At 39.4% G+C, this 144,179-nt stretch overlaps 2 protein-coding genes across 2 annotated transcripts in view; both read left to right on the top strand.

The window, feature by feature from the left end:
• The first annotated feature begins 55,735 nt into the window (after positions 1-55,735).
• LOC136676862 (sentrin-specific protease 7-like) lies at positions 55,736-124,497 on the top strand. Its single transcript, XM_066654130.1, has 22 exons — positions 55,736-56,084; positions 56,946-57,047; positions 58,684-58,775; positions 62,294-62,440; positions 63,594-63,667; positions 65,134-65,306; positions 66,465-66,690; positions 69,396-69,487; positions 71,256-71,384; positions 73,890-73,923; positions 75,568-75,771; positions 76,181-76,428; positions 78,177-78,295; positions 80,892-81,008; positions 109,698-109,817; positions 109,901-109,993; positions 110,901-111,046; positions 114,308-114,348; positions 115,779-115,822; positions 116,097-116,165; positions 119,711-119,861; positions 124,186-124,497. Exons 2-22 carry the CDS (start codon positions 56,946-56,948, stop codon positions 124,327-124,329), a joined length of 2,565 nt encoding a protein of 854 aa, XP_066510227.1. The 5' UTR covers positions 55,736-56,084; the 3' UTR covers positions 124,330-124,497.
• A 13,693-nt stretch (positions 124,498-138,190) lies between these two features.
• The window catches only part of LOC136677386 (mucin-17-like), a 26,763-nt gene continuing 20,774 nt past the window's right edge, over positions 138,191-144,179 (top strand). The window contains exons 1-4 of the mRNA XM_066654908.1: positions 138,191-141,841; positions 142,000-142,161; positions 143,050-143,108; positions 143,245-143,265. Of these exons, the coding sequence (XP_066511005.1) occupies positions 138,191-141,841; positions 142,000-142,161; positions 143,050-143,108; positions 143,245-143,265 (3,893 nt within the window). The remainder of the gene's footprint in view (positions 141,842-141,999; positions 142,162-143,049; positions 143,109-143,244; positions 143,266-144,179) is intronic.

The raw sequence follows: 144,179 nt of genomic DNA, 5'->3' as shown, positions 1-144,179 counted from the left end.
TGAGAAAAAAGACACACGTCTCAGGCAAATCCATGCATTTACAATTCAGCAACTCACTGCAGTTAAACAATCCTATATTTAGAATATCACTTTATTGGTTAGTTATTGGACATTATTGCACTACACTTAAGAAATCACAATAAGTTGTTATGACACCCGAGTTTGAACTGCACTCATGGTGAGTACATTTAAAATATTAATTGTTGTTTGGTCATATAATGCATGTTATAATAGTGCCCACTAATATTATATATGCTGGAGTTTTTAAAGCCCTCAGTGTCACTGCTGGACTAAGAATAGTCTGCAAATCAAAATATCCAGCCAAATGCAAAAACACCACATGCAAAACATCACCTTCACATTCAGAACAATTCTAAGTAGGGCTGGGCAATTAATAGAAAATTAATCAAAATCGACATTCAGAACTTCTAATCGACATAATTTTTATTCTGTAATGTCCCAACTGTGTGTTCATGTACTGTCCCTTTAAAACCATGCCACAAAGCTGTAGTCATGTGATTATGTCCCTATCTGCCACATGGAAGCAACCAAACCTAAACTAAACATTCTGACATTATCTCTTTTGCTTCTCTCATAGCCAGATGCAGAATACTGCTACTATGTAAATCTCGTAAACCTCCCACTTTCAACTCCTGGCTCACAGACATGATGCTTTTTTTGAAGCTAGAGAAAATCAAGTTTACTCTATGTGGCTCAATGGATCGTTTCTACTCCTACTGGAGCACTTTTATTGACTATGTTGAATCTTTGACAACTCTCCCCTCTGTCTGAATAAACATACATTTTACAGCTGTTTAGTACTTACCTATTACACTTTTTATAGTACATTTTTTTCTTTCTTTTTTCTGTCACTACACTAACGAAAATATTCACATGCTCTTTTTCTTTGCAACACTCAACCAAACTAACTGCTTCTCTTTACTGTTTTCTGAGAAAATGGTGGCCCACTGATGGAAGATTGTTTGGTGGATTCTCCTGTGGCCCACACCAGACCAGCTGCTCACCTCCATCTACTGCTGCCAGCCTCTGGCCTCTCACCATGATCAACTACACTGAAGTAGAAATGGACTCAGATTAGCAACACTCTGACTGATTCTTCCAATCTGGTGCACTATTATTATGCCCCAAGATTGATATCACTATTATAATAATAATAATAATCATAATAATAATAATAATAATAATTATTATTATTATTATTATTATTATTATTACTGTTATTGTACTATACCATAATGACACTTAATTGGTGATAATTTAAATTTCTATCAGTAGTTTGATCAGAGGAGGATAGATTTGATTTGATTTTTCTCTCTTCCCTCCAGACACATGTTTATACAATGTGCAATGGGTAGGGTGGGGTGGGTTGGGTTGTTAGTATGTTATGCTTACTGTAAACTGTTCTCTTGAAAATATCTATAAATAAAGCTTAAAAAAATTAAGCTGAGGTCAGTACTAAAATTAAACTTAGTTGGAAATATTATATTTAACAAGGCATGCAATCTTTCCAAAACCTCAGTTCACCAAAACATTTCATGCAAACCTCATGTGTGGTTGTTAGAAACAGCTGCACAATGAATCTCATTAATAATGTTCATTATTTGAGAGTGTTTGTATTGTAGGGAATAAAAAAATTTTCAGCCACAACCCTGACTAGGATAAAGAGGTTAAAGCACAGTAATGAAAACATGTAAAATTACCTGTTGCTTCATTTAACATGGACCCTATATTCTAAACAAATTGCATATGATAATGTGCAGTCTCACAATCCATTATGGGTTTCATAGTTGTGCTTTCTGTTTTTCATTATCCAAAATTATTCATTAACAATTAAAGTAAAATGTCTTTATGTTGCATCTTTCATATGTTAAAATACAAATGTGCAATACATCAAATCAGGCAAATAAACACAACAGCATACAAGGAGAACATGAACTGGGGGAAAAAAAGATTGAACATTGAAAAAATATATCATATGTAATAATATGTCATAAGAAACAGCAATAAATCTGTATTAATAAAAATATAATGGGGTCTCTTAACCCCACAGAAGAAACAACATGTTTGTGTCAAATTTCTAAAGAAAACAAATATGTCCTTGGGTATTAGACTTTTCCACATTTTTAATGCACAATTACTGGACAATATCAATGTGGCCAATTTACATGTTTTATTTTGTTTATCATATAAATGTATATTTTTAAATCATATAAATAGAAATTGTGTGGTATAAGCTGAAGAAAATTGAGTGGCTGTGCCTTTTCTTGGAGATGGGTTGAATAATTTGGTTTTTCTCACTGTTTAAGCCCTTTTATGAATTTAAAAAGTGTGAGATAAAAGGAACACAAGGTAAGTATATATCAGAGGTGGAAAGAGTACTAAAATAAAAAGTAAAAGTACTGTTACTTTGATGAGATTTTACTCATGTACAAGTAAAATTGCCGGTCTAAAAAGTAGTGTGTTTGAAATTTACTTAAGGGTAAATTAAGGGTAACATTAGAGAGGTGATTAAACAGGCCCAGATGGTGTCCGATGCCGTAATGTGCTCTGGTCCCATCCCAATGCAGCGCGGCGCTGAAGCCTACAGCAGACTTTCGGCATTAAACTGCTGGATGTCCAAGTGGTGTTCTGAAAATCAAGTGGACTTTATAGACAATTGGTTACGTTTCAAGGACAAGCCTGGTCTTATAGGTAGGGATGGTGTCCACACCATGCGGGAGGGTGCTGCCTTACTTTCTTGCAGCATAGCACATAGTCTTTTAGTTAGTCAGAAGAGTAGTGTAAACAGCTTCTGACAATCCAGAGCTGGGACCAGGCCGCAGACAGACAGGCTAAACCGACCGTCTTCGAACTGCCTTGAGGCATCACCTAGGTTCAACTGTATTGAGACTGTGTCTTTCCCTCGAATTAAATGTAAAATAGAAAAACAAAATCAGCCTGTTTCAGCAACCTAATCAATATTAAATCATACACAACACCTAGCAGCAACACCTCAGAACTAAAATTTGGGTTACTCAACATAAGATCACTAAACTCAAAAGCAGTCATCATAAATGATATCATAAGTGATCATAAATTCAACGTTTTCTGTCTCAAGGAAAAATGGGTTAGACCAAATGAATATTCAGCACTAAATGAAGCCACCCCCCCTAGACTATAATTATGTACATAGGCCAAGATTATCAGGCAAAGGAGGTGGAGTATGTGAAATTTACCAAAATACCCTAGAAAGTAGTCTTAAACAATGTGACACCTTCACTTCTTTTGAGATTCTCTCCACCATTATTACAAATCCGGTCACAAAAAAAGGACACATAATTATTATGTAACAAAAAAGTTATAATTGTAGGAGATTTCAATATCCATTTTGAGAAGGAAAGTGACCCACTAAAAAGGCATTTACCTCAATCTTAACCTCTATTGGTATTACTCAAAATGTAACAGGGCCTACACACTACTGCAGTCACACTTCAGACTTAGTTTTCACACTAGGTCTTAAAATTAGCACTAGGTCTTAACATAGACAAAATTAATATCTTACCACAATCCTCAGCAATCTCCAACCATTGCCTAATTTCATATATGAGTTACGTCTTAGCTGTAATATATGTAAGTCCCCTCGCTATTCTACAAAACGTATAATAAAACCATCTACCGCCCTACAATTTATAGAAAACCTCCCAGAAATATCAACACCAGTTCTCACTCCATCAGGCCCAATGGACCTAGATGTACTAACTGACTACTTTGAAAATACCTGTCAATCTACTTTAGAAAATGTGACACCACTTAAAAGAAAAAGAATAAGACAGAAAAAGCTCGCCACATGGTATAATGTTAAATCCCGTACTTTAAAACAAACATCACGAAAATTAGAGCGGAAATGACGATCAACCAAGCTGGAAGTGTTCCACTCAGCCTGGAAGGACAGCCTTATAGAGTATAGAAATGCCCTCACTAAAGGTCGCTCAGCATATCTGGCCTCGCTGATCTCCAATAATAAAAATAATCCTAGAATACTGTTTAGTGTGTTTTCCAGAACTACAAAAAATCAAGCAGGTTCTGAACAACTAATTCCAGCAACCCCACGTGGACAACACACCAACTCCTCACAGACAGTCACCCAGAGCAGGAATCGAACCCACAACATCCAGGCCCCTGGAGCTGTGTGACTGCGACACTACCTGCTTTGCCACTGTGCCACAATTTAAATTCAAATTATTCTAAAATAAGATTTGGAATTCCGCAAAGGCTCAATTTTAGAACCATTATTATTTACATTATACATGCTACGACTAGGCACATTTATAAAAAAAACATGACATTAACTTTCACTATTACGCAAACAACACACAATTGTATGCCCGATGACAAACACAGATTAATGAAGATAGAGGACTGTGTAAAAGACGTGAAAGGCTGGATGTTGCATAATTTCCTCCTTCTAAACAGCAACAAAACAGAGGTCTTGCTTTTGGATCCAAAGGTGGCAAGAAATAAATGATCAGATTTAATTTTAAATCTTGTTGACTTTCCAGTTAAACCTGGTTCAGCAGAAAAAAATCTTGGTGTCATAATTGACCGAGATTTATCATTCGATCGACACTTTGGCAGTATCACTCGACAGCTTTTTTACATCTTCGCAATATTGCTAAGATTAGAAATGCCTTATCCATGCATGACGCAGCAACATTAGTACATGCCTTTATTACTTCAAGGCTTGACTACTGTAATGCACTACTGTCAGGATGCACCAGCAGAAATTTAAGAAAACTTCAACTAGTTCAAAATGCTGCAGCCAGGGTCCTCACTAAAACTAGAAAATTTGAACATATCAGCCCAGTTCTATCATCACTTCATTGGCTGCCAGTTAAATTCCGTATAGATTACAAAATTCTGTTACTAACATATAAAGCTCTACATGGGCTCGCTCCTGAATACCTTCACGATACTATTTCCTATTATGAGCCTCCATGTTTACTCAGATCACAGAGTAGTGTATTTTTAATAGTTCCCAGAATTCAGAAGTCCTCAGCTGGGGGAAGAGCTTTTTCTTATAAAGCCCCTCAACTCTGGAATGATCGTCCAGAAAATGTTCAGGACTCAGACACAGTCGCAATCTTCAAATCTAGGCTAAAAACTCATTTGTTTAGTTTATCATTTGCTAGTTAATGCTCACCCGTAGATAAAGGCGGTAAATCTGTGGGGTCCATGGACACAGGGAATTATAGTGAATTGAGATGCTGGTGTCGTCCCGCCGCTTCACACGATCACTCGGGTTTGTTGACGGTGTAGCGGAGGGATGCCAGTGTTTCAGGATGCTCCTGTGTCTGTGTCCTTCTGGTTCTCTCCTTTTAGTTAAAGCTGTCATAGTCAGATCTGCTGGAGTCATTAGCTACACTCTGTAAATGTTCACAATTTTTGCTTTACAAACACCAAACAGTTCAAACTAATTCCATCCCTTTACCTTTTTCAGAGTAAACGACTGCCCACCTCTCTGTCTGGACAAGACAAGGTTTCTTCCTCAGCTGAGGGAGTTTTTCCTTGCCACTGTCGCCCCTGGTGATACGTTTAAATGTGCTTTAAAACGTAGTTAAGTACAATACTTAAAGCAAAATGTACTAAAGCAAAAGTAAATTTACAGATAAAAAAAAACTAGTACACAAAAAAAAAAAGTACACAAAATAAATACTCAATTATAGTAATATGAGTAAATGTAATTTATTACTTTCAGCATCATCATCATCATCATCTTTTCAACTTAATCCATTTCAGAGTTGCGGTTATATATATATATAAATATATATATATATATATATTTTTTTTTTTTGTCTCTTGTAGCTCCCCCTAGTGTAATTCATTTTTACAGCATGGTACTGAAATCAATGGAGAGTGGGAGGCTCCAAAAGTTACATAATGCAGTTTCTGCAGTGCTAAACCCAGAGTAGCAATGACAGAGGCCCTTTTCTCCCTATTACAAGTCAGTGAAAAATTATAATTATTCTGAAGCTATAATTTTAATATAAAAATTTTACATAGTGTTCCCTTTAAATGGTAAAAAGAATAAGAAAGACTTGTTATAACGATATTTCTATTACTGCTATTTTAGGAAAAGCACAAAAATGGAAAACATGGTAAATTTGTGCAGTATGTGCTTGTCCTACAGCTCAGAATTCAGTTCAGGAAACTGCGCCACAGTGAGGTGTTGCTTTTGCAGCCATTCTGCACTTCTTTCTGTATCACTGTCTGTGAAAGATAGAAATACGTTAGTATTCAGTAGACAACATCTGACCTATTAAAAACATTTACACTAGAAAATGCATGAATATTGTGATCAGAAATCATACTTCACTAATGTACAATGCATTTACAACAGCGCAAAACCTGACCCAAGCTGGCAATCTTTTCTTACTTAATAAAAAGTAATAATAGTATATTTTATTATGTAAAGTATTTTGATAATTGGCTTCAACAAAAAAGTTGTTTAAACAGATTATTAAAAACAAAACAAACCATAAGCCTATGTTTGGTGAATTTAAACTTTTATTATTATTTTTTTTTTACAAAATAATACAAATTTGTGGCAGCTGATGATACATTCATTTATTCATTCATTCATTTTCTGTAACCGCATATCCAGTTCAGGGTCGCAGTGGGTCCGGAGCCACAATGACAAGAATCTTGGGAAGTTCCTTGACAAGTGAGAGAAACTGCTGTGACAAATGTTGTGAATTTGTAATTCAATTAATACATTTGTGGTATAATTTATATCAAGTTTAAAAATTCCAACTTAAACAAGTTTAAAACGCATGGAAATGTTTAGATGTCCTAAATGGTTTACTGCTTGTCTAGAAAGAAATAAGTACATATCAAACAGACTTCTGTACTGCTCTTATTTAACAACAATATTCACATAAAATGAAAGTATGGTTAGTCTCTCGCTCCGATGTGCAGTTGTGGCAGGAACATTACCTAAAATAAAATTACCACAACACTTTAGCCGAGTTTATTAAAAAACACCCACCTCTGTGGTTTACAAAGACCAGGGTATTTTTCATACAGCTCAGGGTGAATTTCAGTCAACTGTCACATAATTAAGATGATGCTCCTGTAGCTGTTCTCTACTGCTTCCTCTAACCCGTATAGCACATAGTTAAAGAAAAGAGAATATTAGGACGTATGAGGAATACGTGGATTAGGTTTAAATGTCTGCATGGTTAACACAATATGCTACCTCCTCCTATTCAGTATCTACCTCCTCTTATTCAGTATCCTACCTCCTCCTATTAAGATTATTTTGCACTACTGTTTACTCTGCCCTGTAATCCTATCTCCTTCTATTATCATTTTTTTGCAGTATTGTTTTTCACTGCCTTGTACATCCATTATCCTACCTCCAAATCAGGTTATTGTCTTCAGTCAGTGTCCCATTGACTCATGTATGTCTATCAGTGAGCTGCTGGTATCGAATGTCCTGCACTTGTCTTCTGTTTGTTCACGTTCATATATTTATATACTTAGCTTAGTTCAATTTAGTCTATTTTTTGTTAAATGTTCCTACATCTTGGAGAGGAGAGTAACGTAATTTCAATCCTTTGTATGTCCTGTACATAAGCAGAATTGACAATAAAACTCTCCTGACTCTTGACAATTAGAGCTGTACTGATCATTACATTAGTGGGTTTGAAACATTTTAAATAATCTAAACGAAACTAAACTGGGGCGGCACGTTGGTGCAGCAGGTTAGTGTCGCAGTCACACAGCTCCAGGGACCTGGAGGTTGTGGGTTCCGCTCCGGGTGACTGTCTGTGAGGAGTTGGTGTCTTGTCCGCGTGGGTTTCCTCCGGGTGCTCCGGTTTCCTCCCACAGCCCAAAAACACACGTTGCAGGTGGATTGGCGACTCAAAAGTGTCCGTAGGTGTGAGTGAATGTGTGTGTGCCTGTGAAGGACTGGCGCCCCCTCCAGGGTGTATTCCCGCCTTGTGCCCAATGATTCCAGGTAGGCTCTGGACCCACTGCGACCCTGAATTGGATAAGCGGTTACAGATAATGAATGAATTAACTAAACTGGATAAGTCTTAGTTTATTTTATGAAAAAATCACTGAAAGGACAGCTCAGTGAAATTTTTATTTTATCAACTTTGTCTCGTTAATCCGGATGTGGACATATGTGGTCTGAAGTTGCAAAACACAGTGGGTCGCGAGCCCCACATAATCAATGGGTGCAAGGCAGGAACACGCCCTGCAGGGGGCGCCAATCCTTTACACAGAGCACCACGCACTCACAAATATACTCACACTTAATCTATGGACATTTTTGAATAAATAGTCCACCTATCAGCATGTGTTTTTGGACTGTGGGAGGACACCAGAGCAACAGAGAGCACATCATACATCTCTCAGACAGTCATCTGAGGTATCAGACAGTTTATAATATTTAATCTGCAGTTTTATGAGATTAAAAACAATGAAGAAGTTGCTTTTTATGTTGCACTTATGTTATTTACACTGAACGATCATTGGATTAGGAACACCTACCTTGTATCTTCACTCATTGTCCATCTTATCAGCTCCACTGACCATGCAGGAGCACTTTGTAGTTCTACAGTTACAGATTGTAGTCCACCTGGTTCTCTGCATACTTTCTTATCCCCATTTCACCCTGTTCTTCAATGGTCAGTACCCCACAGGACCACTACAGAGTATGATTCTGGTGGTGGATCACTCTCAGTACTGCAGTGTGTTGTGTTGGTATGAGTGAATCAGGAAAAGCAGTGCTGCTTGGGTTTTTAAACATTGTGTCCACTCACTGTCCAGGCTGTTAGACACACTAACCTCAGTGGTCCACCTTGTAGATGTGAAGTCAGAGACAGTAGCTCATCTGTTGGTTGTCCTCTAGTCCATCAGTGAACATAGAACTCAGCCCACGTGACGCATTTGGCTGGATGTTTTGATTTGCGGACTATTCTCAGTCCAGCAGTGGAACTCCAGCATATATAATATTAGTGGGCAATATATGACCAAAAATCAATTAATATTTTAAATGTACTCACCATGAGTGTGGTTTAAAGTAAAGGTGTCATAACAACTTATTGTGTAGTGCAATAATGTCCAATAAGTCTTTGATATTCTAAATAAAGAACTGTTTAACTGCAGTGATTTGCTGAATTGTAAATGCATGGATTTGACAGAGACAAAGCTTAAAATAACAGTGGCAGAATGTTAGGGCACACTTTTCACAACAATCTCAAATTCTGCAGTCACTTGCTCTTCAGAAAGTTACTGTCTCACCACTGAGCTTTAGAGTGTAACAAAAGAAACCCAGAGACAAAGGAATGAGAGGAGATGGTCAATCTATTAGTGGCCACAGTTTTGCCTCTTCAGGTATAGCATCGTTTCAGGTAGCCATAACTTCATTTCCCTTTTTGTATGCATATCTCTCTTTTTGTGTGTGTATTATTTTTTTCCTTGTGTCTCTCTTTTTGTGCACATCCTTCATTTCACCTGTGCTCCTCTATTTTGTGTGTTCTTTTTTGTGCACATCTCTTTTTTGGAAATGCACCCTTTAGTTTTGTTTGTTCACATTTACTTGTGTATTTATTTTGTGTGTGTGTGCACATTTGTATTTATAGGCCACAACTGTGAGAGACAACTATAAAATATATCTCATGCTATAAATGATCATGTCAAATAAATTACAGTCTAATGAACAAAACAAATTAGCAAGATTAATTATGGATATGCTATGTTTACAACCACTAACATTGAAATTACTATTTTGAAATCGTATAAACCAAAACTCACACACACTTTTGGAAAAAATTTTATCCCCAAGAACAGGACAAACAGAAGTACAGTGGAACCTCTACCTACGAACTTGACCCGGTTCGTAAGTGGAAAAGTTCGTTTCTCGAGTCAATTTTCCCCATTTAAAATAATGGAAAAGCAATTAATGCGTTCCTACATGTAGCATTACTAAAAATAAAAAAGAAATACAGTGGTAACAGTAATAAAAAAGAAATAAAAAAGTTTTAAGTGGTTACATATCGCTACCTTGAAGACGTGACGACAGGCTAGAGGAGTAACACAGGCGCTGGCTGTATGACGGGAGACGAAGGGTAGATACGGCTTAACTTAGCACGAATTTCGATGTCTGCTATTTACACTAATGCTAAATTGCTAAAACTACACTTTGCTAATTTGCTCATACCAACACATCACACACTAACAACAGACTGTGACTTAGTGTGAAAATCACAAACTTAGTGTGCTTACAAAAAGCTTAGATTTTATGCTAAAATCTTTTTGCCTTAAAATGCTCTCTTTGAAGGAGGTTTTGACTTATTTTGTCTTATTATAAATTAAATAATTCAACTGACCAGGTGCACATAAACATGTGCATTAAACTACATTACATAATAATAATAATAATAATACACAATAATACACAATAATACCATAGATATAACAAATGTATTTTCCACTACTACGACTAATGAGTAAAATGTGATTTTAATAAGTTTGTTTAATTTGAAATAGCTTGGCATAATATCACTATAGTAATCAGCCCCTTGTCCATTACATTTTGAACTGAATGAGAATGAAATATGAGAATAAAATATTATTGTAACTCGTCACATCTACGCAGACCTCAACGACTGTGATTGAACATGGCTCAAATATCCATAAATAATAACTCTTATTAAATATTAAGACTAAATATTAGCAAATAAAATGTTTGAATTCAGTCTTAGTGGCCGGGCGGTGTAATTGCAGAGCATCGCGCACAAGTGTAACTTTCACAATGGCATAGGACACGTGCAGTTTTTTACTCAAACACTAGGTAAGATTTGGGGGACTTTTTCTGCTCCTGGGGCTTCCCCTAGAGCAATTAACTTTCACAGAACTGTACTGATTTTGATAGGAAGGGGGAGGGAAGGAGGAAGGTAGTTTTCAAAAGTTTCATATATGCACTTTCCAGGGGGGGGTTCAATCCCCAATTGGCAGCTGGCAGCAGGAAGTAGCAGTCAGTGGTAGCAAACAATCGCTGTTAATGTAGTTGGGTGGAGCTGCCAATGTCTGCCTTCAGTTGGGAATCGCTACTGACAATGAAGAGCCACCTGGCGGCTGAAAAATGCACATACACACAAATAAATTAAAACGTCTCAATCTAGTTACGCCCAGTCATTTTTTCGAACATTCTCACTGACTTGCAAAATCAATATTTTGTAAATAAATTATTTAAATAAATTTCAAACACAAAACTGTTGAAAAAACACCCAAATACCTTTAACTACTGATAACATTTAAATGCAAGGTTTTCTTTTAATTACATTTTTAACTTAATTGCAATAATAAACTAATGAAAGTAAAACAAACTGTTAATTTTCTAACTTAATATTGTGCATTCATAATTTTGTCAACCAAGTTGCTTAAGTTAAAATATATTATATACTTTTTCTTAAATTGTTTTAATAGTAAACTATATCAAATGTATTTTTCAGTCATATTAATGAACAAAAATAGAACTTATTTTTTGCTTTACTTCTTCAATATTATTCAATATAACTTGCCTATGGTATATTTACCTTTATGACATTAAGCTGACACTTTTATCCACAGCGTCTCCAGGCTCAACACTGCAGAGACTGCAGTGTGTAACTTCTGGTGGAGGGAAGGAAACCACCCCTCCCTCCTCCTTGATTTTAGGACAGTGCTGCATTACAGAATTACGCTTTGCAACTGTAAGGCCAGCACAGAAGTAAAAATACCAAATCTTTCCTACTGTTACTTTAAGATTTGCTATGAGACTGTGGTATACACCCATCAGCTTTAACAGTATGATAACCTTCTATTTTATTTGCACTCTTTTTCCATTCCTCATCTCCACTGTTCACAGAAGCACACTAGTTCTACAGCTACCCATTGTAGTCCATCTGTTGCTCTGCATATTTTGCTAGCCCCCTGTCCTGTTATTCAATGGTCAGGACCACCACAAAGCAGACAGGATTTGGGTGGTGGATCATTCTCAGTGCTGCAGTGACACTGACGTGGTGGTGCTGCGTTAGTGTGTTGTGCTGGTACGAGTGGATTAGACACAGCAGTGCTGCTGGAATTTTTAAAATTCTCAGTGACACTGCTGGTCTGAGAATAGTCTGCCAACCAAAAACATCCAACATTCAGCATCCTGTGGACAGTGTCCTGTCTCCATTGATGAAGAATTAGAGGACGACTGACTTGACATCGACAAGGTGGACCAAAGAAGTAATAGTGCAGTGAATGGAAACACTGTTTAAATTCAAGCAGCGCTGCTGTGTCTAATCCATTCATATCAACACAGAACACTTGCTTAATACACCACCATCAAGTCAGTGTTACTGCATAGCTGACAATGACATACCTTCAAAATCTGCTCTGCGGGGGCCCTGAGCATTGAAGAGCAGATTGGAATGGGAATAAGAAAGTATGCAAAATTATATTTCCAGTGGGCAAAGACCAATTTTGGAGGAATTTTTTAAGAATGCCCACTCAATCAGAAGTTGTTAGAAATGGCACTGTATTTTCTGTACTATTTTGCCGTTGACAGAAAAATGTATATATTTTGATCGGCACGTTAGTGTGGTGAGTACCCCTGCCCATATTTAATGCAGGCCTTGTAATTGGATAGGAGATCATACATGAGAGGTCATTTCAAACTGTGAAGATCAAATGGTCTGTGTGGTACTGCTGCTATTTTACTAGCTTGCTGTGTAGCTAACTAAGCTGAGCAGCATTATGCTCGCACTAGCAACTAAGATAGGTTTAGCTTTTTTATCGATAATTTTTGATGCAAAGTATTTTTTTCTTTACTTAATGTGACTGGAATTAAAATATTAAAAAATATCACTTTTTAATTCGTGTTTTAATCAACTGAATGAACATTTACTTTAGTCTCTATTTATAAACTTTACTTTAAATGTATAAATGAATAAAAGACAAAATATCTAGTTCTTCAGGGTTCATACCATGAAAGGTGTGCAAATTAAATTTTTGTTCTTGAATTTGTCAGTTTAAGTTAAAGTACAGGTTGGGCCATTTATATGGATACACCTTAATAAAATGGGAATGGTTGGTGATATTAACTTCCTGTTTGTGGCACATCCAGTATCCGTAGTTTCAGGTGCAGCACATCTTGTATCTTCACAGCATAGACAATTGCCTTCAGATGACCCCAAAGATAAAAGTCTAAGGGGGTCAGATCAGGAGACCTTGGGGGCCATTCAACTGGCCCACGACGACCAATCCACTTGCCAGGAAACTATTCATCTAGGAATGCTCGGACCTGACACCCATAATGTGGTGGTGCACCATCTTGCTGGAAAAACTCAGGGAACATGCCAGCTTCAGTGAATAAAGAGGGAAACACATCATCATGTAGCAATTTCGCATATCCAGTGGCCTTGAGGTTTCCATTGATGAAGAACGGCCTCACTATCTTTGTACTCCATATACCACACCATACCATCAAGATGTGCAGCACTACGGATACTGGAAGCCTGTGCTAGCAATTCTCCTGTGGTGTTGCTATCAGTGTGTGAAGAGTGGGAGAAGAGGGTTGCATTGATAATCCAGCACAATGGGCAGCACTTTGAACACATTTTATGAGTGGTCAGAAACTTGTAAATAACTCATGAAAGAATACCGTTACGTTAAAGCACACCATTGTTTTTCTTGTGAAATTCCCAATAAGTTTGATGTGTCACATGACCCTCTTCCCATTGAAAAAACAAAAGTTGGATCCAAAATGGCCGACTTCAAAATGGCCACCATGGTCACCACCCATCTTGAAAAGTGCCCCACCCCCTCCCATATACTAATGTGCCACAAACAGGAAGTTAATATCACCAACCATTCCCAATTTATTAAGGTGTATCCATATAAATGGCCCACCCTGTATAATTGGATTGTGGGAAGTGTTCATAGCTCTCTTATGTGGACTAGCGGCTTAACTCTGTTTGAGGGTAGACACTGGCTGTTATTTGCTTAAGTGGGGATACGATGAGTAGTATTTGGTGTATGTCAGTTGACATGTGCAGGGCAGTATTATACAAATGGTAAACATGAAAATATGACAGGCGAATAGTAGTATAGTGTATATATGGTAGTTGTAGTGTATGTTGGGTATACACCGTGATATATGAATATATATTTGATATATATTTATATATTGTGTTTATAGTGTTGACCTTATTCAAACTCTTATGATTACTGATATTTGACTAATGATAGTAATTAAAGTTTATAATTGGCTTAAGCAATTAAAACGTTAATAATTAGTTTGAGAATGAATAATAGTCAAGCTAAGTGAGATCTTCAGGATTTCCAGACCTTTAATGAAAAGACTGTACACACTGATTTCAAATAATGCAAGTATTTATTAACAAAAAGATGAAGGATATTTACTTAACATAGCATAATCTTGAAACCTCACGGCATCAACGCAGGGGAAGCCGATTCGAATTTAAAGATAAGCTAGGCACTAGTCTCACTTATGACTAATGTATCGCTACTGAGGTTTTAATTAGGGTATAAAATTTATCAAGGGACTTAATTAGACACCAGCTTCTGGAGAATGGATGAATTTAGCTTGCTTACTCTGTGGCCGTTTACCGAGCCGTCGGGTCCCACGGGTTTGATCTCCGTGCTCCGGGTTTCGCCTCTCGTCCTCTCAGCGCCGTTGAAGGTAGGCTTGTTGAAAGGGAATTCCTTCCAGGGTGAGTCAGACACTCTTGGCCTTAGGCGTGGCGACGTTGGCAGGGAGTTCCTTTTTCATGGAGGACCGCGGGCCTGGCTGGTCTTTTCCCCTGCGAAAGGGGAGGCGTCTTCAGAGTAGTTACCTCGTCGCTCGATTCTCCAGAAGTAGTGCCCTCAGAAGTCGACTTATAACGCTAATATATCCGCTATCAACTAATCTAAAGGGGTGATATTTTATTCTGGCCACGAATAAGTTTCACCTGCTTTGATCACTCGTGAGATTAAACTTAGATTGGGCGATAAAACATAAACACGATTAAAAGAAAAGAAGGTATTCAAATCACTCGACGTATTCGTAGATTTCTTTCACACTAGCTAACTCAAGACGTCTCCTGGAAGCTTAGTGAGGTTCTTCAAAAGTCTTTGTTCATCGGCGTGAAGAGGAGAAAACGTCTCGCTTGGAGAGGTTGGAGCTTACAGAAATAAAACAAAGAGAACGCGTAAAAGCGTTCAGAAGTAAGAGAGCGGAAGCGTAAGAGTAAGAGAGTCAGAGTAAGAGAACAAGAATGAGTCGGCACCCCCTTTTCAAAGGTAGCGTGGTCACACCTTATTGGGAGGTGCCCTTCCTTTGATTGGATCCGGGGTCCGAGGCTCACGTGACTGGCTTCATGAGACAGGAAAGGGAGAATCAGAGATTCAAAAAGTAATAAGATAGAAAATTCGCGTATACCGAAATTTCCTATACATGTTAGTGACATATCACAATGAGTGTCCTGGATTATTAATATCAAACATCTACATAAAATTTGATCTTGGGTACGTCATGCTTACGTCCCATTTACAATATTATGTTAGAAGATATTAATCCGGTTTTTTTTTTAGTCAGAGACAGAACTTTCTTTCATGATTGAAAACAGTAATACACATCACTTCATTGGTTGATAGATGTTCATCTGGAGACAATAAAAGAGGTTGACATTAATACAGATTTGTATAAAACATGTTCATAAACGCTCGTTGCGCTCGGTATGCATTTAGGAGTCAGTAGGGCGAAACACGATTTCGCAAACGTCCACTTGGGGTCGCTGTTGGTCCATGCTGTTCGTCCTGTGCGGGTGGTTCACCAGAAGTTCAAACCGAGTTCAGTCAGTGTTGCCCCCTGCTGATTTTCACAAGAGATAACGTTTCGCCCTTTAGGCGCCAAAGCCCTAAACTGGATTGTTAATCAGAGTTATTCCCCACTTTGTTTGATGTTCTTTTGGCCTAAAAGCATCATAAAAATGGGCTTGTTATCTGGCCGTAACCAGGGTCTTTTGATGTAGACTTAGGTGAGTTTGTGTGTGTGTTTTAAAACAGATCTGCGCACACACATACAATCCTGTGCAATGTTGGATTCTGTTGCAGACGAAAATCCTTGTTAGAGTGGAGAGTTCCTCACTCAGAATTTTTCATTTCTCGATCCATACTCCACTACATAGTATATATATGAGAGTGAATGGTGGTAAATTGTCAGCAGGTCAGCAGATACTATTAGATCTCACTGCTATAGCTAACCAGTTACAATTTTACTAAAGCTGACTGAAATTCTAAAATGTATTGACAACTACTAATGATGATGAATACACATAACAGGCAGATCCCACTGCACGAATGGTGGCTGTCCTCACTGATTGGCAACTGCTTTGACCAACAGGTGACTGCCACTGACTGTCTGGCAGCTGTATTTATTGACTGGGGGCTGCCACTGACCGACTGGCAGGTGTACTTATTGACTGGCAGCTGTCACTGACTAATATTGATTAAAATCACATATATTGATTAAAAACATGAAATTATTAATAGATTCTACAGATAAATAGTATTTTACAATTGTCACATTTACATAAAACACTACATAAATGTGCAGTGTGCCTTAAAGGTTATTATTTTGAGGGAGTCTGAGTAAGTGACATTATTTGACCAATGCAGAAGTTTTAAGCTCGTTTTTGCATTTTTTTTTTTTTTTTTTTTTTTTTAATGGGGACAAGGCCCTAATGTGTCAGGCGCTGTCACACTAAAATGTTCCAGAAAAGAATAACATTTTTGTAAATTCAAAACATGTCTAAAGAGGTTTCTGAAATTTCTTGCTGGCATGCTAACAGTTTTGATGCTAAGATGTTAACGGGCTGAATAATAGCAGTTAAAATGTCACGTTATCCCGTCACAACCCTACCAAACCCTCTATGAAAGAACCTGACATCCTTGTGACAGAGCCCTCTTTATTATCTTGATTGCATTTAATATGTTTTTAATGCATGCTATAATAAAATATTATTTTAATAAAAAAGAAGTACATTATAAATTTGAATGTTCTTTCTACTTATAGACAAAAGATTTGAATGTGATCCCAATTTTACATAGGCCTATGTAGCACTGCCTATGAAGTTGCACTGGCATATTCATGATATTTTGACACATATCAATATAATTACATTGATTTATGCAGAATTGTCCTTGTTAGTATAGTGAACAATATCTCCGCCTGTCACGCGGAAGACCGGGGTTCGATTTCCCGACTGGGAGAAAGTTAATTTTGGGCGGCACGGTGGCACAGCATGTAGTGTCGCAGTCACGCAGCTCCAGGGACCTGGAGGCTGTGGGTTTGATTCTCGCTCCGGCTGAGTTTCTTGAGTGAGTTAAATAAGTATTCAATTAACTATTAATGATTTTTTAAATATTTTATGTTGATAGAATTAAAAATATTTTTGGACTATTTCATTAGTTCTCAGTCATATTCTAATGAATTAAGTCCTTATATATTTGCCTAACTTTACCATATTAGTTTACATTAACATTAAAATCAAAGTAATAAAATAGGAATGCTTAACTTAAGCTAAAATAAGATACAAAACAACGTTTCCTGCGTCAACAAACTACATTAAGTCAATGCTGTCACGACTGTCAGTCCTGTAAGACAGCACATTATAATATAAAAATGGACTATATGAAGAAACAACTGATAAATTAATCTCTTTAACTGTGTAGATGAATGTGGGTTTATATATCTACCATTAACTATCTGTAAATATCACAGTGTAAATATAGTGTTCCTTTTTTTTTACTCTGATTATCCTCAAATGCACTTGACAAACATGTTGCTTGTCAAGCAACAAGCTTGTCATATGTCTTTTAGGAATTACAAAACTATGTCAGAAATATTCAGGGACATTAGATCAATAAGAAAATCTTGTTTGTATAAAAAAGTAATTAATAACCATTATAGCATACGCAGATTTATCCGTGACAGAACCTGATATTTTAGGAGTAAAATGGCGCTAAAATGTATTTTATTCCAGCATTAATACACGCTGAGATGGTGTGTTTCTCTCACAGTTTAACAAGTCCTCCATATGACTCAATGACCAGATTCAAGAATAACGTACTTTTTTGTACGTTTTTAAGAATGTCCGCTAGATGTCAGTATCATGCATCATTGTAGTGCGTAACTCTGTTTACAGATGGCGCAGGCTAGAAAATAGGCCTATACTTTCTGACACTGGAAATCCGACACAAAATGTACAAAATTTCAGCTTGCTGGAAAACACTTCTTGTTTGAGGATGGAGTTTAAATATATTTGTGGCTATGTTCATAAGGAAGTATTCTAATATTAGTTTTTGTGCTGCCTAGAGCTGTTTGTTCCCACATTCACAACTGTGTCTACATCAGGTTAAATGTCAATTGTCAATGTAAGAAATGTCATAGAAAAACAGATTATTCCCAATAAGACTAATTATTAAAATAATTATTGTCATGTTTCTTTATTTCTTTTTTCCCCGTTCTACTTTAAATGGTTATGTTCAATTCAATCCAATGATCACCTGGGTCAAAGACTACTTATCCAACACTATGTGACTGGGTTCCTGAGTGGCACTGGAACACCACAGGGAATGGTGCTCTACCGCATACTTTTCAGCCTGTACACCACCGATTTAAGTACAGTTTGGATTTATTCCACCTACAGAAATTTTCTAAAGACTCTGCAGTGGTGAGATGTGTCATGGACTGCTGAGATGGAAGATATAGAGACCTTATGGACAGCATTTTTTTTAAGTGTCCTAAGAAAAAATGAGTTGCTGATGAAATGGGATCAGCACCAGATCAAATGCAGGGATCTTGAGTTGGTCAACAACTATAAATACCTGGGTGTCTTCTTCCCCAACACACTGGTGTGGAAGGTCAACAAAGAGGGTGTGTACAGAAAGGTGATGTTGCAAGTGCGGGTTGTTTTTTTGTTTTTTTCTTTTACCTTTGCTGCAGTCCTCTGGGGAGGAATGCAAATAAGCTTAATAGCTTGATCAGGAAGTCTGACTTTAAGGTGGTGGAAAGTTGAACTCTGAATAAACTCACTGCTGTTCTAAATAACACATCACACCCACTCTATGATCTACAACATAAACAACGGAGTGCCTTCAGCAACAGACTCTTTCAATTCTGCTGTACCAAAGAATGGTAAAAGAATGTAATTTCTTCCACCGCCAATCTATACTGCTCTGAACATTATTGTTCACAGAGCCACTACATGCTCACTGAGCATCAGCTAGACATTCTAAATGTACTGCCTCCTTATTTAGACATCCACTGCCTCCTTATTTAGACATATGGCACATGTATTAATATATGCCATTGAAGCGAGGAGAAAACTACAACATCCAGTGCAGTGACCCACCAGGACCAGGATTGAAAACCACTCCTTTAGTCTTGAAAGTAACATATTTTGAAATAAGAATGCATAAACCCTGGCATAGTTACAGTACATTTATATATACACATTATATTGCAGGTCATTATGAAGCAGGTCATCAAACATCTGTAGACATTAAAAGAAAAAACAAAACAAAACAGAATATTCAATCAGTTTGAATTGAATTCAAATTCAATAATTGCATTTACATTTGTCAATTCTTAGATTAATTATTTCATTTACACTTTAATTTCTATGAGTGGGATATTTACATTCAAACTTAGGTTTGAATGATTCGTGATTTAAAAAGATGGTTTGCAGAAATTTCTCCATGTAGGTGCGTGTAGCTATATATTATATATAATAATAACAACAATGATTATAACTATTTAAAATACCTTAAACTGTCCCTGTGTGCAAAAATGCTCCCTATGCACTATCCTTTATATTATTCACTATATAGTGCACTATTATAGGGAACTGAATTCAGGAGGGTAGTGAATGATTTCCAAAATTACCTCATGCGGGTTTTCGCCAAACACAGTGGATTGTGGGTAATCTGATATCTGCTAGTGTACATGGGTACACAACCTTTTGCAGTGCATTGTGGGATTGTTTGAGTGCATTGAAAATTGTCCACTATGTTTTTCGGACGCTACTACAAAATGGCGAAACCCCAAAATAGTGCACTATATAGCGAATAGGGCACAGTTTCAGACATAGCTTTAGTCTCATAAGGTACATTACATTCCCCTCTGTCCCTAAGCAGTAGTCCCTCATATTAACGACACACTTGTCACGCAATATATGGGAACTTAAATTGGAACGCCTTGCAACTTCATGTAAAACAGCAATCTTTAACCACATTTTACTTTATAGAGCAAATAGTAAATTAACGAATTCAATCATTTATCATACTGTGTGCGTAATAAGAAAAAAAATTTATTTATGTTCATACAAATGGTTGGTAAACTGAACCGTCAACTTGCTGTGCAGTGATAAACCGATGATCACTACTCCCTACACAACAGAACACTTTCACTTCCTATGACTGGCAGTCTCACTCAGGAGAACTCCCTGTGTTGTCTACTTCTCAGAGAAGTACTGGGGTGATAAGGCTATTGTTGGAATCCCTTTGAGCATACGCCATATTGGATTTTTTTTTTTTGCAGTGCACAAGGAGCTAGTCAGTTAAATGTTTTTTTTTTCTATATAGACGCACTTGTTTTCTTAACCCATGAAAATATGTCAATACTGTTAAACAATTCCAAATAAAAATACTAAACATACCAATCAATCAGCTGTCAGTACTGATGCTAAACTATTTTTCCAAAATTACTTTTTTAACTTAATGCATTTTATAGGGTCTTTTATTTTATTAATTTTTATTATTAAATGTATTTTGTGAAATTAAGAATAAAACCATACTTAGCATATTTAGCCATTCGAAACTATATTTATGTATCTCATTTCTAATTGATTTCTAAATTAAAGAATTAATCTAATTTCTAAACTACATTTATATAAACATATTGTGGTTTTTGCTAATTTTTTATTTCGTTTTTTTTTTTGAAAACCCTTTTGGCATTGGTCAGTAATTTATATTGTACATACTTAAACTTAATTATGGTCTTTGCTGCATGATTTATAGTTTTTTCAAACTGCCTGAAGAACTTTTTTGCAGTAGCCTACTGCTCAAAGACCTTGATGTATCTACTGACCTGCTAAAATTTGTCAAAATACGGTAAAGCCTGCCTTAAAACAGCTATTTTACCCAAAATAAACATTTTAGCTATAAGGAGCTGAGGTCTATAATGTCTGACAGACTGAAGATTTGACATATACCACTTATGTTTTTCAAAATGGAGGCCATGCACACCAGCTCTGGTTAACAGACGTTACATATCCAGACAAACCAGATAAGCAGGGTTTGTATTAACTCACATGACAGTGAAAAGGCAACTCAACAGGAACTTTGAAACTTGCAGTGCAGTGGTGTTATAACCACCTTCAGACTCAGAGCAGTTCCTGCTGCAAGACAACTGTCAAAGGAGTGACTATATCTTCAGGAAGAATTGTACTTTTCAAGGTTTGTACAGCTTTAATAACCGTTTAATCTAACCAATTGAGAGAGCTGCTCTTTCTTTAATCTATGCTTAGTCTCATGCCACAGATAAAAAGCCGGCATTAACACTTAATACTTGCAGTCCAGAACACTTTTTGTAGTTAATGAATTACTTAGCTTTGATTTAGAAAGATTTTTATAGGGCAATCCTACAAACGATTTTGAATGAATTTAACACATCACCAAAAGTGTACAAACTTTTATACTTAATGTGCTGAGCTTAAAACAGACTTTTATATGTGCCAATCTTTTCTCCCAATATGTCATATGTATGGATTAAATTATTCTATGTAAAAACATATATTAATTTCAATTCCAAACTACAGAACATCGTCTGATCAGGGGTAACCAAACCAAACATTGCAGGATTTCCACTATAAACATTAGCGGTGCCTTGAATATTCTGTGTCCAAATAACAATAAATAAATAAATAAATTACATGTAAATGTGGTTTACATCTACAATGAATACATGTGTTTTATGTAAAAATGTAATTATATTTAACACATGGGTCCCTTCAAAAAGCACACAATACTTTATTAACATATATGAAAATTGTCCAACTTCTGCTTTGCTACTTTCAGAGAAATGTAAAAAGGCAAAGTTCACCAACCACACAAACAAAGCAAACAGAAATGTTTGATAATCTGGCCCAACCCTGTGTTTTGCTCTCTCTCAGTTAACTTTCGTCCATCGGTTCAACAGATTGTTTGAATATTTAGAGACCAGTTATTTTCAGCAATAACAAAAATACATGAAAAAATACAAGTGGACAAACGCCACTCCAATTCATCCCAACTGTACTCGGCTGAAAACCTATCCTTGCAGATAGCAAAATTCCACTGTTCCCAGACCAATGTTAAATGGGTTTTAAACACATCTGTACTGCCAGAAGAGCTGTCACTGTGTTGGTACACTCAAGGGTACACATTCTGTACCTTTAGTTAGAGGACATAACAGAATTTTTATTGTAGATTTTTAAATTGTGTTGATTTCAGATGCCCCAATTCATCTCCAGGATTAAATTATATTCTATTTTATATTTTATACTTCTCTTGGAGAATATAATGTACCATTAGGGAACAAAACTGGACTTTAAAAGTACCGTTTTACATTTACACTACATGTGTACGTTTAGCGTACCTCTACCATACCAATAACCTCTACCATACCTTTTTTCCTTGAGTGTAGCCCAAGCTTAGTGCTGTTATTCAAGTTGACCTTAGACCTGAAAATCTATTTAAAGAAGCAGCCAGTGTTGTTTAGGCCACACCTAATCCTAAAATACGTATACGGCACATTACATGGGTCATAAAATCATAGATTATTGCACACAAATTGTGAATTATAGACTAAATATACCTTTATAGATTGCTTTCGTGTAAAATAGGATTTTGGTGCAATTATTAACCATGTTTATGATGGACAGACTACATCACAGGCCAAGGAAATAAGCATAACCTGACATGTTAATTACAATGCTCCACTTTCACCATTATACTGCAAATGTCCTCATACCATCTTTATACTGTTATCATGAATTGTCCATCCAAATTCCCTAAGATTTCTGCTAAATTAAAGTCTGAGTTGAAGCCCTTTACAAACCTCCTACAGAACGTTATCATAACCCTCATTTAAAAATAGGATTAAGACAGTCAGTAAATAATATCTGACTGGGAATATATTAACTAAATAAACCGGTTATGGATATTAAACATTTAAATTATTTGGAGTTACCTGAACCTCTATATGAGCCAGCGCAATGGTGTCTAAGCTTAAACTACACGTCGATTATGATCATTTGGACGATATGTATAACGGTAAATTTAGCTAGATATATTAACTTAACTGTGTTTCTCAGAGACTAGCTTAAATCAGCTAACCGAGAGCTACGTTTAATGTAGAATAACTCTTAACAGGCTATTTCAATAAAATTAAGTGTCCAGACACACAGCTGTAGCTTTGCTGTGTTTCGTTAGAGCTGGTTAAATAAATTGCTTTAATAAACTGGACTTTACGTAAAGGCTGCTTATATTTAGCTAGCTTCGTTAGCTAGTCTCGTTCGCTAGCTAAACCAAACGAGGCCCAAAAAAGGCCAAACACTTTTGTTGAATGTCTCAAATAGGCCTCGTTTTTTTCGTTTGTATTTCATACGTACCGACTATTCATACCGTCAAACACGTTTTAATGCCTCGTTACGGGAAACAAATTCAGCACAATATTTTGTATTTTGCTTCTATGCGCGCGCACGTAGACACGTCATATCCTCTTAAGTCCCAGAAATATTAAATTATTTTTTTTTAATGAAATACTACTGGATGAAAAACTGGAGTTTTAGGGAGAAGGGTATCTCTGCAGGCCGGAGGCAGCTCCAAGTGGGTGTTACAGCTCCAATTGGGCCGTACAGCTCCAATTGGGCGGTACAGCTCCAAGTGGGCGGTACAGCTCCAAGTGGGCCGTACAGCTCCAAGTGGGTGTTACAGCTCCAAGTGGGCGGTACAGCTCCAAGTGGGCGGTACAGCTCCAAGTGGGCGGTACAGCTCCAAGTGGGCCGTACAGCTCCAAGTGGGCGGTACAGCTCCAATTGGGCGGTACAGCTCCAATTGGGCGGTACAGCTCCAAGTGGGCGGTACAGCTCCAATTGGGCCGTACAGCTCCAAGTGGGCGGTACAGCTCCAATTGGGCCGTACAGCTCCAATTGGGCGGTACAGCTCCAAGTGGGCGGTACAGCTCCAAGTGGGCCGTACAGCTCCAAGTGGGCCGTACAGCTCCAATTGGGCCGTACAGCTCCAAGTGGGTGGTACAGCTCCAATTGGGCCGTACAGCTCCAAGTGGGTGGTACAACTCCAAGTGGGCCGTACAGCTCCAAGTGAGCGCGGAAGAACATTTTAAGCACGACTCAAGCACGTCGCTAGCTTCGAGATATGTAGTTGTAGTAAAGGCTCTGGAGATGACCCAGAGGCTAAAGAACCCTTTTTATTTGTTTTAAAACAGGGCTGATATGGAGCTGTTTCTAAAAGCTTGTGTTGATGAGCAGGGTCTCAGGGTCAATGCGATGTTTGTGGTTACGCCATGCCCCTCACCCCAGAATTTTTAAGGCATGTAAACTGGACTGTAGGGCCCTCACCTCAATTCTTAAGGCACAGATACTAGACTGCAGGGCACCTTGCACACCACAGTTCAGACAATGTGTATAGCTTGATACTTTTAGAAACCTAGGCTGTCTGGTTAACTGTGATGTCCTGCTTTGCGTAAAATGCCCTGCACAAAATAGGTATCCTAGTTATTTTCTTCTAACAAATTTCCATAACTAATGCAGCTCAAATTGCTCTGTTTGAGCATTGTTTGGAAGTTTAAGAGAATGTCAGTGAGTTATTTGGGATATTGTGTTAGATTATTGTATATTTTGTAGTACAGCTCTATGCCTGGTGACCATGTAATAACTATTTTGTTTTCAGTATTAATATTGTACCTTGTAAACATTGAGTACATTATATGGAGTACATTTTCAGCATTATGTGATTTACAGACTTGTTTGTGGTTGGCTTAATATGTGAAATTCTCTCAATAAATAAAGCGAATAACCATTTAACTGAGACCACATGTACTGAGAATGATAATGTTTGCTTACATATGGGCTACTACTCACTTCCTAACAAGAGACATGACAGTAAATATGGGTTCATCAGCACAGCTCAGTGCTGGGGTGCTATACATTCCTCGCCTGGCATTAGGTTCATGTTTCTCTACTCCAGAGAATCCAATTCTATTGTCAGTATTTCTCTACAGGGATTAGAGAGGCAGTGTTTGCACGTCTGCACATCTGTGTTAGTAACGCGTGCAACTTAATGTAGAATATATTCATTACAACTTTGTCCTTAAATATTTGTACATATGGTGTATTTCTGAAATAAATGAAACTGAATAAATGAACTATATTAAAATAAATGGATAGCCCATCGGGCGGCACGGTGGTGCGGCAGGTAGAGATGCAGTCACACAGCTCCAGGTTGTGGGTTTGAGCCACACTCCATGTGACTGACTGTGAGGAGTTGGTAGGTGGATTGGTGACTCAGTGTGAATGAATGTGTGTGTGTGTGTGTCACCCTGTGGACTGGTGTGTTCCTGCCTTGCACCCAGTGATTCCGGTTAGGCTCCGGACCGGACCCACTGCGACCCTGAATTGGATATCAGTTTCAGACAATGAATGAATGAATGAATGATAGTCCTTCTACAAATTCACATGCACAATCCAGGTAAGAAGAAAGGGAGGCTTTCTGACAGTCTAAGCCATTCATTCATTCATTCATTCATTCATTATCTGTAACTGCTTATCCAGTTCAGGGTGGGTCCAGAGCCTACCTGGAATCATTGGGCGAAAGGCAGGACCTGGTTCTGATGCCAAATCAAAGCATGTGTGATCATCTGAGCGCAAAGATTAATACATAATACTCTACAACAAGGACATACTTCTATAAAGAATTATTTAAAACCATGCAAAAGAACTAGATGAAGTACAGTGAACTTCTCTGAATGTCTGTTTATATTCTTAGTTTTAAGTTGAGCCAAATTTCCTGAAAGGTTGCACCACTATCTTGGAATTCATTATACCATAACTAAATTACAGTGAACATCCATCTTATTAAATTCACCTAACTTGTAGCTACATGCACTGACTATATTGTCATATACACCCACTATGACTGAGTGCTCATGGTAGGTTTGCTGAATATTATGATTATTTGCAAAATATTAGCACCATTTCTACCATGTCTATTAATGGAAAGGAGCTTCTTTAAATATTTATTTGAATAGTGGGCCATTTTCTATAGAGTTACTTAAGGGTTTACACATTTAAACGGATTATAATCCAATACTGTGCTGAGTACAAAACAAATAATACAGTCCTATGCTGGTTTCCGAATCTTCAACACCTATTTCCAACGGTCTTGCGTGCCTGCCACCCACGTTCCCTCACCTCAGCCGCCAAATCTGTCTACTTCAGCTTCTTCCTTTCGAACCATGTAACCATTAACTCTATGAAATAAACTATCTGTTTACATTCAGAGTAGAGCACCATGTCTGGCCTCAGTGTACTTAATACAATGCACTCTAGGACTTTCAGATTTTTTCCTCAGTCCACCAGCAATTTCCAATTTCGTGCTTCACACCATCTACCAATATTTGTAGCCCACGTATTTTGTTGAAAACATTCCCCCTCACACACAATGCTAACTATTTTATTACTACAGCTACTCATCAATGCATTAACCTCTAGCCGTTTGCTTAGCACCTGATTATGTCTACATGTATACTGACCCTATGACAAACTAACTTTACAAGGTGATAGAATATGCTTCAGCATGCCAACCCCTGAATATAATCCACAACTAGGGACTTCACCTAACCACTGTCTTATGAAGGACGTCATAAGTTGCTCCCAGCAAAAACTTAATACAACTTGCCTCTATCGCTCACAACTCTTGCCAGGAAATCTTCCAATTCTCTAGATTCTCCCATCAAAGGGACTAGCTATGTTTTGCCTTTGACACTGCTGTTAACACTGCCTCCTCCTCCTGCTCACAAATAAAACTAGTTAACATTTGCCTTCTCTCTGGTGATGTGGCCTTACTAAAAGCTTTCCACCAATCACCTGACCTGACCCAAGGCCTGCTCTTCTGCATTGTACTTGACCAATCACATCCCTTAGTTCTAATGAGCTCCTGGCTACCTGCACAGCCACTTTCGGATTCCACTTCCTTCCTGTTTTTGTGATTGGCGTTGCTGCTTTTACCACAGCATTTTTTGATCCTGACAAAATCTTCTCATGCCTCACCTTTGCACATTTAAATTCCTCAACTAAACTTGTGAGTGGTAACTCCAGTACCCCTCTCCCATACCAGGCCACGATACTTAAACACTGTGGCACCCTTAGCCACTTCTTATGGCCTTTTTAATAACCCTTTCCAGCCTTTCTACTTCTGTTATTAAAACATCATATACTATCAATGGTGACCTAATATGAGGCAGTAAGCCAAACTGCAGACACAATAAAAAGCTGATCAGATTTTAAGTATTTTTTTTATAAATATTTATTTAGTTATTATTACTTTATTAATTCTATTTTGTTATATTTTCTCTTTTTCAGATTTACCCTTGGTCGATGGTTTAATCAAAGAGGATGCCCGTATGTTCTGGGTACAACTCATGGCCATGACATGTTTAAAGGGACAGTGCATGGCCCCCTTATTTTATTATTTCACCTTATTATTACTCCAAAGTGTCCGTAGGTGTGAGTGTATGAGTGAATGTGTGTGTGTGTGTGTGTGTGTGTGTGTCTGTGTTGCCCTGTGAAGGACTGGCGCCCCCTCCAGGGTGTATTCCTGCCTTGCGCCCAATGATTCCAGGTAGGCTCTGGACCCACCGCGACCCTGAACTGGATAAGCGGTTACAGATAATGAAATGAATGAATTATTTCGCTTTACCCTTATATCCACCACTCACGTTACAGCGTGTGTGCTGATGTACCAAAACAGCCATTTATTTTACATAAAACCTTCCAGTCTTTAACCTTTTAACTTAATCAAGGTGTTTTAGCCAGTATCTTTGAAGCTTATGTAAGGCTTGTTCTGAATGGCTGATCAGCATTAAATGCAATGTGTACAATTGTGGGAACTGCCGTTCTCTCTGGTTTGTCTACTTTCAGAAGAAAATCCAGTTACAAACAGTGATAACCAGAAAATTTTTTTGTAACTCAATTTGTATAGTTTTGTAGCATTTTCAAAAAAGCCCAGTCCACAGTTTACATTTAAAAACTGAGATTTTCCTCTATCCATGTGAGGGTCATAGTACATCTTTAAGGAAGACGTTAAAACACCATGAAGCATGAGAAAAACAGTGGTTTAATCCCAAATCACTCCATAATCCCTAAGGCACTATGCAAGTCCTGAAATTACTGAATCTAGATCTTAATAGTCAATTATATATTTTTTAATAATCATTTATATTTATTTATATTTATTCATATGTGGGAATCTGAAATCTAATGATATCTGAATGTGTAAATTGTAGATTAATGGCTTATGTAATTCACTATACAGGGAGCAAAGAACTGTTTAAATTTCAGATAGAGACAGGCGCATTGTGTGATAACAGGGTTTCCAAAAACCTCTGTGTTCTTTCATCCACACAAGAACAATGACAATGGCTTTTTCAAAAATCTCCACCATGGAGAGAGACCTAAAATCCTGTTTTCATGTGGACAACAGGCCAAAATGCAGAAATAAAAACCTCAGTATTAATCTGAAACGCCAAAATTAAGTCGATATTACCCACCTAAGGAGCAGGCATAAAGCAATATACTCATCTATTTTCATGATTTTCAGTGTTTGGGCAAGAGAAAGGTACCCTAGCAAGTCTAGCCCATTTTTTTTTACCCTGTTTACTAACAGGGTTTTGTAAAAACAAAAAGAACAGTTTAGTGAGCACATACAAACTGGAAAACTAGCAAATGGTGAGGAAATAACTTCAAAATTTTAGAAAAAGTGCTTTTTTTTAAATACAATCGTTAATGTTGCCTTCAAAACTGAATCACTTAATCCCATTTACTTACCAGCTGGGGAAAAAATCCTGATAGGAACTGCTCTAATTTTAAGCAGTAGTGATCTTTGATTACCTGTTGGCCAGTAATCAGTTGAGATCATTGTTGAGACCAAGGTCCTTTACATTGTGACATTAACACTTTTTTGACATTTAACAGGGTCAAGGGCAACAAAACCCTTTAAAATGACGTTGAACAACATTTGTAGCAAGTCTTAATTAAATTGTGAATATCTTGTCTACAGTTATTAAAAATTTCATAGAAATCACAGAGGCTGTTCTTATTGAGGATATAATGTCACGCATGAAACTAGGATTTACTTAATTACTCACATATTTTACAGGATGTGACACTCTGCTGACTGAGCTACATTTTTTCAAGGGAAAAGGTAGCACATACCAGATAAGAAACCACTTAGAAAAGAAAATTCTGTATTAATGTTGCAGAGCTGAAGAACAGATAAATATGATGTTTTTCTTCACATCACTAAAAGATTGAATGTATTTAATGTCTATTTTAAAAGTTTTCTGTTTTACAGATATTTGTAATATTTACACAGAGAAATGGTATCTCATATACTTGTCACCTAAATAATATTTGTTCAACAGCAATCCTGTAAACAATCAAAAATCTGAGGCATGAGCAGATAGCAAATCTGTTGTAGATGTTGTACTCTTGATGGTTTAGTTGTTGCTATTTTGTAAGTGCATCTTGAAAAGCGCTATATAAATAAAATGTATTAATATATACTTCCTTATGAACTAACAAAGTGGATGTTCAGTCACTGAAGTAAATTAAAATGGCAGCAAAGAGAGCATGGCTGCTTGCCATGTTAATAATGTCTTTATATTTAATGTGTTACATTAATACCAAATCACTAGGTTGTTTGCTGTCATGTGTCCCAAATACACTTAATAACAAAAAAGTTCCTTCATTTCAACACAAGAGTCCTGTAAGCAGCAAAGGCTCACACTGATGCATTTAAAATGAAGCCCTGCAAATAAGTTCATGAACCCAAGAACAAAACCTGATCTTCTGAAATGAGGATGACCTCAGTTGCATAACCGTAACTGTTCTGTGTATTTTCCAATTGTGCTTATGACTAAGCCACAGCGTCTTTACAAATGCACCTCGGTATGATCAATGATCATATAATCTTTTTTTTTTTTTTTTTTTAAACATAGACAAAAGTGGCACAAAAATAACATAGAATTAAGTTAATGCATGCTTCAGAAAAAAAAGACAAACAACAACAACAAAAAAACCCTTAATTGTGTTTTATTTAATTGTGTATTTTAGTTGTACTATTGTAATTTGTATTTACTTGGTTTAAGTGTGTTGTACATTATGACATAGAGTATATCTCAATAATAAACATGAAAAACATGCATATTTACTACTCTCTCTCTCTCTCTCCCTCTCTCTCTCTCCCTCTCTGTGTATACGAGTTGAAAAAATAAAAATGTATCCTTACATGTTGAATTAAAAGCAATTCTATTGTCCATACCATTTGACTGAGCTCACAAAAGCAAGCCAGACAATAGGCCTCCCTGTTGCACACATTTCTGCTGAAAAACCACAGCATTAAGATAATAGATAGATATTAAGACATGAAACTCTTACTCTTTATCTACAGGTGAAAATGTAAGCGGATGTTCTGCCACACACTTGGACCTTATAATGATTTAAATGTGATTTGATCTACAGTTTCTGATGATCTTTCTATGCATTATAATTTACTTCATGCTTTTAAAAGCTGAATTTCATTAAAGGAAATGATGTCACAGGTGTGCTGCATGAGATTACGATTTATATATAATTAAAATGACCCCCCCCCCCTTAATATTTCATATTAAAGTTAAAAATAAACAAAACCCACACCTATACTACTTTGGGGAAGAGATTTTGTGTCCAGTGACTCAACAGGAAGGCAACATTCATCAGATAGATATGAAAAAATACTATGTATAAAAAGGGAGAGTGAAATGAAGATTAAATTAAAAGCAAAACAGCCAATAATGAAAGAGAGAAGCATCAGCAGTACTGCAAACAGTTTCTCTTTCCTCAAGGCCTCTGTCAATATCACTCACAAACTCCAAGATGCCTGCTCTGTAATCCACGGTTAGATCTGGGTGGGGCAGAAAAATAGAAGCTGGCTGTTCCAAAATATTTAAACCCAATAATTAAGCAAATACACAGTTTCAGCTGCAATTCAGTTTTTTGCTTTGATGTATAGTTACTTCTTTTGCTTCTTGTTCTGCACACAGGTCAGGATGCACGCACACACAAATACACACACACACACTGAGCTGTGTATGTGTGTGTGTGATGGTTTATAGTTGTGGGTTCACAGGTTCAGCTTTAAAGTATAAAGTGCATGTTGTCAGCAGCTAAGCCACCAGCAGCAACACATTTCACAGGGTTTTACAACTATATTTACAGTTTTACTTATTATTCTATTATCTAATTACTGTTTAGATGTGCAACTGTGCGTTATGTTACAGAGGAGTTATTATAGTGCTTTCAGGTAAGTGTAGGCTCATAATTGTAGGTTCACAGGTTCAACAATAAAGTTCAAGGTGTCCACTGTTGAGCCCCCAACAAGACATCTCACTACACAACAAACCCACCAATATACATCCATTAAATACAACCCCAAAACAGGGTGTAAGAAAGTCCCAAAGCAAGATAACGCTATCATGCACAGCAGGCATGGTAAGAGCCTAAAAATTGTTCTAGTACAGAAGCAATACTCTTCAGTGTTCTCTAGGGAAGTAGAACTGTTGAAATAAAGTTGGTGTGCGTGTTTAACCTTAAAGGCATTTCGACTTCTTTATAGGTTAAATTTAGAGTTATTTGTTTATTTCAGGGTGAAAATTGTGGTTGTTCAGCTTATGTGCTATTTTGCTGGCTAGTGTAGCGCAGATTTAGATGCTAACATTTCTTAGCTTTAAGTAGACTGATGAAGGAGTATTGGGAGTAAACATAATTCAGCTGTTTAATTACTTAGCAGTTTATGTATAATTAGGGTGACCAGACGTCCTCTTTTACCCGGACATGTCCTCTTTTATAGACTTGAAAAAAATGTCCGGCCAAAATTTCACAAACGTCCGTTATTTTGTTTTTCTAGAGCTTACATAGAATTTCGAGAAGCGTTTCGTTCACAAACTAGTCCCGCCCTCCCCTACTCTGTTTGGTTCGCTTGAGTGAGAAGGGGGCGTGGTGAAGTAGCCTAAAATCTTCTGATTGGACGGTCTGACTGTAGAGCTACCGTTATTGGTCGATAACCTTCTCTGTAAAAATTTAATTGGTCAGTCTGCACGTCAGTAGTCCTTGTTTACGTCAGCCAAAGCTCATGTACCTACCCTCATCTCGAGCAGCTATGCCGAAACGTAAATGTTAGTTCTCGGATGAATTAAAAAAGAAACTCACATGTTTTCCCACATGTAGCAAATAAAGGTGTAAAGGACCTAAAAGCACTAAGAGCACCCCCCACCCCGAGATATGTCCTCTTTTTCACCATCACAGATCTGGTCACCTTGTATAATATTCTTAGTAATTTACTTATAATATGTCCTTAATTATGTATAATTATTTGTTGTAAACCACGCTGTGAGCGCCTGTCTCCATGAATATTTCCACATTAAGATATTTGGATTGAATCTCTCTCAGCATTTCTTTACCTACTCAATCAGTGTAAACACAGAGCCTCCGATAGGGCTCGTACACAGAGAGCCACTATGCATGAAGGGAGCTTTCACAGTATATGACTGTTATTACAATATAACATGAGGTTGTTTCACAGTTCATTTGAGGGCTTATTTCACACTAAATTATTTTAGTATTGGTATCAAATAATACAAATCATTAGATCTATTGAAATATAAAAACATACTTCACATAAAATTAGGAGAACTAAACATATGAAACAAAATCTAGCACCACCCAATATTTACAATCCCATTAAAATCCTAATAAAAGTTTGATAAAAGTGTCTGATAACCTACTTGCAATGCATTGAAAGAAAACATCGCCATCTAGTGCACATTGAATTAATGTGCACCTCTGAAATAAACTGAACACTGCTGCCCACTTCAGACCAGCACACAAATTCAGACAGCAGCGACTGAAACTGCACCAGTATCAATGATCTGGACAATACATGTAGCAAAGAAATGCATCTTGCATAAGTGGAATCAACAACGTACGACGGAGTTTTAGGGCCACAATGTTGAAAAAAAAAAAACAAGATTCCGAGATTAAAGTCAGAATTCCGAGAAAAAAAACTCGGAATAATTTGCATCTCAGTCATGGGCTGCGTCATGTCGTCCATCCATCCATTATCTGTAACCGCTTATCCAATTTAGGGTCGCGGGGGGTCCAGAGCCTACATGAATGCGTTTAATAAGTAATTCATGCATAAGGCTTTAGTTTTTTTGAACGAGTCCGAGCCGTAACGCGATGGAGCCTCGTGGGAGCCGGAGTTCCACTCGCACTGGATCCATCATTTTCGTGATCATTAATTGTATCATGTGAAACTACATGCCATGGGTTCGTGCACCGATTCAGGTTTTAAGCACTAATCACACTGTGGCCCTGACGTGGAAGAGAAAAGTGTTTATTCCTGAAATCTATACCATAGCATAACTTAAGCAACACATTGCATTCCACAGTTACACTGTGTCTGCCCCATTATCTGTCTGCTTCCTCAGCTGGGGGAGTTTTTCCTTGCCACTGTCGCCCCTGGCTTGCTCACTTGAGGGTTTTACATTTGTTTTTACATTTCATGTCAAATCTTGTCTTACTGGAATTCTGTGAAGCTGCTTTGTGACAACATCAGTTGTGAAAAGCGCTATATAAATAAATTTGATTTGATTTGATTTGATTATACGCAGCGAATTATTCCGAGATTTATTCTCAGAACTATTCCGAGTTTTTTTCGCTGTGGACCTAAAACTCCCTCGTAACAACGAACCCTTAAATTCAATCTGTTTAAAAGTTTTTGAGTGAACAACGGACTTTTATTCTGAAAGACAAAAAGATATGCTCTACAGTACATGAAAGGCCTTAATAATACTCTGACGATTACCTCTATCTGGACTGTCTACTTTTAAAATATATTTTTGATGTTTAATTTATCTCTTTCTATTTTGTTTGTTTCTTTATTTTATACGTAATATTCACTTATATTTTCTTCTATTTTTTGCCTTTTAAAAATAAATAAATAAATACATAAATAAAAACACCGCTCTCTCTTTATGCTCTCATAAATAAATGTGAGCATCCAATGATTTGAAACATACAAACATTTACATTTTAAATTTGATCAGTAAAGGTCAAGTGAAACAACTGGAGAAGAGAGAAAGGGCCAGAGTCCATGGTTGTATTCGGAATGGCATACTACATACTACTCGTACTGAATTTATGTAATGACGTACTGAATTTGGCGAAAAGTAGTCTGTGGCCAAACTAAAATTTGCAGTACACTAAATGTATCCAGATGGTGTACAACTCAAATATTGCAGTGTACAGCTTGAGCAATCTTTGTTGTGTACTGCATCCCATCATGCACTGCGGGCTCACACAATGGGCATTATTTAGTTTAACGTGTCAACATAATGAAAATATTAATTTTGATGGTCCCCCTGTAGATATTCAACATACATTCAGTAACCTGTTAACAGTGCATCTGTTGACTAGCAGTAAGACAGTATCTGTAGAGAGTTAATTTATCATCAATAAATACATCAGAAGACAGTCAGGTTAATTTATATAAGCACTCATTTAGTCTCTTTATTATACTGAGACATATTTATAGGTATTCAGTTGACACTAAGTAAAATGGAAAAGACAAAGTTTAGTCATCTAGTTATCATCACTAGACTATCGTCACACTATCAGTGTCATTTCTGTAGATGTGCTACAAACTGCAAATCTACAGACTGTCAGTAGCACACAGGTATACCTGGAAAAGAAAAAACAGGGGTTAGACAATGAAACTGAAACACCTGTTATTTTAGTGTGGGAGGTTTCATGGCTAAATTGGACCAGCCTGGTGGCCAATCTTCATTAATTGCACATTGCACCAGTAAGACCATGTGCATCCAATGGTTCAAACATTGTATCCTGAAGGCGGTGCCGTGTATCAGGATGACAGTGCATCAATACACACAGCAAGACTGGTGAAAGATCGGTTTGATGAACATGAAAGTGAAGTTGAACATCTCCCATGGCCTGCACAGTCACCAGATCTAAATATTATTGATCCACTTTGGTGTGTTTTGGAGGAGCGAGTCAGGAAACGTTTTCCTCCACCAGCATCACGTAGTGACCTGGCCACTATCCTGCAAGAAGAATGGCTTAAAATCCTTCTGACCACTCTGCAGGACTTGTATATGTCATTCCCAAGACGAATTGACGATGTATTGGCCGCAAAACGAGGCCCTATACCATACTAATAAATTATTGTGGTCTAAAACCAGATGTTTCAGTTTCATTGTCCAACCCCAGTGTGTGGAAATGTCAGTGGTACACATAGAAATTCTGAAGACTTCATCGTTAATCCTGTAGCTGTGCAACAAGCTACCAACCGTCAGTAGCATACACACTGGTAATTCTTCAGTAGAATGCATATAGATATTTCAGCATATTAATGTGGAAATAATAATGCTTACTAATAGAAAGACAAATTTTTGCCTTTTGATTTCTTAAATTATGGTCCTGAATTTATTTAAATAGGTTTTGTCTAAAAATACTGCTGTATTAAGTTCAATATTAGCAGATTTTAGTGAGCTGACAATAATATATATTTATTTCCAACACAGTCACTAAACATCCTTTGAAACCACACTGAAGGTCAACTGCGTATCTGTAAATCTACAAATTTTATTAGTTCGTCTGTAGAACTTTAAGGATGGCACAAATGTTGTATATAATCTACTTTGACAATGTTTCGCTTTATTTGGATGATCCAAATTCACATCTACAGATGCTTACTTGAGCGACCCATTGTACCTCTAGTGATTTTCCAAATACCAATACCATATACCAATGTGTATGCTACTGACAGTCTATCAGTCTATCGGTAGTTTGCAGCACATCTACAGAAATAAAATTAACAGCTTGGGAATTTCTACATTCATTCCACTGAATTGTCTACATGCATTCTACTGAAACATTAAAAAGTATTCTACTGAAATATCAACAGTATGCTACTGACAGTTTGTTGATAGTTTGTAGCACATCTACAGAAATGACACTGATAGTGTGACGATAGTCTAGTCTTTGCCATAGACTGATCAGAGCTGGCTCTGGGACTGATGAGGACAGCAGTGTGTCCTTTGGAGAACAAGGCACTGTTTACCAGTAGTGTTTTTCAAATGTTATCTTAATAAACTTTGCAGGAAAATTTAGTTTAAGTGTATTCTCAGGAGAGGATGTTTTACTTTCACTCAGAAAATCAAAAGTGTTTAATTTCAGCATAACCTTATATTAAAATAAAATATTTAAGTCATATTAATATATATTAAATTATACACATTTTATATTTGTGTCCACATATTTCTGTTTCACATTTTGTGCATGATTTTAATCTTGTATTCATTTAAGTGTACATACTATTCTTTGAGCTGATATATATACACACACACTAATAAGAAATATTAAATAGTATTTTACATGTCTATTTCCTATTTGATGTTCTAATTATTAATATTGTCACACTGGGGGTTGACACAGACACAAACAGGAAACACCTGTGAGCTAATCAAGACAAGTGACACTAGAAACACAAGGAAAGATTATCACATGACCAGTGGGAACATGAGGGCAAGAAGATCACAAGGGGAGCACAAACAGGTTGCAATATAAAACAGAACAGAAAATCAGGCACATGTTACAAATATATAACATATGAAATGTATATATGTATATAGTTATGAAAGCATGCTATTCTGAACAACAGTGTAGACCTCCTGCTCCTTGCACACTGAAATGTATAATGTTTTAAAAGTTCTAAAAAATTCTTAGATAAATTCACACCTCTGAGGTAAATGTGAGGTAAATGGTATTGTGACTGTAGCACCTTGTGTTGTATACCAAAACGTGTTACCATACTACATACTGGCTGCAGTATGCAGTATAGTAGTATGCCATTCCAAATACAGCCCATGTAGATGCTTTTAGATTAATGTAAATGTGAAGCCAGAAAAAAAACACACACACAGGGGTTTAGAAAATTATAACATTTTCATGACAGCACAGAAAATAAATTAAGGAAATTAAGTAAAGATAAATGTGTGAAAAAAATGGAATCACCATGTGACAAACACTAGATAAAAGAAGGACATAAACAAGCCACAATATAAGAGAAAACAGACCTCACAGCATCATTTACACAAACAATAAAACTGACCAGTTTTCTCTCTCCATTTTTAGGTAGACATTTAAGCAGTCTTCCTGAACACCACTGGACCTTATGATGACTTGAATATATTTTTTTCTACAGTTAATTTTATAGAGGTTAATTTGCATAGTTATACTGATAAGTGTGAAATTAACTGTGCAAATTAAAGGCACTGTACACCATTTTAAAGTGGAAGCTTTAATAAATGCAGTTATGTCATAGGGAAGCCATATGAGTTAAGAATAATATAGACTTGCATTTTTACCTTTTAATCTAATATTAAACCTTAAAATAAAGCGATGTATTTAACACTGTCTGTGTAAATGTAGATGCTTTCAGGTGAAATGTGCAGTCAAAATACATCCATCCATCCATCCATTATCTGTAAACGCTTATCCAATTTAGGGTCGCGGGGGGTCCTACCTGCTGCGCCACCGTGCTGCCCAGTCAAAATACACTGCTCAAACAAATAAAGGGAACAATAAAATAACACATCCTAGATCTCAATGAATGAAATATTCCAGTTGAAAATGTTTATTCATTACATAGTGGAATGTGCTGAGAACAAAATAACAAAAAGGATCATCATCATCATCATCATTTTCTTCTCCGCTTCTCCATTTCAGGGTCGCGGTGGCAACAGGGCGAGCAAAGAAGCCCAGACGTCTCTGTCCCTTGCAACATCCACCAATTCCTCCTGGGGGATCCCAAGGCGTTCCCAGGACAGCCGGGAGATATAATCCCTCCAGCGTGTCCTGGGTCTACCCCGGGGCCTCCTTCCAGTTGGACGTGCCTGGTATACCTCCAGTGGGAGTCGTCCAGGAGGCATCCTGATCAAATGCCCAAACCACCTCAACTGACTTCTCTCAATGCGAAGGAGCAGCGACTCTACTCCGAGCTCCTCCCTAGTCACTGAGCTCCTCACCCGATCACGGAGAGTACGCCCAGCGACCCGTCGGAGAAAGCTCATTTCGGCTGCTTGTATCCGCGATCTTGTTCTTTCGGTCATTACCCAGAGCTCATGACCATAGGTGAGAGTGGGAACGTAGACTGACCGGTAAATTGAGAGCTTTGCTTTATGGCTCAGCTCTCTCTTCACCACAACGCTGCGGTACAGTGACCGCATTACTGCAGACGCTGCACCTATCCTACGGTCAATCTCACCATCCCTCTTCCCATCACTCGTGAACAAGAACCCGAGATACTTGAACTCCTTCACTTGGGGCAGGTTCTCACCCCTTACCTGAAGGGAGCATGCCACCTGTTTCCGGGAGATAACCATGGCCTCAGACTTGGAGGTGCTGATCCGCATACCGACCGCTTCACACTCGGCTGCAAACTGCTCAAGTGAACGCTGGAGGCCTCCGTGCGAAGAAGCCAGAAGAACAACATCGTCCGCAAAAAGCAGAGATGCCACCTCCCGAGATCCTCGACGGAAGCCCTCCTGCCCCAGGCTACGCCGCGCCACCCTGTCCATGAATATCAGGAACAAAAGTGGAGATAAGGCACAGCCCTGACGGAGTCCAATGCCCACACTGAACAAGCCTGACTTACTACCAAGGATGCGAACACAACTCAAACTCTGAGAGTACAAGGACCGTACGGCTCGCCAGAGCGACCCTGGCACCCCATACTCCTGGAGCACCTCCCACAGAATCTCTCGGGGAACACGGTCATATGCCTTCTCCAAATCCACAAAGCATGTGTAGAGTGGAGTAGCAAATTCCCACGCCCCCTCAATCACCTGTGCAAAAGTAAAGAGTTGGTCCATAGTTCCACGGCCAGGACGAAATCCGCATTGTTCCTCCAATATCCTAGGTTCGACTATCGGACGGATTCTCCTTTCCAGCACCTTGGCATAGACTTTCCCCGGGAGGCTGAGAAGTGTAATGCCACGATAATTGGCACACTTTCTCCGGTCCCCTTTTTTGAAAATAGGAACCACCACCCCGGTTTGCCAATCCAAAGGCACCGTTCCCGAGGTCCATGCAATATTGTATAGGCATGTCATCCAAGACAGCCCCACAGTATCGAGTGCCTTCAGTAACTCTGGGCGAATCTCATCCACTCCTGGAGCTTTGCCACTGCAAAGCTTTTTCACCACCTCAGTGACTTCAGCCAAGGAAATGGAATCTGACCCCCCAGACACTTCTGGCCCTACCTCCTGTACAGGAGGCATGTCTCTCGGGTTAAGGAGTTCCTCAAAGTGCTCCTTCCAACGCCCAACAATACGCTCAGTCGAGTTCAGAGTTTCACCATCCTTGCTGAGCACAGCTTGGACAGTTTCCCCCCTCCCCCTCCTGAGCTGTCGGAGTGTTTTCCAGAACCTATTTGAGGCCGCCCGGAAGTCATTCTCCATGGCCTCTCCAAACTCCTCCCATGCTCTGGATTTTGCTTCAGCAACTGCCACAGCTGCAGCCTTTTTTGCCTGCCGGTACCCATCCGCAGAATCGGAAGTTCCCCGAGCTAGCCAATCTCGAAAAGCCTCCTTCTTCCGCTTGACAGCTTCCCTCACCCCTGGTGTCCACCAACGGGTTCTTGGGTTGCCGCCATAACAGGCACCGACAAGCTTTTGACCACAGCTACATGCAGCCGCTTCCACGATGGAGGTCCAGAACAGTGTCCATTCAGACTCCATTCCCCCTACCTCCTCCGGAACATGTGAGAAGTTCTCTCGGAGGTGAGAGTTGAAATCCATCTGGACAGAGTCATCTGCCAGCTTTTCCCAGCACACCCTCACAATACGTTTGGGTTTACCAGGTCTGTCCGGCAGCTTTCCCCGCCATCGGATCCAACTCACCACCAGATGGTGATCGGTTGACAGCTCAGCCCCTCTCTTTACCCGAGTGTCCAAAACATACGGCCTCAGGTCAGAAGACACAACCACAAAGTCGATCATTGACCTTTGGCCCAGAGTGCTCTGGTACCAAGTACACTTATGAGCAATCTTATGTTTGAACATGGTGTTCGTTATGGACAAACCATGGCTAGCACAGAAGTCCAACAACATCACACCACTCGGGTTTACATCAGGCAGTCCGTTCCTCCCAATCACTCCTCTCCAGGTTTCCCAGTCATTGCCAACGTGAGCATTGAAGTCCCCTCTAGAACTCCAGTCACTGCCTCCAAGAAGGCCGAATACTCTGAGCTGCTGTTCGGTGCATACGCACACACAACAGTCAAAGTTTTCCTCTCTGCAAGCCGGAGCCGCATTGAGGCGACCCTCTCGTTTACTGGGACAAACTCCAGCTGTACAGGCGCCAGCCGGGGACTTGTGAGTATCCCCACACCCGCCCGGCGCCTCTCACCCTGTGCAACTCCTGAATAAGAGAGAGACCAACCACTATCGAGGAGTTTGGTTCCAGAGCCTACACTGTGTGTAGAGGTGAGCCCAACTATATCTAGCTGGTATCTCTCAACCTCACGCACCAGCTCTGGCTCTTTCCCCCCCAGTGAGGTTATGTTCCACGTACCAAGAACCAGTTTCTGCTGACAAGTTCCACGACGCCAGGGGCCCCCTTGCCCCCGCTCTGTGCCCGATGGGCATTGCACCGCACCCCTACTCTGGATCTTGCGGGTGGTGAGCCTACATGATCCTCCCACGTTGCCATTTCGGGCTGAGCCCGGCCGGGTTACGTGGGCTGCCCAGCCACCAGGCGCTCGCCGTCGGACACTACCCCCAGGCCTGACTCCAGGGGTAGGTCCCGGTAACCCTTTCCCGGGCAGGGTACACTGAATTTTAATGTGTGTACTCATAGGAATGCTTTTGGATCATGTTTGTCTGGATCTTCACTCCAGACCTGTTCGCCATGGGAGACCCTACTGGGAGCTAAAAGCTCCCGACGACATAGCCCTGGAGGTCATGAGACCACACAAGCCCTTCTGCCACGACAAGGCCCTGATCCAGGAAGGGACAAAAAGGATCAATGTAAAGTAAAATTATTATCCCATGGAGGTCTGGATTTGGAATCATACTCAAAATAAAATTGGAAAATCAAATTACAGTCTGATCCATCTTCGGTGGATATTCCTCAAAACAAGTTAAAATGAGGCTCAGTAGTGTGTGTGTCCTCCGCGTGCCGTATGACCTCCCTACAAAGCCATGCTCCTGATGAGGTGGCAGATGTTCTCCTGAGGGATCTCCTCCCACACCTGGATTAAAGCAACAGTCAACTCCTGGACAGTCTGTGGTGCAAAGTGGCGTTGGTGGATGGAATGAGACATGATGTCCCAGACCAGGGGTCGGCAACCTTTACCACTCAAAGAGCGATTTGGACCCGGTTCACACAGTAAAGAAAACACTGGGAGCCACAAAATCCTTTTGAAATTCTAAATGAAATAACACTGCATATAACAGGTTTTTTTTGCCTTTGTGCTATATATAAACAAACTATACTGTGTTACATTTATGAAATCAATGAACGACTGCACAAAAATGAAATAACATTTCTGCATGCAACAAAACATTTTTAACTAAGAAAAAAAGACGTTGTGTTGACGGTTAAGTAAAATACTCAATGTCTATTTTTGTAATGGAAAAAAAACGCTGAACTTAAATTATCCACTGGCAGCAAACGAAAATGATGCCCTCTCTCTGCGTGCCGTCATTATTTTACTGGCGCCGTGCAGCCAGCTGTCAAAACGTTAAAGAAACCGTACATTGGCGGGTGTCGCGCGTTGGAAGTTGTGACCTGTATTAAGAGCAACAAAATATTTTAAATATTAAAATGTTTTAGATGTTACAAGATCGCCATAATCTTCATAGAATTACATTTTGAAAATGAACGAACTAAAATAAAATACAATTTAATTAAATACTCATTTATTATTTTCAAAAGCTGAGCTGCATCAGAGGGATCAGAGAGCCGCATGCGGCTCTGGAGCCGCGGGTTGCCGACCCCTCTCCCAGAGGTACTTGATTGGATTCAGGTCTGGGATACGGTCAGGCCAGTCCATAGCATCAATGCCTTCTTCATGCATGAACTGCTAACACACTTCAGCCACATGAGGCCTAGCATTGTCATGCATCAGAAGCCATGGCCCACTGGACCAGCATATCTAAAAATGGGTCTGAGGATCTCATTCCGGTACCTAATGGCAGTCAGGGTACCTCTGGCTAGCAGATGGAGTTCTGTGTGGCCCTCCAAAGAAATGCCCCCCCACACCATTACTGACCCACTGCCAAATCGGTCATGCTGGAGGATGTTGCAGGCAGCAGAACGTTCTATACAGTGTCTCCAGATTCTGTCATGTTTATCACATGTGTTCAGTGGCAAATCTGCCAATCTTGGTGTTCTCTGGCAAATGCCTGCATGGGGTGAGGCTGTAAGTACAAGCCTCACTTGTGGACATCGAGTCCTCATACTACCCTCATGGAGTCTGTTTCTGACAGTTTGCACAGAAACATGGATATTAGTGGCTTGCTGGGAATAATTTTGCAGGGCTCTGGCACTGCTCCTCCTGTTGCTACTTGCACAAAGGAGGAGGTAGTGGTCCTGCTGCTGGGTTGTTGCCCTCTTCCGGCCCCCTCCATGTCTCCTGGTGTCCTGGCCTGTCTCCTGGTATCTCCTCCATGCTCTAGAAACTACAGACACAGCAAACCTTCTTGCTACAGTTCGCATTGATGTGACATGCTGGATGAGCTGCACTACCTGAGCGACTTCTTGTGGGATTTTAGACACTGCCTCATGCTGCCTCTAGGGGTGAGAGCACTGACAAAATGCAAAAGTGACCAAAACATCAGTCAGAAAGGATGAGAAAGGACAGAGAAATGGTCTGTGGTCAGCACCTGCAGAACTACTCCTTCATAGGGGTTGTCTTGCTAATTGACTATCATTTCTACCTGTTGTCTGTTTCATTTGCACAACAACAGGTGAAATTGTTTCACAATCAATGTTGCTTCCAAACGATATATGTTGATTTCACAGAAGTGTGATTGACTTGGAGTTACATTGTGTTGTTTAAGTGTTCCCTTCATTTTTTTGAGCAGTGTATATGAAGGTACTGGTGTCCAAAAGTATGATTTATATATAATCACTGGGTAAATAACATAAAATATTATAAATTAAATTTGCTTTTCTCCATTTTGTCCTGGCAATCTTATGAATCTTAAATACATACCCTGCCATCACTGTGTCTTATGATGTCTTGACAGGCTGGACAATATGTCTTAAGACAATTTTTTATAGCAAAATTTCTCAAGATACCTTAAGATTTATGAGGTAGGACTCTTTCCTGAGACACGAACGTTAATGTCTTAAGGCATGGAAGAATTAAGTATGTGTGTCTTGAATACAAAGCAAGAGTTAAGAATTTATTAAGACTGAGATTTTATGTCTTAAGGTGGATGCTTAAGATTGTGTTTATGGATTTTTCATATTAATACCATGTAATTAAGTACCATTGTAATATACTTTTTAAATCATTCATCTTTTAAGTGTAATAATCTCTACATTCTTTAAACATTTCTGAATGATTATTTCATGTAAATGTCAAATGTTAACGTAGAACTAAAAAGAATATAACATGAATTTGGTTTAAAAATACTTTTAATCAGGAAAACGGGTAACAATAATAAGAATTATATATATTTGTCACAATTCACAGGGGCGAACTGACGGAGGCGGACGCACTTGCTAAAACACTGATACTTTATTTAACAAAACAAAGAAACGTTAACAGAAATATAACACACAGGGAACTAACAGAGACAGACACAGGGAGGTAAGCAGACTAAACTAAAATACAAAGAGCTAGACAGACTAAACCTAAAACGAAGAACTAAAGCAAAAAGGAAAGACAGACAGACTAAAGACCTAGACAGAGATACTTCACAACCACCTAGAAAGCTAAGTAAACACAGAGCTGAAGCTAAACCTAAACACAGAGCTAAATATGAAACTCAACACAGAGGGCTAGAGAAAACACAACAGACAGACTTACTAACATGGCACAGGAAACGACTGAGACAGACAGACCAGACAGGGAAACATGACACGGCAACAAGGGAAGAGGAACATGACTAGAGGAAAGGAACGAAACGACTTGACTGGGAGTGGGAAAGAAACATCACGACATGAATAGGAAACAAAACGAAACGACTAGGAAACAAAAGGAAACGACTAGGAAACAAAATGACTTGACTTGGAGAGAAACAACACGACATGACTAGGAATGAGAAAGAATCAACACGAATGACCGATACACGGAAATGACACAAAGGAGCTTAAATACATGAACAGACGAGACACACCTGAAACAGATAATGAGGATGGCGAACAAGGAGGCGAAACAAAGGCGGGACATGGGCGAAGACATGGACAACAACAAACAGAGCCATGTGCTGAGAGAGCACATGACGGGGAAAACAGACATGACAGGACTAGGGCGTGACAATATTAATAATATCAGTATTTTGAGAATTACTTTGAGAAAAACTGTGTAAGACAGAAGGTTATTAACTTCACAAAATAAGTTAAATTAAACAAATCCTTAAAATCCAAATATAAGTATACTGTTCTGTATCACAGAGTCAGGTAAAAAATATATTATTTTTGAGTGACTCAAAAACAGTGTAATTGCAGCTTATGGAAAAATGTCTCTCAAGGAACAGAGCCTTGCTCTTCTCCAGACTGCTTTTCTGAGCAGCTTCAAAGCTGGAGCCTGGAGCAGAAAATAAAAACTATGTAACCTATTAAAATTTTTATATAAGGCATTTGACACTTGAACTAGATCTCAAAGTAAATGTTAGAATGTTTAAATTATAGGTCATCGCCAATGGTGGACCAAGCATACAACCCATGTACTTGGGTAAAAGTACAGCTACTCAAGGTAAAATATTACTCCAGTAAATGTAGAAGTCCTTGTCGTAGATCTTCACTTGAGTAAAATTACAAATGTATTTACCTTCAAATGTACTTAAGTATCGAAACTAAAAGTACCATATGGTATTATGGCTGTAATACTCATGCTTAACACTTTTTAGGTGAAAAGACTGTTGTCACTCTTGGTTCTCCCATCGTTTAATAGAACGACATTAATTAGTCTGACATTGATGAACACAGCAGAAATGGTCAAAGAATATATACAATGAATGATGTTATATCAACCATTACATACACTCAAGGTGCTGACCCTCCAAACCAGCAGAAGTCGCTCTCTCCTGAGTTCATTCATTCATTGTCTGTAAAAGCCCATCTAATTCAGGGTCCCGGTGAGTCCGGAGCCCACACCGGAATCACTGGGCAAAAGGCAGGAACACACACTGGAAGGGGTGCCACTTCAGCAAGGTTCACACCTACACACACATTTTTGAGTTGCCAAACTGCCTACCAACGTGTGTTTTTGGACTGTGGGAGGAACCCAGAGCAAACCCACATGTACACGGGGAGAACACACCATAGACAGTTACCCAGAGCATGACTTGAACTCACAACCTCCAGGTCCCTGGAGCTGTGTGACTGCAACACCTACCTGCTGCGCCACTGTGCCGCCTGTATCCTGAGCCTGTATTAAAAGCAAAGAGACCTAAACAGACCACAACGCCTGAGATTGGTCTGCAGTCAGACAAACAGGGTTTGAGTTGCTCAAATCCTGAAGTCCAGAAATATTAACTCCTTTACACTACACTCCCAAAAGAATGCACTTTAAAGATTAGTAAAACTAATACCACTACACCACTATTCTACATATGGTTGATGTTTGAAATTCAGCCCTATTGGCTGGCGGTGTAATTGCAGCGTGGACGTGCCAACGCACAAGCATAAATTTCATAATGACATAGGACACTTAGTAAAAGAAAACACTTAGAGCAAAATATATAATATGTTTTTACTTATTTAGGAACACAAGATTTGGTTTTTTTCTGCTCCTCCAAAAGTTACATAGTGCAGTTTCTGTAGTGCTGAGCTGAGAGTAGCAATGACAGAGGCTTTATTCTCCCTATTACAGGTCAGTGAAGCGTCACAGTGATTTTGAAGCTGTAATTTTAATGTAAAAATATTACAGTGTTCCTTTAAATTCTCTGATTTGCGTGTTTTAAAATATTTCTTCTGGTTTTGACCTCGATTTACCTATTGTTTAATAAACCTCCAACTGACCCTCCCCCTCGGGGTGTGAATTGTGACATCTACAGAGCTGTGTATATGAATGAATAGTAGTTACTGATAGCACAAATACGGCCAAATGCTAAACGGTATACTGAAAAAAATATCTGTGAATTTTATGGTGAAAAACTGTATAACCGTGACAGTAAATGACTGTAAACTCTGAAAAGGTTGAAAATTGTTTCTGTAACAGTGAAATACCATAAATAATTTTATCAGCCAAAACACCAATTTTTACATCTGTTTACTATAAAAAATACATTTTTTCACTGTTAAAGGCACAACCCATTAGGGGCGGTACAAGTGTCCTATGACTGGGAGTCTTATTAAGGAGGTCCCAGCATGCCATGCTTCTCTATATTTTTGGTGATTTTCAGAGTTTCTTTGATTTTTTTCTGTCTTTGAGATTTTAGATTTTGGGTTGCAATGGGGTGATTATATTGTGTATTTGTGTGTGTGTTTTTGTGTTTCTGTGCATGTTGTGACGAGATACTGGCAACCACAGCCGCAGGTTTTTACCGTAAATATGAATATCGAAAACGCAGCAGGACTGGCATAGTCATGCATCTTTTCTGTGAATTTATACAAACCCTTTCCTTACTCTGGCTAGTTTGTTTTTGAACATAGGCCTACAATGCTTACGTTTTTTTATTTTAAATTAAACTTAAACTATGAGTAACTATGCCCATAACTGCCCATAAACCTTAAACGAAAACCAAACTTACCAGGCTTTATGATGCTTTTAATAGATATCAGTGTTAGAATAATTAATGACATTATATTTAAATATTGGTGAATCAAGAGTGACTCTTTTGACTTAAAATGAGTTGACTAATCAAGAGACTTGTTTCAAAAATGATAATAGGACAGAGCCATAATAAATCATGATACCTTTACCTTTGATACTTAAATACATTTGAAGGCAAATACTTTTGTGTTTTTATTCAAGTGAAAATCTAAATGGAGGACATTTAAGGAGTAAAATGTATTTGTGTGTATATATACAAAGTCTAGCGTATAAATTGCAAGGTGTCCTCTGTTGAGCCCCCAGCACAAACACATCTCACAGACTTGTACAACCTGGAAGTTGCAGTTTCAAGTCTGACTTTGGATGACTGTCTGTGAGTTTAGTGTGTTCTCCCCGTGTCCTTGTGGGTTTCCTCCCACAGTCCAAAAACACATTTTGGTAGGTGGATTGGCGACTCATAAAAATGTGTCCATAGGCGTGAACGTAAGTGTGTGTGTTGCCCTGTGAAGGACTGGCACCCCCTCCATAGTGTTCCTGCCTTGCGCCCAGTAATTACGGGTAGGCCCCGGATCCACCGCGACCCTGAACTGGATTACAGACAATGAATGAGTGGTTACAGACAATGAATGAATGAATTGTTACTGATTATTTTCTAATTACTGTAGAGTTGTGCTTCGGTTCATATTTGTAGGTTCACAGGTTTGACTATAATGTTTAATGTCTAAGGTGTCCACTGTTGAGCCCCCAACAAGACATCTCACAAACAACACGACCAGCCCAAACACACAAACCTGTAAACAACAACAAATAACCACTAATACAACCCCAAAACATTTGGAGCCACTAGGCGTATTGGGAGCTCTCACAGTACATGGTCATCACTGTTTCCCAAACGCTTTGTGTGAAGGCCTTTTCACATTAATTATTTTAGCATTGGTATTATTCAAAATCATCAAATCCATTGCAATATAATGACAAACTTTAAATATAATTCATCTGCGAATAAGGGAACTACAGATATATAAAACAAATACTTGCCCAGCTCCTTAATTACAGTCTTATTAAAATCTGAATACGATCAAAAGTGGCCGATAACATGCTGACAATTAATTGAAAGGAAACATCGCCATCTAGCGCACATAAAATTAATGTGCACTTCTGAAATAAACTGAACACTACTGCCTACTTCAGACTGGTAGGCAAAGGGTATCTCTGCAGAGTCCATGTAGATGTTTTTTATGTGAAGCCAGAAAGAAAACAAGTCAAAAATTGGCAAACTAAAATATCACACGCACTGGGACATTTTTTTAACATAGCTTTAAAAAGATGTGGTTCTTTGTTCATGTGTTTGGTCATATTTTTAATTGCTCCTTTAAAATGGGGGCCATTTTTATTTTCGTACTCTATTTTTCCTTTTGTATCCATGTGTTACGTTTTATGAATCATTGCTTTTCTAAAGTGAGGGTCATTTTTCAATTCTCCCACTGTTTTGTCATTGCTTGTGCTTTTTGTATTTTAATCTGTGTGTATGTGTTTTATTCATTGTTGCTTCTGTTTTATTAAGCGGAAATATTTTTTTTAATCTACTCTCTATTCTTTTCTTTCAGTCTGGGATTATGTGAAAAAATTTATGTCTAAACACTTTATGAGCTAAATATCTTAAGAGCTGCAGGTAAGAGTACCTAACAGAACTGCTGATGTTTAAAAGCAAAGTGATCACACCAAAAATTGCTTATGAGTAGAATGTTAACACACCTTTCATTGGTGAGAATAAAATCTATTTCATGAAATATCCAATAAAGATGTTTTTATATCTTTATTTCTTTTATAAAAATACATTTTTTTATATAAAACTATTTAGTGCTTATTTGACAACACCGCCAACAGCAAATTTGTTATCTATAACGTTCATCTTAATGTTCACACCATTATTGATTTATTAAAAAACAATTTAAGTGTATGCCCTATAATTGGGAGACCACCAGGTATTGTCTGGGATTTAAAGAGAGTACAATTATCAAAGTGTACCTAGTGCTAGCCAGAATGAGCGGCTGTTGACTGATCTCGGCAGGTAGTTGTGCTGTCCAGTACTGTCACATTAGTAACAGTTTGAAAAGAAGCATGAGCTGCCTTCAAATGTCTTGTGCGTGTATTTTATTCTCCAAAGGCATTGTGTGATGGGACAATATTAGCTATTACATTCCCCATGTGCTTGTCCATGTCTCTAAATCCTCATGATCTTTTAGACACGTCTGCCACATCTTGATTACCCAAGATGCCTTATTATTTAAATTCATGATTCCTTGTCTCTGTGTGCCTGGCTTTTTTGACTTTACATACATACATGCATTCATACATACATACATACATAGTTAAAAGTGCTTGGTGAAGACAAAATAAACAAACGAACTGTTCATTCTGGTGGCGCAGCAGGTAGTGTCGCAGTCACACAGCTCCAGGGAGGTTGTGGGTTCAATTTCCACTCTGGGTGACTGTCTGTGAGGAGTTTGGTGTGTTCTCCCCATGTCTGCGTGGGTTTCCTCCGTGTGCTCCAGTTTCCTCCCACAGTCCAAAAACACATGTTGGTAGGTGGATTGGCGACTCAAAAGTGACCGTGAGTGTGTGTGTTGCCCTGTGAAGGACTGGAGCGCCCTCCAGGGTGTTTTCCTGCCTTGTGCCCAATGATTCCAGGTAGGCGCTGGACCCACTGTGACCCTGAATTGGATAAGGGTTACAGATAATGGATGGATGGAACTGTTCATTCTCAGTGTATAAACTAGCTTTCAAGTCAGGAGGTTCAATCCCAACAGAACTGTAGAGAAAGGAAAGACAGACATAGCTCCCTTTTCCAAGCCTCCGTTCCTCAGATTTTCATAAACTGGAGCCTCTGTGGAACACAAACAAACAAAATTAAACCATGACAGAAGGAAAGACAGAAACCAACAAATTTAATATCCAATGTCCACAAGTATAATAAGAGCTCATATTACATTGTTTCCAACGGATGCTCTCTTATGATGTATATGTGGCTTTATTTGATAAAAATCATTTCCCCCCATGACCATAAAAGACTGCTTGTAAATGAACTCTGTTCTGATTGTCTGCTGTGTACAGTCAATGGGTTCTTGTAGTTAAAATGGCAGCATTCAGGGTGAAGGATGAAGGAAAACTTTGCTCTGTATTTTTTTTTCCTCTCCCCAGATTAAGATGGCACTTTCCCATATTGCATTCTGTTCTAATCCAGGGCTTTGCAAGCTTTTTCGACATGCACCCCCATTTAACACTACCAGACTGCCTAGGGAGGGTCTAGCACCCCCATCAACCTGTGCCCCCCACCCCTAGTTTAACACTACCAGACTCCCTAGGGAGGGTCTAAAACCTATCACCACTGAAAGGAACAATATGTAGTATTTCTACCATAAAATTACAGCTTCTAAATAATTGTAAGGTTCCACATAGATGTAATAGTGAGAATAGTGCCTCTGTGGTGGCTATGCTGGGTCCTTTGCTGGTTTACTGCACTAAGCAACTTCTGATTCACGGGGCAGAAGACTTTTGCAATAAATAGGTAATGCTTAATAACACATGGCTCACAGGTGGGTGGTTGCCAAGCTACAATAAGAATCTAACTCGGTATTCCCAGTACAGGCATTACATGGCAGAGAGAGAGAGAATGAGAGGCTGTACAAGAGTTAATACTGAACTGAATTTATACAGTAGCGTGAGCTGAAACAAACCTGGGGACACAAGTTTGAGCAATAAGTATTTGTGTTGCAGTGCTAATTAGTTATAGTTTGGTAATTGTTATAAACCGTTTTTGAGAGATACTGAGCAATGAGCCAGGGTTTGCAGCTGCTAACTTTACCCAGATTAGAATACTTTTGCGCATTAGACATCAATTTTGGTAATAAGTGATTTTCACCGGTTGCTATGTGGACTAAATGACTGAAGTTACATTTTGTGTTGGTGGACCCCAAGCTTTGTTGAGGACAGTGTTATAATCTGGTTTTGAGAGTTACTGATGAACGAGGGTGAGTGATAGTGCCTGCTTACTTTAGCCGGATTAGCTCATTTTTAGCATTGGACAATGATTCTGGTAACAAGTGCTTTACTGTTGGTTCCTGTGGTTATAATGGCTAGTGTACCACCAAAGTTACACTTTATGGTTGTAATAACATAGTCCAGTGTGTATTATGAGTGATATATGGGTTTTATAATGTAGTCAACATTATTTTATTGGATTACACACATTCCCCCAGCTCAACATCAGCTGATTCCCAGAGAGACGTTAGCTACTTTTGTAAAAATCACTTGATGAATGACTGAGTGAGTGAGAAAGGGAGGATTGTGCTTGTCTGTGAGAGAGAGAGAGACAGGGAGAGTGTGTGCAAGAGTAATGTTTAAGTTAGTGAGTGAGAACCATATGCTACTTCAGGAAAAGAAAGTTGAATGGCACACCAATGGACAAGTCACAAGTTATTTTGACATGATGTGTAGGAGGCAGCAGATACCCAATCAGAATTCAACTGACAGAATCCTGACAGTGAGGCCAATGCACTGAAAGTATCAGATTCTCCATCAACTCATGGAAGGTCGGTCTGTGACTGAGACTACCTCACCGCCCCATTTGCACTTTTTGACAGAAATGGAAAATTAAAAAATTGGACAGGCTCTGTTTGATTGGTGAATGTCGCTAGTGGCTACATTTGATTGGTTAAACACAGTCATGTGACAGAGCATCTTGGTAGTCTCGACATAACAAAACAAAGTTATTGCATTGGACAGATCAATAAAAATAAGTAGTGAGCAGAATGGAGCTCAGTGTAATGGAGTAAAAGTACCACATCTTCTTCACAAATATATCAAGTAAATATAAAAAGTATGCTGCATTAATACTAGTACTCTTAGAAAGTACAATGTATCCCAAAAGTTACTCAGGTCAATGTAATGGAGCAAATGTAGTGTGTTACTACCCACCTCTGTCTGCAAGATCACTAAACAGCATTTTACGTTGTATCACAAATCATACAATCAGTAAAATAAAACGTATTATTTTATACAACGTCATTTCAAACCAGACCTGGTCATACACACCTTGAACATTCATTCATTCATCATTATCTGTAACCGCTTATCCAGTTCAGGGTCACGGTGGGTCCAGAGCCTACCTGGAATCATTGGGCGCAAGGCGGGAATACACCCTGGAGGGTCTTCTTTCTATCTAAGTTTAAAATACCCGCATTTAAACACAACCCATCACTGACAATACCACTCCTCCTTCAACCAACTGGCTTCTCATGGGCGGAGACAAAGGTGAAACAAAATGCAGAGATTACTCATTCTAAACTAGCAATGTTTCTATATTTGTTATTACCCAATTATCATTTCACGTTGAATGTAAATGCTGTATATGGTTATAACTTAAGGTGTATGTGTGTGTGCACACATACACTAAGTGCTCACCGCCAGTGCTAAATTTGACCCGGATCAAGATCCAGCACCTCTCAAATTTGAAGTGCATGTGAACCTATTTACCTGGATCCGACACCGTTCCCAACGGCTGTTCAGCCACTTATTAAAAGCAGGCATCAGTATTCGTAAGGAAAGCGCTGAACCCCCCCGAACTTTCTTCGTTTATTCAGCAAAGTTACTATTCCTTTAACACCCAAGCCCACCCACAACTGACGTCATGCAAGGGGCGTTCTCGCATCAAAGAAACGCCCTCAGTTGGTGCTGTGGTGTACAGTACCTTAGAGAAAAAAATCAGTTAAAACTAAAAAAACAGTTTATGGAGGAGGTAAAATATATATATATTTTTTTATTATTTTGGGGGTAAAAGAAAAAGAAAAGACTTGTACTCACATCAGAATTGAAAATGCTTGAAACTCATATTAAATTAAGTGGTTTATTTTCTCTTTAAACAAACAACAAATACCACTTTTGATTAACATTCCAATTGAGATACAGAATCCAACTGATTTTTTCATTCATTATCAGTAACCGCTTATCCAGTTCAGGGTCGCAGTGGGTCCAGAGCCTACCTGGAATCATTGGGCGCAAGGCAGGAATACACCCTGGAGGGGCAACACACACACACTTTTCAGTCGTCAGTCCACCTAGCAACATGTGTTTTTGGAGGAGGAAACTGGAGCACCCAGAGGAAACCCACACGGACACGGGGAGAACACACCAACTCCTCACAGACAATCACCCAGAGCAGGAATCGAACCAGCAACCTCCAGGCCCCTGGAGCTGTGTGACTGCGACACTAACCTGCTGCGCCACCATGTCACCCCCAACTGATTTATTGTCCCTGAATAAACCTCTGCAGCAGTAGTAAGAGCAAAATTGTCACTGCCTTGTCCCTGTGTCCTGCGGCACTTGCGTATACTGTCACGCCGCATTAAAAAACATTCAGACTGTGTTCCATGGATACATTTTCCCAAGTGAACACAGTCAGATAAAAAAATGTCAGAGCATGACACGATAGAAAATAATTTCATATGAAAACACTCAGTCACTCAATGTACTGTTAGCAAATAGCATATTTATTAGAGAGTTAATTTTGTTTATCTTTAGTATGGTTAACAGGCACATTTGTAAAACATGACAAGCAACTGCTTCTTTTGTGTGCATTATGGGCAATCCAACTGACTGCAATGATAAAGACTGCTTTAAACTTGGGATGTCAGCTTCAGGACCTGGATTTATTGTTTGATATATGATAGATGCCTGTAGTAAAGAAATGTTAAGTCTTTACATATATAATTCCCTTTGTTTTCACTTACATCTTTTTCAGTAATGCTGTTATGATCTATTATATTTTCTTGCTATTTCTAAGTTATAATTTAATGTTGTATTACATAAGGTCCTTGTGAAACCTGAACAGTTCTCAAGGTACACAGCTGAATCGTTCCTTGCCAAAGGACCTACACTGGAATGATTGATATTCTGCATTACATGCTGGTAAAATCTTTTAGTTCACTATTTTAACAAATGAAAATGGAATTGAAAATAAAGTGAGAATGTATGACATGATGTAAACCAATAAGATAAAAAAAGTTTCACTTCTATTTGCCTGCAGCAGCTTTGAGACACAAGTGTTACAGGAAATGCTAGGAGATTTCAAGTTATGAGAAGGTTTGTGCTATGTCAGGTTATGTTCACCCATTCCTGCAGTTAACATATTTCTATCCTTCAAAGCAATGAATAGCATTTCACTTGGTTTATTGAAGCCCTAATCTTAACTTGAAATATAATGTAACTTTAATGTCCAATAAACAATAAATCACAGAGGTGAACAATAAACATGCTTTGGCTTGGATGGCTTTTTGAATGAGGACAGCAGCTAATCAGTACAGAGAACATAAATATATCAATCTTAAAGGCACTACAAGAAAAACAACCTGATTTATTCAAGGCATCAGAAAAAAAAACACTAAGCCACACCAAATGACATTCCAAGAGATTTCACGGGCAAATACAAATTTTAAGTTTTTAATTTAAGAATAAAATTATGAGAGTTTTGCTGGAGTTGTTGCACTCTCATAACATACTGACCATTTGGTGTGAAGTGGTCAAGACAGCTGTCTTCAGGTTGTGGGTGAAAATATCAAAACAACTATAAATTGAATATTATGTACATTTTTAATCTTGGCTCATGCAGTTAACCTGCAATACCCCCATTCTTTGCAAAGTCAGTCTGTGGCTAAAAATAGTCAAAATAATGTGGGAATGCATTTTTCCCCCTTAATCAAAAGAAGAAATTTTAAAAAAATGTGCTGTTGTGAATCGTTCATTAAATATCTGGAGTTATTTTACATTGTAAATAAATTAAGTACATACTACATTCAAATTATATATATATAATTTTTAAATATAAATGATAAATAAAACAATATTTTTAAAGTTAAAAAAAGATATTGTGTTGAACAACACTAAACCAAGTCTTTAACAGCTAGGCTATGCATATGTAAGTAACAGCATGGAAATCCTGAGACATAGTCTTTGTTAAAGAGAGACAAAATTTCAGTAATGGGCCCCATGCCAATACAGCCAAGAAATTAGGGAAGCATGCACATAATACAATTATGCATTAATACATTTTTAATTTGTGGAAATAATATACTTACACAAGTAGTCTATCTTTTTCTTAAAATTATATCGTAGTAATTATTTCGGTATTAAAGTTTTTTTTTGCCAAATGTATACATTTACCACTGCACTGAGTCTGCGCAGATCTGATTGTGCGTCACACGAACGCGCCCAGAACACAGTATCAACAATTTAGCTTAGCTTAGCAGACGCATCTGAAACTAGAGGTCTTGTATTAATTAAGGCTGTTTTTTGAAACCCCAATGTTATTTTACTTTGCATTTAAACCAACTTTTAAACAATGCATTGTAGTGCCGTGTTGGAACATTATTCTGTAATGAACGGTTAAATGTTTATCATTAACACTGTTAAATCAGGCTTCCTGCAGCTGAACTCTACTGGCCAGTTTAGTGAATTTATTACAAATAAAATGGTTTAAAATCATGTCTCAGAGACAGTTTGTGGATAGCAGCACGTTTCCTGACTGAAAGTGAACGGAGGTGAAGCCGTGTGACGCGGAGGACGAGGAGAAGGTATTCATTTCAGCTAAAACCATCATAGTTAATCTGTTTTTAAATATTTCAACGTTAAAAACACATATTATTTCTGGAAGCATTCCGCCACCTGAAAAAAATGTATAAACATTTAATCAATTTTAAAAATATGAGATTCCCAACATGCTGACCTGCTGTCTCCTAATCACATATATGTATTGTAATAATCATCTCATATTAATATACCACTTCATAACAATCATCAACAATCTCAGGATTTTTTTAAGAATGGCTTGAAATTTCATAATAGAAATTTGCCTCAAAATGATCTCATAATGATCATTTTTATCTCAGCATTTCATAAAATAATAGTATTTTCCATTCAATAAAATTTCATTTAATAAAATAATAGTATTTTCGTTTCTCATTATTATGGGACATTAAGTAATTTTAAGAAACTAGATAATTGGAGATTAAATGTAGTTAAATCATTATTATGATATTGTAAGTCATGATTGTGAGAATCTTTTTTTTAATGCACGAATACATATCTGTTATTTTTTTTCAAATGGTGAAAATGGGCTTCCATTCACTTCTATTTTTTTCTGCATTGAAATAAAAAAGAAAGCTGCTAAAGTGTGATTTAAAACATGGTTAGAAAGAAGCTACAGGACATCAGTAAAGGTACTTACTTGCAATCATCCTGTCAACAACAAATGCAACATAACCCATCTTGCATTTATAATATATTATTATTACAATTATTATTATTTTATTTGTATACATTTATTATTATTTCTATCTATCTATCTATCTATCTATCTATCTATCTATCTATCTATCTATCTCTCTCTCTCTCTCTCTCTCTCTATATATATATATATATTTTTTTTTTTGTAGATGGGAACTCCATTTAAAATTCCAAAGAAGAAACAGCCGTCCAGTTCCTCCAGCCTTTACATGTCTCCCCTCTCCAGAGTTCAGGATGGTGACGCATCCCATGTATGCCTCTCTTTGACACTTTTTTAATTTTGAGATTTAAAATGAGAATTCTACAATTTTTTTACCTTTTCCTGTGTAATTCATTAGAGAAGTAAATGAAGTGATGGAGTGTGAAATGGATGATTGCTGAGAGTTCTACAGGCCAACAGCGTTGGTGATAGTAAAAAGGCATCTCTCTGTCTACAACACAAATTCATAATTTCCTCTCCATAACCATTCATATGAAATAATACTGATGGAAGATAGTGGCAAATCTGATAAATTTATTATTTGCTACTATTTTTTCTTTAACAAACAGTGTTTAAATTCTAAACACAATGTGAGGAATCAGCAGTGTATAACAGTTTCATATAAAGTACTTTTTATGTAATGAACTTTGTGTGAAACTCTGGATGTCTGAGTCCATTCACCATTACTGTGAACAGTACTGACTACGTAAACTTCTCTAGAACTAAGCATTTCACTCCAGATCAAACAGATAATTCTTACTCAACCATTTAAATGTGGAGAAATTAAATGATTGGGCTTCCATAACATTGAGCATTAACTGTTTGTTACATATTTAAGGATTTCACCAAAGTTCTTACTAAACCATCAAGCCTGCCCTGTTTTATAAAGTAAATGTACATTATTCTTGTAGAATATATGGCCAAACATATGTGGACACCTGCTTATCCAATATTCCTATGGATTTTTGAGAGTATTCCTATGGATTTTTGATGGATACCTATTGACTTTGATCTCCCCCCTTTTTTTTAATCTCTTGAGAAGGCTTTAAGATGTTGAAACATTTGAAACATATCTGATGACAGCTATGGTACTGGTACTGATGTAATTAATTCTGGATCAAAATCACCCCTCCAACTCATCCCAGAAGTATTGGCTGGTTCCAGCCCTCCAGAGAACACAGTTGCCCTGTTGCAAAGCCCAATTGTTTGCAGTTATTTATCTCCCAACCAACGCTTGACCTTGAGACTTAAGCTCCACAGCTTCCCTATACATTTCATGCTTCTTTTTGGAGATTATACAAGCTGTGTGTGCATTTTTGAATGTCTGCCTTCTGTATGGTTGCACTTTAAATTAGCCCAGTGTCTCCTAAAAGTGGTGTGCATGTCCCCCAAAGCAAATGAATGACATAGGTAATGTGTATTACTTGTGTTTTTCTATTTGTTTTGTTTAGTAAGAAGTTGCAGTTTTGTTTGAATTACAGTATTTAAAGTACATTTAAATACAGTTTGAGTTTGGAATCAAAAGACATAGGTGTCTGTTGGAGTGGGGACTAAAAAATATTCCCATCTACAAAACGGAGGTACAGCAATAAAACTTTTGGAACCACTGAATTGGCCGAATCCTCTTATTAGTAAGTGTGTCTACATATGTCCGGACATACGGGGGTGAATTCCCAGACAAGATTAAAGCCCAGGCCTGGACTATATCCCCGTTTCAGTGGAAAATCAAAGTTCAAAATGCTGTGTAGTCCAGGACTAGGCTTAAGCCCTGTCTGGAAAACCACCCCATTGTGTATTTTATATGAGTCGTGCTGCAAGCTGTATTGCTTTGCTTAAGGATGAGGGAATGACGCCTTGTCCAGCTTTTTTCTGATGAGTCTATGTTTACTTTTTTTTTTTTTAAACAGAAAACCTGGACTCAATTCTCTTATAATGGAAAAAAGCCTCAGAAAAGCAGCTCTGCCAACGGGAAAATAAACACAAGCTCTGGAACAGACAGGTGAGCCACACCAACATCTGGAACTGCTGCCCTAATGTTGGAATAGACTACACTGAAGGGATGTTTTGCTCAAAAATATTCAAATTGCAACAGTTTTCCTCTTACCTCTGCTGGATTAGTCAAGATTATCAGTCAAGTGTTTGTTTCTGCTTGTTGCAGAATGTTTTTTCCATTGGTTTTGTACTGGAGCTTCAAAGTGTATATGGCTGAGAAATAATAGAAACAGGTTCACATAATTCAAGAGCTAAGTATTCCTCACTGCAGAAAAAGTAGTTCAGTGGTTATTTGGACCACATCCAGCTCCTCCCATTTTGTGATTTTATTGGTATAGAAGTCGTTTCTGCTTTATTTTCTTTATGGTAACTTCACTAGCTTCAGACTATGCTTTTAGTATCTCTGCAGTCATCTGTATTAATATCTGATTAATATATTGGTTTAAAAGTTTTGTATGTTTGATAAATATTTAAAAACCTAGCATAAGCCTATAAATGCTCTCCATTATGTATATGTAGTAACATTAATAGTGTCATTGAACATTAATTCTGAAACTTTGTACAAGTACAAACCGGATTCCAAAAAAGTTGGGACACTAAACAAATTGTGAATAAAAACTGAATGCAATGATTTGGAGGTGCCAACATCTAATATTTAATTCAGAATAGAACACAAATCACAGATCAAAAGTTTAAACTGAGAGAATGTATCATTTTAAGGGAAAAATATGTTGTTTCAAAATTTCATGGCATCAACAAATCCCAAAAAAGTTGGGACAAGGCTATTTTTTACCACTGTGTGGCATCCCCCCTTCTTCTTACAACACTCAACAGACGTCTGGGGACAGAGGAGACCAGTTTCTCAAGTTTAGAAATAGGAATGCTCTCCCATTCATGTCTAATACAGGCCTCTAACTGTTCAATCGTCTTGGGCCTTCTTTGTCACACCTTCCTCTTTATGATGTGCCAAATGTTCTCTATAGGTGAAAGATCTGGACTGCAGGCTGGTCATTTCAGTACCTGGATCCTTCTCCTACGTAGCCATGATGTTGTGATTGCTGCAGAATGTGGTCTGGCATTATCTTGTTGAAAAATGCAGGGTCTTCCCTGAAAGAGATCTAGATGGGAGCATATGTTGCTCTAGAACCTGCACATAGTTCTCTGCATTAATGGTGCCTTTCCAGACATGTGCCACAAGCACTCATGCAACCCCATACCATCAGTGATGCAGGCTTCTGAACGGAGCGTTGATAACAACTTGGGTTATCCTTGTCCTCTCTGGTTCGGATGACATGGCGTCCCAGTGTTCCATAAAGAACTTCAAATCGTGACTCATCTGACAACAGAACAGTCTTCCATTTTGCCACACTCCATTTTAAAAGACCCCTGGCCCAGTGCAAACGTCTGAGCTTGTGGAGCTTGCTTAGAAATGGCTTCCTCTTTGCACTGTAGAGTTTTAGCTGGCAACGGCGGATGGTACGGTGGATTGTGTTCACTGACAATGCTTTCTGGAAGTAATCCCGAGCCCATTCTGTTATTTCCTTGACAGTGGCATTCCTGTTTGAGGTGCAGTGACGTTTAAGGGCCCGGAGATCACGAGCATCCTGTAGAGTTTTACACAGAAATTGTTCCAGATTCTCTGAATCTTTTGATGAAGTTATGCACGGCTGATGATGATAACTTAAAAGTCTTTGCTATTTTACGCTGGGTAACACCATTCTGGTATTGCTGCACTATCTTTCTGCACAACAATGGTGGAATTGGTGATCCTCTTACCATCTTGGCTTCAGAGAGACACTGACACTCTGAGAAGCTCTTGTTATACACAATCATGTTGTCAATTGACCTAATTAGTGTTAATTGGTCTTCCAGCTGTTCGATGCTCAATTTCCTTTTTCCAGCCACTTATTGCTACTTGTCCCAACTTTTTTGTGATTTGTTGACACTGCGAAATTTTGAATCAACATATTTTTCCTTTAAAATGTTACATTCACTCAGATTAAACTTTTGATCTGTCATCTATATAAAATATTGACATTTGCCATCTCCACATCATTGCATTCTGTTTTTATTCACAATTTGTTTAGTGTCCCAACTCTTTTGGATTCCGATTTGTAATCCTCACTGTAGAACCAGCAATAATGAACTGAAACAGGTGAATATGGTGGAAGGAGTAGTTTCAAAACAATTAAATCATGCTCGGGAGAAGACCGCACTTTGGTCTTCTCATTCTGCAGCAAGGACATTCTGAGGATTTTTGCTTAAAACTAAGATTAATTCTAGACAAATAATTATTCCCAGTGTTGAGTCTCTATTGATATCAGGTTTAGGGTGTTCTGTTTTTTTTACAGCTTTGTTCACATATACAGGGTAACCCAGAAATTTACTCGGAGGAGCTGTATGTGTTTAAACACAAACACTCATAACATCTGTCCCAGATTTTATGTGGACTTTATATCACTAGTCCCCTAGTAAAGACCTAGTAATGTTCGTGTGAGCACATGTATGAACAGAGTTTCTAGTGCTTCAAAGAATCGTCCTGTATCTCCTGCAAACTCTGTACAGGCGCTGCTCCATACCTGAAGCATGCAGAACATTTCCTGCTGTGAGAACGGGTTTGAAACAGAAAATCTCCCTCTGTGTGTGAAAAGACCACCTGCAAGCCCCTTTTATCAACCCGAAGGGAACAGGGCATTGGCAAACCATCAATTATGTATAAATTCGTTTATTCTTTTACGTGATTAATAAAATGGTGCTGTACAAGTTCTCAGTCAGTCCAGACAGCCTTTTTTAATATTTTGAACAAACCTGCTCTCTGGTCTTCTGGCTTTTTCAGTCAATTTCAGTCAATTTGCCAGATTTGTGTAATGTTAAAGAGAAGACCTTTACAGATTTATTTTATAGGGACAGGTGAGATGATTTTCAGTATTGTAAAATACAGAGCAGAAAATGAAAGGCTTGTGGATCACAAAAATATCTCCATACATGATTAAGGTTTTTTAACATAAATGGTCTGAGTAACTTTCTACATCTGTCCAAACCTCCAGTAAAACATGGTAATTTTAAGCCCAAATTGGCTGCTGCTCATGGTGAATTGCATTTAAGCCACAGTGATGTACAGAGCTTGAAGGGGTGTGTGGCAAAATATGTCCCAAATTTACTCTCAGTACTTAGCTCCCTTGGACAGTTGTATCTCTTTTGCTCACCCTTTGACAGCATCATCAAAGTGCACATTTCAAGGCCTTGGGGCTAAGTGCAGTTATTGGGACAAGAGAGTTGACGTTAAGTCTGAAAACAGCCACCAGATGGAGCACTTGATTTGTTTTAAGTATAGCCCATTTAAAATGAAGTTTTGTTGGAGTATATTGAGTTTACTAGCCACAGACCAGTGGTGAATGACATAATGACACATGATGAATTTTCCTTGTGTTATATTTGCAGTTTTGAGTGCAGTATGTTCTCTGCCATTTGTTATGTAAAGTGTGACATCACCTAAATGAATAAATCATTGTGTGTGTGTTTCAGCTCTATGCTGTCAACTCTGGAAAAGTCAGAGGTCAGAAACGTTGCCAAGGTGAACGGGACACTTGTTAGAGCAGGTGGAACCTCTAACTCCAGGCCACTGGCTCGGACCCCTGCTGCTGACAACACGTCCATCTCAGATCAAAACAGGTGAGAGATTTAGGTTGAGACTGAATGGAATTTGTAAAGAGAAGAAAACATGAAGAAATGGAATAAACAGAGAATTACTCAAAATAAAACGTTCTTTCAGAAGAGCAGCAAAACAACAGGTGTGTGTGTGTGTGTGTTACACTGTGTTTACATTACTACAAACCAAATTTTCAATGTGTTCAGTGGAGCAGTGGAAAAATTCTATCATTACTAGCATGCTTTAATGGACGGCAGAGGGTTAATAAGTGTTTATTAATAATATTTATAATAATAATATTTATTTATATTGCACTTTTCATTTAGAGTTCATAATCTCAAGAAGCTCACATAAACATTAGAAATTTAAAACAACCATATACATGTCACAACCATGTGCGGTACTGTGGCTTGATGCTTAGCACGTTTGCCTCCCAGCGCTGGGATCTTGAGTTCAAGTCCCATCTGGGTGGAGTTTCCATGTTCTCCCCGTGTATGCATGTGTTTCCTCCGGGGTCTCCGGTTTCCTCCCACAGTCCAAAAACATGGAGGGTAGGTAAATTGGCTTCTGTAATAACTGTCCTGCTGTGTGACTGAATGAGTGTGTATGTGAATTAATGTCTGTATGTGTGAGTGAATTTGTGTGTGCCTGGATATGGATTGGCACTCTGTCCAGTGTGAAACTCTAGTGCCCGATGCAGTTCTGCAGGTGGACAGTCGTTCCTGGTTGAGAGTATGTTGTGTGCTTGTCGGATTGCGTGTAGAATGGAATGGTGTTCTGTGCAGTGTTGATTATCAAGTGTCCTTGGGTATCTAGAAAGGCGCCATATAAGTGTAGCGATAAATAAATAAACAAATAAAACCTAAAAGTAAAAAGCCTTATAAATATGACAGATCAATTTTAGCTCAATTTTTTAATTTAACAAAGAACAAAGTTATATATTGATAAATCAAATAAATACAGCAATTAATATTAATACAGATACATAATGCTGAAGTTGCTGAAGATGTTTTAATTAATATTTTTTTTAAGGGCAACATGTTAATGCAGCATCAGGGAATATATATATTTGGTGTAAAAAAGTGTGACCATATGTATATTTGTTCAAATGACCATTATATATTATTGAATAGCAAGTTCAGACACTTACAGCAGTGGTGTCTGTGTGTGTTACAGATGGAGGCCCAAGAGAGCATCAGACACTTTGTGTCAGCAGGGCAAGGACACTCCTGCCATTAAGAAGCTAAAAGGTAAGTACTAATTATTCACCAGTCCTCTTTACAATAAGTGTGGAAACCCTACATTATTTTCCAAAAGGCAGCAAAAAATTTGTTTGTAAGTGATTACTATTTGGCATTTGCAAAGGGCAGATGTAGATGAAGGATCGAACTGCATTGTAGTCCCTGAGTGAAGCAGTTTATGTTCTCTATATCGGGTTTCTCACGTGCGAGTAACCATGTTTGCAATAGTGTTGGTATAGAATCACTGACATAATCACATACATCATTACTCTCAGGATGACAATACTTATTCAGTATTCAGACAGCGCCTTCAAAACATTAACAAAATTAATTGGGAAAAAGTGTCTGCTGTTCTGTTATTCTCCAATTTGAACTGGTCCTGTGATATATAAATAAATCCTTATTTTAATATGGGTTTAAAAATGTTTCTTCTTTGAGAATTTTGTTCCTCTGTTTTGGTGTTTTAATTCTCATTCTGAGTCTTAGTTCCTTTCCATTTTAATCCTGGTTTATCTTCTATTGAGACTTGTTTTCTGTCATTTTCTGCCTTGGTTCCTCTGTTTTTGAGTCTTGGATCCTCTTTTCAGGAGTCTCTTGTTCTTGCTCACATAGAACTAGAATGCAGGTTTCTTTTAAAGCTAATTTTTGCCAGTGCCACTGTAAAATCACAGTACATGATAAAATATGATTAAGTTTTAGTTTCAATGTCTGCTATGCTTCACTTATAGTTGGAGGGGAAAAGAAAATAAAGATATTTCACATTTATGGTGTTAATGTTTCCATGTTTTCTCCAACCATACTTAACGCACTTTAGTGTAATTAATAATGACGTACATAGTCAGTGGAAGCCTAAGGTTGGCCTACAAATCTGCCATGAATTAGCAAGGACCTAATGAGGGGGAAAAAATGTACCTATTAATCTCTCTCTCTCTCTTGCTCTCTCTATCTTTTTGTATGCTCTACATTTTGCTGGAAAACTGTTGAATTTTCCTGGCCGTGCAGCACTGATAAAGGCACAAATCTTAACTTTTTCAGCTTTATGGACCTGTTAAACAAATCTTGCTGTTTTCATAATAAAGTTATATCTTTTTTTCTCTCCCTTTGTCTCTCTGGCAGTATTTAAATAATCTTCTCCAGAAGTACCTGAATGTCAGTGGATAGATATTTACTGATGTATTATTCATAGAATAGGGACCTAGAACTGGTTAAGTTAAACTAGCAGTCAGTATTTCTCAAAATATTCTCCTTCATGTTATGAAACTTTTTAATATACTGATATAATAAACTTTATGCTGATATTCTGAACTATGGCCTCCATATGGGAGGCCTGTTCTATGGAACAGAAACTGGTTTGTTCAGGAACTCGTGAATTAAACTTTATAGGAAAAACAAACATAAACACTTATATTCAAAGTATAATTTGCTAACTTTGGTGGTATAATGAAACTTCTGACTGCTTTTTTCCCTCTTTGCAGGATCTGGTCTTGCAGAGACATGGAAAGCTTGGAGGATGGGGAGTGAGGAAGATGAAGATGGAGATGTAGACAGAGACAAACATATTTCTCCAGTAAAAGAAGAGAAAAGATCATCCTCTGCTGCAGTGAAACAGCAAGCATCAAACAGAAGCCTTACATCCGTACCTCCAAAAGTGATACATTCTATTTATAGTGTTCTTGAATGCCTTAGATTACTACAATACTGTGGCTGAAGAAGTTATGGGCTTGAACTCGGCTGATGGTTTTTAGCTTGTGCCAATGAGTTAAATTCTTAGAATAATAAATCGCACTGAGTGGTTTTACACCTGTAGTTCTTCTGCTTTGGTCAGAATCAGGTAAAGAGTTTGTAAACTTGGGCTCCTGTGTTATGGACTAGTGCATATGTCTGTTCTATTTCTACGATGAGGAGCTACATTTGTCCATATCTATATTTAAATGCTCTGCTGCCTTCAATATGCAAAACCCAATGAGCTGCTTTTCTCAGATTTGCTGAGTACACCTGATAGTTGTGTCTGACTGGGGAGATTGGATCATGTTCTCACCTCAAACTACCTGCTCCAGAGTTTGAACAGAGACCATCTTTTCTCAAGGGTCTCAGTACAGTTTTTTTGATCCACAGCTGAGTGTGATTGCTGAGTGTGATCTGCCTCAACTAACCACATCAAGGGTGAAAATGAGTTAACCAGATTAAACCTACGTTCAATTAACAGTTTGAAATAACCCAAATCTGTTTTTGTTTTTTTGTTTTTTGCTCTAATGTGACACAAGTCTTATATTTTTAAGGCTCTGTGGACATGTCAAATGTGATTTTTTTCAAATCTGATTTGCGTTAATTTTGTATGTGGTCTTAGATCAGATACGAATATGAATGCATATTTATTTATTTATTGATTTTTTTTTGCCTGTATACATGCCCTTAATGTTGTGGTCCTCAGGTCCGGTCCATTTACATGTATGAATGTGAACCATCAGGACAGCCAAATCTGATCTGGGCAAAAATAAAATCTGAATTGACAAACGATTTGTTCTTCAAGTGATGCCTCAGAGCAGACAGATGCTCATGCTGTCATGCATCACAAGCACAATGCTAGCCAGTGCAGATGTCTGTTAATTGTATAATTTCCTCCTTACTAATATGATGAACTACCATATAAGCCTGTTTGAAACAGTATAGATATGTCAAAATTTGAAATAGATTTGATTTTATGTGTCAAACTACACATTTTACTTCCAAATGTCTCCCGTAGTTGGCTGTGGTAAATAAGTTTGGATGAAATGTGTTCTCAGTTATCTTTTCTCTGCTTTCCAAGGCTGTAGAGGTCAAGGGGAATGGAGAGAAAGCACGGACAACTTCTAACCACACCACAAATCAAGAAGAGCCAGAGAAGCTTGTAAAGACACCCGGAGTGAAAACTGCTCCTTCCTTGCTTGTCACAAAATCCAAAGATGATGGGTCCTGCTTCAGAGGGAGGCTAAGTCTAAGACACTCTTATAAAACCTACCAGAAACGAGCCAAGCCTAGCTCAACAGAACCCAGTATGTAGATTTTCCTCTTATTTCATTCTTTCTTTCCTTGTGTTACTCCTTACTATATATATATATATATATATATATATATAGTAGAGGTTGAATTTGTCCATTACTGGATGAAGTTACTTGTATATTGAGGCAATATATTACACCCTCTTGTCATAAAGGCTGGTATTGCTTTAATAATTTAGAAAAGATACATTGAGTAATAGAGATTAACAATATTGAATTTCTTTATTATTGAAGTTTCATGTGTTTGGAAAAAGGAGGAATTTGGAAGTGCTACACCTTATTTTGGAGCATTTGAAGTTTGAATCAATTCTGTTTGCTTAAGTTAACCTATTACTTTCCACACTTAAATACCTTGCTCTTATAACCCCATAATCCTGCTATTAGATTCATATTAAGTATTGGATAATAAGTATTAAGATGCCCTGGAAGATAAAGGGTTTAAAAACAGGATGGCTTTGGTCACATGAAGATATAGTCTCTAAGCTGAGAGTAGGTCAGGAGAACAGTGTGAAGTACTTCCTCTGGGGATGACGATGATCATGATGATTATAGTTTGGAGAGAAGAGGAAGAAAAACATCAAGTTAAACTTCTTGACCTGCTCAGGTTAGAATAGCCCTAGTAACCCTAGATTTTATTGTTCTAGATCCCGCATAAGACCATCTAGAAAGACGTTGTACCTGACCACCAGAACATGCAAATCAGCTGAAGTTTAGCGGGTCTGGGACTGGCCAGTAATTTAATGAGAGACCTACAAGGGCTCTTTTTTCTGCATTGCAGGGCAGAATGCTTCTGAGCATGGGTGGTAACTGTTCTGAGGGCATTTGCTTAGCCCTGTTTTACTTAGGGCCACAGAAATGTTCTGTGGGAAGGCTTAAATTGTGAAGGGATGTGCTAATTGGCTTTGTTTTTGCTGCTCAAACAGAAGTTATTCTACAACGCAGTAATTTTACAGTTAATTGAAAAGTAAAACCTCTCTATGTTTAAATTTTTTTTTTTTATTATATGATGTGTTAATAGCTATAAGATACCTTGACCACATGAGTACCCCTGTTGGCCACATATCTTGCAAGGGTCCACAGATGGGCAGCACCTTTTTTGCCGCTTTTGTTCATGGTATACACAGAGTGTAAAGAAGCATAATTGCATAATTATTACAAGATGCCACACATTCCTACTGCTGATTTACAAAAAGAAACTGTAAATGGGCCAAGAGGTGCAATACAGCACGGAACACTACAGAACAGACTAAAGAAGCGTTCAGCCCTGCAGTGGAAAAGAGCAAGGGTGGCTGCCCAAATAGGTACTGGTGAGGCCAACAGAGTGTGCAGTTCCTGTTGTCTGTCTGGATCCCAATTTTCAAGTACAGTGATGCGGACTTGGTACTGAAAAAATGATGCCGCACTTCCGATGAAACATAAAAGTTAGATCCTAGCTCTGAGATTATAAAACATCCCTAGGCATTTGCTTGAAAAGAGTCCGGGGGTTATCCCATTCTCCTGGCACAATCTGCCATTGTGGTCATCTCTAGAATTCCAATAATCCCCATAGTCAAATGGCTTATTCATTCCCTCTCCTCAGCCAAATAGCTGTCATTTGTTGTGGAGCAGATTGACTGCTGTTGCATCATCCAGGTGGATGCTGCACTTTGGTGTTGTTTTTAGGCTACTCTCAAATGTCCCAAAGAATGCAAAGGGATTTGAATGTCTAGAAAAGCACTGTATAAGACCAAACTATCACCATTATCAGCAAAGAGCAGGTATTATTTTGGCGGTAGATAATTTCTTCAGCATGGCATTGATACTGACATTGTAGATAATTTCTGTGTAAATCATAATAAATTAACTTAAGCGAATACAGAAAAACAGCCCTTACTGTGGGATTGGGTATTCCAAGTCAACACCAGTACTGAAAAAACAGAAGGAGGAGAAGGTAAAGGAATAAAGGTGGATTGAGAAGACAGAGAAAGAGTAGAGAGAGTGAGCAAATGGAAAAAAAGAAAGAAGACATGGATTAGCTGTGTCCCTGTATCTCTGTAAAATCTCAAAGTGCTGGCGGGTGCAGCCACTTAAACTCAGACTTTTTTTTTTGTATATATATATATATATATATATATATATATATATATATATATATATATATATATATCTGCCCTTTAATTAGCGGTTTCTTGAGGCCATTAGGGGGCAGTGTGATGATGCAGCTCCATGCTCCATTTCTAAGTTTCTAAAGGGGGAAAATGTAATTGTAATGGTTAAAAACAAATAATAATATGATAATAATACTCGTTCCCTTATTACTTATATTCATTCTCAGCAATGGCTGAATTTGGTTTGGTCAACTTTCATTGAGGTTATTTTGGTGTGACGGGGTTCATTGTAGAGATATGTGATGATTATAAGAATCAGGCTTCTCCATATCTACAACACAACAAATGTAACGGGAACACACCAGTGCACCTGCATGTGTCTTCTGAGTTTTATATTTAAATCTTGGTAATGGTAAAAAGGTTGCATTCAAAAAAACATTCAAGTAGATTTTAAAGGAATATATCTAGTTTCTTTTATTGCGTCTGTGAAAAGTTATGACTTGGAAATTTGGTAAATGGATAGAATTTTCTCTTAGGGGATATAAATATAACTACTTAACTTACTTGCATAACCTTTAGTGCATGTTTTGTAGTGATATGTATTTTTTACAGTTGTACTTTCCAGTGGGGATGAAGATGAAGGAACAAATGAGGGAAATGATGATGCAGGCAGCACAAGGGCTCAGCAGAATAAAAACCCTCAGGTGAATGCTTCAAACACTGGGTTTTAAAAATATTACTTTTTAAAGACATAAAACATGAAAAAACCCCTCATATTTACAGTGCATTAGTACATTGATTTGACGATCTGGATTGACTACAACAACTACAACAGACAAATTGTGAAGTGAAACAACCCAGTAAGATTTTATGTTGTTTGCCTAAGTAAGAAAGCATGGGATAAATCAAGCCATTCTGATTGTGTGCGGCACCCTATGTAGAGTGCAGAGATTATAGGATTGTCCCTTCTCCTCATCTGTGTCTCTGTAATCACACTGCTGGACCTGTGCTTATGTGAGAGAATGAAGATGAGGTTAAACAGAGCAAAACAAACACAATGAGCCTGGATAAATAAATATACACACAAAATATTGTGAATGTAATAACAGCAAATAAAGAGAAACAAGTAAATGGCAAAAACCAGAGCTTCTGCTTCTCACTCCTGTGCTCCTTGCACTGAACTGAGCTGTGGCTCTTTCTCTTTTAAAGAACAGGTGCTAAAGCCGGTCATTCTGAACAGGGCTGTTTAGACAGGGTGCACACTCTGCTGCGTTATTTGACCCTTGGGATACTTTAAACAAATTATGTTATAGAGGTGAAAACAAATGTGCATTGTGCATCACATATCACTGGGAAGGACAAAAAAGTAAAGTAGGTTGATTTATGCTTGTTTTTAACCAGAAATCAAGATTTGTGACAGATGAAGCAGAATATATATTCAGTGTAAATTTTGGTCATCATTACACAGTTAAACATCAGAAGTTTACTATGCATTTAGAGATAATGAAATATAAATGATAGAAACTGATTTGCAGTGCTTTTGGGAGCTTATAAATGTACAAACATGATTTTTTTAGGTAGAGGTTTACTCATAGAAAAACAACAACGCATGTCACTTGACCAGAAGCACCCCTACTGTTGTATGTGTGTGTAGGTGTTGATCGGACCAGTTCTGAACTGTTATTACGCTGTTTATTTGGACTTATCAAAGTCTTTTGTTAGGACTCATGAGCTCAGTGTGAGGTTTGTTTAAAGTAAAACAAGGCTTGTTGCCTAGTCACAGTTGGGGGTGCCTACCTGTGGTCAGTGATGAAGGATTAGGAGTGTGGGTGAAATGAGAAACAGATTTATGAAAGGAGGTGAGTACAGAAAAACAGAGAATAGAAAATGGTCAGGATGCTATAGTGTTACAGTTGCCTCATATTTGTGCATCTGCGAGTTACGATTTTTTTCCCCTCCCCCAAGGTTTACAGAAAAAAAAATTAAAGTATTTTAACCAAAAACTTTCTGGTTTTGAGTGGAATCTACATCACGTTGGTACAGATCAACACGTTAAGTCTTAAATATTTTTTGATTCATTATATTTAAAGCCAATATGCTTTTGATTAAAGATGAATATGCTTTGGCTCTTATGGCACATTCTAATGGAAGCTTTGGCAGCAACCACCAAACCCCAGTCTGCAGTTTCAGCACAGTTTTAGAGCTGGGGTTCACAACAGAAGGTTCCAATGGTGGGCTGCCCTGTAGTCTAGGACAGGATAATCAGACCAGGCTAATAATACCAGCACTTTTCACTGGAAGATGCAATGGGATTTTTTAAATAGTTGGATGTAGTGTTTGGGTCTAATTCTTTTCACTTAAAGCATCAGGAAAATATGTGATTTGCATGCAGCTGTACTTCTAAATGATAGTCACACATAAATGTTAGTTGTTTTTATCTTTGTTCTTAATGACTCTTTCTCGCTTTATCAGAAGACCAACCGAAATCAAAGTGGACCAGGTGAAGAGTCAGAGAAGACAGAAGCACCCTCTATTTTGGAACTGGCCTTCTCAACTCTGCACTTTGGCTCAGCATGCTTTCATTCCAATGGACCCATTGTGGTGCGTATTTTTTGTGTGTGTTTGTGTTACATGGATTTTCAAGGAAAAATATTCTTCAAGCAAGTGTTAAAGTATTTATCACAAAATAGCAATCTTTAAAATTAAATTGTTTAATCATTTTGAGGGAATTCTGTTGGTCCACTGTTTCACACAAAGCAAATTATATCCCCTTTACTCAAATGATATACAAATATAAAAATATATACTTTTTTGCTAGTATAATATGGAACTGGTTTTTACTGCTTAGGTGGTCAGCTATTCTTCCACACTTGCGCTCACACACACACAACCACAGAGGCGTTGGACACTCTGTTCTGTTTTGTAATGAGACGCACGTTTTTTCCAGTATTTTAATTGTCTGCAAAATTTAAACTGAACAGACATTGTGATGGAGGGAGAACAAGATGTAGAGAAAAACAGTTTGTTGACTTGTTCAAGTGAAAAAAAATCGAAAACATCCTGTACAGAGAACACACTAATGCTCATTGTAATGCACAATTACTTTTTAATGGCTGAATTGACCATACTATTATGCTATGCTATTGATTATCCTATAGAGTTATTATTTATTTTTATGTACTCAGCAAAGATATTTGGTAGTAAAATCTTTATGTATAATGTCATCATGAAATTAAAAAAAAAAAACATATATAACACACACATACACAGATCAGCCATATGAGTAAAACCATTTATATGGCCCGATTGTATGTTCGGTTTTTGTTTTTTTCAGCGTTTTAATGGTTAACTCTGCTAAAGATATAGCATTGTGTAGGGTGTTGGAGAAAGAAACAGAGAGGAAACTTTGGGGGTGGCAAAAAAACAAAACAACTAGAAAACACCCAGTGTGTTACACTCGCTGCGCTGTGCCAAAACATATTAAGCACTTAATCCACTACGAACACTAGGAGTGATGGAAATGTGAATGTTTCATGAATATCATAAACAGAACACTGAGCAGAACACTGATCAAAACACAGATCAAGGCCGACTGAAACATTGGGACACATTATTGTTAATCATCCTCATGTGTCTGTAAACACTTCAAGAGACAAAAACAAAGTGAATAGTTTTCTGTGTTTTTTCTTTTTTAAACCCTAACTTTAATAAGTGATTAGAGGCTTGTGCTTGTGCAGGCCAGTGTCCTGTGTTTGATTAAACTCTGTTAGCATGAGTTTAACGAGGAAAATGGTTGTCTAACAACACCTTAGTAGGTCAGTGTGTCACTCATAAGCAAATTAACATTGAAACTTTTCTACAGAACGTAAAACAAGTTCACATTTGGCATTCTCTATATATTTTTTGCAAATGACTCGCCACATGAAGCACACTGTGGTCACTGGCACTCTGTCTTCTTTGCTTAATGCAAGGACAAACATTTAATTTTGTTAGTGTCATATTTATTTTGCTGAGAAATTTTACCATGTGGTTTCCTTAACAAGACTAATTTAATTTCAAATGTAGACATTCTATCTTACTCTTTTCTCCTAGGCTATTGATGACATGTCCTGATAAAACCAGATGCCTTTCAAATTAAAAGCTCTGTAAACTTATAAAAGTAGCAGTAGTGGTGTTTTTTTTCATGAAGTAAAACAAAACCAATCCCAATTTCATTTTTAAGTATGGAAAAACATTGAGGATTTGTGCTCTTATCAGCTATCCAAAGTATTTTTGTCCACTTTTGCAGTTTACTTTGTCATACCGAACCAAAAACTACAGACCTCATGTCTAGAATTTGATATGACAAATTGGTACAGTTACTGGAGCCTTTTGTCGTTCACAAACCCAAGGAGAATTTGTACAGCTTCAAAATAAACTGGTGTAATTTTATGAGCTGCCATTCTGAGTCATATATAACAAATGTGATCCCTGCTTTTACAAAAGGCTAGTTTGTGCTGGAGGTCTGTCTAGCCAGTCAGCACTCTGCAAGGCTTACACATCATGTTTAGTCCCTACTCTTCCTGCTTGGAGCCACAAACAAGCAGGGACTAAAAATGACCTGGATCTAGGTACCAGCTCCAAATTTGCATAGTGGAAAAGCAAACATGCAGAGGAGATATTTGGAACCATGCATTGGAAACGCGCCATTTGTGTCAAGTCAAGGCTGAAAAGCTCAACTGAATGTCTATGACCTTCGATCCCTTGAACACCACTGCAATAAAAAAACAATTACTCTGTGATTAATATTGCTGTATGAGCTCTTAGACATATTCTGTCAGAATATGCATTTTTTAAATTGCATACAGAAGTGCTTACTATGTATAGTAGAAATGTTGGGGTGGCTGCGTAAAACTCCTACCACAAAATACTGAGAAGCTTCTATTAGTTGTTTTTATGGACAAAACAATAAACCCACTCTAAGTATGTAAAAACTTCAGTAGGTTAAGTTTCATACTGAAGCTGCCTTCTCATTTGGATGGTTATTTACTGCCTTCTCAATTTATTACATCCTGCACTAAGGATGATGATGATAATTATGTTTTTCCTGCCTGTCTCCTCTTACAGATTACAAATGAGAGTATCTCAATACCATTGAAAGGTAAGAAACTTGGAAGAAAGCGAGACAGAGAGGAAGGTATGTACCTTGGATAGAATGAAATTGATTAAAGGGAGAGAGCTGTGGATGTTTGTGGTCAGCTGGTTCCAATGTTCACTAAACATTTTAAAGCCACGGTGTTTATGGAGCCATGATGTTCTCGTCTAGGAGGCGTGTTCATGGGGTTACAGAGGTTGAGTTTTGGAAACATGTGCCTGGATGATGTGTGATTGGGAAAAGAAGAACAATCTGTTTGGCCTCTGATATATCTGGAGTAATGTATGCTCCTTAGGCCTACACAAGACATTTCATGCTCTTTCAGTAGTGTTCTAGCAAAATATCCCACAAGGCACCATGATGGTGTTATTGGGAGTAATACTTAACAGTATCTAAGGTCTGACAAATACTGGTTAAAAATACTACTTAAGTTTATTACCATTAAATGGTTAAACCCACAGCCCCCAGTAATATTGAGTCCCAAGTCTCCAATGTGAAAGCCTCCAACCAATCACTGAAGGCTTCATTGTGTGCAGAGAGCTTCCTGACCAATTATAGATGGCTTTTGGATAATTGGGAGGAATCAAAATGCTCACATGCTCTACCTAACCTTAATTATTTTGTTTAAAATTTGCTTTTGTTAAACTTGTGGTGGGGTATATTATAAAACCATCCACAAGATAAAATCATGCATTCATTGTGTAAAGAACACTGCAGTTTACATAATGTGGCACCAACTTCGACACTAGCAAATGTTTGCACACCTCCATATACATGTATATGATTGCTTTATAATTGTATTCTGTGTTTTACTTCCACTGTTTAGAAAATATACTATCCTCTCTCTGTCTCTCTCGTGTGTATGTCTTATGTTAAGAAGGCTCAGCTTAAACCTCTATTTATGTCTGTGACACAGAGGTGAACCACAGGGCTTATTTGCATGTCTGCAGTCCCCGTGCCCAGAGTGGTGTGTATGTGTGGGACAAAGAGGTTAATGGAATGTTCTAAGGATTTTAATTACAAATGTTACAGATGTTTCAAGAATAAGGAGTCAGTTGTTCATGTGGATCCAGAATATATATTGTTTTTATTAGTTTTTTTATCGTTTTAATTAGAATTAGAGAATAATTTAGACTTTTTTGTAATGTCCTGTGTTTTGAAAAATGGAATTAAATAAGGTGTGTGTTTTTAATGCAACATATATGACCCTGCCAAAAAATAATTTTTATAATTATATTTTTTCTTTCATTTTATGGTATCTTTCACATTTCATTATAATTATTTAACACAAATTGGAAAAATATACTGCAAAAATGCCAGAGAAAATGTTTAAATAATCAATTTTCTTGAATTGGTTCAACTGAGTTGATACAAAGAACCAGCAAAAAATATATAAATTGTTTATGAATCACAAAGTGGTTAAACTTCACTATGCTTGATCTATGAGGTCTGCAGAAAAGTTAATGATTAAACTCACTATGACAACTCTGCATGTTTAACCTTACTATGCCCACTCCCCTTTCTCAGTGGAGTGATTAAACGTTGCTATGCTTGGCAAAATCCTTTACTAGGCTGGCCTTCTCAAATATTTTCTCTCTCTCTCTCTCTCTCTCTCTCTCTCTCTCTCTCTCTCTCTTTCTCTCTCTCTAGCCGATGACGGTGTTGTAGTGGTTGCTGTGGTACCCTCTGAGCTCCATGGTTATGGTGTATGGGATGGGGCTTTAGCAAATGATGGAGTTCTGCTGTCTGTCTCTCGGCAACCTTCACCTTCCCTCCTCTTCCTCAGCCTTTCAGATGCTCAGACAAGACTACTGCACACAGAACTCTCATGTATACACCCCCCACACATATCAGGTGAGCTTCTGTCTGAAACACATCTCAGAACAGGTTTGACTCTGTGGGAGGGCTCACACTGTGTTTTTTAGAAACTGGCTGTATTTTCAATACAATCCCAAACATATTCAGGGATGCTGAGGGGGTTTCAGTCAGTTGGTTAGAGAACACCACTAGCCTCTTTGCTTATTCTTTTTTGAATTCCTTTTCTCAGTGCAGTCATGTTAAGATCTACACATATTAAGCCCCATAGCACTGTGTTACCTGCTCACAGTGGATGGTCATAAACCTGTGAATTAATATATTTTTAAGACCTGAAGATTGATTTCACCAAGATGTAAGATTTAACTGCTGTTTATCTGATGGTGACAGTCTTGGTGCAACACCAGGTTTACATGGCTGGTAATGTTCCTCTCCATCAACTCTCTAGGTCAACCTTGTCAGTTTGTGTTGGTGACGTTGGCCACTCAGTTGGACGAGCTGCGGGTGGCTCAGTTGGCTTCTCTGATGGATGTGATTGGTCTTCGTTATGGACTATCGTTTTTGGCTGTTCCTCTGTCATGGTCTGAAGGGCTGAATCTTCTCCACTGTCACCCTCAAGGAGGTCAACTTCTAACTCTGCTCGGTCAGGGAGATAGTTTGGATGGCCAGTCTACTGAGCGAGAGAGGACCAATGAGGTAATATATTTATTACATGGAACAGCCACTGACATTTTAAAAGCTTTCATAAATTAATCCTTGTGCTGTTGGTTAACAATTTCTTGCCAGTGACAGAGATAACTGTGATTGTTGGAGTGGCAAAACTTGAGAGGAGGGCAAGTAATAGTACATTGCAGAGCTCACTATAAAGTACTTTGTCACTTAAGTCAATGTTTTTCACTGAATATTTCGTATAAATTGAGTGTTCAATTATATTCCTTATACTCAACAGTGAGGACTGATCTGAAAGTAAAAATAAGATCTGTGATCGAAAAAAGATATGAAACTAAAAAAAAAATCTGAATATGAAAACATAAATATGCAACTGAAAAATATAAGACTTCAAGTGAAAAATTATTTTTTTAAAATCTAGTATTGAAGCAAAATTCTTTTTAAACTGAAAAATGTCATCCTACGCTTATTTTAATTGTGAATACAGTGTTGTATTTTTCAAAGTTCAATCTCAAGATTTGAACTTTCAGTTTCAGTTTTTTTTTCTCAAATGAACAAAACTTTTGACCATAATTTAGCTCCATATCAATGTAGCTACTTCATTGGCAAGTCATATGCTTTTTATTTGTTAACTTTGTTCATCTGCTAAAGGACAGCTCTGAATTCTTGCTGAATACATTTGTAAAGTCAATTGCAAAAAGCTCTTCTTTCTTCTAGATGTTTGTTTTTGCTGCATTCACACAGTGCTGATGCTGCCACTAAGTCTGTCTTTCTGCCACTCTGTGGACATAACTGCAGTGACACATGGCAGCTGTGACGTCACGCGCATAGCCTTATAAAAATGATTAAACCTAAAGTGTTATCAACAACACTATAACACTAAATTGAGGGTTGGGTTTCCCTCAGGGGGCGGCACGGTGGCACAGCAGGTAGTGTCGCAGTCACACAGCTCCAGGGACCTGGAGGTTGTGGGTTCGACTCCCGCTCCGGGTGACTGTCTGTGAGGAGTTTGGTGTGTTCTCCCTGTGTCCGCGTGGGTTTCCTTGCGGTCCAAAAACACATGTTGGTAGGTGGATTGGCGACTCAAAAGTGTCCGTAGGTGTGAGTGAATGTGTGAGTGTGTGTGTTGCCCTGTGAAGGACTGGCACCCCCTCCAGGGTGTATTCCCGCCTTGCACCCAATGATTCCAGGTAGGCTCTGGACCCACCGCGACCCTGAACTGGATAAGCGGTTACAGGTAATGGATGTATGGATGGTTTCCCTCAGATTGTGATGTGTGTTTTTGTCTGCAGTGATGTAACACTTATCTGCATACATCTGTTAGTGTGTATCGTGGTTTAAGTGCAAGTTCTAGGTTGTACGTCATGTCTTTCTGTTTTCTATTTTTTCTCTGTTTGTCTTGGTGAAAGTGAAAGTACGACATCTCTCATTCTCTTTGTCTTTCTAACTGTTTGTTCTTTAGCTCTTGTTTTCTTCTTTTCATTCGGTCTTTACTTTGGCTCAAGCAGTTCCAGGATGAACAATCTGATTCCTTCCCCCTCTTTCAGTCTCTTGTCTTGCCACTACCTATTTCTTTCTTTCTTTCTTTCTTTCTTTCTTTCTTTCTTTCTTTCTTTCTCTCTCTCTCTCTCTCTCTCTCTCTCTCTCTCTCACTTTCTGATGACCCTCTTCTGTCCTCTTCAAGTTCTCTTCTGGAACTTGGATGCTTTACTGATATAGAGATAAAGAGAGATAGGTATAAGTGTTGCAGTTGATCTGATCTGATTGATTTACAGCACACTCCAGCTGATATCAGACCTTGTCAATCAGAAGGGGTTAAAAAGGCCAGTGAAGGGATGAACACAAGACATTCATCACTGCGCAGTCATTCCAGACAACAAACCCAGCCACGAAGGTAAACAAAAACACACACACAAAAAACCCAATGCACACACCCTGCTTTTACTTGGTGTATTATTGCCAAAGCATCCTTGTGAGTCAGTGAGACAAGATATATAGTTTGTATGATACCAACATTTGCATAAAAGCATATTTTTTTTCTATTTCTTCTGTGAGAGGGATTACATTTTTTTCACTTGGAAAATCAGCAAGCTTCATTAGAATAGGGACTTAAACCTTTGGCAGGCAACATACACACACACATTCCAGATGATGTGGATCAGCTCTTTTACAGTAAGAGAGAGTGTCTAGTCTCTGTTTTCATTTCAGTTTGTATTAAGTATAATTATATAAATATAATCCTTGACCAGATTTCTCAATAAAGCCTAGTTTGAATTGAGCTAGTTCGAAACTCTGTTTGATGACAGTGATTACTGTATAAGCTGACTCAACTCGTTCATGCTTTGGTTGGAGCTGAAGTTCTGGCCCTTGGAGAAAATATTTCCATGTCACAGCTCTAGAACTTTCCATGAGACATTTATTTTTTTTATATTTATAAGTTTCCACTGAAGTTTTGAAGTCTGGATTTGACTTGTAAACCTATATTAGCATGTTATTGAATGTTAAATGGGAAATTTATTGTCAGACAAGTTGTCTGAAAAGAAACAGTCCCAGGATACAAAGTGTTTTTGATGGATCTTTCGGATCTTTTGTGTGTGACTCTTTTATTAGGGCTGCAAATTTGGTTTAGGAATCATTATTCCAATATTGGCTTTTCCCAGTGCTTACAGTTTATGGCCAATTTTGTAAATGTGTTTATAAGTAGTTTTCACCTTTCTTCTTATTTAACAAATTCCTCTCTTTTTGGGATGGCTTTACTACAAGAGGTCACAGCATTTCTATTAGAATTTGATTGAAGCCCTTATAACATTAGTGGGGTCAGTTACTGATGTTGTGTTATGGTGATGTAGTTATGGATCACAAGCTCCAGCTCATCTCAGAGAAAGTGTGTGGAGCGCCTTCACTACAGAGAACAGAGTTCCAATGCTACACAGCCCATACCCCCGTCTGGTGGACTCAGAATTGGTTTTGGACTTTAGAGCTTTGCCCAAGGACCTGCTATCATTCAAGCATTTGAATTAATCAAATATCAAACATAGATTTAAAAAAGATTACTTATTAGTATTATTCACCTTAACAGAGGGCGGCACGGTGGCGCAGCAGGTAGTGTCGCAGTCACACAGCTCCAGGGGCCTGGAGGTTGTGGGTTCGATTCCCGCTCCGGGTGACTGTCTGTGAGGAGTTGGTGTGTTCTCCCCGTGTCCACGTGGGTTTCCTCCGGAGTTGGTGTGTTCTACCCGTGTCCGCGTGGGTTTCCTCCGGAGTTGGTGTGTTGTTCCTGTGTCCGCGTGGGTTTCTTCCGTAGTTGGTGTGTTCTCCCCGTGTCCGCGTGGGTTTCCTCCGGAGTTGGTGTGTTGTTCCTGTGTCCGCGTGGGTTTCTTCCGTAGTTGGTGTGTTCTCCCCGTGTTTACATGGGTTTCCTCCGGGTGTTCCGGTTTCCTCCCACGGTCCAAAAACAAACGTTGGTAGGTGGATTGGCGACTCAAAAAATTGTCCGTGTGTCCGTCCGTGTGTCCGTCCGTGTGTGTGTCCGTGTGTGTGTCCGTGTGTGTCCGTGTGTGTGTGAGTGTGTGTGTGGCTCGGTCGGTCGGTGAAGGACTGGCGCCCCCTCCAGGGTGTATTCCTGCCTTGCGCCCAATGATTCCAGGTAGGCTCTGGACCCACCGCGACCCTGAACTGGATAAGCGGTTACAGAAAATGAATGAATGAAATGAACTGCAATATTTTCGAGAGCAGTATTTTAGAATGTTCTAACAATATTAAATAATGTAATGAATAAATAAATAAAAGGAGAATTAATTAACTCATTTATTTAATTATTAAATTTTGAAATAAAGCTTAAATAATTGTATGTAATTTATTTAATCATTATTTAAATGTGCATTATAAATATTTGATTAATTGTATTATTTAAATCATTTAAATTATTTAACTGTTTATATATGTTAAACACATATGTTTATTTAATGTGCCTTGCAGTTTTGCACTATGAAATAATTAAATCTGTCAACGTCATCCATCAGTGGGCAGGCCTAACTCCAATCCAGTCAGATCAATAGCCTGCAATTGGCTAATGATAGGATCTACGTAAAATCTAGCCAATCAATCTGACTGGATCGGAGTTAGGCCTGCCCACTGACAGATAATGGATAATGTTGACAGATTTAATTATTTCATAGTGCAAGGAGCATGAAATAAATATGTAAATAGTTAAATAATAAATGTATAGATTTAAATAATACAAATAATAAAATATATAAAATACATGTGTAAATAAGGATTAAATAAATCCCACAAAATTATTTAAGCTTTATTTTAAAATTTAATAATTAAAAGAGTGAATTAATTAGTTCTGCTTTTATTTATTTATTTATCCATTTAATTATAAAATAATGTCAGAAAAAACCCTCCATATTTTTTCCTGTATTTAATTTTTAATGAATAAATAAATTATAATATAATAAATAAATAAATATATATTTTTTAAACAGATTGATCCAGTACCCTCCACCTCCTTCCAAAGGTGGCATCACTGTGACAACAGAGGACCTGGAGTGCCTTAGGGACGGAGAGTTTCTGAATGACGTTATCATAGACTTCTACCTCAAGTGAGTATGTTTTCTCTGTGAGGTAATTGGAGATAAACAGAAGTAAATGTAGGTGAGTGTAGCTAAATGGAGGTGAGTAGGGACTTGTGATGAATTGAGGTGGGATACATTTAAATGGTGGTGATTGGAGGTGAATGGGTATGAGAGGGGCTTGAGTGGTGTAGTGGATGTTGGTCATACACCCCGATACATATACATATAATTTTATAATTTGTTTTATAGCCTTGACCTTATTCAAACTCCTCCAACCTCTGATATTTGACTTAATGATATTAATTAAGATTTATAATTGGTTTAAGCAATTAAAACATTAATAATTAGTTTGAGAATGAATAATAATCATGCTAAATGAGTTCTTCAGGATTTTCAGAAATTCTAATGAATAAATTGCCAACACTGTGACTTCAAATAATGAGAGTTTTATTAATAAAAAGAAGATATTTAGTTAACATAGCACAACCTTGTAATCTCACGGTGTCCGGCAGGGGGAACTGATTTTGACCTTAAGGTGAGCTAGGCACTTCTAACTTGTGACTAAATTGTTGCTAACTAAGGTTAATAAATGGTAAATTATAAAGAGGGTTTGTTTGGACATCAGCTACTGAAAAGGTGTTAAATACGCTAGCTTACTCGTTCGCCGTTTCACCGAGCCGTCGCGTCCTGTTGTTTAATCTCCGTGTCCCGGGGTGTTCTCGTCGTTCCCACGTGGTGAGAAGCAGGCCCGCTTATGGAGGATCTCTTTACAGTCGATTTGAAGACCCTCGATTCCGAGCTGAGCTGCGTTGATCGAGATTTCCCTTCTTCGGTTTTTCACAGGCGTGGCTGGTTTTCCACCGTAGTGGAAAGGCTTTTTCAGAGTATTAGCTAGTCTCGTTGTTCAGCTTTCCAGGATTGATGTCTTCAGGAATCAGCTTATAACGTTAATATATCTGTTATCGATTACTCAAACGGTTGATACCTTACTTTGGCCACAAATAAGTTTCACCCGCCTTGATCATTCGTGAGATCACACTTCGATAGGTAATAAACATAAACAAGATTAAAGGAAAAGAAAGATATTCAAATTACTCGACGTATTAGTAAAACTTCATACTCTTAGCTAATTTCGAGACGTCTCTCGTAAGCTTTTCTGAAGTCTGAGAGGTTTTTCTTTGTTTGTTGTCGGCGTCCTCTCTTTTCCAGTTCCTTTCGTGGTCCGTTACTTCTGCAGAGTCCTCGCGACTCTTCAAACTTCGAACTCCTTGTCTGTCTTGCTGTTTGGCCTTTTCAAGGCTGGCGCGGTCACGCCCTAATGGGAGGCGTCCTCTTTCTGATTGGACGCGAGTCCAGACTCACGTGACTCTCGTGAGGGAGAGAGAGAGAGAGAGAGAGTAGGAGGAGGGGGTTTTGACTCTGTGATTCATACATAAGGAATATGAGTTTCTCGTATCAAAATTCTTATACCTGTTATCAACCTATAACAATGAGTACATTGGACTATTAATATCAGACATTTACATAAGGTCCCATCTTGAGTACATTGTTCACGTCCAATTCGTGATGATACGCTGAAAAATAAAACATTAATCCATTTTCTCTCATTCAGAGACAAAACTGATCTTTGTAATAGAAACAATCGGCATTATACATCATTTCATTAGAAGGTAGGCATTCATCTGAGGGTACAGAAAGTGACATTCATACGTTCGTTTATACACAAATAACTCAGAGATCGACTATTTTCGCTATTGTCTTGCGGCGACTCCGGGCGAGGTGTAGTTCCGCCAGTGTCCATTTGGTGTCGTTGTTAATCCGTGTTTCAGCTGTTGGTTCACGGGAGTTCACTCGAGGTCACTTTGGTTTGAACATCTGTTGATCTCCGTGAAAGATAAGGATTAGACATTTAGGTGCCATTGTCATAAAAACGGGCCGTAAAAGCTCTCTTCTTTGTTTGAGGTTCCTGTCTCTTTAAGTTAGTTATCTCGACAGTTCCTGTTAGTTAAAAGAGAGAAGGGGGGTGTTGGGGCCATGTGTTACTTAAAAGGGTTCTTTTGATGTCTTTAGATTGGTTGTGTGTGTGGGGGCTGCTATGTTGCAGACGAAAAGTCTTCTGCAGACTGGAAAAGTTTTAATCCAAAACTTTTCATTTCTTGATTGTCCGATATTCATATTTGGCTCATACTCCACTACATTCCCCCCTTTCTTTTCAGTTTTATGGTTCGTCAGGGATCATGGAGCTGAAAAGAACTTTTGCTGTGGAGGAAGGTGAGGTCAGCAAGCATATTCAAACACATTTCCAGAGCTGATGTATTCCTATTAGTGTATGGGTGTATATGGAATGTGTATGTTTGCATGCTGAAGGGATCCTAATTATTTAGGGGCAGGTCTTGTTCAAACGCAACCTCGAGAGCTGATTCTTCGACATGGCCTTCGGCTTCATATCTAAAACTTGGGGGTTCACCTCTCTGGGCTCTCTTATGTCTAACGAATTTGACCATTTTATTAGACCAAGTTTCTAACCTGCTCTGGAGGGCTCGAGTGCGTTTGAAATAGAACCAAGCTATACCAAAGGTCAAAAGATATCCTAATCCTACCAGGGTAACTAGTAAGGTGTCCGGGGTGGACCATGCATAGGTGACAGGCTGAACTGGCCATAGGGGTTGAGACGACAGTTCTCTAAGAGTGTTATCTATGGGGGTCAGGTCAATGACTTGGGTTCCCTCATATTCTAGGCGAGTTAGGGTTTTAGTATCTAGCTCGATGGTGTGTTTGGAGAAGAACTCTGAGATTTCTATGTCGCTCTCATATTGGTCAGGGTTTAGGTGATACAGGGCCAGGTCTCCTACATGTAAGATTGCGTTTACGGGGACGTCTACCCAGAAGGTTTGGCTAGGAAGGAGTACCCTTTCTGAGGTGTCATGTTGATCATAGGTTAGTAGGGCCTCTCTAAAGGGGGTGTTAACCAACCAACGATTTCCAACAATTTCAGCTTGAGTACTGGTTACCAAACGTCGGGGCGTGACGACTACCGGGCATTGAGTATTACTCATCATAGGCTTAAGGCCACAGATCCCATTTGCGCTGTCACGAATGAAAGGTTTGCTAGGGCACAAGTAGTGAATGTCTTTAGTGAGTGTGCACATAAGCAAATTGGGTACCAGATATAGGTCAGGGTTATCGTCTTGGTATGCTACAAGAGATGTTGTTTTCACACGAACGTAGGCAGAATCTTGCCAGAAACCAACGTTGACAACATCTTTCAAACGGTATATGTTTTCAGGCGCCATTATGGGAAGGTTAATAATGAATGCTAATTCTCGGTCTTGAGGATTAACATAAATTGGGATGGCGCTACCTAAGGTATAGGCTAGGTGGGCCTGGAGATCAGTAACTACTTCTCGAGTTGCTGTGGATAAAATCTCTTGTACTAAGGATAGGGGCACCAAGTAGGGAGGGATTCTCCCCATGGCTAGGCTATCTACAGAGGAGCTGATTTCTTGTAGCATATCAGACAATAACATATTCACAAGCTGGATGTGGGCAAGGTCAAGTTGTACTACTGAGAGCATGGAGTTAACCGTCTGGAGCGTTTTGTTCAAAGCGACACTGTGAGCGTTGAGCACTACGACGGTGCCACGTAGGGTTTGCCCAATGGTTTGCAGGTGCTGCTGCTGTTTGTCTAATTGGGTTTTAATGTTCGGAATTTCCGCTTGCAATTCCCCTACTTGACGTTTAACAGTGGCTACATTGACGGCATTGACGGCGGACGTTCCGAGACTCAGTAGTGATCCCACAGTTGCAGCTGCCATTAACAATCCGCCTATGAAGCGTTTAGGTCGTTTATTAAAACCATTTAGTTCTGATTGCGTTACGGTAAACTTTTGTAACTGGCGGAGCATGTGAGTTACGTCGGCTTCAGCATGGCTGATAGCTTCCTCAGTCCATCTAACTCCATTCCGGCCAGTCTGCAGCGTGGTTATCGGTAGGTTTTTGCTACACGCTTCGGCGGGATTCAACCGTATAAATACTCTCTGGGTATGGAGGCGGCAATTAGTGATTAGCAGTCCCGGCTGGTCTTTCAGTATTATTCCTGAGTCAGGACCTGGTTCAATCACTTCAGGGAGCACGGCGGTTCCTAGGGAGCCGACGATCAGGAGAATGAGCAGCGGGGCCATCCTACCGGAAGAGATGCTCATGGTTAGATTTAGGGTATTTATGGCGAGTCGTTTAGACAAATTATAAGAAATTTTCACGATACCCCCCTTTTTGATAAAAATTTCCTAGGGTAAGCACTCTACAATAATTGACGATGAGGGACTAGGGTCTTGCACCCTGAGTGTCCTCAGTCTGGTTAGAAGCTCGTTGCCTGCTAAAGAGTGAGAGAAAAAGGGAAAAGGGATAGGAGAACTAAGGTGTGAGTAGAAGGTTATAGTTGTTTGTTAACTAACACCCTTCCTGCCTTTGGTTCTGTCGTTTATGATCTAACACAAGCGTTAGTATCCCCTACAAGTCCCATGGGGGTTGTGTGTGGTCGGATTTGGTTGCGGTGGACCCATTTGAATTCGGTACTGCCCCGAGCTTTGTTTATTTTGATCCTGTAAACAACGGGGGACAGTTTGTCTGTTATCTTATAGGGACCGGACCATCGGGGTAGGAATTTGCGGGCCAAATTCCCCCCTGTTTTTCGCGACCTTCCAACAGGTTGGACAAAGATGTAGTACCATACCTTGTCCCCTATTTGGAGTTCGTCGTGGGATGCTTTGTGATCATAGTACGCTTTGCGACCTTCTGCACTTCTTTCCAGTTTCTGCTGGGCAAAGGCGAAAGTAGCTTTGAGGTGTTTCTGTAGGTCCTCCATATACTGATGAGTGGTGTAGGCTACGGCTATGCTAGCTTCACCTGGCTGATATAACAGATGTAGAGGCAGAGTCATTTGTCTCCCTGTCATCAACTCAAAGGGTGAGACCCCGACCGCGTCGTGTGGGGTCGCCCGTATGGCCATCAGTACGAGGGGGAGTTTGATATCCCAGTCTCGTTGGTTTGCTGCTACGTACTTTTTCAGTATGCTAACAACAGTTCGGTTGGCTCGCTCTACCTGACCTGAGCTTTGAGGATGGTAGCTAATGTGAAGGCTGGTTTTTACTCCTAAGAGTTGCCAGAGCTGCTGCATGACCTCAGCTGTGAAATGTGTCCCTCTGTCAGAGTCGACACGGCTGGGTAGGCCAAACCGTGAGAAGACATGGTTCATCAGTAAGTATGCAGTGGTTAACGCTGTGTCATTCGGTGCGGGGAGGCATTCTACCCATTTAGTGAATGCACACGTGACTGTGAGGAAGTACTTGTTACCTCTTACTGTTCGAGTGAGTGGTCCAACCCAGTCTATCTGGAGGTTTGACCAAGGGAAGGATACTCCTTTCTTTTGCAAGGGGGCTCTATGAAGAGGATTCGAGGGTTGAAATTGGCAACATACCAGACAGCCTTTAATGTAGTCAGCCACATCTTTTACCATGTGGGGCCAATATGCCACCTGCTTGAGCGCATGGTGTGTTGCTTTGACCCCTTTGTGTCCCGCAGATGGGGAGTCATGGGCGTGCATCAGCATCACCCCCCTGTGGCACTGAGGAACCACGAACGTAGGTGAAGTGTGCGAGTCAGTGGCATGAACTAGCAAGCCTTTGACGACTTGGAGGGACGCTTTGGCGCCGTATAGGTCTTTAAGGCCTGGTATGGTGTCAAGGTCTTGTGCTGCGATGGGATTAGTAGATGGGTCAGAGACATGGCTAAGCATTTTAGAAATGGATGGGTCTCGAGCTTGGAGAGTAACTAAGTCAGCGTCCGAAAAAGCAGGGTTAATAGAGACAATGGTAGTTTTGGCATTGTCGGGCGACGCCTTTGTTACAGTTCGAGACCGTGTGACAGCTAGGACTTCGATGTCGGGTGGGTTTGGAAAAAGGGAGGGATCGAATGTCCACGATGTGCCTTCGCGGGCCCCTTGCTTGGCTAAGCTATCTGCTTGATCATTGAATTCTTTGTCATCTCCCGGGACTCGGGAGTGACCCTTCACTTTCTTCCAGTAGATCTGCAGGTCATGTGTGTCTACCAAGTGTTCGCATGCCGCGAAAAGCTCTTTGTGTTTAACTGGCTTTTTGTTTGACGTGGTGTAGTTGTTGGTTTTCCACAGTCTCAAGTGGCATGTGAAGCTTAGGCGCGCGTAGTTGGAGTCTGTGCAGATCACCAACGTTTTTATGCTTTTCTGGACTGCAGACTGGATTGTGATAAGAATTCCTGCTATTTCAGCATATTGGGAGGACTGAGCACCCAATTTGAAACTTAGGGGTTCGTGAGGCCATCCGTTTATTCCGATAATACCCACCCCTGCCATCAGGGTGTGTTCTCGGCGGAACGAACAACCATCTACATACGCAGTGACAAGGTCTTTGCATGTGTTAGGATCGAAATAGTGGTGGTTAGCCACGGTGGGTAAGAGGGTTTCTGGAGTTTGTGGCACTTGGGAAGGAATGTTTCCTTCGCATCGCCTGCAGGAAGCAAGGCCTGTGCCTAGGGGGCTCTTGTAGTTTTGCGCGTAACGCACCTCTAAGTCAAAGCTTTGGAGAGCCATTAGCCATGACGCTACTCGAGCGTTAGTTACTACACCCTCTCGAATTCGTTGGCTGTTTAGGAAAGTGACTGGTTGATGATGAGTTTCAACAATCACCTTCTGACCACCTAGGTAGTTGGAGAAATGTTTGACTGCCCACACTGTTGCTAGTAGTGCTTTTTCGCAGTCACTGTATTTGTTTTCGGCAGCCAGCATAGTTTTACTAGCATAGGCTATGACACGTTTGTCTCTATCGTGTAATTGATACAGACCGGAGCTGAGACAGTGGTTCGAGAACCCTACTTCTAGGTAGAATTCTTTGCTACTGTCAGGATAGGCAAGGCATGGGGCCGTGCACAGTTTCGATTTTAGTGCCTGCATGGCGTGTTCCTGGGCTTCGCCCCAGGTGAAAAGAGTGTCCTTTTTCAGGAGGTCATAAAGTGGACGAGCTAGGTCCGCATAGTTCTCTATGAATTGTCGTGAGTAGTTGCATACTCCTAAGAAACTGCGGAGTTCCTTAAGGTTGGTGGGTGCTGCGAGGTTTGTTACCCCTTGCACTCGACTCACTTGTGGTTCAACACCATCAGTGCTTACGAGCAGACCGACGTAATTCACTTTTGTTCTGCACCACTGACATTTGGAGAGTGATATTTTCGCACCTGCTGTTGTAAGCTGGTCAAGAACATGATCAATCTCGTCAATGTGTGCCTGTAGGGAGTGGTTACGCATGAGTATGTCGTCCACATATATGAGGGTGCCTCGCTCGCGGGCATCAGGGCATGCTTTGTTTAAGAAAATATTAAACTCCGCGGGTGAGTTGGCATATCCAAAAGGGCACCTAGTGAATGTGTACTGTCGGTTTGCGAAAGTGAAAGCGAGCTTGTGTTGGTCTTCTGCTTGCACCGGGATGGTCCAGAAGCCAGAGGCTACATCGATGGTGGAAAAGTATTTAGCGTTTCGGACCGAGGGAAGCTCTTGCTCCAATTGTGTCATCGGCCATCGAGACAAGGGAACCTGTTGATTTAGTTTCCGATAGTTGATGGTTAAGCGCCATTTACCATTTGGTTTTATGACGGGCCATAATGGTGCCGAGTACGTGCTGTTACAGGGTCGAATTATGCCCTTTTCCAGCAAGTCATCAATGATTTCTTGTACCGGTTCATAGGATGCTAACGGAATTTTGTATTGGCGGACAAACGTGGGTGGTGCTCCCGGACGAGTGGGAATACGTACTGAATGAATGTCAGTGAGACCACAGTCCGTTGAATCTTTGGAAAAAGATTTTTGATATTTAAGGAGCACTTCACAGAGTTTTTCACGTTCTTCTTTGCTTTGGAGGGCGTCGGCCTCCTTTAGAACTTGTTCGACTTGGATACGAAATTCGGAGTCAGATAGTTCTTTCGAAGTACGCGGCTTTGAAGTGTTTTCTCCCGCTTCGGGAAGAAGAGATGGTTCCCGGGAGGATTCCGGGGATGAATCTATGGAAAGGACCGTGATCGTCATTTGATTGTCGTCAGCGAGATCTATCCTGCAAATGGCATCATTACTCATGTCCAGAGCTGAGAAGAGAGCAACAGCTCGTGTCGGATGAGTGTAGAACACCTTTGATTCTGCATGATCAAGAAGCAGGGATTCAGGCATTGGTCCTATGATCGGAATTCGCAACTCGAAGTCATGGAATTTCGTACTGACTAACCAACCCAGAGGAGATGAGTGAGGGATCGTCAAGGGTTGAGTGGTTTCGTTCCGTACGAATAGATAGGTGGATCTTGCTCGCGTCTCCACCAAAGGTGTGGCTTCGAGGGTGAGGCCTAGTTCGAAGAACTGAGGTGACGGTTGGAAAAGTGCATGCGCGTGGCTTAAGTGTTGGCCAGGTCGCATGACTAAGCGGATGGGTACATTTGCTGCGTTCGCAGGTACCACAAGTGAACCTTGGTTAGTGACCTGACATACCTCGGGAATAGTTTGTCCTGAGCCTAGGTTGCTGAGATCGGAGGACCAGGTTTCCGTTGAAACATCAGTCAAAGACCACAGTACACTATTGAGGGTGTCTACGTGGACGTCGAGGCGCACCAAGAAGTCACTACCAATGTAAACGTCGTGCGGCAAGTTAGGGACGACTAAGAAATAATGGGTGATTACCCTTTTGTTCCACTGGACGGTTAAAGCGCAAATTCCATCAGTGGGTGACATTGCTTTTGATGCCAGGTTAAGAGGAAAGCGACAAGGACTGCTCACCAAAGGAATATTTGGTTGAGTGAGGCGCAGAGTGTTAAAGAGGGTTTGGCTTATGGCGGACTGGTCGGTCCATAGAGCCAGAACTGCATTGTCTACATGATAGTCCTGGATTGTGAGACCATTCACGATGGGAAGGCCTGGAGCGTCTGTTGTGGACGGCTGTGTGAAAGTGCATAGGAAGGTGTTCCGTTGTTCTAACATGGCACTAGGGGGCCAGGGAGAGACTGCTGTCTCTGGTGTGGCTGCCATGGGCTCAGTTTCCTCTTCCTCGAAGTGAGGGATCTGACTTGGTGGATCTCCTATTGATTCAGGCCGGATTTCGAGACGGCAACACTGAGCTTCCCGGTGGTGTGGGGTGCAGATGGGTAAAGGCTCACGCACTTGTGCCCAGATCTTTGACCTTTTGAAGTCAATCAGTGGTTCGAAGCGATTAAGGAGATCTTTGCCGATGAGGAAGGGAATTGTTTCGAGAGGAGACACATGGACTGGATGCACTAAGGTCATTGGTCCAATGGCTAAGTGTATTAGTGCCATAGACTGGATAGTGAGGCCTGCATGTGAATACGGCTGAATTTTAAGAGAACAGTTTTGGAGCTGTATCTCGCGATTTTCACGCCGCGCAATGGCTCGAACCTGGTGGAATAAGGCGGAAGACATGAGCGTGACATCTGATGCAGTGTCCAACAGGGCCTCATGTACTAGCCTTCTCTCCACAATGGTGGACAAGTAGAATTTGCGTGCAACCCCTTTCTCAGTTAAGTGTCCCATGAATTGTCGGACGGGTGTGTCGCCTTCAATGACTGAAGGGTCATTTGACGTTAAACCTTCTTTACCGTCTAACTGAACAACCAAAACAGCACTGGAGGGTGGTTGCAAGTCACCCCCCTGTATCATCGGGTTTTCAGTGTTTGTTTGGGTCACGAGGAGATTGCGCGGTGCGCTAGAAGACGGAGCTTCGCTTGTCACTTCTCCTACATAACTCTCTAACATTTCTGGGGTGTTAGAGGATGGCTTTGGGTTAGACCGCGAAGAGGTGATAGAAAGAACGTCAGGTTTTTTCTTTTTCTCTTTGCAAATCATTGCAAGCATTCGGCGGATGTCCTCTAACTCCTTAGAGCTGAGTTCCGTGCCTTTAAGCTTGTCTCTAGCGTGATTTTCTTTATTTTGATACCAGTATTTCTCTTTCTTTTCTCTATAGGAATCAGAAAGCTGGTTCGGAGCTGTTCGCTCATATCCCTTATGGGGGTGTGATGGTTTTCCACGGCCCGCACCGCGGTTTTCTACAGGGTAATAGTCACGACCATACCCAGCCCTGTCCCGAGGGTTCCAGAAATCTTTGTCATGATTTCTGTCTGGCCTGCGAGGAGGGTAGCGCTTGTATTGGTGTGAGGGCGGATGAGGTTTCGGGCCCTCACTGGTCCACGGAGTGGAGGAAGGGTTCAGGGCGGATCTTGGTGGATCGGCCTGGGTGGCGCCTTCTAACTCTAAATGTGGGGAACTGGAGTCGACATTGAAGACTTGGGGTGTTTCGGACCGCCTGTTGGGAATTTGTTGGGTTTTGAGGAAACCTCTGAGTGCTAAATCACGCAGCTGCCTGCTAGACAGGGTGCGAGGGCAAGCTGAGACTCCCAACTGGTGACTGGTGTGGGGATGGAGGTTTTGGATAAATAGTGATTTGAAATTTAACTCTTCCTCCATTCCGGAGTCATTTCTAGGTCCGAAGTACGCCTGTCTGAGTCGATTATAATATTGCTGAGGGGATTCCTGGCGTTGCTGTTTTATGTTCAAAGCAGCGGCCAGTCCGGTCTGTGACAGGTGATTGGAGAATTCTTCCTCCAATGCTTGGCACAGCACATCATATCGCGCTTTTACATAGTCTGGCTGACGTTCAATGAAGTTACTGACGTCTCGGTTGGAGGTCAGTTTAATCACATATAGTCTGTCATCTATGGTGATCCCGGGGAACCTTTGGAGGTAGAAGTCAATATCTTTTAGGTAGGAAAAGATATCATTAGAACCGTCAGGTTTGGGATCAAAGCGGGTTATATTACGCGCGATTTTATCTAGGTCCTTGTATGAGGGACCATGAGAGGGTAAAGGTTGAGGGGACCAGACACTGGGTTGCAGTGCTCTGGGTCTAGCAGGGCGTTGTAAGGGACGACTGACAGGAGACACAGGGGAGGGGGAAATACCCGTTGATACCAGAGGAGGTGCTGCAGCAGCTCTAAAGGTTACGGTCCCTGAGTCTGGTTCCTGATCCTCACTATCTTCCTGCTGGCCTTGTCTTTCTGTAGCGGCACTAGGTGGCACATTGGGTGTGACCTGGGGCAGCGTGTTCCCTTCAGCTATTTCGCTTTGAAGTCGACTTAGCTCTGCCTCTACCTTTGCCTGCTGTCGCCGTGACACGTCAAGCTCACGTTCGCTGGCTCTGAGCTGTACTACAGCGAGGAGGGCTATTTGACCTAAGGCCTCAGTTAGGGGCTTGCCCTTGAGGATGTCGGTTAAGTGGTTCTCTACCCACTTAGCCACCATGTGGTCACGATGGGCCTGTGAGGTTTTCTGCACAGTTTCTGCGAGTCCAGGCATCACATCACTGGTGATGCTGGTCAGAACAGAGAATGCCTCATCCCACAAACCTTCTACATATACTTCCGAAGAAAAAGTCCCTTCTGCCATGTTAGCTGTGTTTTTAACTGCGAGGTGTAACTTACTTCTATTTAGTTAGGATTAATTCCGTTAATCCCTTTTCTAACTAAATCTGAACTAAATTCACCTGTACCGAGTGCTCTAAGAGTAACTGCTAGTATGTATGGTGTTAGAGTTCACTTGTGAATCTCTAAGGGAAGTCTGTTAGTAGGAGAGGGTGGAGTGAAAGTTGCTATGTGCGAGTGAATAAAAGAAGAGAGAAAGAGAAAAAAAAAATTTTTTTTTTCAATAATTAAAATTATTAAAAATTTTGAATTAAAGAATTGTCGAAAAATTTGGATGAAGGAATTTTAATATTAAGTGAGTTTTATTATTAGATATAATTTCCAATTAAGGAATTATGAAAGTAAAAGAATTTTCCGAATTACAGAATTATTAAGAATAGCGAGATTAAAAGACTCTCTCTTTTAACTGCGTTTGTGATCTGGTATCAAGTTAAAGTGTCAATCTCTAATTACTGCACACTGTCTGCTGTAGTTGTATCAACTTATTATGCTTCCAAGCCTTTACTTGTAATTATTCAGATGTGCAGAGTTTAGAGACAGCCACTAGAGCTGTGATACCAGGTCTTATCAGTGTGAACTGGTCGACAATTTCAATTGCGATAGCAAGTTTTCTCCACCAGAGGGTACTGAAGGTAAGTCTGAATGGCAACAGCGAGCTTCAGTATTTAAGTTGAACTTAAATTGTAATACCAGACTAGGACACCAGAGGGCGACAAGCAAGTTACAATGCAATAGCAGCAATGGACACCAGTCGGCGCTGGTGGGAATCCCAATAGACACGGTACCAGCAGATACACTAACACAAATGGGAATTTCCACTGTAGCGGGAAGTTTCAAAACTAGAGGGCGTTATCAGATTAAAATCTAAAATGGGATAAAGGTTTTAAACGCTCAGATACTCTATCAAAAATAAAAATAACAATTTAAAAGGGGAACAGAGATTTTACACTAAGGTATTTTAAAAGAATTTCATCTGTAATGACAACTTTTAAACACCAGAGGGCTGCTAAACACTTATGTTGTCTCGGCGGACAACCTCCCAACCACTAGAGGGTGTACGGGAATCAAACGTCAAGGGTAGCACCACTTGACCACAAGGAGGAGCAAGGGAGGACACGCTTCAATAGACGCTAGTTATGAAGTATTTTTCCCTGCAATTACGCACTTATACCACAAGAGGGAATTTGTCTTCCTCTGTTTTGGGGGCGTTTTGAATTTCCCTCCTTAGTTTCAGCTCCGCCCCTTCAAAGGGGTTCGTTCCTTTCTGAATATGATTTCAGTTTAACTGGAACAGCTGACGAGAGCAGACTGCTCTTCATACAAGCCGTATTTTCGGCTGTTTAATAACCTCCCAATCGCCTAGCGCGCGATCTCGTTATTAACGCTGGTAGCGACCCAGTTTAAAACGAACGGGGGTATTCGGTTCGGTGGTCTCTCTTCGCCGGGATTTCGCGGCGGGAGGTCGAATCCGACGGCAAAGTCTCACAGCGGAATTTCGCGCAGTTCAGACGTGCCCAGGCCTCAATTTAATGCATGCAAAATGGCGCAGAGCCGCGCTCTTTCAAAAACAACCAAGCTTATTTTCTAACCGGTATATATCACAGAACAGTTTTTCAGCAGTAACAAACACAACACGAAATTACCCACATCAAGCTTTGAATCTCAATCGTTATTCAGCAACACAAACAGCGGAAAGTATTTCATAAACCCAAGCTGATATTCAGTGTTTTGCAGTTTGTTCATTAAAAGCCTTTTTCCTGGCCCCACGTTGGGCGCCAATAAAATATATATATTTTATATGTAGTGGATGTTGGTCATACACCCCGATACATATACATATAATTTTATAATTTGTTTTATAGCCTTGACCTTATTCAAACTCCTCCAACCTCTGATATTTGACTTAATGATATTAATTAAGATTTATAATTGGTTTAAGCAATTAAAACATTAATAATTAGTTTGAGAATGAATAATAATCATGCTAAATGAGTTCTTCAGGATTTTCAGAAATTCTAATGAATAAATTGCCAACACTGTGACTTCAAATAATGAGAGTTTTATTAATAAAAAGAAGATATTTAGTTAACATAGCACAACCTTGTAATCTCACGGTGTCCGGCAGGGGGAACTGATTTTGACCTTAAGGTGAGCTAGGCACTTCTAACTTGTGACTAAATTGTTGCTAACTAAGGTTAATAAATGGTAAATTATAAAGAGGGTTTGTTTGGACATCAGCTACTGAAAAGGTGTTAAATACGCTAGCTTACTCGTTCGCCGTTTCACCGAGCCGTCGCGTCCTGTTGTTTAATCTCCGTGTCCCGGGGTGTTCTCGTCGTTCCCACGTGGTGAGAAGCAGGCCCGCTTATGGAGGATCTCTTTACAGTCGATTTGAAGACCCTCGATTCCGAGCTGAGCTGCGTTGATCGAGATTTCCCTTCTTCGGTTTTTCACAGGCGTGGCTGGTTTTCCACCGTAGTGGAAAGGCTTTTTCAGAGTATTAGCTAGTCTCGTTGTTCAGCTTTCCAGGATTGATGTCTTCAGGAATCAGCTTATAACGTTAATATATCTGTTATCGATTACTCAAACGGTTGATACCTTACTTTGGCCACAAATAAGTTTCACCCGCCTTGATCATTCGTGAGATCACACTTCGATAGGTAATAAACATAAACAAGATTAAAGGAAAAGAAAGATATTCAAATTACTCGACGTATTAGTAAAACTTCATACTCTTAGCTAATTTCGAGACGTCTCTCGTAAGCTTTTCTGAAGTCTGAGAGGTTTTTCTTTGTTTGTTGTCGGCGTCCTCTCTTTTCCAGTTCCTTTCGTGGTCCGTTACTTCTGCAGAGTCCTCGCGACTCTTCAAACTTCGAACTCCTTGTCTGTCTTGCTGTTTGGCCTTTTCAAGGCTGGCGCGGTCACGCCCTAATGGGAGGCGTCCTCTTTCTGATTGGACGCGAGTCCAGACTCACGTGACTCTCGTGAGGGAGAGAGAGAGAGAGAGAGAGTAGGAGGAGGGGGTTTTGACTCTGTGATTCATACATAAGGAATATGAGTTTCTCGTATCAAAATTCTTATACCTGTTATCAACCTATAACAATGAGTACATTGGACTATTAATATCAGACATTTACATAAGGTCCCATCTTGAGTACATTGTTCACGTCCAATTCGTGATGATACGCTGAAAAATAAAACATTAATCCATTTTCTCTCATTCAGAGACAAAACTGATCTTTGTAATAGAAACAATCGGCATTATACATCATTTCATTAGAAGGTAGGCATTCATCTGAGGGTACAGAAAGTGACATTCATACGTTCGTTTATACACAAATAACTCAGAGATCGACTATTTTCGCTATTGTCTTGCGGCGACTCCGGGCGAGGTGTAGTTCCGCCAGTGTCCATTTGGTGTCGTTGTTAATCCGTGTTTCAGCTGTTGGTTCACGGGAGTTCACTCGAGGTCACTTTGGTTTGAACATCTGTTGATCTCCGTGAAAGATAAGGATTAGACATTTAGGTGCCATTGTCATAAAAACGGGCCGTAAAAGCTCTCTTCTTTGTTTGAGGTTCCTGTCTCTTTAAGTTAGTTATCTCGACAGTTCCTGTTAGTTAAAAGAGAGAAGGGGGGTGTTGGGGCCATGTGTTACTTAAAAGGGTTCTTTTGATGTCTTTAGATTGGTTGTGTGTGTGGGGGCTGCTATGTTGCAGACGAAAAGTCTTCTGCAGACTGGAAAAGTTTTAATCCAAAACTTTTCATTTCTTGATTGTCCGATATTCATATTTGGCTCATACTCCACTACATTCCCCCCTTTCTTTTCAGTTTTATGGTTCGTCAGGGATCATGGAGCTGAAAAGAACTTTTGCTGTGGAGGAAGGTGAGGTCAGCAAGCATATTCAAACACATTTCCAGAGCTGATGTATTCCTATTAGTGTATGGGTGTATATGGAATGTGTATGTTTGCATGCTGAAGGGATCCTAATTATTTAGGGGCAGGTCTTGTTCAAACGCAACCTCGAGAGCTGATTCTTCGACATGGCCTTCGGCTTCATATCTAAAACTTGGGGGTTCACCTCTCTGGGCTCTCTTATGTCTAACGAATTTGACCATTTTATTAGACCAAGTTTCTAACCTGCTCTGGAGGGCTCGAGTGCGTTTGAAATAGAACCAAGCTATACCAAAGGTCAAAAGATATCCTAATCCTACCAGGGTAACTAGTAAGGTGTCCGGGGTGGACCATGCATAGGTGACAGGCTGAACTGGCCATAGGGGTTGAGACGACAGTTCTCTAAGAGTGTTATCTATGGGGGTCAGGTCAATGACTTGGGTTCCCTCATATTCTAGGCGAGTTAGGGTTTTAGTATCTAGCTCGATGGTGTGTTTGGAGAAGAACTCTGAGATTTCTATGTCGCTCTCATATTGGTCAGGGTTTAGGTGATACAGGGCCAGGTCTCCTACATGTAAGATTGCGTTTACGGGGACGTCTACCCAGAAGGTTTGGCTAGGAAGGAGTACCCTTTCTGAGGTGTCATGTTGATCATAGGTTAGTAGGGCCTCTCTAAAGGGGGTGTTAACCAACCAACGATTTCCAACAATTTCAGCTTGAGTACTGGTTACCAAACGTCGGGGCGTGACGACTACCGGGCATTGAGTATTACTCATCATAGGCTTAAGGCCACAGATCCCATTTGCGCTGTCACGAATGAAAGGTTTGCTAGGGCACAAGTAGTGAATGTCTTTAGTGAGTGTGCACATAAGCAAATTGGGTACCAGATATAGGTCAGGGTTATCGTCTTGGTATGCTACAAGAGATGTTGTTTTCACACGAACGTAGGCAGAATCTTGCCAGAAACCAACGTTGACAACATCTTTCAAACGGTATATGTTTTCAGGCGCCATTATGGGAAGGTTAATAATGAATGCTAATTCTCGGTCTTGAGGATTAACATAAATTGGGATGGCGCTACCTAAGGTATAGGCTAGGTGGGCCTGGAGATCAGTAACTACTTCTCGAGTTGCTGTGGATAAAATCTCTTGTACTAAGGATAGGGGCACCAAGTAGGGAGGGATTCTCCCCATGGCTAGGCTATCTACAGAGGAGCTGATTTCTTGTAGCATATCAGACAATAACATATTCACAAGCTGGATGTGGGCAAGGTCAAGTTGTACTACTGAGAGCATGGAGTTAACCGTCTGGAGCGTTTTGTTCAAAGCGACACTGTGAGCGTTGAGCACTACGACGGTGCCACGTAGGGTTTGCCCAATGGTTTGCAGGTGCTGCTGCTGTTTGTCTAATTGGGTTTTAATGTTCGGAATTTCCGCTTGCAATTCCCCTACTTGACGTTTAACAGTGGCTACATTGACGGCATTGACGGCGGACGTTCCGAGACTCAGTAGTGATCCCACAGTTGCAGCTGCCATTAACAATCCGCCTATGAAGCGTTTAGGTCGTTTATTAAAACCATTTAGTTCTGATTGCGTTACGGTAAACTTTTGTAACTGGCGGAGCATGTGAGTTACGTCGGCTTCAGCATGGCTGATAGCTTCCTCAGTCCATCTAACTCCATTCCGGCCAGTCTGCAGCGTGGTTATCGGTAGGTTTTTGCTACACGCTTCGGCGGGATTCAACCGTATAAATACTCTCTGGGTATGGAGGCGGCAATTAGTGATTAGCAGTCCCGGCTGGTCTTTCAGTATTATTCCTGAGTCAGGACCTGGTTCAATCACTTCAGGGAGCACGGCGGTTCCTAGGGAGCCGACGATCAGGAGAATGAGCAGCGGGGCCATCCTACCGGAAGAGATGCTCATGGTTAGATTTAGGGTATTTATGGCGAGTCGTTTAGACAAATTATAAGAAATTTTCACGATACCCCCCTTTTTGATAAAAATTTCCTAGGGTAAGCACTCTACAATAATTGACGATGAGGGACTAGGGTCTTGCACCCTGAGTGTCCTCAGTCTGGTTAGAAGCTCGTTGCCTGCTAAAGAGTGAGAGAAAAAGGGAAAAGGGATAGGAGAACTAAGGTGTGAGTAGAAGGTTATAGTTGTTTGTTAACTAACACCCTTCCTGCCTTTGGTTCTGTCGTTTATGATCTAACACAAGCGTTAGTATCCCCTACAAGTCCCATGGGGGTTGTGTGTGGTCGGATTTGGTTGCGGTGGACCCATTTGAATTCGGTACTGCCCCGAGCTTTGTTTATTTTGATCCTGTAAACAACGGGGGACAGTTTGTCTGTTATCTTATAGGGACCGGACCATCGGGGTAGGAATTTGCGGGCCAAATTCCCCCCTGTTTTTCGCGACCTTCCAACAGGTTGGACAAAGATGTAGTACCATACCTTGTCCCCTATTTGGAGTTCGTCGTGGGATGCTTTGTGATCATAGTACGCTTTGCGACCTTCTGCACTTCTTTCCAGTTTCTGCTGGGCAAAGGCGAAAGTAGCTTTGAGGTGTTTCTGTAGGTCCTCCATATACTGATGAGTGGTGTAGGCTACGGCTATGCTAGCTTCACCTGGCTGATATAACAGATGTAGAGGCAGAGTCATTTGTCTCCCTGTCATCAACTCAAAGGGTGAGACCCCGACCGCGTCGTGTGGGGTCGCCCGTATGGCCATCAGTACGAGGGGGAGTTTGATATCCCAGTCTCGTTGGTTTGCTGCTACGTACTTTTTCAGTATGCTAACAACAGTTCGGTTGGCTCGCTCTACCTGACCTGAGCTTTGAGGATGGTAGCTAATGTGAAGGCTGGTTTTTACTCCTAAGAGTTGCCAGAGCTGCTGCATGACCTCAGCTGTGAAATGTGTCCCTCTGTCAGAGTCGACACGGCTGGGTAGGCCAAACCGTGAGAAGACATGGTTCATCAGTAAGTATGCAGTGGTTAACGCTGTGTCATTCGGTGCGGGGAGGCATTCTACCCATTTAGTGAATGCACACGTGACTGTGAGGAAGTACTTGTTACCTCTTACTGTTCGAGTGAGTGGTCCAACCCAGTCTATCTGGAGGTTTGACCAAGGGAAGGATACTCCTTTCTTTTGCAAGGGGGCTCTATGAAGAGGATTCGAGGGTTGAAATTGGCAACATACCAGACAGCCTTTAATGTAGTCAGCCACATCTTTTACCATGTGGGGCCAATATGCCACCTGCTTGAGCGCATGGTGTGTTGCTTTGACCCCTTTGTGTCCCGCAGATGGGGAGTCATGGGCGTGCATCAGCATCACCCCCCTGTGGCACTGAGGAACCACGAACGTAGGTGAAGTGTGCGAGTCAGTGGCATGAACTAGCAAGCCTTTGACGACTTGGAGGGACGCTTTGGCGCCGTATAGGTCTTTAAGGCCTGGTATGGTGTCAAGGTCTTGTGCTGCGATGGGATTAGTAGATGGGTCAGAGACATGGCTAAGCATTTTAGAAATGGATGGGTCTCGAGCTTGGAGAGTAACTAAGTCAGCGTCCGAAAAAGCAGGGTTAATAGAGACAATGGTAGTTTTGGCATTGTCGGGCGACGCCTTTGTTACAGTTCGAGACCGTGTGACAGCTAGGACTTCGATGTCGGGTGGGTTTGGAAAAAGGGAGGGATCGAATGTCCACGATGTGCCTTCGCGGGCCCCTTGCTTGGCTAAGCTATCTGCTTGATCATTGAATTCTTTGTCATCTCCCGGGACTCGGGAGTGACCCTTCACTTTCTTCCAGTAGATCTGCAGGTCATGTGTGTCTACCAAGTGTTCGCATGCCGCGAAAAGCTCTTTGTGTTTAACTGGCTTTTTGTTTGACGTGGTGTAGTTGTTGGTTTTCCACAGTCTCAAGTGGCATGTGAAGCTTAGGCGCGCGTAGTTGGAGTCTGTGCAGATCACCAACGTTTTTATGCTTTTCTGGACTGCAGACTGGATTGTGATAAGAATTCCTGCTATTTCAGCATATTGGGAGGACTGAGCACCCAATTTGAAACTTAGGGGTTCGTGAGGCCATCCGTTTATTCCGATAATACCCACCCCTGCCATCAGGGTGTGTTCTCGGCGGAACGAACAACCATCTACATACGCAGTGACAAGGTCTTTGCATGTGTTAGGATCGAAATAGTGGTGGTTAGCCACGGTGGGTAAGAGGGTTTCTGGAGTTTGTGGCACTTGGGAAGGAATGTTTCCTTCGCATCGCCTGCAGGAAGCAAGGCCTGTGCCTAGGGGGCTCTTGTAGTTTTGCGCGTAACGCACCTCTAAGTCAAAGCTTTGGAGAGCCATTAGCCATGACGCTACTCGAGCGTTAGTTACTACACCCTCTCGAATTCGTTGGCTGTTTAGGAAAGTGACTGGTTGATGATGAGTTTCAACAATCACCTTCTGACCACCTAGGTAGTTGGAGAAATGTTTGACTGCCCACACTGTTGCTAGTAGTGCTTTTTCGCAGTCACTGTATTTGTTTTCGGCAGCCAGCATAGTTTTACTAGCATAGGCTATGACACGTTTGTCTCTATCGTGTAATTGATACAGACCGGAGCTGAGACAGTGGTTCGAGAACCCTACTTCTAGGTAGAATTCTTTGCTACTGTCAGGATAGGCAAGGCATGGGGCCGTGCACAGTTTCGATTTTAGTGCCTGCATGGCGTGTTCCTGGGCTTCGCCCCAGGTGAAAAGAGTGTCCTTTTTCAGGAGGTCATAAAGTGGACGAGCTAGGTCCGCATAGTTCTCTATGAATTGTCGTGAGTAGTTGCATACTCCTAAGAAACTGCGGAGTTCCTTAAGGTTGGTGGGTGCTGCGAGGTTTGTTACCCCTTGCACTCGACTCACTTGTGGTTCAACACCATCAGTGCTTACGAGCAGACCGACGTAATTCACTTTTGTTCTGCACCACTGACATTTGGAGAGTGATATTTTCGCACCTGCTGTTGTAAGCTGGTCAAGAACATGATCAATCTCGTCAATGTGTGCCTGTAGGGAGTGGTTACGCATGAGTATGTCGTCCACATATATGAGGGTGCCTCGCTCGCGGGCATCAGGGCATGCTTTGTTTAAGAAAATATTAAACTCCGCGGGTGAGTTGGCATATCCAAAAGGGCACCTAGTGAATGTGTACTGTCGGTTTGCGAAAGTGAAAGCGAGCTTGTGTTGGTCTTCTGCTTGCACCGGGATGGTCCAGAAGCCAGAGGCTACATCGATGGTGGAAAAGTATTTAGCGTTTCGGACCGAGGGAAGCTCTTGCTCCAATTGTGTCATCGGCCATCGAGACAAGGGAACCTGTTGATTTAGTTTCCGATAGTTGATGGTTAAGCGCCATTTACCATTTGGTTTTATGACGGGCCATAATGGTGCCGAGTACGTGCTGTTACAGGGTCGAATTATGCCCTTTTCCAGCAAGTCATCAATGATTTCTTGTACCGGTTCATAGGATGCTAACGGAATTTTGTATTGGCGGACAAACGTGGGTGGTGCTCCCGGACGAGTGGGAATACGTACTGAATGAATGTCAGTGAGACCACAGTCCGTTGAATCTTTGGAAAAAGATTTTTGATATTTAAGGAGCACTTCACAGAGTTTTTCACGTTCTTCTTTGCTTTGGAGGGCGTCGGCCTCCTTTAGAACTTGTTCGACTTGGATACGAAATTCGGAGTCAGATAGTTCTTTCGAAGTACGCGGCTTTGAAGTGTTTTCTCCCGCTTCGGGAAGAAGAGATGGTTCCCGGGAGGATTCCGGGGATGAATCTATGGAAAGGACCGTGATCGTCATTTGATTGTCGTCAGCGAGATCTATCCTGCAAATGGCATCATTACTCATGTCCAGAGCTGAGAAGAGAGCAACAGCTCGTGTCGGATGAGTGTAGAACACCTTTGATTCTGCATGATCAAGAAGCAGGGATTCAGGCATTGGTCCTATGATCGGAATTCGCAACTCGAAGTCATGGAATTTCGTACTGACTAACCAACCCAGAGGAGATGAGTGAGGGATCGTCAAGGGTTGAGTGGTTTCGTTCCGTACGAATAGATAGGTGGATCTTGCTCGCGTCTCCACCAAAGGTGTGGCTTCGAGGGTGAGGCCTAGTTCGAAGAACTGAGGTGACGGTTGGAAAAGTGCATGCGCGTGGCTTAAGTGTTGGCCAGGTCGCATGACTAAGCGGATGGGTACATTTGCTGCGTTCGCAGGTACCACAAGTGAACCTTGGTTAGTGACCTGACATACCTCGGGAATAGTTTGTCCTGAGCCTAGGTTGCTGAGATCGGAGGACCAGGTTTCCGTTGAAACATCAGTCAAAGACCACAGTACACTATTGAGGGTGTCTACGTGGACGTCGAGGCGCACCAAGAAGTCACTACCAATGTAAACGTCGTGCGGCAAGTTAGGGACGACTAAGAAATAATGGGTGATTACCCTTTTGTTCCACTGGACGGTTAAAGCGCAAATTCCATCAGTGGGTGACATTGCTTTTGATGCCAGGTTAAGAGGAAAGCGACAAGGACTGCTCACCAAAGGAATATTTGGTTGAGTGAGGCGCAGAGTGTTAAAGAGGGTTTGGCTTATGGCGGACTGGTCGGTCCATAGAGCCAGAACTGCATTGTCTACATGATAGTCCTGGATTGTGAGACCATTCACGATGGGAAGGCCTGGAGCGTCTGTTGTGGACGGCTGTGTGAAAGTGCATAGGAAGGTGTTCCGTTGTTCTAACATGGCACTAGGGGGCCAGGGAGAGACTGCTGTCTCTGGTGTGGCTGCCATGGGCTCAGTTTCCTCTTCCTCGAAGTGAGGGATCTGACTTGGTGGATCTCCTATTGATTCAGGCCGGATTTCGAGACGGCAACACTGAGCTTCCCGGTGGTGTGGGGTGCAGATGGGTAAAGGCTCACGCACTTGTGCCCAGATCTTTGACCTTTTGAAGTCAATCAGTGGTTCGAAGCGATTAAGGAGATCTTTGCCGATGAGGAAGGGAATTGTTTCGAGAGGAGACACATGGACTGGATGCACTAAGGTCATTGGTCCAATGGCTAAGTGTATTAGTGCCATAGACTGGATAGTGAGGCCTGCATGTGAATACGGCTGAATTTTAAGAGAACAGTTTTGGAGCTGTATCTCGCGATTTTCACGCCGCGCAATGGCTCGAACCTGGTGGAATAAGGCGGAAGACATGAGCGTGACATCTGATGCAGTGTCCAACAGGGCCTCATGTACTAGCCTTCTCTCCACAATGGTGGACAAGTAGAATTTGCGTGCAACCCCTTTCTCAGTTAAGTGTCCCATGAATTGTCGGACGGGTGTGTCGCCTTCAATGACTGAAGGGTCATTTGACGTTAAACCTTCTTTACCGTCTAACTGAACAACCAAAACAGCACTGGAGGGTGGTTGCAAGTCACCCCCCTGTATCATCGGGTTTTCAGTGTTTGTTTGGGTCACGAGGAGATTGCGCGGTGCGCTAGAAGACGGAGCTTCGCTTGTCACTTCTCCTACATAACTCTCTAACATTTCTGGGGTGTTAGAGGATGGCTTTGGGTTAGACCGCGAAGAGGTGATAGAAAGAACGTCAGGTTTTTTCTTTTTCTCTTTGCAAATCATTGCAAGCATTCGGCGGATGTCCTCTAACTCCTTAGAGCTGAGTTCCGTGCCTTTAAGCTTGTCTCTAGCGTGATTTTCTTTATTTTGATACCAGTATTTCTCTTTCTTTTCTCTATAGGAATCAGAAAGCTGGTTCGGAGCTGTTCGCTCATATCCCTTATGGGGGTGTGATGGTTTTCCACGGCCCGCACCGCGGTTTTCTACAGGGTAATAGTCACGACCATACCCAGCCCTGTCCCGAGGGTTCCAGAAATCTTTGTCATGATTTCTGTCTGGCCTGCGAGGAGGGTAGCGCTTGTATTGGTGTGAGGGCGGATGAGGTTTCGGGCCCTCACTGGTCCACGGAGTGGAGGAAGGGTTCAGGGCGGATCTTGGTGGATCGGCCTGGGTGGCGCCTTCTAACTCTAAATGTGGGGAACTGGAGTCGACATTGAAGACTTGGGGTGTTTCGGACCGCCTGTTGGGAATTTGTTGGGTTTTGAGGAAACCTCTGAGTGCTAAATCACGCAGCTGCCTGCTAGACAGGGTGCGAGGGCAAGCTGAGACTCCCAACTGGTGACTGGTGTGGGGATGGAGGTTTTGGATAAATAGTGATTTGAAATTTAACTCTTCCTCCATTCCGGAGTCATTTCTAGGTCCGAAGTACGCCTGTCTGAGTCGATTATAATATTGCTGAGGGGATTCCTGGCGTTGCTGTTTTATGTTCAAAGCAGCGGCCAGTCCGGTCTGTGACAGGTGATTGGAGAATTCTTCCTCCAATGCTTGGCACAGCACATCATATCGCGCTTTTACATAGTCTGGCTGACGTTCAATGAAGTTACTGACGTCTCGGTTGGAGGTCAGTTTAATCACATATAGTCTGTCATCTATGGTGATCCCGGGGAACCTTTGGAGGTAGAAGTCAATATCTTTTAGGTAGGAAAAGATATCATTAGAACCGTCAGGTTTGGGATCAAAGCGGGTTATATTACGCGCGATTTTATCTAGGTCCTTGTATGAGGGACCATGAGAGGGTAAAGGTTGAGGGGACCAGACACTGGGTTGCAGTGCTCTGGGTCTAGCAGGGCGTTGTAAGGGACGACTGACAGGAGACACAGGGGAGGGGGAAATACCCGTTGATACCAGAGGAGGTGCTGCAGCAGCTCTAAAGGTTACGGTCCCTGAGTCTGGTTCCTGATCCTCACTATCTTCCTGCTGGCCTTGTCTTTCTGTAGCGGCACTAGGTGGCACATTGGGTGTGACCTGGGGCAGCGTGTTCCCTTCAGCTATTTCGCTTTGAAGTCGACTTAGCTCTGCCTCTACCTTTGCCTGCTGTCGCCGTGACACGTCAAGCTCACGTTCGCTGGCTCTGAGCTGTACTACAGCGAGGAGGGCTATTTGACCTAAGGCCTCAGTTAGGGGCTTGCCCTTGAGGATGTCGGTTAAGTGGTTCTCTACCCACTTAGCCACCATGTGGTCACGATGGGCCTGTGAGGTTTTCTGCACAGTTTCTGCGAGTCCAGGCATCACATCACTGGTGATGCTGGTCAGAACAGAGAATGCCTCATCCCACAAACCTTCTACATATACTTCCGAAGAAAAAGTCCCTTCTGCCATGTTAGCTGTGTTTTTAACTGCGAGGTGTAACTTACTTCTATTTAGTTAGGATTAATTCCGTTAATCCCTTTTCTAACTAAATCTGAACTAAATTCACCTGTACCGAGTGCTCTAAGAGTAACTGCTAGTATGTATGGTGTTAGAGTTCACTTGTGAATCTCTAAGGGAAGTCTGTTAGTAGGAGAGGGTGGAGTGAAAGTTGCTATGTGCGAGTGAATAAAAGAAGAGAGAAAGAGAAAAAAAAAATTTTTTTTTTCAATAATTAAAATTATTAAAAATTTTGAATTAAAGAATTGTCGAAAAATTTGGATGAAGGAATTTTAATATTAAGTGAGTTTTATTATTAGATATAATTTCCAATTAAGGAATTATGAAAGTAAAAGAATTTTCCGAATTACAGAATTATTAAGAATAGCGAGATTAAAAGACTCTCTCTTTTAACTGCGTTTGTGATCTGGTATCAAGTTAAAGTGTCAATCTCTAATTACTGCACACTGTCTGCTGTAGTTGTATCAACTTATTATGCTTCCAAGCCTTTACTTGTAATTATTCAGATGTGCAGAGTTTAGAGACAGCCACTAGAGCTGTGATACCAGGTCTTATCAGTGTGAACTGGTCGACAATTTCAATTGCGATAGCAAGTTTTCTCCACCAGAGGGTACTGAAGGTAAGTCTGAATGGCAACAGCGAGCTTCAGTATTTAAGTTGAACTTAAATTGTAATACCAGACTAGGACACCAGAGGGCGACAAGCAAGTTACAATGCAATAGCAGCAATGGACACCAGTCGGCGCTGGTGGGAATCCCAATAGACACGGTACCAGCAGATACACTAACACAAATGGGAATTTCCACTGTAGCGGGAAGTTTCAAAACTAGAGGGCGTTATCAGATTAAAATCTAAAATGGGATAAAGGTTTTAAACGCTCAGATACTCTATCAAAAATAAAAATAACAATTTAAAAGGGGAACAGAGATTTTACACTAAGGTATTTTAAAAGAATTTCATCTGTAATGACAACTTTTAAACACCAGAGGGCTGCTAAACACTTATGTTGTCTCGGCGGACAACCTCCCAACCACTAGAGGGTGTACGGGAATCAAACGTCAAGGGTAGCACCACTTGACCACAAGGAGGAGCAAGGGAGGACACGCTTCAATAGACGCTAGTTATGAAGTATTTTTCCCTGCAATTACGCACTTATACCACAAGAGGGAATTTGTCTTCCTCTGTTTTGGGGGCGTTTTGAATTTCCCTCCTTAGTTTCAGCTCCGCCCCTTCAAAGGGGTTCGTTCCTTTCTGAATATGATTTCAGTTTAACTGGAACAGCTGACGAGAGCAGACTGCTCTTCATACAAGCCGTATTTTCGGCTGTTTAATAACCTCCCAATCGCCTAGCGCGCGATCTCGTTATTAACGCTGGTAGCGACCCAGTTTAAAACGAACGGGGGTATTCGGTTCGGTGGTCTCTCTTCGCCGGGATTTCGCGGCGGGAGGTCGAATCCGACGGCAAAGTCTCACAGCGGAATTTCGCGCAGTTCAGACGTGCCCAGGCCTCAATTTAATGCATGCAAAATGGCGCAGAGCCGCGCTCTTTCAAAAACAACCAAGCTTATTTTCTAACCGGTATATATCACAGAACAGTTTTTCAGCAGTAACAAACACAACACGAAATTACCCACATCAAGCTTTGAATCTCAATCGTTATTCAGCAACACAAACAGCGGAAAGTATTTCATAAACCCAAGCTGATATTCAGTGTTTTGCAGTTTGTTCATTAAAAGCCTTTTTCCTGGCCCCACGTTGGGCGCCAATAAAATATATATATTTTATATGTAGTGGATGTTGGTCATACACCCCGATACATATACATATAATTTTATAATTTGTTTTATAGCCTTGACCTTATTCAAACTCCTCCAACCTCTGATATTTGACTTAATGATATTAATTAAGATTTATAATTGGTTTAAGCAATTAAAACATTAATAATTAGTTTGAGAATGAATAATAATCATGCTAAATGAGTTCTTCAGGATTTTCAGAAATTCTAATGAATAAATTGCCAACACTGTGACTTCAAATAATGAGAGTTTTATTAATAAAAAGAAGATATTTAGTTAACATAGCACAACCTTGTAATCTCACGGTGTCCGGCAGGGGGAACTGATTTTGACCTTAAGGTGAGCTAGGCACTTCTAACTTGTGACTAAATTGTTGCTAACTAAGGTTAATAAATGGTAAATTATAAAGAGGGTTTGTTTGGACATCAGCTACTGAAAAGGTGTTAAATACGCTAGCTTACTCGTTCGCCGTTTCACCGAGCCGTCGCGTCCTGTTGTTTAATCTCCGTGTCCCGGGGTGTTCTCGTCGTTCCCACGTGGTGAGAAGCAGGCCCGCTTATGGAGGATCTCTTTACAGTCGATTTGAAGACCCTCGATTCCGAGCTGAGCTGCGTTGATCGAGATTTCCCTTCTTCGGTTTTTCACAGGCGTGGCTGGTTTTCCACCGTAGTGGAAAGGCTTTTTCAGAGTATTAGCTAGTCTCGTTGTTCAGCTTTCCAGGATTGATGTCTTCAGGAATCAGCTTATAACGTTAATATATCTGTTATCGATTACTCAAACGGTTGATACCTTACTTTGGCCACAAATAAGTTTCACCCGCCTTGATCATTCGTGAGATCACACTTCGATAGGTAATAAACATAAACAAGATTAAAGGAAAAGAAAGATATTCAAATTACTCGACGTATTAGTAAAACTTCATACTCTTAGCTAATTTCGAGACGTCTCTCGTAAGCTTTTCTGAAGTCTGAGAGGTTTTTCTTTGTTTGTTGTCGGCGTCCTCTCTTTTCCAGTTCCTTTCGTGGTCCGTTACTTCTGCAGAGTCCTCGCGACTCTTCAAACTTCGAACTCCTTGTCTGTCTTGCTGTTTGGCCTTTTCAAGGCTGGCGCGGTCACGCCCTAATGGGAGGCGTCCTCTTTCTGATTGGACGCGAGTCCAGACTCACGTGACTCTCGTGAGGGAGAGAGAGAGAGAGAGAGAGTAGGAGGAGGGGGTTTTGACTCTGTGATTCATACATAAGGAATATGAGTTTCTCGTATCAAAATTCTTATACCTGTTATCAACCTATAACAATGAGTACATTGGACTATTAATATCAGACATTTACATAAGGTCCCATCTTGAGTACATTGTTCACGTCCAATTCGTGATGATACGCTGAAAAATAAAACATTAATCCATTTTCTCTCATTCAGAGACAAAACTGATCTTTGTAATAGAAACAATCGGCATTATACATCATTTCATTAGAAGGTAGGCATTCATCTGAGGGTACAGAAAGTGACATTCATACGTTCGTTTATACACAAATAACTCAGAGATCGACTATTTTCGCTATTGTCTTGCGGCGACTCCGGGCGAGGTGTAGTTCCGCCAGTGTCCATTTGGTGTCGTTGTTAATCCGTGTTTCAGCTGTTGGTTCACGGGAGTTCACTCGAGGTCACTTTGGTTTGAACATCTGTTGATCTCCGTGAAAGATAAGGATTAGACATTTAGGTGCCATTGTCATAAAAACGGGCCGTAAAAGCTCTCTTCTTTGTTTGAGGTTCCTGTCTCTTTAAGTTAGTTATCTCGACAGTTCCTGTTAGTTAAAAGAGAGAAGGGGGGTGTTGGGGCCATGTGTTACTTAAAAGGGTTCTTTTGATGTCTTTAGATTGGTTGTGTGTGTGGGGGCTGCTATGTTGCAGACGAAAAGTCTTCTGCAGACTGGAAAAGTTTTAATCCAAAACTTTTCATTTCTTGATTGTCCGATATTCATATTTGGCTCATACTCCACTACAGTGGAAATGCATGAAACTAAGTGAAGGTGAATGGGAATGAGGAGTGAATGGATATGAGAGAGGGTGAATAGAGTTGAATAAGGATGAGTGTAGTTGAATTGAGTTTGGTGGAAATAAATGGAGGTTAGTGGGCATAAATGCAGGTGAATAAAAGTAAATTGAAATGACTAATTCTGTTTCCTTGAAGGTATCTGCAGCTTGAGAGAGCAGATGAGGATGTGGCCAACAGATCCCACGTCTTCAGCAGCTTCTTCTACAAACAGCTCACACGCAGAGACAACTGCAATGAAGAGGAGGCTGGTGGCACGTGAGAAAATGAGACACACACATACACACACACCCACACACACACACACACACTTATGTATAAAAATGTGGTTTTCCTTACAGGGCTCAGTACAGACGCCATCGCAGAGTGAGAACATGGACCAGACACGTCGACATTTTCAGCAAAGATTACGTCTTTATACCAGTCAACCAAGAGTGAGTATCTGGTCTCTCTCTCTTTCTCTTAAAGTGATTCCATAAACTAAAGACCCAAAAAATGTGTTTTATATCAAATTGGTCAATATTCCAGGGATGTATATGATAGCCAATGTAACCAACAATATCCTTTAGTCATTGGACAATTTGTCTAACAACATCTGAGTCTGACACATGAACACACATAATAGTCACACTGTGCTTGCTTTGGGAAGTGTAAAGAATGTTTGTGGTTTTCTGACTATGAACTAATGTTTATGATGCCAGTGTGTTGGTGTGCTGATGTGGGGATTGGTATCATTTTCTGGGGAAAATGACTAGCAGTACATAATACAGTATGTACTTTTAAATTTGATTAGACCACCCCATTTTACTACATCCCAATTTCCCCCGTGGGATCAATTAAGCACATCTGCCTACATCTGTTTGCATGCAAAGTTAGAGTCAGAACTTCCCAGATGTTTAATAAGAACAGACAGTGCCCACTGAAGTGTAAGGATCCAAACTGTCACACTCATATCATTCTTCTCTCAGGAAATATCAATATTGATGGGTAGTGAGCCAGTATCAACAGAAAATGTTGGATTGGAAATACATTGAATCTCATGCAGTTCTGTAACAAGACTTAGTGGACGTATGTTCCCTAGTAGAGAGTTTTGAATAGTTTGACCATTGTTGGGTTTTTTAAATTTTTTTTTTTTTTTTACTCATTTTAAATGAAAATTGATATATAGATATCCGCCAATCCTCAAGATATCTGTATCATTAGTGGTATCAACAATATATTCCCATCTCTAGTATTAGGGATATTATTATTATTATCAGTGTTGTTTTTATAATTATTATAATTAATATTTTCCTCTGTCCAAAGCACACTGACTATTTCTGTCTCTGTCTCTCTGTCCAGAGCTCACTGGTACATGGTGGTGATCTGCTTCCCTGGTCTCCTACAGCCTGAATCTATACCGTGGAAGTGTTTGGCTTCAGTCGATGGTCCTAGGGCCACACATAAACAATTACACAGAATCCCCTGTACTGGTCAACACCAAACAGGTGCTGGACGCATTATGCTCTCCCATAGTTTGGAGAGAATTTCTTATAGAAAATTATTTCCATGGGCCAGTCATTTTCACTCATTCAAGACCAGAGGCCATATTACAGAAACTTCCTCATCTGAAATCTTGTTCTACCTTCCTTGGAAATTAAACATTAGGACTGAATTAGGGAAAGTAGTTTTACAAAACAACTGGTCCTAACTTTAGAAGCTTACCTTATTTTCTGATACGTACAGTACTGTGCAGAAGTCTTAGGCATCCAAGACAATTATATATATATTTAAACTAATGAATTCTCAGTAAGTGTGGTGCTTGTATAAAGTTACATATAATCACTGTAAATACAAAAAATAATAATATAAAACAATTAAGAAATATAAGATTTTTTTTCTATAAAGTAGTAGGTGTGAGTGAGTTTGAAGAACAATGTTTTGTTCAGATTCTCCTTGATTGCATGAATTTGTTAAATCAACAGCACACATTATATAAAATCATTATTTATTAACCGGTAAAACTAGGTATTGGATGAAAACCTCAAATAATACGGACTGCCACGAGGAGAGATTTGGAAAAAGTTATACCAAACCAGCACATTTGCACACAGAATATCACACTTTCTGGAAGTGTCCTTGGGATTGTGAAAGGCACTATATAAATTGAACTTATTGTTAGTGATCGATCGCTATATCGGCCGGCCGATTTTTGGCATTTTTTATATAATCGGCATCGGCTGATATATTAGCGAAAGAGGCCAATATTTACACAATGCACAGAGGCAATGCTGTGGGCAGCTCCGACATTCTGGCTGTTAGAGCGCCCCTTGCGTCCATTTTGCCATCTTACAGGCAGACATCATTGAGCATTGAGCATACAGGAGTACAAGCCTCCAACCTGTAGCTGCATGCCGTCTCATCAGAGAAAACAGTATGAATTATTTTTTCTTCTTCAGCTCTCACTATTTGTTACTGGCTGCTCTTTGTAACATACACTCAATAATCTGCATCATAAACGGAGTTGATAGTTGTAACTTAGAAACCCAGTATTATTTAGCCTCTTATTTCACTCATTGGTCGGCGGCACCTATAAAAAAAAAAAATCACTTGTTAAATCCGTCAGTATATCTCAAGTACCAAATTTGACAGTTAATGTACCAAATTAAAGCTTAAAGTCACTGATTTTCATTGATTTAATCATTTTATATGTAATCTCACTGATAAATAAGTATTTTTGCTATGTTATTAAAATTGTTATGAAAAAATATTAGTGACAGTACAGATTTTCAGATTTTTCATGTCGCCATATTTTTTTTGTTTTCAGTGCCTAACAGACCCAGACACCTAAAGAGACTCAAATGGTTGTATTTGGCAGACACTCACTCCACAAACAATATTCAAGTCAATAAACATGTTTCAAAGCTTAGATGTCTTTTACTAGTTACATTTCCCCCACTGAGGACATTTAAATGCAGCAGGGGATGTGGGGAAGGTTGCCTTGCTCTACAGCCAATAAGAGTGCAGCTCTCGCCTTTTAACACGTCAGTCTTCTAAAGGAACACTGTACTTGGTGAGAAACAGGTGTAAACATCAGAAATAAACTCAGTACATCAGAATAAAACACACCATAACTAAGGGGTTTTACAGTTTGGTGAGGGGTAAATGGCCACTTGGTGAGGGACAGGAGACGAGTTTCTCATAGAAAGTCAAGAAAAACACTAGGATGTTGACATTAGATCTAGACAAGATATATGCACTGTATTTTTGCAGTAAAAGTAATTATTTTCCTTATGGAGAGCTTGGGGTCTAAAGAGACATTTGGAGAGGTCATCTGTCCACTGTCTGCTCCAGCTTGAATATCTTCAAATCAGTAGGAGGTATCAACTCTAGATTTTACCTGATGAAAGTAGACTCCTGGAGACACAATTGTAAAAAGAAAAAAGTAATGGGACTCATGAAGAGCAGTTTATAGTCACTAACGTTTTTTTTTTTCTCAAAAATAAGACAAGCACCTACATTTTTTTTGTGGTTTTCATAAGCTGTTGACCACTTCATATATATTTCAGGACCTCTAAATGTTTTTTTTTTTTTTTTTTTACAAATTTGAAGGGTTTTCTGTAAAAAGAAATCATGATAATGCCTCTAGTTTATTCACTGCTTGAGGAATGGGAATATTGGGTTTACATATTGGCCATCGGCCACTACTGCTGTCTAAAAATTGGCATCAGCCATCAATAAACCCATATCGGTCGATCAATACTTATTGTTATTATTATTATTATTATTACTGGAATAATGTTATTTGGTTTTATTCTACTGTTGGGCGTTATTTGTTGTTTGTTTGTTTTTTTAGCAAATAAAAACCTACTGCTCAGATAAATAGCTTTTTAAATCTCATAATCTCTGGTGCCTTAAACTTTTGCACAGTACTGTACATAGTATTATAGAAGCATCCCACACTGACAAAATATCCTAAATATAGTTTTACGTTTACTGATTCTGCTTCTTATCTTTACCAGTCCAATCTGAACTTGAGACAATAAGATAGGATGTTTCTGTAGTACAGCCTCAGGCTTTCATCTCTTTCAAAAGAGGAGAAACATGAACATCCAGCTGAACATTAAGTGTTTAAAATGGTCTCTCAAATACAAATACAGGTAAAAAAAAAAATGGTAATCTAAACCAGAGATAGCAATAGCAAATATATATTTTGTTTACTGTTCAAAACAACCAGTACAGATACCTTGTATTATATGGAAATATGATAATAGTAAAATAGTGTTGCATCAGAAATAAATATTTTCATATATTTGAAGATATTATGCCCATATTGTGCCGTGCATGTACCCCTCCACCATGAGTGAATGTTTCAGATATTTGCATTTAGGCCAAAACCCCCTCAAAGGTTTGAAATGTTAAAATATGCCGTTTGAAGTGGTGTGTTTTCAGTAAAAGCCATTTTCTTGTATCCAAACAAATAACTACAGAGGCAGGGGTTTATCTTTTTAATGAAATCATAAAATATCCAGACATGAATGCAGTGTCTACTTCTTTTACCTCTGAGAGGTAAAGGGCAACAAGCACCAAAAGTTAGGGGATAGTTCATTGTTGACTTATATCAATTAAAGAGCTAATATTATAAGGAGATTTTGTTTGTTTACAGGGGAAGGTTGGGCAATCCTACTGAAATCAACACTTCGATATAATGGGTTAACTATTGCCCAGACTTTTGACTGAAACTGTGTTTGTGTTAACTGTGATTTCAGGAAGTATACAGGGAACAAAGCACCAGTCCAATGACCTGCCTGTGAGTGCTGGCTTAACACACACACACACACCCACACGCATATATGCACATACACATCCCTTTTATCCACCCACTTATTAAGTCATGACCTGTCAACTTTGAGAAATGTCACCTTAAAGTTGCTCGGTATAGCCAGTATAACTTAGTAACTTTGCCACTGAATTTTGTGATTTTCAGACCCTCTAGCAAGTTATTTAAATGAATAAATACATTTTTAAGAATATCTAGCCACTTTCTGTACTAAGTTGGGGTGCTTCATATAGAAGAGAATCCCCATTAGCACATCTCATCGGAGGACCGGGACTGACTGTGAGCTAGAGACACAACTCTCTTCTTTGGCTTCTCTGCTCCCAGAGATGAAGCTGTGGGAGACACAGCTCTCTCTTTGAAGATTCTCTGCTCCCAGGGACTGAGCAGCACAGGCAGTCTGCATGGCAGCTCACACAGATCAAAATGATAATGATGATGATAATAATAATAATGATAATGAACTGCGAATGTGCAAACAGTCCTGTAAAATTGATTCCTTATTTTGAACTCATGAACTGAGATCACATAATTGATTGAGACATTCGGCCTTATTCAAACGGCAAACAAATGTCTTATGAATCTATGACATAGGACAGAAGGTGCAATCAGTCCTGGAAAATGTCATGCATGTCCTCACAGATTACCGCAGATTACTTCAGCCCAGTACTACACAATGCAGGTGACTGTTAGATACCATAATGGGCATGTAGTACTCTTCTATATAATTTTTGAGCATCACTACAAATGTCTTGGCAAATATATAAAAAAGATGTCTCTTTAAATGTATGTGAATTCCTACTGAGCTTTCTTACTGGCACTATCTAGAGAGGCAGATGTTTAGTCAGAGTTCCAGCCGGATCAAGACACATTATTTGGAAAATGAAGTCCTCATTGCTTGCTCCAAGCCCACTGCACTTAGCAGGCCTTTTATGTTCCTCAGCTCACCTCATCACCTCAGAGTTTAGTGCCATGCATTTTGATGTTAGGGTCTTTATTGATATTTTTATATGCTAAGACTCGAGTAGAGAAATGGTCAGAAGTATCAGCATGCTGTGGGCAGATGACATTCATTCATTCATTTAACAAGCTCAACTTGTCACTCTTAAACTAAGCTTTTGTTTAAGAAGTAAATTTCACTCTGAACACACTGAGTGGAAAGACAACAGTAAATAATTCAGCCATTTTCAAAATAAAATTGTCCTCCCACTGCCTCAGAAGCTGAGGAAACATGTTGTGCTTAGTGTCCAAAAACCGGTCCCATAGCAGCATAGTGCCTGCTAAATGTATCTTAAATAGATAAGTATTGCCCACTTGTCAGGAGAATGCAAAATTATAATATAAATTGCTGCGTGGGAAGAAAGCTTGAATAGGCTTTGAGACCAAAGTTTTTCTCATTTCAGGACTGTACTGTTCTGAACTGTCAGAGAGAGAAGGTCACAAGAAGGTAAAAAATAATCAAGTTGTATTTTATATGAAAATATAATATAAATATAATAATTTTCTATATTTTATATAGAAATGTTAGATTTGTCCAGCATGATGACCAAATCTGTAGGATATCATGAAAGAGGTTGTAAAGACATTAATCGCAAGAATGAATTTCTGTTCTAACAAAATAATGACTAATAAGTTACTTTGTGACTATTAAGTTGCTTATAAAATTAACATCCAGAACAAAGGTTGACCTTTTATTTGTCTTTCTCTCTTGTTTGTTACAGGCCCTGTATTCTGATCATGGATTCCCTGAAGGTGTCCTATCATTATCGCATATACACACTGTTACGAGAGTGAGTTCATCTTACCATTCCTTTTCATGTATTCATTTGGAAGTGTATGCAATCAAACATGTAATATGCAAAGACAAAGTTACAAATAATACTACTACTAATCATACTACTCTGTTTCACCAGCAGACATATCCTTGTTTAAAAGTGAACTGTGCCTGTGCTTATCTATTAACCAGTTGCTCTTTGCACTATGTCTGTTAGCTAGCATAGAATAATTGTCAGTTATTGGTGTTCTCCATGAAAGCTAAGGTATGTTGCATTATCTGTAGTTCCGAGAGTCAGCACTTTTTGGGTGTTACAAGATAAACGGACAAATAAAAAAAATATCAGTACCTAGATGCTTATACTAAACCGGAACCTTAATACTGGTCTTGTTAACTGATTTTTATCAACATTTGATAAAACATTTGGCCCTGGCATATTACTCTTAGTCTTGGGCAGGGGTTGCCAACCTGTGGATCCCTACCCACGTGTGGCTGTTTTCCTGTACAAAATAAAAATGGGCGTTGGGTCTGTGTACCTTTAGGCAAATCGATTTTCATTTTCAAATGGGAAACAACCCATTTCTGATTTGTAAAAAGAAAAATGCTAGGAAATCAAAACACTCCATCTGTTTCTGGAGCTGTGGTCAGGGAGACTCACATTCACCTATTCCCACTGTTCTTTCTGTTCTGTTTTTCAGCAGGACAGTCCTAGAACCACACTCGTTTTACACACAGCTAAAAGAAGCCCCTGCATTACCTGCCACTGTGTCACAGAATAGTGGGGAAGAAAGAGAGGTTTCTTTTAGGAGTGTGAGGAGATTTTGGTTTTGACATTCTATCTCTGTCTTAAAATACTCTCTTTTCAGATATTGCTCTGAAATATCCAATGTTAGTTTCAGAGTATTGTTCCAAAGCTATCCCACTGCAGCAGTGGAAGAATAAAGTAAACAGAGATAATGATGCACAGTCCACTCCCAAAGATTCTTCTTGGAGTGGACTCAGTTTGTGACTGTTATAAGAAGTTATGGTTGCTGTAGGATGGTAGTTGTGTACATGCATACTTATTTGCATAAATACATAGCTTGAGGCTCCTGGTACAAATGTTTTTGTTTTTTGGGCTCTTTGTTTTAGATAGGTTGGCCACACCTGCTCTAGAGTCACCTCAGGTATACAATCCTGTAACTTCTATATGGTATAGTCCTCTCAGTCACACATCTGCCTTTTATATTCAGAAGTGTTTTGGTAATATTGTGAGCCAAATCTGTGTGTGTGTGTGTGTCTGTTGGCCTTAAAAATACACTCTGCTCTCTTCATGTGGTGTAGGTGAAGACAAGCTTCAGCTCATTTAAATTTGAAAAGTGCTTTATGATAGAACATGACATCATGCCTGGTGGGGTAGACCATAGAATTCAAATTTATGAACAACAGAATTCAGTAGAAACACCTGCATTCCCCACAAGAAAGCCAGGCAAATGTCTTCTCAGGTGATATTAACAGTAAGATGAAGGGTTATTTAAGTTCAACTAGAGTTAGGGGTTCGTGTAGGCCAGCTTGGACTTCTTTTGTGTCTTTTTTTTTATTATTATTATGTACATTGCATGTAAAATATTACAGCACTTTCTATTTAATAATGCCTTTTATATTTGTTTTTTGACTAAACATATTAATAAATTATATACATTCGGGAATGTACTGCATTCTTACAGTGAATAAAACAATAACAAAACGTTAAGAAGATGGGATGGAGAAATAAAAAAATAAATATAATTAAAAAAATACATAAAACAATTTAGGGGATTTGAAATATCACAATACAATTTTTGCAAAAATTAACCAATTATTAAATTTGTATTTCCACATAAAAAAACAAACAAACAAAACAAACAAACAAACAAAAAAACAGTCAGTTGTTTCATTCTGTACATATTCCTGCTAACACATTGGGTCTCATTTCTGCTACATACTTAAGTGGTTCTCAGAATTTTTAGACCAAGTACCATCTTTTAATCCTATGAATTTCATGTTTGAATATTCGCAATTTGCATGCATTACACGTGCAATGTTTTTAGTTAGTTATTCTAAAATAATTACTAAATATAGAGTGAATACAAATAGTTAGGCTTAAACTCATTCATTCATTCATTCATTATCTGTAACCGCTTATCCAATTCAGGGTGGCGGTGGGTCCAGAGCCTACCTGGAATCATTGGGCGCAAGGCGGGAATACACCCTGGAGGGGGCGCCAGTCGTTCACAGGGCAACACACACACTCACACATTCACTCACACACTCACACCTACGGACACTTTGAGTCGCCAATCCACCTACCAACTGTGGGAGGAAACCGGAGCACCCGGAGGAAACCCATGCGGACATGGGGAGAACACACCAACTCCTCACAGACAGTCGCCCAGAGCAGGAATCGAACCCACAATCTCCAGGCCCCTGGAGCTGTGTGACTGCGACACTACCTGCTGTGCCACCGTGCCGCCCTAGGCATTTTGAAAAAAGATTAAAAAAATAAAGTGAAGATGGATTAATTTAATATATGCTTTAATAGACTATAAGTGCAAAGAGTGCTTGAAGCAGGTGCTCCCAGCACTTGTATCAATAGGTGAAAGAGGCACGATGCTGTTAAACAGGACTCTAAATTAGGACTCTAATGATGCAAAGATCTGCCAAGTTGATTTCCTTCTGTTAAGCGTTTTCTCTATTTATGCATCTAGAGTTATTCCTTCTGGGCTTAGGAGTATTTTGTAAGATTGGTCAATGTTTTTCTCTAGTCTCCACTTTGGATTTTATTGCCAAAATGGCAAAGTATGTCAGTCTCTAGCCTTTGCTTACATTTAGTAAGAAACTGAAACTGGGCTTTCTTTACCTGGATTTTGCAAAATACTGGGAGATTGCGTTCCCTTCCTGGAAAAAAAGAAGCGTAGTTCAGTACGCCTCTTACAGATGTATTGAACTAACTTTTCTTCGTAGACCCACTAGCCCATGTTGTATTTATTTATTTAATTTTTTTACACAGACTACATTTACAAAAACTAAGCTTAATTATGAAAACCGTGAAACATTATGTATGTTCATGTATGTTTACTCATGAACATTTTTCAGTTTGGACATTCCCAGAAGATGTGATAATGATTTGTGTCTTGACATCCACATTTCCTCCAGCATGGGGTAGCTACTGGGGTAGCAGCATCTATATGGACTGTCTGCTGAGGTGTAATAAAAAAAAACTGATTAGATTTTTCCAGTAATTTTATTTCCATTTTATAGACTAGGTACTTTTCCACTGAAATGTCCATATAGCCACCCATTCTTCTATTAACATGATGTAGACTCAATGTTGGACTCTTGCTGTTTGGCTTTTAAGGCATTCATCATTGACAGCATTAGTAAGGTCAAGTAATGATGTAAAGATCATACAAAGTGTTTGGGCAATAAATTAGATATTTAACATGGCTGATTGACTCCATTTTCAGTTGATTTTACCAGAAATTATCTGCTAAAAAGCAAATTCCCTGTAGCTGTAAAATGTCTCTGTGATTTACCCCTCAGGTATCTGCAAGTGGAGTGGGAGGTCCGGAGAGGTACTCCACGAGTGTTTAACGATGACAGCATCAGGGGCTGCCACTGTAAAGTCCCTCAGCAGGACAACAGTAGTGACTGTGGCCTCTACTTGCTTCAGTATGTTGAGAGCTTTCTACAAGTGAGTATATAAATATACAAGTTGTTTTAGCTTATTCTCAACCCATTTTACAATCACTTGCCACAGCTGAATTAAGCTTATAAAAATAATAAATTGAGCTCCCATTATGGCACTTCTTATCAGCACAGTCTCCAAGTGCCAGTCATTTGACAACTGTGATGTCTTACTAGATTCGCCATGCCTGATTTGCCTGCATCTAGCTAGAAATGCCAAGATGCAGCGACCCCCCCCCCCCCCAAAAAAAAAAAACGACCTCCATACAAATCACGAATACTAGCAATTCATCAACACTTTTTTAGTTTGCCCCCTCCCCTTCGCGTCTCCAGGTGTGGTCTATGCTAACAAAGTGAAGTTTCAAAGTGATGCAATTTTGGGAGCCAGACAACGGCCCAATAACCTCTCCACCACTCTATTTATACCCTTCACTCTCAATTAATTCCCTTGTTGAACAACAACGCACACACCACCACCCCGTCTCCTCCCTTCTCTTTGACCACTCAAGCCCTGGGTGGAGGGGCATGGCATTACGCACACATCCAGGCCACCCAGAACTCCAGCCTAAAACCTCCTGAGTTTGCCCCCTCCCCATTGTGTCTCCGGGTGTGGCCTATGCTAGCAAATTGTCTTTTTATAACTTAGGATCTTAAGAAATTAATTTAAAACTGAATATGTGTAATGAAACAAAAAAAAGAATTCATCCTGTGTGTTCCATAATTCAGTAGGTATATCAGTCTAAATAAATAAATAATAAATAAATAAATATTTATTATAAATAAATATATAAATAAAGAACCATATATTTTCAAACAAATCAAAATTCACATTTAGATAGTTTTATAAATATAAACGAGTAAATCTTGAATATAATTAGATATAAACATGGACAGTACATTTAGAAACATAATTCTCCAAAATTAATCAAACTATGTGTCCCAAGTTGCATACTGGTATAAACAAACAAACAAATAAATAAACAAATGTAAGGCATTTATTTGTGGCAAAAAGAATCTAGTCAGTACTTTGAATGCTAATGAATAACTACACAAACTGCACAATGATCTTGAGTTGGTTGACAGTGTCACAGCACTGTTCCAGACTATTTCCACACTTTATCAAAGATTAACTAATCAAGTAATTATTAGTACTATTATTATTATTATTATTATTATTATTATGCTAGACATCATTGTACATTACATACACATACAGCAATTAATTTCCAAGCTACAGTACTGTGCAAAAGTTTTAGGCAACCTATATTTTTGATTACAAATTCTGTTATAGATATTTATTTTATGAATTCTGCATTACTCAGTCAGTACAAAAACATTTTAGATTTATTTTACTACTACTACTAATAATAATAATAACATCAATAATAATAATAATGTTACAAAAATAATAATTGTATGTCTGTAAAGATAGCAACTTATTTAAAATGAGGTTATTAAAAAAAAAAAAAAAACAATGTAGGCCCCTGAATTTTGCATGAAAAATCCAACTTCTTTAAAGAACAGTGGCAGATTCTCCAAGACACTCAGTAAAACTACCATTTAATTTCTTTATATAACTGTATAAACTGTACCTAGGACTAATATTTAAGAAAAAAAAAGTAAATGGTCATCACATAAAATACTGACTTTCTTTTATTAATTAATGAGTACTGCACATTGTTGTCTTTCAATTAATAAAACATGATTTAAGTCATCTTTACTTTCCAACATTTTTTGCATGTGCCTAAAACTTTTGCACAGTACTGTATGTCTACAGTTTCTACTTTGTGTGGTTTTATTAATGGTATATGACTTAGCATCTGCTAAGTCAATCAAATGCTTATAATCTTTGAGCGAAGGCATTCCTTTGAATGGGGGTGGGAGGGCTACAGCAATCTATAGCAACAGTTACGCTCATCTTAGAAGTGCATGTGCATATAATAAGGACACATGGATTAAAACAAAAGAAACAGATACATTAAAAACAGATTAGCATATGTCAAAATGTGCTATATTAAGTCAAATGAATAATTAAATGAACTTATATTAAATTGTAAATTAAATGCTGAAGAGAGACTTTACATTTAAAATGCCTAAATAATCTTAGAGACCTTTTGGAAGGTAATTATAGAGTGTGGGGGCATTTAATCTGTGAACAGCAAAAGATGTAACCCCGATCTAAGCATGAATGACACGTTATTGAAATGCAAGTTGAGCCTATGGATAGATTACTTGTGTTGTGCAAGAATTACAGTCTAGCAATAAATGTGTGTCAGTTCAAGCTTCCTATAGTAAAGACGATCTTTTGAGTTGTAACTCAGTGCAGGTAGTTACATCAGTCAAATGACCAACTCTCTGTACTTCTAGGTATCAGTAGGTCAAAGAAGCATGACACTTTGTATGTTAAGTGAATTAGCAGTTAGTGTTTTCCACCAAGTGTACTGAACTCCAATGATGTTGTGTTACTGGCAGTTGGAAGGAGATGCATTGGAGCTTTTTACTTCCTTCCAGCTTGTTAACACTATGATAGTGTTACACATGCAGGTGGAAGAGGACCCAAGTAATATTTGGATAGGACTCATACTAACAGTATTAATGAGAACAAGATTGCTACAAAAATGTGTGCTATTTCCTGCATATTTCTACACTTAAAACATTTTGTTATTTTCTTAAAAACCCTGGGAACCTAAATATTTCTAATTAATGGTTTTGTTGTAATTAATCTGGCTACTCAGGACCCACGATGTATTTTATTTCTTATGAATGTTATCCCAAAGTCTTGCTCTAAACTTAATGTAGAATGGACAGTTCTAAAATGCATAAAGCTTACATATCTCAAATAAAATGGCTCCACCCCCTCTACAATGTCTAAACAATATTTGTCTGAGGAAATCTGAGCCTCACACAAGACTTGTTTCAAGGCTCACACTGAGTAAAACCAGCACCTACTCCATAGCTCAAAGTAAAGTAAACAACATTTGGTAGAACTAGTATAGAGGGCTGTCACTCACACACATTAAAATATTAAGACCATGCCCAGGCTGTTCTTAGAGATGAGAGCATTTTGGTGATTTTTGAGCAGTGTTTGATCATATTTCTGCTTTGCGTTTTAAACTTTGCTGCACAAAAATTGCTGTATAAATTTAGCATAATAACAAATCCATATATCAGAATGTGTTCCCAAGGGCTTTAGGCTGATCTCAAAAATTCATCCTTTGGAAGTTTTTGAAGGAACTGATAATGCTCCCTACATGACTTTGCACCAAAAGGCCCAGTTTGGCACATTTAAATTTAACAAAGATGGACTGGGTAGTGAAATATTGCCATAAGACACACAGAGACATGAACGCACACACACACACACACACTGTGTACACATCCCTCAGCTGCTCCTTGTTGACTTTGTGCCAGATCTTCCAGCCTGAACAGTGTGGTCCAAAACCCTAAGACACAGCTTGGTTTCCAGCAATAAGAGCATTCCTCTGCAGTGGTTCTGATGATCTGAGTTGAATTTGAGCCAAACACAATGTTACAGAACACAGGGAACTTGCTATAAACCACCTAAAATCTCTGCAGATTGTTCTCAGTACTGTTTCATGTGGCTTCAGCATGCCTTGTGCTCAAGAGAAAAACATTTCAAGTGACGTCTGTCTTATCTGATTCAAACATTTGTCTTTGGTGTCTCATTTATAAAGTGAACTTGAATTTCATTCTGAATTGTGTTCTCAACATAAATTCCCCAGGATTTGCATACAACTTATTTGTAAGAACGTCATACGCTATGTTTTAATTTCAGTAAGTACCTTTAGAATACCCTTAAAAACCATTTAAATCTGAGAATTCAGCTTCAAAGTCATGTGTTTTATACCTCAACATACCTGAATATGGGGAGGTAATAAAAAGATGATGAGACAATAACTTGGATCAGGTGTGTTGGTAATGAAATAGTTTAATTGTTAGAAAAGCACCGACACTTTTTAAATACAGGACAGGACCCACAAAGCACAAATGTTTTCACACCCATTTTCTCTTAGGAACTAAGAATAGGCCTAAAATCCTAAAGCCATTAAGACTGGCAATATATATATACATATATATATATATATATATATATATATATATATATATATATATATATATATATATATTATACACACACATGCATACTTACAGACTAGATTTAAGATATTTTCGTTCATTAAAAATTGTTTTGCATTGTGCTCATTTTATCTCAGTAAAGAATGAGAGTTTTCACAGTTGAGTTTCTATCAGACCTCTTACAAAATTTTATAAGAAAGTTCCCTGGTTTTTACATGATTTTCCTTACTCAGAATCCAGTAGTACATTTTGAACTTCCTCTTCGATTGGAGCGCTGGTTTCCACGGCAACAGGTCCGGAGGAAGAGGCAGGAAATACGTGAGCTTGTGCTACAGCTTCACAAGAGGCAAGGGAGTGGAGCTGAGAGCAGCGGCTAAAGCACCTTCAACTGACACCAAGCAGCATTTGACCAACAATCTTGGCCTTGTTTTGTACTAATAGAGAAAATATTGCTATTTATATTTCCTGTTAATTTATTTTAATTATATATTTTTTGTGTGTGTCCAGTTTTGTAATGTATGAAGGAAGAAAATAGTTTACCTGAATAAAGGAAGAATTGTTTCTAAAACGGTCTGTTTATTACTTTTGATAATGGTATGATAAACTGAATGGTTTGAGCTGGAGCTATGAGGCTAACGTTGCTATGGGCTCTTAAATCCCCAGTTCTAACTCTACTCCTAAATCATCACATAATTAATGTGTTCTCCAATAGACTTGTTTATGTAGTTGTGGAAACATTTCCATAGAAATGGACAAAAGTACAGAAAGTGATTAGAACCAGGCATCTCAATATCTGTAACAGAAATGGCATATATTTTTTTCCTCACCACAACCTAAAGGCTAAAAATTTTATATGAAATTATGATGGAGTATAGTGGGAAATATAGAAAAAAACATTTATTTGATGACTCTTTTGCCTTACAATGGGCTGCATGTAACCCTCCAATATAAATAGATACGAATGTTCACTTGTCCCCGCAACTCTTGTGTCAAAGCTCTCATAAACCAATGTCTTGGACATCAGCAGTGCATTCAGGCTAGGTTAACTTGTTTGTCATGTATGTTTTGTTCTCAAGGTCAGGAATAACAAGGGTTAGCCATATGTGTAATTGGCCTGAGAGCAGGTCTGAATTATTGAGCGTTTTTGCTAATTGGATGTCGGTGTTAACTTAATTTCAGCAACAGCAGGGGCTCTAGGTGGGCCACTAGCCATAAGAAAAAAAGTCTTATCCCTTACTCCAGTCTCCACATAGTCAGTTAATGACCTAGTTACAAACTACATATGTACACCTGCAATAAATATGACACTATATAAGGCACCCACCCAGTCAGTTGTGTCTGCTTTGTCCATTATTTTGCTAACATTAGGTGTGCCAGCTATTAGCCTTGTAGTGCAAAGTAAAGTAGCATTTGAGACACCCAACATACAAAGGGATCAACAAAAATTTATCTATGGATTAGTAATGCTGTATGCTTATTATCCGGTAAGAAGTTTTGACATTCGGAAAGCTGGAAGGAATCACCAGTCTGAGCATATGGGCAGCCTTGGTGTGGGAATGGGATTAGTCCTTTTACTGTGGGCTATGTTCACTCACTCATTAATTTAAATGTGTTGACTGGAAGATCAACCCAATGCATTGCGAGGGCTTCCTGCTGTGGTTTGAGTAGATTAGCACTTATTACCTGTATCAGAATGCTCCTTTCTAAACTAGGCTATGAGAATAGGAAACATTCCAGCTTTTTGTCTCTGGATTACTTATATTAGCGAGGTATGGTTTTGTTTACTCACATCTTTGCTATTTTTGTTGGGTTTAGCATCCAAAAGCTAGAAGGAATTGCAGGAACTAAAGTTTGGTAGTAGGGAGAGGTAAACAACAGTTTGTGACTTAAACCCCTCCAAAGGCTTAGTGTAGGATATCCAGGAGAGGTACCTATAGGGAATGACACAAACAAGTAGGGTATACAAAACTGCCTGGTTGTCTGTTTAATGGATTACAAGAATAGTCTGGAAAACAATCCTTTAATAATAATAATGTGTATACCATAGCTCTGAAACAACATGATGCTGTAAATAATAAAAAAAAAAAAAGAAAATGGACACACAAGTATATACAAAACTAAAAAAATGCTGGTGATTCTGGTATTTCTCAGAACATTGGACTACAAAATCACTAAATGTCTTTGGGATTGACTTGGATCATGACCTTCTTCTTCTACGCAGCTTTGTGGGTTTGTCTGCATATTTCCCTGAAAACCTGAAAGTAGGGCTCCTGGAAAGAATGGAAGCAGAAGTGAAACCAAATAGTGGATGCAAAAATACTAAAAATATTGGTATAATCAGTGTTGAGTCTGATGTATATGTAGTTTTCTATCAAATAAAAATGTTTTTGTCTTTGTTGCTTAGTAATTAGACAGTGTTGCAGTGGGATTTGCTTGGTTCTCTACAATTAGAGCCGGAGCTAGAGGAAGTCCACACCCATAGCCCCTCTACTCAAGGCCATTGGGTTCAGTGACCCTGGTTTTCCTAATCTGGGCTAGACTCTGAGATTAGGGTGGAATTACATCCTCTGACAGGGACGGGTTCTTAACCCCCTCCTACTACAGTTTCCTAATCCAGTCTTACTGGAAGAACTCATCTTTACAGTAATGGTCCTGTCCTAATAATAATACTATGGAGCTGTTATTTTTTTCTTTTTCTTCTTTTTCTTTCTTTTTCTTTGCTTGTTAAAGAGGTTATCATTCAATGTTGCTAGAGTGAACAAAAATTGATAGCCACATGTTAGCATTATAGTTAAACGTTCATTCATTGTTAACCACATTTAAAAATTAGTGCTTTAAAAATACAGGTTCTGATGCTATTCCATATGACTACATTTTTGGACACACTGATCTAATATTTTTTGTGAAACGAAGGGCATTAATAGGCATTTTGTTCCCTCTTGGCTGCAGTAATAGCCTCTGGTTTCCTTAGATAGCTTTAACCCTAATATAAAAATATTGCAACCAATATTATTATGGCTACACTTTCACACTGACCTTTAAAGTAGCTGAATTATAAGATTGTGAAGAAAATTCTTGATGATTAAAGGAATGCAACATGTAATACAAGCGGTAGCCTTGTGAAATTCATTCCAAATTATAGCTGTCGATCAAAAGTGAGAAGGAACACCATGTAATATGTCCATCTTCATTAGCTTTAAAACATGACTACTACTCAGATTTACACTTCTGTCATGGAACATAATCTGGGCATTAAATCATTTTAGCAGGGTAGACAGATTCAGTTACTTGACGGTAGATGGCCATGAAGGTTGTTAATATCTTAAGGACAGTGCACTTGCTTTTTGGACAAAGGCCCAGACTCTGGCTCCCCTTGCCTTCAGCACTTTATCCAATAATTGATGTCTCGTATTGTGGTTGTGACATCATTGGTCACTATAAGATGCAAGGAGTGGCTGTCTGGTTAGTCTCTAAGCCAAAGGAAGGTGCTATGTTGTGTTTATTAATAGCTTGAGTAAAGCAGTGTAGTCTGAAGTCTATTATTGGCCTGTCTGATTTGAATAGAGATGCCTTTTCTTAAGATAGGTGCCCAGGATGATCTGTCCAGCCTACTTTTTGTATTTGATAGGATAAGCTTCATTCTTCTAGGATCATATGCTGAGATAAAGGATAAAATTTTTTAACTGTCCAACTTTGCAGAGTGACAAGACATTGAGACTATTGCTTTGCAGCAGAAAGATTGTTCAAAAACAGCCTGCTAATGCCTTCAATAATATAAGATGAAACTATTAGTGACAGTAAATGTTGCATATCCCCACAATCATCAAATGACAAACTATAGCAACCAGTGGAATGCTCAGGTATCAGAAAAAAATCTACTTGAAGGGACAGTCAATTGTCAGTATCTTTGATAATTATCATAAAGCTTCAAGGCAGGAGAGAACTACTTAAACTTAGGGTACTGACTTAAGGTCAGTTTAGTTTATTGTGAAAATCCTGTAGTGGCTAATAGATACCTTAACTGAATCAAGCCGAAACCTGCACTCCCAGAAGAGAGTGTAAAGTCGTGCTAAGCCTGGGGACACGGCATGTGGCATTCCACACATGTATTCATTCACTAGCCCAACATTTTACAACAATTAATTAATTTGGCTGGCATGATGTTCAGAGTTATTAGGACTCATGGCTTGTGCATTTACTGGCTTTTGTATGAATTCTAATCAAATTTATCAGCTATGTTCAAGGCCTTTTTTAATATATGTCTTAGTGGTGTAACAGCAGCTATTTTGGATCTCAGATCCCAATAAATGTGTAATGTTTTTTTTCTGTTTGTTTGTATTCCATTCTTGTACTCAGAATATCACTGAACTGAATGTCCAAATCGAATCAAATGTTGCTTAGGTCTCTTAAATATTCAGATAGGACTGGATTGGAGCAGTCTGAATTTCTGATTTCTGCATTAGCATATCCATAATCAATGTTGTTCTGCTGGTTCCAAAACACTGATTGTTTGTAATGCTTAGACATTTTAGATCTAATCTTCTAATTATTTCTTCTTCCAAAACTTTCTGACCCTGTGATCAACCACTTTTGGCTATAGTATCTTCATTAAGTTGGTTAGCATATGTGTGTTAGTGAAGTAACCTGACTAACACAACACTCCACACCACACTGAAGCCAAGCTTGTGCTTTCTGCTTTGACCTTTGAGAAAGAAAACAAGATATCAGCACAATGTTCAAGCCTTTTCACATATGGAATGCCTGGGGATTACTAGTCTGACCACACCATCTGGACCTTAGCATGCAGACGTGGTCCAAGTTAATAGTTTAATGATTCTGGGATCACTGATATCATTCACTGGTGTAGGATTAGATTATTTTGTAAACCTCGGATCTCTATTGCTATCATTATCCTGGGGCAGAATGGAGAAGATGTAAACATCAGAGCAGTAAAGTGTCTTAATTGCTGCCTGTGTCTGGATGTCATTGGAGTTTTGCAGGTGGGCCGTGTGGCGGTATCTGTGACTCCTGGACATGCTTCCCTCAGAGGACTTAACAAATAGGATTAGTGCACTGAAAAACCCTCCCCAAAGAGCCATCTGCTAAGAAGAGCTTGGAGGCTTGAGCTCGGGGCTACGTCAGTGAGTCCCCGGGAGCCCAAACAATGCCTCATTAAAACACTATAGTGCTTTCACTATAGAGCAATATCTGTATTTTTTTTTTCTTTGAGTCATGCTAGCCGGTATGCAGCGGATCCATAAATTGAAGCTACTGCTGAATTGATACTTCTCACTTTAAGTTTAGCATCAGCAGGTTGTGTAAAATCTTTTTTTAAAGAGTGGGCTAGGATTCAGGAATCAACAATGCTGTGCCTATGGTTGAAATGGGTTTGGTTTGGGCTTGGGGTCTTACTTTTGATGGGACACTTCCTCCTAAACACTGGTATGTATTTTAATGTCAGAGTAAATTTTATGTATGACTTTTAGCATGACAAATCCTTATACCTCTAATATCATTGCTTTAGAATAGAAGGCAAAAATGCAACATTTTAATGTAAGTGTAAAATATTTGAAATATTTTCTTGATCATATATATATAATGTATGTGTGTGTGTGTGTATGTATATATACACACATTTGCATATATGACAGAAAATGTATATTATTTACTGTATTTTGATCCTTGATTTGCCAGTGCAGTGTCCTGATACAAAGGACTAATTGGTTGTCAAATACCCTTTTACAGATGCAACTCTAGGGGTCCACAATGGCATTATCGATCTTGAAAACAGTCATACAAGGAATGTGTTAAGTTCTGGGATTGAGGATGGTCAGATGGTGTTCCCAAAGGTCAGCCAAGTGTCAGGGTCCACATCTAGAGAGGGGAGAGGTGCTCTGTCGAGACGGAAACGAGACATACTTTTTCCTAATGGTGTAAAACTCTGCTCTCAAGAGACTGTGAAGCAAGCCCTGCAAAATCATCTGGAATACTTTCATCTTCGAGGTGAGGGTAAAAGTAGTGTATGCAACCGGATGTATCTATAATTGGATACACTCTTGTGTGCACTCTTTATCTTTGTCCAATTTGCCCAGGGTTGCCTAAACTTACTAAGTATCGTCTATGCATAGGTAGTTAAAGTAAGGCAGGAAGAATTATGTGGGTGAAGTACTATTCATTATTTAGATTTGTTATCTGGGAAGGTTTGTTTCATTGGGTTATTTTAAAAAAATATGTTTTTTTCTCAAGTGTTTTTCTCTTAGATGTTGTAGTTCTAATAAGCTTTTACATTAGATGTTGGAACATTTTTGTGAGTATCTGATGGCATTTAGCCACATTAATTTTAGTGAGATCAGGTACTAATATTGGATGATCAGTTCTGGATCATAGATTATTGCAAACCTATTAGATGTTTAAGAAAACACAGTACTGCTGCTACAAAGCCTAATGCTGGTAGCTTTATACTCATATAGCTGACATCTAGAATTAGCCAGAGTGAACTGTTTGCAGGAAATGCAGGAAATTTCATTTGATTTCACGCATTTCTATATAGAATATACTTGTATTATTGAACATTTGCATTCAAAAAAGGGTGCACCTTAAATTTGAATTAAATGAAATGTGAAATAACTTCAGTCTGGACATAGGACCACATCCACAGATCCTCCTCCTACACATACCATGACCTGTCCCCTCTCCCTTTTTTGTGGCAAAAACCTCACATCCCACCACTACCCTGTCACCTCTGTTCTTTCCATGACAGCTTTCTCCTGCTTAATAACAGTGGGTGGTGTCCATCTTCTGTGGCCACAGCAAGGCAACCCAGAATGCCTTGCCAGAATTCACCTCCTCTCTCTCAAGTTCAGTGTTGGGTGTGGTCAAGACATGCCAACTAATTATTAATTACAGGAGGTGTCTAGAGGCTTGTGTACATTTACAGTTAATAAAAACATACCCCCAAAAGTTCACCCTGCATAAAGTTGTAATTTTTAAAATGTTCCTCTTACCTTTGAGATACAAAGGAATGGTGTTTTCCTACTCTTTAAAGTGGAGAATTTCTAGAGGTGTGTCCATCAACTACTAAAATATGTAAGCAGGCATGTTTACATCAAATGTTGTGATGACAACATTTTTCATTTTAGTTTTGCCTTTAATTTTTTTGCAGTTTATGGTTCTCCAACGGTCTCTATGATGCATAAACTGTGTGTTTTGGAAGTGGCTTACTGTCTCTTTGCTGATGCAGTAACTCATGTTCAAGTGCGCGATTTAGCATTCCTCTGCAGCAGCCACGCACCCCCTGCCACACACACATACACACAGTCTCACTCCGTCTCTCTTTTTTGCTCTGGTCATTTTTCATCCTCCTCTGCAATTATGCTACTGCAATTTTCTTTATGTTCTGTGCACTATACACACGTTCAGGCTGCCAGGAAAATATGAAACCCATGAAAACCCCCTCTCAACAAAATTACTCTTTACTTCAGTAGGCAGATATTAAGGGAATATTGCCGAAACATTGCTGAAAATGTTACCCAGGTTTATCTTCTTTTTTGCTTGTCCACAAGTGGATTAAATTGGAAAAACAATGTCTGCATATCTATAAACTATTAAATACAATCATTAAAGTTTTACAAATACGTCTACCCCTATTATTGAACAACATAGCAAAGGAAACGGAAACGTGATTATATCATTATTGAGCATAAAATTAACACCAGAAGCAAGTGTTAATTTACCGATAAAGAAGTCCAATGCCTCTCTCACAACAAGTCCTTACTTGAGCAGGCAGATGTTTGGGGGATATTCTAACAGTGTTATGAAAGATTGCTCCAGGTTCAGGCTCCTGCTTGTTTTTTTCCATTTAGGGATTTGAGGAGATAAAAATGAAGGACTTTTCTTGATACCTCACATGATAATGCAAATGATACATCACACTTTGCTAGCTCTCTGTCTTTGCATGCTGTAAAAAGACCAGTGTTCAAAGCCAGCACCTGTATCTGCAAACTCACACAGACAGAAATATACAACACAAAATCAGTCAAGCTTCTGGAGGAGCACTGAAGGCAGGGGGGCGTTTGCCCTACTGTGAACTCAAATATTAACAGTTGTTCTCAGAATCATATTTTGTTCCCTCAGGTTGCACTTCTTGCTTGTTTATCCATGCGTAGGGTACACTGATTAAAAGGATATAGGGGTCACATATGTCCAAACATAGTGATGCCAAACAGTTCTAGCAATAGTACGTCCATCATACCTTTGTTTCTGAACAAACTGATTAAGAAAACAGTGGTTTTCAGTCATGCAATGGATGCATGGACCATTACGTAATAGTTGCCCCAGGTTGATGTTCCTGTTTATTTTTTCCCACATGTAGAATACATTGAGGATGCAGGGGTCGCACATGTACAAAAGTTTCTTTTGCTAGAAAAAAAAACAACAGTGGATGAAAAAAAACAGTTGTGTCTAAAGTGTAGGCAAATGGCTCAGTGAAATATTTCCATTCTCTCTGAGGTTGCTTTCATTATTTTCTCACCTGAAACAGCAAACCATCATAGAGAATGAATGTTTATGAGCCAGTCCTTCATGACACACATTAATGGCGTAGTTCACTATTGTAATCAAAAAAATAAAATTCAGAAGATGTTTCCTCACCATTCACTAGCTCTCAAGTCTGTGTTTGTGCTCGAAACTGGCCTAATGTGTTTACAAAGCCCAGTGTCTATAAATTAATTTAAAAAATAAACTGAATCAGTCCATTATGCTAGTGTTTCTCTCTCTTTTCCTGCTCATGGCAGAGGCATCGAGAGGTGTTTAAGAACCCCAAACGTGGAAAAACACGAACTAAAATGAGGCTTACTCCATTCCTGCTCCATAGTTGTATGATATTGACTTATTTTTGCTGTTTTGGATCACTTAAGTTGGAAAGGTCTGGAGATGGTTAACTGCATTACAAAAAGTGCTACAAAACCAAACAGCTCATGTTATGAGTTTCTGTGGTTATTCAAACAGTGAGTAAAAACTTATAGACAAACTTCAGCCACACACAAACAGCAGTTACACCTTAAAAGACACATACCTTAGAATTGCATTTCACCACAATCGTAGACGTTCTCTTTAACAGACTACCACCAAGTAAATGTCTCTACAGTGCTGAGGAGGATGCACAACCCAAATCATACATGGTCTGTGTTGGTGGTGAAAATGGACAAACACTGTATGCAATGCAACAGACTATAGTCTGTTATTGTAGACCTTCAAAATGCTTGTCAGTGGTCAATGTGATGTCAGTGGACCTGAGAGAATGGACAGTGAAACTAGAAACAAGGAAGTGTCCACAGTGAAATGGCTGGTCATGTATATGTATATATACATACACACATACATTATACAGTATACAGAAAAACTGGAAAATGTTGTAAAATGTAATTAAAACAAGACAATTAGATAAAAAAAACTGACAAAGATACAAAGAAAATGTTTCCAATATTTGCACTTAACGAGTTAATCGTACTTGATAAATAGAAACACATTTAGAATTTCAGGCCTGCAATACACTCCAGACCGGCACGATGGGGCAGCAGGTAATGTAGCAATCACACAGCTCTGACATCCTGGGGTTGTGGGTTCAAGTCCCACTCTGGGTGAATGTGAGGAGTTTGGTGTGTTCGCCCCGTGTCCACATGGGTTTCCTCCAGGTGCTCCGGTTACCTCCGGACCTCCGGTTACCTATGGTCCAAAAACACATGTTGGTATGTGGATTGGCGACTCAGAAGTGTCCATAGGTGTGAGTGTGTGAGTGAATGTGAGTGATTCTGGGTAGGACCCACTGCAACCCTGAACTGGATAAGTGGTTTCAGACAATGAATAAATGAACACACTCCAAAAAGTTAAGACAGAGGCATGTGTTTCCCTCCTTTTAATAGCACTGTTTAATAATTTGGGAACTGAGGATACATATTGTTAAAATTTTGCAAGTGGAATCTTTGCCCTTTCTGGCTTGACACAAGAATTCAGCTGCTCGTAAATGTATGGAAGCCATTGACTGATATTCTTGTTCATGATGTGCCATTGGAAAAAAATCTGGACTTTTGGCAGCTTAGACAGGCACACTTGTCTATGAAGCCATATTACTGTAGCAAATACTAAATGAGGCCTGGCATTGTCTTGCTGACATAACCATGAACTTCCCAATAAATAGTGAACTTGATTGCAGTGTTTGTCTCTCTAAACACTCGTTTACCTAGACATTAATGGAAAATTCTCACATATGCAAGTGGACACTGATGTACAAATCACTTATAAAATTTGGAGGTTATTTTTGTCATTAGCTTCTAAACACTTTCATTTTTCATTAACCCCAATTTAAAAGTGTACTCTTCTGACCATAGCACCCCTTTCACATGCCTTTCTGACCATCTGACAGTTGCATATGCAGTGCTATCTGAGGGCTTGAAGGTCACACTCATTCAATATTGGTGTTTGGCCTTACCCTACATGGTCTGGTATTTCTCCAGATTCCCAAAATCATTTAAAAAGTATTATATGATAAAAGACCTTCTGTGGAATCTTACATTGAAAATGTTTTAATAGTTTGATGATGTTTGGCATAAAGTAATGAGCAGCAAACTATTTCCCTTGCAAAAACTGATGTTTTCATGAATGCTCCTTTTATACTTTTATGTTCTCCCCCTTATACCATAATGCTTAAAAACACTTTGATATTTTCTACATATTTTTATGCGACAGTTGTATTTATGTATGTATGTCAGGTGATTCCAAATGTTCAAACCTTACTGTGCATATATATATATATATATATATATATATATATATATATATATATATATATATATATATATATATATATATATGTGTGTGTATGTGTACTCCTCAGTTTGTCAGGAGACTGTGTGGGAGGCGTTTAAGATCTTCTGGGACAGGCTTCCTGAGAGAGACGAGTACCAGCTGTGGATCACTAGGTGCCAGAACGGCAGCATTAGTGTCTTTGACATTGGCAAGCGCTTCAGCCAGTCACCCGAGCACATAGCCCTTGTCACCAGCGTGAGTCAAAGGAGCCTCAGTTAACCTCAGGGGTGCTGAAATTATTTGGACTCTTTTCTGTGCTTAAAAATTAATTAGTCTGTGTTAGAAAACTTAACATCAAACCAAGCACTGTTTATATGAAACAGACTATTCTTAGAGTGTCATTACATTTTTTGGCTTTTTAGACTAAAATACTTTGTCTCCCTCATTTACATAAAATGGAAAATGGCATACAAAAGCCCGTAATGCTTTGAACAGGTTTTTGCAGACTTCTGTAGGTTTGTGTCCAAAAGGCTTTGGACATTTCTGAGTGAATTGTAAGGAGCCACAAATGTCTCTGGCTTATACTAGTGTATACTTCTGATGTATTAAACATGTTTTCCTCTAGCACAAATGATAATTTCCTAATTTCATTGAATACTTTATTTTAATACTAATTATAAATCGTCACCCAAATGAATACTAGATGATTCTAGCAAGAAAGTCCATTTAATTAATGAAAACTACCTTTTTTAAATCATTTACTACATATCTAAGTCTTACTTTGTTTTTGTTTCTAATTTCAGAGAGTGGCAATGGCATCAACACGGTGAGTTTTGTAGTTTTATTTTTATTATTTATATGCTAATTTGATTAAAAACATTATAAACCAGTTCTCAAATAAGTTGCAAAAACAAAGCATTTATTCTGCATTTGCATACATGATTTTATTATATTTGTGTGTAAAATACCGATCTAACAAAGCCAAAGTCGAGAATTCAACAATTTTAGTTACATTTCTGACACAAATTACCATGATATAACCAAACTGCAATAATCTTTTATCAATTTGACTTGCACTCTGAATAAGCTTGTGAACTCACTCAGGAAACAAAATCATAATGCATCCAACAATAAACCAAGCCTTGTGTATCAGTAGAAAAAAGAAAGCTCCAATTCTGCTGACAGCAGATGTAACTGAATTTAAGTGATAACATCGTCGATTTTATGGAGTCCCTTTTGTAAGTCTTTTATACAGACATAAGATATCTCCCGATGTATTCACATGATTCCATGTTTGTGTTGCACCAGAGAACCCACCCACTCATGGCAGCCTGAGTGCAGGTAGGCCCATTGACCCCCATGGGCAAACCAATATCCACTCCATAGGCCAGTTAACATCACATAAACCACATCATGCTAACTGGTCCCCATTAGCATTATTTTGTATTGGTGGTATATTCCTTTAAAGTTCACTATTTGTAGTTCTACTATCTGTAATATATTTTTATGCTGTTGTACTTCTCAGTGGACTTTTAAACTTGTGATCCTACTGTAAAAATGTGATCCATTTCCTCAGTAAAGTACCAGTTTAATACCAGGCTTTTGTTGCAAAGAATAAGCAACAAATGCAAATTTTTCTCAACACTAGCACTGACACTTTGCTGATGAAATTACAAATTACTAGATTTTGCTGGATAGCCTGTGAACATCCTTGGCTTTTGCGAAACTAGAACTAGTATTGTGTATATACAATACCATATACACAATATGCATATATATATATATATATATATATATATATATATATATATATATATATATATATATATATATAATTTTTTTAAATTAATGTGCAAATTAATAATGCCTTCAGCTTCAGTTTTTTGGGGGAAAAAAACAACAAAAAACTGAAAACCCCTTGTGTAGCTGACAGGAATTTGGGAGAAATTAATTTCTTTTTGCATTCTGTTTGGTTATGCACTAAATATCTTTGTAACATTATTTTCTTTCACAGCCAGCATATTACGTCACCTCCAACAAAAGCTAATATTGTTGTCACCACAACTGAAAAAGGTCTGGTTTTTAGTGTCTGTAGAAATTAGCAGTAGAGCTGTAGAGTAGTAGGATTGAAACTGTATGGAGATACTGTATTATGTATTTGTCACATCTGAAAATTACCATTCATTCACTACTAATGGTCTGGCTTTGCATCATTCCCACCTTCCACACTACAACGGTATATTGCCAAAGCACAATAGCCATGAAAACCCTGTAAAACCATATGTGATACTCTCATCTTAACTTTAATTACTAAAATACAAAAACTGAAAACTCAGGTGTAAAAATGGTAGGTAATGATAGGCCACAGATGTACAGTAATAACTTTTCTTAAGCAGTCTGCCATTGTCTCTAGACCTTTGTGAAGTTTTCCACTTGTGAAAATATCATGAGCTCAGCTATAAAAAAAAAGTAGAAATGTATATATTATTTTTCTGTTTACACAAGTTTTCACAGTAATTTTAAGGGAATTATTTAAATTGCTGTATCGGTCTTATCAAGATTTCATTTATTTTATATAAATTGTGATTAAACGTAATTTGTTTAATCACCAATACATTCCTGCATAAATGTGCATATAGGAAAATGCCAACCAAATATGCTTAAAAGGTTTAAAATGAAACGAAATTACACTCAGTAGAGGTTGATTAACATTAAACTGAATAATACACCTTGTTTCTTAATAGCTTTTATTCTGTATTAGCCATTTAAAAATGTAGAATAATTTTTCATTTGCTCTTTATTATGCTTGGCAACATAACAGATTTTCTCCCTACCTGTTGTTCAGTTTCACTAAAGCCATTAGTCTGCATGAGGCCCAGGACCTACGTTGCTCTCAGAATAGCTGCTAATCCATCTTAGTCGTGGTGTCTGACAAATGGACAGTATCAGTACATGCAGACAGTTGTTAGCCTTTTAAACTGCTGTAACTAACTGTCTGAATGTGATGTAACCTCTGGGAGGAAAAGGCATAAACACAAATAAGTGGTTTCACCACCTTGTTTTAAGTGGCCAGTAAGCAATTTTGTCATTAATGGTAATCAGTGCAATTTAGGAACTGATGAAAAAGCACCAACAGTGCTATATTGTATGGATGTAATAAGGTAGTGGTATGTCTAAAGTTTAAATCTGGAGCTCATAAACTCATATTTTTCCCTTTCTCATTCTTTCTCTCTCTCTTTGTTACTGGAAACGATATCAGCTTCACCAACAAAATCCCTAGAAATAAATCCAAAAGGGGACTCTACAATACATGTAGAACAGACTACATTTACACCACAACAGACTACAATTGCTCCAAAGGAAACAGCATTTGTTGCAACAGAGACTAAAGTTACAACAGTGCAGACTACAGTACAACTAATCGCAGCCACCAGCATGGCCACAGGACTGGAAGTTACTCTAGAGGTCACCTCTAAGCCTACTCTTACCCCGACCTTTGAGGACTTGCAAGGGATAAGCCCCAATTCCACGACACAAGTCACCGGTCAGGCAACTGATCAGATAAGCCTCAGCACTGAACTGGAGGTGAACCAGGAAGCCCCTGGAGAAAGTACAACTAAAACATCAAAAGTTGCCTTGGGAGATGGTGAAGTCAGGGACATTTCAGAGACTACTTTAAAGGCCAGTGTGGGCACTTTTGTTAATTCTGATTTAGAGGAAATCACAGTAGGCCCAGAATATGGGTCACCTCAAGAACCAATGCAGGTAACAGATGATGACACTCATTATACTCATGAAACAGGAACAGCAGTACAGTTTTCACCTAGCCCTAATTTGCACAGCACACCTCAACCCACTAAATATGAACAGCTGGTGGTGAACAATACTGAACAACCTCCAGCTCTGGAGGACTTATCTGACACACCTAAAGTTGAACCTCCCAACACGGGTAGTGATACACGTTCAGTTAAGGACAAATTTGATGATGTTAAAGAAATGGCACCTGGGAAAGTTGTTGCGGAAGATGTGCCTAAGCCTCATGAGGATGATTTACCTGAAAATGCCACAGATAAGGAATCACCAAAAAGGACTGAAGGAGATACACATGTGGTTGTAGTGCAGGACACTGAAGAGAAAACTGAGGATGAGATTGAAGATATCACACCAGAGCCAGACAATGGGAGATTCACACAAGGGGAGCTTCAAGTAACTGATCCAACTGAAGTCACAGAGGAGAGTACTATAGCTAATAAGGAAGAAATAACTGCAGTTGATTTGGATGAAGAAGGGGCAGCTGGAGTTCTACCTGGGTCTCCAACCCATGAGGTATCTTTGGAAGACAGCATACCAGTTGCTGCTATTGTAGGGAGAACCACTGGTGGTACAGAAGAGGATCAACTTGAAGGCACTACAGGTGCACCTCATTCTACTACATTAGACTTATCTGAAACTACAGTAAAAGTTTTACATAAGGAGCTTGTTACAGATGCCTATTCTGTTAAAAAAAACACACTTACAGATGTAACAAAAAGTACAACTATTGCTCCTGAAGTTACAGTACCAGAACATCCTACAGTCGTGCAAATAACTGAGGTTGCTGTTGTGAAAGTAATGACAGAAAAGACTGCAGAGGATATACTTATAGAGGACAAAAACCCGTCCACAAGACCTACAGAGATTACACCTGAGGTCAAACCTGAAATTGTTGTTGAAGTTCATGATGGCAAATCTGACTCTGCTTTAAAGGTTAGGCATGATTCTAGTGTCACACCTACAGTCATACATGATGTTACTGCTAAAAATGTCTCACCTGATAATAATGTTGACACACTTGGAGTCACATCAGGTAATGAAGATACCACACCTGTGGTTATTTTTGATAATGATGTAGAAATAACTGAGGTAGAAACTGATGTTGAACATGGCATACCTGAAGTCATATATGATATTAAAAATGATGCACATGAGGTTATACCTGACAAGGAAGATGGTATACCTGAGGTTTTACTTGATACTAAAGAAGAAGTACCTACTGTTACATCTGACACAGAAGATGGAACACCTGAAGTTTTATCTGATACTAAAGTGGAATTATCTACTGTTATACCTGACACTGAAGATGGAACACCTTTGGATTTCCCTGATACAAAAGACGAAGTTCCTGTCTTTATACCTGACACTGAGGATGGAACACCTGAGGTTTTACCTGATACTAAAGAGGAAGTACCTACCATTATACCTGACACTGAAGATGGAACACCTTTTGTTCTCCTTGATAATAAAGAGAAAGTTCCTGCTTTTAAACCTGACACTGAAGATGGAACACCTGAGGTTTTACCTGATACTAAAGAGGAAGTACCTACTGTTATACCTGACACTGCGGATGGAACACCTGACGTTTTACCTGACACTAAAGAGGTAGTACCAAACTTTATACCTGCCACTGAAGATGGAACACCTGAGGTTTTACCTGACACTAAAGAGGAAGTACCTGCTGTTATACCTGACACTGAAATTAGAACACCTGAGGGTTTACCTGATACTGAAGAGGAAGTACCTGCTGTTATACCCGACACTGAAGATGGCACACATGAGGCTTTACCTGATACTGAGGGGGACGTATCTGCAGTTATACCTGACACAGAAGATGGAACACCTGAAGTTTTACCTGATACTAAAGAGCTAGCACCTGCAGTTATACCTGGCACTGAGGATGGCACACTTGATGTTTTACCTGATACTAAAGAGGTAGTACCAACCTTTATACCTGCCACTGAAGATGGAACACCTGAGGTTTTACCTGACACTAAAGAGGAAGTACCTGCTGTTATACCTGACACTGAAATTAGAACACCTGAGGGTTTACCTGATACTGAAGAGGAAGTACCTGCTGTTATACCCGACACTGAAGATGGCACACATGAGGCTTTACCTGATACTGAGGAGGACGTATCTGCAGTTATACCTGACACTGAAGATGGAACACCTGAAGTTTTACCTGATACTAAAGAGCTAGCACCTGCAGTTATACCTGGCACTGAGGATGGCACACTTGACGTTTTACCTGATACTAAAGAGCTAGCACCTGCAGTTATACCTGGCACTGAGGATGGCACACTTGACGTTTTACCTGATACTGAAGAGAAAGCACCAGCAGTTATACCTGACACTGAGGTTGGCACACCTGAGGTTTTACCTGATACTGAAGAGAAAGTATCTGCAGTTATACCTGATGCTGAAAATGGAACACCTGAGGTTTTACCTGACAATAAAGAGGAAGCATTTGCAGTTATACCTGACACAGAAGATGGTCAGGTAACATCTGAGGTTTTACCTGGCACTGAGGATGAAGATATGGTTACTCCTGAATCTAAAGATGAAACTCCTGGCACTGAAGATGACACTCCCACCACAGTAGGGGTTGGTTTTGCAATGGAAAAAGAAACACCTAGGGAGAAGACAGCATTGGACTTACCTAAAACAATTGTGGTAGAAGACATATCTCTTCCACTTGCAGACATAGAAAAACCTAGATTTGGAGAAGCATCTGCAAAGGGAAGTGAGACATTAGAAGCCACAACTTCAGACGTACATGAAACTCTGGGTGCGGAGGACAAATCCATATCAGATGTGCATGAAAATTCTAGGGTTATAGATGAAGACACGCCTGAAGTTACTGAGGCACCTAAGGTTCCTGAATCCACAGCATCAACATTAACCGAAATAGTGGTGGATGAGAGCTCACCTAAAGTGGTTATAGAGGAGATAGAGACTGAGGTAAAAAAAGTACATGAACATATTGAATTGATACCTGATTCTACACCTAAAATCACAACGCAAGGTGACTCTCTTAGTCCTGCTGTGTTTGAGGGTGTCCCTGAAGCACCTCTTGATCCAGGCACTACAGGTCCTGCTGGAAAGACACCTAAAATAGAGGATGATAAACCCACCCCATCAATCAAACTGGAAGAAAGCACAGTGGGCCTAAATGAATTAAAAATGGACACACAAAAGAACACCCTGTCGACTCCATTGCATACCACCACACAAGATCTCTCCAATGATATTCTTGAAGAAAACAAAATGGTGAGTGGCCACTAGCTGTTACAACAATATTTGTTGTTTATTTTCAAGTATCTTAGTGAATATGAAGGCTTATATTATGAAGACTCTTATTCCTTAACTATGTAAAATTTAATATGATGGGACCTTTGTAACCTGAAAGTCATTTCCCTTTTGGACAGATTGGTAATGAAGTTGACACTACTCTGTCTCGGCCTGTGCGTCCAATGGTGGATTATGTTGTGGAGCTGAGCATCAAACTAAAAGGAGAGATTTATGATGATGCCCTGAGAGATTCGTCAAGCTTTTACTACCAGCGGCTGTCTAAACAGTTCATTGAAAAGGTGGGTAGTAAGCTCCATGTAGTGTATGTCCTTAAGTGCTAATCAAATCCCAAACCCCAGATTTAACCACTTTAAAGGAAAATGCAAACCGCTCGCAGAGCCACACCATAGTGTAACTCTCAGGAACATCTGGAAATGTTCATTTTAATTTAGCAGACCTAGATTTTAGCTGGATCTGAACAACAAATTGACCTGTAAGTCTCTCTGGAAACACTGATTGAGCCCCAAACCAAGAAGAATTTTCAGAGATGAGGTCTCTGAAATGTTGTCCTGATGAACTGCTCCAAACCTACCTTCAATCCTAGAGGGAAACATAAAGAAAAGTGGACTCTGCAGGGCTGTGGGCCTGCCATGTTGCATTTTCTAAGGTAGTATACTTGATATATGGCCAGAAACTAACATCATGATATTCTAGAAATCTCAAGCCCAACCTGTGCCCACAATCTCATTCTCCAGTGTCCACATACTTTGCCTCTCCAAGTTGTATCACTCTCCTTCTCAATTCTCATTTTTCCTTGCTGTGTTATAAAAGCCCCAGAAGAGTTTGGCCAAAGATATGGTCTGCTCATTTTTATTGTTTTCTGGGCCAGGTAAATGATGCATTCAGGAAAGTCCAACCTACATATAGTATATACACCTTGGGCACTTAAGGTTATCCTTATGGGAATACCTGGAACAGAGAGCCAAGGTTATCATAAATTACCTTGCAAGGTTCAGAGAACTGACAGCTCTGGATATTGGTAGGAAAGACAATGTTCATTTCCAGATGCATTCCCATTTCTCAGGATTGCTCAGGATTTCATAATGTAGAGATGTCATAGCTTGTGGAAACTCCCTAATATTCATTTCACATCATCATCATCTCTCTCTCTCTCTCCCTCTCCCCAGATTGAAGATGCCTTTGAAAACCTTCCAGGGTTCAAGAGTGTTTTTATACTTGAATTCAGGTGAAGACACCAGTTGACTTATATAATGCAATATTCCTATAACCTTCCAAACTCCAGTAGAAGAGCTATCAGTTGTGATCCTAAACTTTGTTCCCCTCTTTTTCTTTTTTCTTTTCAAATAAATCCCTAAAACCAGGCCACAAAAAGACATCCAAGGGTGAGTAGCCTATTTTCCATTTGAAACCACACTTTCTGACCTACATAAAGTTTTAACAGTCATACATCTTTATAGAAAAATGAGGCATTTATGGCTCATCATATGGTCCAAACACAAAACAGACTGAATACAGCATGTGCATGGGCAGAATGTTGAAACAGCATTTTTCATACCTGTGCAAAATTACATGAGAGGCTGATAAATCTTTGACCTGGCAGCTATGGAGTTCCCTGTGCTGCCATATCACACAGCAGCTGCAGGAACCCGGAGGCCATTGCTCCTCCCAAACAGCTAATGAGAAATTCATGTGTCTGGGTTTTGGCACAGAGGAATCCCAAAAGCTAAACCCCTTTTGTTTTACATTCCATATTATTTTCTGAGCTCCTCTTATATAGCTAATGGCTGAAGTTTTGGTATTATTGTTTATGACAGGAACAACATATAGTTATCTTGGCAATTGAGGGAATATGCTGGGAATATTCCAAAGGTTTGTTGGTATTTGCCATGTGGGCTGAATTGAAGGACTAAAGATAGGATACATGCAAATTCAATATTTCTTCTGAAATTAAGTGTGTTATTAGAATGCTTCTCCCTCTTTGCTGCTGTAACAGCTTCTAATCTTCTGGGAAACTGGCTTTTGGAACATTGCTGTAATGGCTTTAAATATGAGGTCAGGTACTGGTATTGGGAAGATCACATGTGCCACACCAACTCATACAAGGTATAGACTGAGCTCAGCAGCAGAAAATGCAGTTCACTGCTTCACAGTCCATTGCTGGGGGGGCTTTATACAGCTTTAGCCTTCATATAGCAATGGGCTGAGTGATATTATTACTTTTCTATATTGATTATACAAGATAATTGTGCAACGTTTAAGGTAAACTTTAATGTAGAAGTGCTTACAAATACTTGGC

The sequence above is a fragment of the Hoplias malabaricus genome, chromosome X2 (assembly GCF_029633855.1).
Source record: "Hoplias malabaricus isolate fHopMal1 chromosome X2, fHopMal1.hap1, whole genome shotgun sequence".
Lineage (NCBI taxonomy): Eukaryota > Metazoa > Chordata > Actinopteri > Characiformes > Erythrinidae > Hoplias > Hoplias malabaricus.
This window is presented reverse-complemented; position numbering and strand designations above follow the sequence as displayed.

What these genes read in the sequence shown, in the direction of transcription:
- LOC136676862 (XM_066654130.1), top strand. Translation starts at nt 56,946, where the DNA reads ATGGGAACTCCATTTAAAATTCCAAAGAAGAAACAGCCGTCCAGTTCC. An exon ending in TCCATCTCAGATCAAAACAG is followed by an intron (nt 62,441 to 63,593) that starts GTGAGAGATTTA and finishes TGTGTGTTACAG; the next exon opens with ATGGAGGCCCAAGAGAGCAT. An exon ending in TGCCATTAAGAAGCTAAAAG is followed by an intron (nt 63,668 to 65,133) that starts GTAAGTACTAAT and finishes CCCTCTTTGCAG; the next exon opens with GATCTGGTCTTGCAGAGACA.